The sequence below is a fragment of the Mesoplodon bidens genome, assembly GCF_964165515.1.
Source record: "Mesoplodon bidens genome assembly, chromosome: 2".
Taxonomy (NCBI): domain Eukaryota; kingdom Metazoa; phylum Chordata; class Mammalia; order Artiodactyla; family Ziphiidae; genus Mesoplodon; species Mesoplodon bidens.
The window spans coordinates 66,499,564-66,643,742 of NC_138177.1; the positions used below are offsets into that span (position 1 = coordinate 66,499,564).

A 144,179-nucleotide genomic window follows, 5' to 3' on the forward strand; every position below is an offset into this window, starting at 1 on the left:
GTGAATGTGAACTGGTACAGCCACTATGGAGAACAGTATGGAGGTTCCTTAAAAAACCGCAAATAGAACTACCATATGACCCAGCAATCCCACTACTGGGCATATACCCTGAGAAAACCGTAATTCATAAAGAGTCATGTACCAAAATGTTCATAGCAGCCCTATTTACAATAGCCCAGAGATGGAAACAACCTAAGTGTCCATCATCGGATGAATGGGTAAAGAAGATGTGGCACATATATACAATGGAATATTACTCAGCCATAAAAAGAAATGAAATTGAGCTATCTGTAATGAGGTGGATGGACCTAGAGTCTGTCATACAGAGTGAAGTAAGTCAGAAAGAGAAAGACAAATACTGTATGCTAACACATATGTATGGAATTTAAGAAAAAAATATGTCATGGAGAACATAGGGTTAAGACAGGAATAAAGACACAGACCTACTAGAGAATGGACTTGAGGATATGGGGAGGGGGAAGGGTAAGCTGTGACAAAGCGAAAGAGAGGCATGGACATATATACACTACCAAACGTAAGGTAGATAGCTAGTGGGAAGCAGCCGCGTAGCAAAGGGAGATCAGCTCGGTGCTTTGTGACCGCCTGGAGGGGTGGGATAGGGAGGGTGGGAGGGAGACGCAAGAGGGAAGGGATATGGAAACATATGTATATGTATAACTGATTCATTTTGTTATAAAGCAGAAACTAACACACCATTGTTAAGCAATTATACTTCAATAAAGATGTAAAAAAAAAAAAAAGAAGAAGATGTAGCATTCTTCATTCCTGAGAAGACCACCTGAGGCCAGATTAAAGTAACCAGATAAGCTCATCAAGACATTATCTGAGGCCAGATTAAAGGAATGCAGGCCCTGCATAACCCTAATCTTATCAGCAACCCCACCCTTGAACTATTGCTATAAATCTCCTCACCAAATCCTTCCAGGTTGGGACACAGAGTTTTCGAGGGCAGGAGCCTGCTGTGTCCCCTTTTGCCTGGCAAAGCAATAAAGCTATTCTTTTCTACTTCACCCAAAATTCTGTCTCCGAGTTTTGATCCGGCACCTGTGCACAGAGGCTGAGCTTTTGGCATCATGGGCACCCTGAAGAGGTCCCAGAAACCCCTGGAATCCCTAGAAAACACTTTGAAAACCTCTGCTTACACAACAATGCAATTGAACAAACATGCAAAAATGTGGATTAATTTCCCAAACTTAATGAAGAAGACTGACACAAGAGTACATACTGTATGATCCCATTTATATAGAAAGTACAGGAGCAGGCAAACTAAACTATGCTATTAAAAGTGACAATAGGGGAGTATGACTGGAAGGGAACTCAAGGGGGCACTGCTGGGGTGCTCTTAGCGCTTCGTTTCCTAATCTGGACGCTGGTTATATAAGTGTGTTCAGTTTGAAAATTTATAGATCTGTAGCCTTGTAACACCTTTCTTTATACTTATTACACTTCAATAAAGAATAAAACAAATAATCAAAAATATTATAAAAACTTAGTGAGTTGCAAATCTATTTACCACTCAGTCATAAAGTCTGTCCAGATAGAGTCTGAGAATTCCAGGCTCCCGACAACAGTCTTTTGACTTCAGCCCATGACCTCTGGCCTTCACATGAATGACCTCAGTCTGAGGGATTATAAACAATACTTTTGGGTGTGGAAGCACTGCCATAATCCACTTCTTGGTCCCCAGCTCTTTCCAGGATGCATCTTCACAATAAATACCTTTGTCCCTTTTGTAGGATGGAGAACATTTATTAGGGAGTAGCCCTAATAAACATTGAGGCAATGTTTGTCTTTTACTACAATCCAGTTCCTAAATTTCCTATTTTCCCATCTCCTCCCTCACTAATTTTACTGTGGGTAATTGTTCTTAACCTTTCTTATGCCACTAACTCCTTTGGAACTTCGGTGACACTTACAGACATGGAATAATGTGTTTAAGTCCATAAAATAAAATGCATAGGGTTACAAGAAAAATGAGATTGAAATATAGACATGAAAATATTAAAAACATATTTCTGATAAATATTTGTTTACTAATTCATGAAATTTAATATTTAGGATATTCAAAATTAATTCAATATCTAGCAGTGAGTCTATTGAAATTTCAAAGTAGTTAACTAAATAATATTTTGAGACATCTGTAATAACTAGAATATGATATGAAAGTATCTGTGAATTCTATGGATAGCAAATGGAATCACACAGACCCACCTGTGAGTTGGTTAGTTTGTTTGGTCTACATTTATAATTAAAGGAAATGCTAAATTTCAGTTAGAGGTTAGTGAAAAGAAAGATGTAATTTCTTTTCTCCATCCAAATACATATATGCTCTGAATTTTGTTAACAGAGCCTCAAAGCACCTGAGATATATGGAGATCAGATTAAGAACTCATGGGTCAGATTCAGTTTTTCTAACCAGTTTTGCATAGCTCCAAATTACCAGACTCTCAGTCCACCTGGTCTACAGACTATAGCTAAGTCACATTTCCCACCTCACTCTTTAGATTGGACACTTTTAGAGTCAGCTTTTCTTAATCTTGTACAGATCTACAACAAATGGTCAACACAAACCAACATTATAAATAGTGTGTTCCTCATTGCCCCATGTCCAACCTCTTACACTCGATTCTCATTTTAGGATTTGTTATTCACAGCACCATACTCTGAGTACCAATTTTTGTACCCATTGGTTTGCATTACAAATAACATAAGCCTTGATTCAAGCAGTTTTAAGTAATAAGAATTAATCAATCACGCATGAAAAGTCTCAAACAATGGTAGAATTCAGGTTCAGACTTATTTCCATCAGTGGCTCCATGATGTCATCAAGGTTCCAGGTTCTCTGCACCTCTCCCAGCATTATCTCCCAAAGTGAATTGTATGGGGTGATATTAATCCCAGGAAGGAGATGTCTAGTAAAGCAAACATAGAAAAAGAAAAAAAAAAAGTCCCAGTGAACAAGAATGCTCAGGAAACATTTCATAGAGTATTCTCATTTTATAGATTCACAATGCTAATCAGCATATATATATATATATATATATATATATATATATATATAATGTATGTACGAATATTAGTCTTAAATAATGATTTTGTTTAATATTATAATTTATAGGAGAGAACATGTAGAAAGATATTGATTGTGCTCTGATCTAGGCCCTATATTTCTTCCCTCTGCAGTGAAATAAGTGCCAAGTGATGATATCTTCCAGGGGACATCCTGTAGCAACTGTGTTTCTTCATCCAAAAAAGGCATAACTGTAAAGTCATGAGTGGTTTTGTTCTGTTTCACAGGGAAAATGGATTGAATAGTTGAGTCTTATCATGTAAAAGGGGCAGCAACTTGTCAATGTTACAAAAAATGGGGCATACAGATTTTTTACAAAAAATAACTGTAGTAAAGATAACTGGCAAAACATTTAAAAAATACCATCCAAAAAATTAATTCCAGATGAACTAAAGATATAAAGCTATAAGACTAAACCATATAAGAAACCAAAAGAAAATAGAGCATTACATCAAGACAGAAACTTTAATCAAAATACTGAAAACTGTCACTCATGTAATTATTTGGAGAAAAAAAAAGATACCATAAACAAGTTGAAAATCAAATGACAAAGGTAGAAATATAACTGAAATCCATGACAAAATGTTGAGTCATCATATTAAAGAATATCTAAAAGTCAATATAAATATGAATAACTAGACATAGTTTAAATTAACAAATGACAAATACAAGCTTGGCTTAATCAATGTTCTTTAGGATTCACCTTGTACACTTGATAATTTATGAAGGTTAATGGTGGTGTCAATAGAATAGCATCCAGTTGTTCAATTTATTCTTTAAATTTAAAACAAAGTATCACTAAATTTTCTTTTTAAGGTAGGATTATCTGAGTGAACTTGATTCCCAAAGTGTAGGGATTATATTTGTTTTAATTAAAGTTTTACCTAGCAGGGTACCTTACACAGATGATTGGTTTTTTGTGTGTGTGTTTTGTTTTGTTGTTGTTGTTTTTTTTTTTTTTGCAGTACACGGGCCTCTCACTGTTGTGGCCTCTCCCGTTGCAGAGCACAGGCTCCGGACGTGCAGGCTCAGCGGCCATGGTTCACCGGCCCAGCCGCTCCGCAGCATGTGGGATCTCCCGAGACCGGGGCACGAACCCGCGTCCCCTGCATTGGCAGGCAGACTCTCAACCACTGCGCCACCAGGGAAGCCCTGTGGGGTTTTTTTTTAATCAACATATTTTTATCTAATAATCTTACCTGGTATACCTATCCCAGGTGAATGTTTAACGGATGAAGTGGTCTATGATAATGTTCACACAATATGTGAAATATTTTGTTATCACGTAGACTTCTTTATGACAGCAAACATGACATTTGATTTTTTAAAAATACCATTTTTTAAAAGCTGTATATATATTTTTAAAATTAATAGACTTTAGTTTATAGAGACGTTTTAGGTTTGGAGCAAAAAGCAGAGGTTCCACATTTCTCCAGTGTGATACATTTGTTACAATCAATGTACCAATACTGAAACATTATCAACCAAAGTCCATAGTATACATTAGGTTTATTTTTTGTGTTGTACATTCTATATGTCTTGACAAATGTATGACTGATATATATATACCAAATAGTTTCACTGCCCTAAAAATCTTGTGTGTGCTGCCTATTGATCCCTCTCTCCCCAAACCTCTGGCAACCACCAATCCTTTTACTGTCTCAATAGTTCTGCATTTTCCTGTATGTCCTATAGTTGGAATCATACATTATGTAGTCTTTTCAGATTGACTTCTTTTATTTAGTATTATGCATTTAAGATTTCTTCATGTATTTTTTGTGGTTTGATAGCTCATTTCTTTTTAGCTCTGAAAAATATTTCACTGCCTGGATGTTTACCATAGTTTATGTATTTATCCATTCACCTACTGAAGGACATCTTCATTCCTCCAAGTTTTGGCAATTATGAATAAAGTTGTATAAATATAAATATGCAGGTTTTTATGTGGAGGGATATTTTCTACTTAATTGGATAAATATTTAGGAGCATGATGGCTATATCATATGGTAAGAGTAGGTCTAGTTCTATAAGAAACTACCAAATTGTCTTCCAAAGTGGTTTTACCTTTTTGCATCTCCACCAACAATGAAATAGAGTTCTTGTTGTTCTGCACCTTCACCAGCGTTGTTATTGTCAGTGCTTTGAATTTTGGCCATTTTAATAGGTATGCAGTGATATCTCACTGTTTTGTATGATATGGATTATCTTTTCCTATGCTTATTTCCCATCTATATATCCTCTTTGGTGAGGTGACTGCTCATATCTTTTGCCCATTTTTAAATTGGGTTGTTTGTCTTCTTGTTGAGTTTTAAGCAGTTTTTGTTTGCATAGCTTTTTGCAACTAAAAAATAATAATAAAAAGCCAGATGTGATGAGCTCCATTTTCTGTCTGTTCTGTTTTTATTCTGCAAGGAGTTTGTCTTTGATATGGAACTCAAACACCTGTTGGTCAAGCAAGTAATGTCCATGTAGTTGGTAATGGATGCAGTGGTCAAAGCAGTTGCAAGAAATGGTATGCAAGCACTGAGAAATGTTTTCATCTGAAGACATTGTCTCTAGCTCTGGCATCTGACATAGCTAACCCATCTATCCCCATGTGAACTTATGTACCCATCCCTGACTCCTACTCTAACACAACTAAAGCTCTAAGATGTCTTGGTGACAAGAATTGGTCAATTTAGTTTTAAATTTTGTTCCTAAAGCTATTTGACAAGAAGCCCACTGACATCCTACAGAACCAGTGCTCCACTGAACACACTTAGGAAACACTGGTGGAAAGCAGACAAACTCCACCTTCTGTTTGTTTTGCAAGTGTTTTCTACCTTAGGTAGAAATCTTTAATTAACCTAACAGTGGCCTTTCCTCAGTAAACTGGGAGATTACATCCCCAAACCAAAACCTAACATTTAAAGTTCCACGATTTTTTAAGGATTCCACCTGCCCAGAAGTCATGCCATCTAGGTGATAAGTCCCTAATTTCCCAGCAACTCAAATGTTTTCCTTGTTTCCTGCTTGTTTTTCGTCTTTCTCTTACTTGTTCATTTACCCTAAAAACTTGCTGTTTTCTCTCATGCCGCACAGTTCTCTGGACTCTTGAGAACATAGACTGCCTGCTTCATGAAGTGCTAAGTAAAGTTTGTTTTCATGTAAATTTTTTCACATTTTTTTTACCACTTGGAAAACTTTAAGCAACTTGGGGAAGGGATAGGCATGTAGTAAGGACTCATTATATCTTTACTGAATCTGAGAAAAAGAAAAGATCACCTGACCTTTGTATTCTTGGTCTTTTCAGAAAAAGAAGAGGAGCCAATATCTTCTTTATTGTTATCCACTCCTGTCATAAATGCTGATTTCCTTTCATCTCCATGACAATCCTGGCATTTACTGGATCATAAATTGTTTGTGACTGTTTTTTTCTCCCAAATGTGTAAGAAATATAAATAAATCTTCTTGAAATTTTTCAGAAAATCTAGAGAATGAAGTTCAATTAGCAGAAATCTGGAGTAAGAGATTTGGGAGTGGAAAAAGTAAGTGGGAAAAAACAAAAGTTGAACAGTCAAGCAGAAAAGGTAAACAGCTTGGCATTCCTGTCTTAATGATTCTTTCATTTTCTTAAATTTGTTTGTTGAATGAGACAGAGGTAAATAAAGAGCCAAATGCTTGTAAGTGTCCAACACTTTGGATATTTCCAAATTTTAGTGTATATATAAATGTGTGTAGATGCCTCTAAAATATTAAAACAAAGTGTTTTGTGATATTTGGGTTTGATTAGAGACTACTGTAATTACTTCTGCTTTTGTACAAAGTGAATAACAATGACTAACATTTAATGAGTCATTATTCTGTGTCAGGCATTATGTTATATTTAATATGCATTATTGTATTTTAGCCTCACAAGAACCCTGTGAAGTGGGAACTATAAGTATCCTAATCTTACAATTTTGGAGCCAGCAGTAGAACCTGCACTCCTTAGCCAACTGTGATATCCAGCCTACTATGAAGAACACAGTTATTTCAGGAACTGCCCTGAATTAGATCTAAGCTTCCTGCCTTTCTGAGAATGAAGCTTCCTATACAGCTTGAATTATCCATCATTTCTTACCTGAATTATGTGTGGCCATTGGAAGAATTGATTAGCTGCATGGAGATCTCTGGACAGGGATCCACCTGGCATGATTTCAAGGACATATGATGAGAGCACAGTGTTTCCAACTGACTTACGAGAACTAAACCAGGTAAAATTATATTTATGATTTATTCCACCCACATTTTGTTTAGACTTTGAAATGCTCCTATGTTATAGTAAAACCAACTTGTTTCCTCAAAACAGTTGTATCTTCTGAGCACAGTGGATTGCGTAGGAGGCAGTGATATTGCTGAATAACTGGGGGTGGAATCAAGGTCAAATCCATTGGTTTTTGTTAGAGAAATATTTTCCCTTCTGTTTTACTCCAGGTAGTGATAGTGAAGAATGTGCCTGACATCCATCAGTGATGAAATGGGTGACCCTACCTCATTTTTGTATAATATCATCATCAGAAATCTTCCTGTTTGTTCATTAATTCATGAATTATTTAGCAAGAAAAATAAATCATTCCCAAAGTAATTAGAGAGTGGTATTTATTCATGTTGAAAATTGTGTGGGGTTAGAATGGGGATTTAGGACTATTATGGACAGAAGACCCAGGATTGCCAAAAAAAATACTCTGGCAAATACTCCTACCTTGGTCAGGCTTTTCAAAATCATTAGCAAAAAGGAAACCAGAAGTATTATTTTGCTAATAACTTTGCAAGCTCTTGGTTCCTCAATGAAAACTTTGTTAAAGACCTGGCTAAGAACATTTTAAATATTGAATTTTACCATTTTTTGGCTAGCCATACAGAGAATAAGTTAAGAAGAAAGAGTTGGATTTTTAAAACTCTTATCCACACAGATATATAGCAGAGAGGAAAGAACAGGAAGAGAAGCAGCTAGCAAGGTGTCTTGTGGACTTGATGTATGAGGGTAACACCACCTATCTTGAGGTCAGATAGAGATGGAGAGATGAAGGGGAGGGGTGAGAGTGAAGAATGTAGGAGAGGAAGAAGTTTTCCTTGACACTCAGAGTCCTAGGTTGGATCTGATAATTAAACTGACAAAAACAGATTAAAAAGAGAAAAACATACAAATTTATTTAATACAAGTTTTATGTAACATGGGATCTTTCATAAGGAAATGAAGATCTGAAGAAACAAACTGAGTGGTTTTTTTTTTTTTCTTTTTTTTGCGGTATGCGGGCCTCTCACTGTTGTGGCCTCTCCTGTTGCGGAGCACAGGCTCCGGACACACAGGCTCAGCGGCCATGGCTCACAGGCCCAGCTGCTCCACAGCATGTGGGATCCTCCCGGCCCGGGGCACGAACCCGTGTCCCCTGAATCGGCAGGCAGACTCTCAACCACTGCGCCACCAGGGAAGCCCAAACTGAGTGTTTTTATGCTAGATTCGATGAAAAGTAGAAAGTCATGGAGAAATATGATAGGGCAAAGAGTATGAGCTAAGTGTAGTAAACGGGGGAAATTTTGCAAGGTCTCTTGCTTTGGGTTCTTCTTGGTGTCCCTCCATGTTGGAGATAAGGATGCTCCATTGTTCCTGCTACAGGGAGGGCACTTCTCATATGAGGGTCTTATGACCAGCTTCAGGAGAGAAGGGCAGAGGGAAGGTCAAAGAGACTATCCTACTTCTGCAAGTTTCTCAAACTCCTTCAGCTTAAAATAGTCAATATGCCAAGGGGCCATATTTTGAAGTAGCATGTCCTGCATCCCATCAAGAGAAGGAGATATGAGAAATAATATGAAGAGAAGAGGAGAAAAGGAGAGAGAAGAGATAAGAGACCAGAAAGAAGAGAAGAGAACAAAATGAAGGATAGTGAAGGGAAAAAATCCTCAGTCCCACGAGAGGCCCTAATTCAATAAACCCTGCCTACAAGCCTGAGGTCAGAATGAGAGACGAGGGTTGAAGGCTGTCATTCACTGCAAAATCATGTCTTTCTTAAGTCAGCTTACCACATGGAGGCAGGGACCACATATGAGATCTCATGACCACTAGTACCCATACTAATCCATGGTTTGGAATCTAGCCAATCAGATTTATATCTGCTCCTCCATTGATGGATAAGTGAAAGGAAAGAAGAGGAAAAAGATGGACCTCCATGTAGAAAGAAGGGACCTTAAGACCTTTTCAAAGATTATTTATGCTTTCTTCAGTCAGATGATGCAACCGGTATACTCCATCAGTTTTTTGTTGTTGTTGTTTTGTTTTGTTTTTAATTTGCCTACAAAATGTTTACAGTTGAAATGAATATAGGGGGTAAAGATGGCATTTTTGAGTGTGCACTTTGAAGTATACTATCTTCTCCAAACACAGAGTGAAAATATTCAACTTGTCAAAGGCAGAGGCCAATGTTGATGCCCTGATATGGTCATTACTATAACTGTAGAAGGGAGGGAAGGCAGCACTTTGCCTCACAGAGGTAGACCCATATTCTGGGTATGGGCTTACCTTTACTGCCTGCAGCATTTCTGCCAGCATTATCATTTAAAGTCTTACAAAATGCCTTATTTATCACCTTAACATGCCATAGAGTGCTGCCCCTCCATCAGAGATTACATTGTATGACAGAGGAGGTATGTGATAATGGCTCATACTCAGGCAGTTCACTGGTTTTTACTGTAGGTCACAGGACCCAGAAGTAGCTGGCTTGATAAAACAGCTAAATGGCATGGTGAGGGCATAGTTACAACATCAGTTGGAGGTTGATTACCTGAATATTGGGGTTCTGTGTTAATAGATACAATGCATGCTTCAAACCAGCAGCCCATTTGTAAGCCAGCTTCACCACAAATAGAATGCATGAGTTCAGGAGCCAAGAATTGAAGGCAGAAATGACCCCACCTGCTGCTGTAGCTAACATCTCAGCTTATAATTTTGGTTTTCTGTACTTTGACCTTAGGCTTGTCAGGTTTGGAAATCCTGGTGCCAAAGAGTAGATTGCTTCTACTAGGAAATATTTCCATGTCTCCAAGAAATTGGAAGCTGAGGCTGCCTGCTGGTCATTTGGGGTTTCTTATGATGCTAAACCAATTGGCAGAGCGGGAGTCACTTTACTGGACTTAGTGATTGGTCCTAATGATCAGGGGGAAAATGAGTTGTTACAAAGGGGGCAGAAATGACAATAATTGGAATGCAGGGCATCAATAAGATATCCTCTATTACTCCTTTGTGCAAGATAGAATGTGTAGTTGAAGGTGGCTATGATGCGAACTTAGATCTTTGATCAGCTACAGAATTAAAGATTGTAGAACCTATGTTTTATGTTAAACAATTATTTTCCTTCTCCCCCTTTTCTCTTTACTTCCTTACATGAAACATATAAATGTCAAATAACATTTTATGCTTTAGGTCAGAGTATGAATAAATCGACCTCTCCCAATGATGGTATGGTAGCTGATAGGACTTTGTACCTTGTGTTCAGCTCACAAGCTTTTCTCCTAGATAAAGGATGAGAGTGAATGCAGACTTGAGGGGTGGACTTAAGACTTAAGATGGGTGGACAGTGCTTGATATCTTACATTCTCCCCTCCAGATCCACTTTCCACCCTTCTCAAAAAGTACTGGATGTTGACTGGGAATGTCACATGAATATTGAGGCCATAATGAATGATGAAACGAACCAGTTACAGAGTTATTGAGGAAATTGTGAGGCAGGAGTTGAAAGGCTTTCAGATTAAGAAGGAGATACCAGATGGGTGAGGGTAAGTGTAGTTATTCCACTTAATTTCAAACAGTAACTTAAATAAATTAAGGGTTTTGTTTTTCTTAAGTAACAGGAAGTTTGGAAGTAGGCTCTCCAGGCCGATACAATGGCCATGTGATGTCAACAGTGACACAGATGCTTTTCCCTTCCACTAAACAATTTTTAGCTTGTGGCTATTGTTCTCATGTTGGTTACTTCAAGGTTGCAGGATGGCTGCTCTACTTCCAGTATCAGGTTGGCATTACAAACAGGAGGAAAGGAAGAAAGGACAAATACAGTAAAAGCCATTTGCTTACTCTACTCACTTTCCAAAAGCAATCTGCCCTGGGAGATTGGCCCTTAAGAAGAGACTCCCTTGTACATATAGAAATACTTAAGGATGTTGGGGGTGCATAATTGCCCCTGGTTTAATGGGTATTGGGGCTGGATGACTGATACATGAGGACTCATTATACTATTTTGTTTACTTTTGTATATATCCAAATATTTTGTAATAAAAAGTAAAAAAAAAAAAAAAAAAAAAGAGATTCCCTTGCCCTCTGGCTTCTGGTTGAGTTTGGCCAATAGAGAACCCTGGAAAGAGATTGATGGAAAAGAAAAGAAAGAGATCAGGGTATATAGTCTCCTGATTTCCTCCCTTTGAAGGCATCCCAAGCTGTGTCCTTCACTGAAAGGACCCTGCTCCTCTTAGAAGAAGACCTCTATTACACAACTCTACCCTAGGTTCTGGTAACCTCTTTCTTTGAAGAGGTTCAGGTATCTGCATCTGTGTGTATATGAAAGTTTAAAAATATAGTTTGGATACAAACCAGATGCCTATAAGCGGTTCCCTTGGAAAAGGGAAAGGAAGAAGACTGAGAAAGGGAGCAGAGCCAGATTTCAATTCATTTGTAATGATTTATTTGTTTCTTAATGATGTATTTTTTTTTGTTCTGGCCTAGGAGAACTAACAGCTCGCTCTCTCTCCTGCTGCCATGGGTTACTGACCTGTTCCTTGTGGCATCCCTACTCTCTGCCTACACTTTTGTAATTAGTCCTTGTATAAGTAAGCCTTTGTCAAATTATCCGAATTTGAGTGTGCCATCTGTTTTCCTACTGTCACACCAGTATTGCATGCTTATATAGGCCATGAAAGAACTAGGTGCTTCATGTAGGTTACTCATTTAAAAATCATTTGATCCAAAAATGCAGCTACATGTACTGACTACATTTTATAGAAGAAGTGACTGATGTCAGAGAGTTAAAATAACTTACCTAAAGTCACACAGTTAGTATGTGATAGGTGCTTGGATTAGACCGAAGCAGCCTAGTTCCAGAGCCCCTGTTCTTAATCACCATACTATGCAGCCTCTCAAATAAATGATTTTGAACACACATGATGGAATACAAGATTTACAGTGAATGATATAGATAAATATGAATCACCATGAGAGACCTCAAAGCCTAAACTTGAGGAAAAGAAGAAAGTTTCAGAATCATTCCATTTTATGTATGTTTTAAAATAAATACACAAAACTAGATTTAGATTATTTATGGATATATATATATATACATAAATATAGATAGGTATTTCTTTTTATATAGTAAAGTATATAAAATAAAAATTAAAAGTTATATTTATATGTAGTAAAGTATAAAAAATGATTTGGATGTAAACTAAATGTATCGTAATAATTTTCTAGGTAATAAAAAGAATGTGTGTAGGGAAGAGAGCAAAGGGGATTTCAACTTTACCTGTGATGATTTATTCATTTAAAACAACAAAACATGGAAGAATCTGAAAAAAAAAAGGCAAAAATGTTAGCAATTTTTGATCCTAGGTCATGAGTATATGAGTGTCTGCCATATTATCTGCTGCACTAAAAAAAGAAAAAAATTAAGCCCATTTTCAAAAAACAAATGGCAAGAAAAAATATTTAAAGAAATACACATGCAAATAAAAAATAGGAGGTGAAGGTATGGAGATTGGATGTGAAGAAAATTCTTTAAAGAACTTTGACCGAAAAGGAGAGGAGAGAGATAGGGGTAGATTTGGGCAGGGGTTGAGATCAAGGGTAGGTTTGTGAAGATGAGAGAGGTAGAGCATGGTTGTATGATAATGGAGAGTGAGCCAGAAGGGAGGAAGAGACTGTCTGTGAGGAGGACAGAGGGGGATTATTCGAAGGAGGAAGGCCCCTGGGAGCTGTCAGTGAGGAGGAAGTATTTGCTGATGGAAATATGAAGGAGTTAGTTTTTGGAGGTTTGAAGTTCTTCTATTTTTCCCCCAATGAAATAAGATCCAAGACCCTGAGGAGAAGATGTGAGACAGTTCTTCAGTTATTTCAACAAATGGGAACTTAAACTTCTTACAACAACCTACTGGAATTTTGGGGGAGAGTTGAGTATGCATTTGACATTGTTGATCAAAAAATTAACATGAAACCTATCTCCCCTGTGTGAAAACTTGTGAATTCTCTTCTAGAATATTCAGTTGCTTAGTGAAACTAGACGTAGGTTTTTGCCTTGTGAATAAATTGGAGGGAGCAGGAGTGAATAGTGTTGAGAGTGTTTGAGGGATCACACTTCAGTTTCATGGAGTCTTGCCTGGGAAAGTAGGGAAGTAAATAGAGGAGGGATTTTAAGGCTAGTTATACAGTAGAAAGTTCAATAGCCTGGTGGTCCGACAAGGTCAAAAGATTATTTTAATGGGATTACTTGATCAACTAATCTTGTAGAACAAGAAATGCTCTACAAGAAGTTTTGGATTTTAGATTTTGGAGGTGGTGCCGTTTTGGGTTATGACAAAATCCTGTGTGAGTCCTTGGTGGAGTGAGACAATGCTAATCAAAATGAGTTTAAAAGAAAATCTTTAGGTGTAAATGTTGATTGGACACCCCCTCCCCCAACTTGGATACTGATACCACAATGAATGATGGCAAGAATCAAGGAGCAGGGGACTTCTCTGGTGGTCCAGTGGTTAAGACTTTACTTTCCAGTACAGGGGGTGCAGTTCGATCCCTGGTTGGGAAGCTAAGATCCCACATGCCTCATGGCCAAAAAACCAAAACACAAAACAGAAACAATATTGTACCAAATTCAATAAAGACTTCTAAAAAATGGTCCATGTCCCCCCCCAAAAAAAAAAAATCAAGGAATGGAGTGCTAGAGAAAAACTGTGATCTCGCTGTCAGAGTCCTCAGAGAGTAGGAATAGCCAGAGAAGTTAGATGCTTATTTAGCTTCAAACATGGGTCAAATAAATGAGGAGTTCTATTTCTGTTTCATAACAAGAAGTCTGGATGTAGGCTCTCTAGGCTGATACCAACAGGCTTTTGTTTTTTCTCTTTCCTTTAAACCATCTTTAGCTTGTGGCTTTTGCCCTCATGCTTGCTCCCCCATGCTTACCAGGATGAAATGCCAACTTAATGCTACATACAGCATGAAGTTGTCACTACAGTCAGCAAGAAGGGAAAGGCGAGGGACAAAAGTAGAGATCCAGTTGAGTCTACTTTTTCAAGTGAGTTTCTGCAAATCCTATCCAGTGATTTCTCTTTCTACTACATTAGATAAAACCATGTGACTTGGCTAATCTCAGCTGCAAGGGAAATCTTAATTAAAAAAAAAATCTCAGCATATTGCTGTTCCATACAAAATCAGTTTTCTGTTTTGGAAAAAAAAAGAGAATGTGTAGTGTATAGGCAATTACTAGTATCGGCGATATGTTATATGCAGGGGATGTGAGTCTTAGAGGATACGTTGATTTTGTGAGAGCATGGAGGCATATGAATCTTGAAGGGACAATGTATAGAAAGGAAGAAAATGAAGATACCTCCTGATCCTGCAGTCAGGAACAGGAAATGAAACACGATATGAGGAAACAAAACAAAACAACAATAGCAAAAATAAAAATCCTCTTATTTGAGGACAAGTTCAATTTCAGTTAATGGTAAGAGAAGAGGCTTAAGCTAAGGAAAATAAGCCAAGTTATAAAGACAGAGCTACAAAGGGTCCAGTGATAGGGCTGTAAGAGAAAAAGGGATTGGGTCAGAATAGTATGAGTTTAATAGTGATGCACGGCAAGGCTTTACTTCTGGAGGTGCCTGAGGTAAAGAGAGATAGGAGGCATCATGATGTTGATCCCTAATAGTAACTCTGAGGAGGGTGTGTATTTCTTTGTGGCTGCAGATTAGACGCTTAGGTTAGTAGCATGATGGTTCTCAGGACAGCTGTCCCCTAAGGTTATATGCAGACCTACGAGGGAGCTATGAAGAAGCCAGCTCCTCTGGCTTCATGAGAGGTAGAATGATGTAAGGCAGTAGCAGGGCCACCCAGTACAGCCATAGAGGTTGTATTCTGACCAAGAAAGGAGGCTGGGGGTGAGTCTCAGCCTATGGTCCACCAATTAAGCCATGCAGTTAGGTGTTTCATCCACCCAGAATGGCCTCTTTTTTCTAATTCTCATGAAGGTGATATCTCTGGGCAATGCTGTGACATTTAGAGGTATTGTCATTTATTTAATTAACTCATTTATATTTTCAGTAACAGATTTACTGATACAAGCACTCCACCCTATGTGTTTTGGGGGACCCAAAGACAAAGTGTGTTCCCTATTTAGCCTCAAGAAACTTAGACTATAGTATGGATATAAGACACAAATTGTTGTAATCACCCAGATTTAAAGAGCTTTAGCATGTTAGAAATGGAAGGGAACTTAGAGGTCATCTATCTAAATCCCTCATTCAGATGTGTGAACCAAAAACAAACAAACAAAAAAAAAACACTTGTGTGGAAGATGGAGATCAAGGATTGAAAGATTAATCCTCCATCTAAAAGACGCTGCTTATTTCGTGGAAAGAGAGTTAAGAATTAAGTCCAAGACATGGTTCAGAAAGATCAAAAAAGGCTTTGTTTTTTAAATATCCTCCAGTGCTAAGTTGGATGATATTTGTAATGAGAACATGGACTTACAGAATGTTCTTCCAGCAGAAATTATTTGTCAGGGAGGATGCAGTTCTCTAGGGAAAGGGAAAACCTTTTTAACAGCCACTACTGACCTTGAAGATAAATACTACCTAAGGGTAATTATACCAGAAAATCAGCTCTCACAGAACTATGCTGACTGTCTGTTCCCTTTATTAACAAAGTAGGACTCCTTGTTTTTAATGTCTTCTAAATGGGAAAAAGCATGTAGTCTGGACCTGACTCCATTTTACTTCTAATTTAACTTATGTAGTGAGAGCCCCCTAGAATTTCCACAGGAATCATCTAGTGTTTAGATACACTGAAGCCATCCTTAAAAGACAATTCCATTTACCAAAATATATAATAATTTAACAAAACATGAACCTAAGGAAAGAGTGAGTGAGAATATTTCCAAAGATTCTATGCTTTCACTTCATGCTAAATGGATAGATTGGGGCTATCAAAGAAGCCTCCGTATCTTCTGTTCCCTTGGCCATAAATATCCTTAGAAATATCAACCTTTTATTTTCTTTCTACTTAAGTCTCAGATGGATCTACATTCTTTCCAAACTTCAGCCTGCCCACTAGTCACCTTGTAGACATGCTCACATCTCATTCATGCTTTTAAAAGTAATTCTTACTTACTTATTGCTGCTCAAGTTACCGTATCATTTTTCTCCTTCCAATCACCCCCAAACGTCTTGAAAGAATAGTCTTTACTAATTGCTTCAATGTCTTCAACTCCCATTCACTAGCAAATTTCTTAAAATTCTGAACCCACAACTTCTCAGAAATTGTGAACTTCAAGTTATTCTCTCAGTCAACTAGCTGGACTAAAACCTGAAACAAGCAAAGTATACGGCTTTCACTCCTGCTTCCTCCTGACTCATTCAGGAACACTACCGTTTCAGTGTGGGTCTTCCATACGCATGATCCAGATTGAAACTGTTCTTGTCCCCAGCCCATCCTGCAGGTTTACCAATATAATAAGACAAGACCTGGTTCAAAACCAGTCCATCCAGCACAGCCTGGCAGACAATGTAGAAACCTGACCATAATGCGGTATCTAAACCCCAGGAAACTCTTGGGAGAAAACTCCCACAGGAGGTAATTTTACAAAAGATAAAATACCAGACAGGAATTAAAAACCATGAGGAGATTCAATGTCATGGAAAACCAATTAAAAACACAAGAGACAGTTTTAATAGTGAGTCTTTACTGAGTGCTTACTCTACAGCACTATTATAAGTACTTAATAGGCACGGTCTTCTTTAAGTTTCACTTTATAGAAAACATCAAGCTGCCCCAATTTTAAGTGATTAGACCAGTGACACAGTTAGTAAAGGGTAGAGCTATAGTTTGAACTGAGGCTCTCTCTCTCTCCAGTCTGTGCTTATCCATTATGTTATACTGCTCCCCTGAAAGGCCATTGAAATACTTTACAATAAGTGGTTTTTAAAATTGCAAGGAAATAAAACAGGACATTATATCCATAAAACTAGAACAAAGTTATTCAAATGGATCAAATAGAAATCTTAGAAATTAAATTTATTACCATTATAATTTTAAGGAAAAAAACATCTCATTTTAAGAGTAAATAGTAGAATTGTCATAGCTGAATTCAGATAACATTGATAAAGTACTTCAGAATGCTACTCAGAAATTTAAAGTGATGGAGAATATAAAAATGAAGTTAAAAAAGGGATGATAGGGACTTCCCTGGTGGCACAGTGGTTAAGAATCCACCTGTCAATGCAGGGGACACAGGTTCGAGCCCTGTCCGGGAAGATCCCACATGCTGCGGAGCAACTAAGCCCGTGCGCCACAACTACTGAGCCTGCGTTTTAGATCCCATGAGCCACAACTACTGAGCCCATGTTCTGCAACTACTGAAGCCCATGAGCCTAGAGCCCATGCTCCACAAGAGAAGCCACCACACTGCAGTGAAGAGTAGCCCCCGGCCGCCGCAACTAGAGAAAGCCCGCACACAGCAACAAAGACCCAATGCAGCCAAAACTAAATAAATACTTTTTTTTTTTGAGGAAAAGGGATGATAGAATGTGATGCTCAGCATTGTTTACTGGAAGCTTCAAGACTTTAATAGAGACTATTGAAAAAAGAGGCAATATGCAGAGAATGGCTGAGAATTTCTAAAATTGAAGAAAGACATGGAATCTCATTTTGAAAAGTCCTTGATATCAAACAGAATTAAAAATAAAGACACAGTATGCCCTTTGTACTGAAAAATGGAGGAAAATCCTAAAGGCTCCTAGAGAGATTGCTCACAACAGAGCAAGCACATTAACAGGAGAGCTTGCATCAGCACGAAATAGGTGCCAGAAAACAGTAAATATCTTCAAAGTGCTCAGTGCAAAAGATTGTGAACTAAAATTCTACAACCAGCATAACATTTTTTTCTAGAAATACAAGGATTCTTAAAGTATACTCCCACAGATCCTTGCTGAAAGAACTACGAAAATAAGACAAATGAATGAGAAAGAAAAAACGGGAGATGAAAAGCCACAGTAGAAAAAAAATCAGTATGACATGAGAATAAACTTATAGTATATAGTAACTATAAAATATTTTGAAAGAAACAATAGCTTACGGTTTTGTGTTCTTTTTTTATTTTCTTTTAGCAGGAAAATAATAACATGAGGGAAAGGTATTTTATGGAAGCTAAGTTTTTTAATTTTTTTGGGGGGGAAGAAAGAAATACTAAGTAATGTTTAGACTGTTAAAATTCATTTAATATGCTTATTAAAAATCTGTTGGTGGCCATTAAAATAAGAGTCTATAACTGTTAAGCAAGTAAAGCATAATAGAAAGAAAAAATGAAAAAAAAAACTCACTGTCTCAAAGAGAAGATTAAAAAAGGGGGGAAATGTTAACACAAAATAGGATTGTAAAAATACATCCAAATATATTATTGATCACAATAAATGGAAAAAAAACTATACTTACCAATTATTAAGGGACATAAACTATTGAATGTGAAACACAGAGATATGTTTTTTAATTTAAAAGAAAGATCCAGAAATGATGGACATAAGCAATTACTAACCAAAACAAAGGTCAGATAGAAATGTTAATATCAGATAATGTAGATTTTGGAGCAAAATTTATTGAAAGAGACAGTGACAGATATTACATACAGATTTTTTTTAAAGCCATTCAATTAAAAGATATAACGATCATGACTTTGCAGGCATCTAAAAATATAGTTTCATAATATGCAAAGTAAATACTGTCTCAGTTACTAGAAGAAACTGAAAAATCCTTGCCATATTGAAAATATTAAAATATCTCCATGAGGAACTGATAAACAGAAATAATAAATAAGCATAGCAAAGATTTGAATACAATGAATAATTACAGTAAAGAGAGGTATAGAACCTTGCCTATAACCAACAAAAAGAAAATATACATTTTTCCAAGCAGATAAGGAATTTATTTTGACTGCAGTACAATTAAATTACAAGTCCACAATAGAAAATTTTTATTTAAAAATTATACAGTTAGAAGGTAAAATACAGAAACTAAAACCTACATTTCTTAGTAATCATGGATTAAAAGAATACTATAATGAAAATTATAGAGAATTCCCTGGCAGTCCAGTGGTTAGGACTGCATGCTCTCACTGCAGAGGGCCTGGGTTCTATCCCTGGTGGGGGAACTAAAATCTCATGAGCTGAGTGGTGTGACCGGAAAAAAAAAAAAAGAAAATTATAAATATTTAGACTAAATAACATATCAACACTTGTATAATGAAGATAATACAGGTATTTAGAAGGTAATTTATGGCTTCAAATGAAAGGAAAACTGAATATAAATTAGCCAAGTGTTTAAACTATAAACTAATTTAAAAAATACACACTATAGAATAAACATTAAAAAATTGAAAATAGGAAACAATACAGATAAAAACACACAAAGTAATAAAATAGGAAACAAAAGAGATGGTCACCACTAATACAAATTAATTCTTTGTAAAGTCTAACAAGGGACAGTAAACTTCTTGTGAACAGCAAATATCAAATTATTAAGCAAAAATATAGGAGAATATCTTTGTGAGTTTGTTGTAGTGAAAAGCTCTTTTGCATAAGACCAAAACCCTCACATGGTAAAGAAAAACCTAAGTAAACTTGACAAAATCAAAATGTATCATAGACAAGGTAAAATGATAAGCTACAAAATGGGAGAATATATTTACAAAACACTGAATTAAGATTAGAATATATAAATAATAATTTAAATTTTGAAATACTCTCAGTTTTATGAAAAAATTGCAAAACTGTGGCATTCCTATAAACCCTTCACCCAACTTTTCTTAATGTTAAAACTTACATAACCCAAGTACAATGTTCAAAACCAGGGTTTTAACATTGTTAAAATTCTATTAGTTAATCTACAGACTATTTGAATTTTGCCAGTTGTCGCACTAATGCCTTTTTCCTTATCTAGGAACTAAGCCAGGACCCCACATGGCCCATCTCCTCCAGTCTGTGACGGTATCTCAGTTTTCTTTGCTTTTCATGACTTTAATGCTTTTGAAAAGCAAAGGCCAGTGTGTCTTTTCCTCAGTTTTTCTGTTTGATTTTGATCTTTTTGTCTTCAATTTTTTTAAGTTCATTATGGGGATTAGGGATATCAGCCCTTTGTCTGGGATTTGTGCTACAAGTTTTCTCTCAGTTTGCCAGTTTTCTTTTGATTTCAGTTTTGGGATTTTTGTCATGACTTTATTTTTAATGTATCAAATTTACCAATTTTTTTCTTTATTGTCTTTGAATTTTGAGTGCTAGTTAGGAAGCCTTTCCCTACACTTAGGTTAAAGAGAAATCCACCCATGTTTTCTTCTAGTGTTCAGGGTTTCATTTTGTACTTTTAGATCTTTAATCCATATGAATTATATTCTTGAATATGAGGTATAGATCTATTTTTATCTTTTTCCAAATGGCAAGCCAACTGTCTGGCACCATTTATTATCTCTATTTTGGTCCCAGTGTTTTGAGATATCTTTTTTATATACTAAATTTTCATACATATTTGGGTCTATTTCTGAGCTATTTTGTTTTCCCCATATATTTATCTACTCATATACCCATACTATATTGTTTTAATTATACAATATTTAATGTTCTGATATTCATGTATGTTTATTTTTCCAAGTTGAACTTTATTATCAAGTTAGCTAACTCCATAAAAAGCTTGCTGGAATTCTTATGAGGATTGTGTTAATTTTAGAAGTTAATATAGGCAGAACTGACATCTTTATAATGTTGAGTCATACTAATCAAAGAGAAGGATGTCTTTTCACTTGATTGACTCAACTTTTGTGTCTGCTAGAAGTGTTTTAAAATTTTCCTTGTGTTAGTTTTATACGTTTCTTAAGTTTGTTCCTAAGTATTTAATCTTCTTTGTTTCTATTATAAGTGGACTTTCTCTGTAACATTGTGCCCTCTAATCAATTCCTTGTTAATTGTATATTATGATAACTTACTGAATTTTTATTGTTTGAGTTAGATTTATCATTGATTCTTTAGGGTATTTGAAGCCTACTACCATGTCTTCTGCAAAAGAAATCCATTTTCCTTTTTCTTTAACAACTCTTATGCCTCGAAATGATTTCTCTTGATTACATTATATAATACTTCCAGTACAATATTGAGAAGGGCATCCTTTTGCCTTATTTCTGATTTTAGTGGAAATTTCCTATTGTTTCCTTATGGAGTGAACCCTTGATTTGTAGTTAATTAGATCTGTAATTTACTTTTGGGGGATATGTCTTTAGTAAATCTGTATATATATTTATATTTAGATAATATAAATATATAAATGCATATATGTACTTGTTAAGGAGATGTCAGTTTTCTATCAATTTTTATCGAGTGTTAAAATTTTGCCAAAGACATTTTCAGCATCTATCGAGGTAATCATATGAATTTTGCCACTTAGATTTATTAATATGACAAATGATGTTACTGGGTTTACTATTATTGAACCAACATTGCATACTAGAATAAATTCCACTTTGATATAGTGTATTATTTTCTTATGTTGATTCTGTTAGTATTTTATCTAGTTTTTTTCATATTTATATTTTTGAGTGATACATTTCTATAATTTTCTCTTTTGTTCTGTCTTTATTACATTTAGATAGTAATATTAAACATACTTCATATAAGGAATTGGAAAGTTTTCCTTCATTTTCAATGTGCTAGACAGTTTATAGAGCATTGGGACTGTCTGGTTTTTGAAGATTTAGTTGAATTCCCCTGTGAAATAATCTGGACATCGTGCTTAATAACTTATGCCACTTTTTTCTATGGAAATTGGACTGTTTAAGATTTCTAACTTGAATGGGGTTCATTTTAATAATCAGTGTTTCCATTGAAAATTGTCCATTTCATCTAGGTTTTTAAGTTTATTTGTACAGAGGTCTAAAAAAGTCTCATTTAAAAAAATTTCTTCTCTTTCATTAGTTCTTTCCTCCTGTCAATTCTTAATTATTTATTTGTGATTTCTCCCTTTTTCTTGATTAAGTTTACTAGTTATTTGTCTTTCTTGTTCATTTGTTTCTAAAGCAGGAATTTGTTTACAAATTGGGTTTACTATTTTTTCTCTCACCACGCCATTCTTCTGCTTTTATTTTTATTATTTCCTTTTGAGCTTTTAATTTCTTTTATTGATCCTTTTTGTAGTTTTCTGAGCTGAGTATTTAATTAATTATTTTCACTTTTTTCATTTTAACCATTAAAAGTATTTGGTGCTGTGATTTTTTTCTCTGATCACTTTAAATGTATCTCAGTAATTAGAATAAGGTAGGGTTTTCAAATTATTACTTTTTAGACATTCTGTAATTTCAATTTGTATTTCCCCTTTTCATTCAGAAGTGTTTTAATAGAAGGTTTTTAAATTTCCAGGTGGAAGGCCTGCCTCCTTTTTGTTAGTCACTTCTAATTTTATTTCATTGTGATCACAGTGTTGCAATATTTGTTTCTATTTAATAGAACTTATTAATTTTCTTTGTAAATTACCATCTGCTTATTTTTTGGTGAGTATTCTATAGGCATTTGAGAAGAAGGAATATTCTCTGTCATCAGGATGTAGAGTCTGATATATATTCATAAGAACTACCTTTTGTTTTTGTGGTTTTGGACTTTTACCTCCATATTTATTTTTTGCCCTTTCTCTTGTACTAAGAGTAATGTGTTAGTCTCTGATTACTCATGTGTTTCTGTCTATCAGAAAGGTGGTTCCTGTGTTATATGGTGCAAAAATATTTATATTTTTAAAATTGCCAGTAAGAGTTATGGTTTTTTAGCCTAAAAACTATATATCTTTGTCATGTTTAATATTTTTTGACTTGAATTCTTTGTCTTATGTCAGAATTACTTCTCTTACTTTCTTTTTGTTTTCATATGTCCATTATCCCCTTGTTCATCTCTTTATTATTAACCTAAATAACTTTGTTTTAGGTGTGATCCTCATAGACAACATTGGGTCTTACTTTATAAGCCTAATGGGAACTTTTCTTTTAAGTGATGATTAATGCCTATTCACATTTTATATATGACTTACATATTTGGTCTCAACTCTATCAGAATATTGTATAATTAAGTGTATTTTGTAATATGTCCTATTTTTTGCTCTGTACACAATCTGTACAAAATCTGTATTTTTTAATCTACAATTTTTCTTTAATTTTGGTACTTAGGAGGGTTTGTACTTTTGTCCTTATGTTTACTTTTATCCTATATGGTTCTTTTTTTAAAAAAAATAAATATATTTATTTATTTAGTTATTTTTGGCTATGTTGGGTCTTTGCTGCCGTGTGCAGGCCTTCTCTAGTTGTGGCGAGTGGGGGCTGCTCTTCATTGTGGTGCATGGGCTCTAGGCATGCAGGCTTCAGTAGTTGTGGCAAGTGGGCTAAATAGTTGTGGTGCCGGGCTTAGTTGCTGTGCAGCATGTGGGATCTTCCCAGACCAGGGCTCGAACCCATGTCCCCTGTGTTGGCAGATGGATTCTTTACCACTGTGCCACCAGGGAATCCCCTTATGTGGTTCTTAGAGCCTTTCATCTCCTGTTTCTTATCTTTTTTCTGAAAATAAAAAAAAAATCACTTTATTGAAGTATGATTGTTATTAAAAAGGACTGTACATAGTTAATGTATACAACTTGTTAAGTTTGGAGGTAACTATACCCCTATGTAATCATTGCCACAATCTATGCCATAAATATGTCCATTACCTCCAAAAATTTCTTCTCATCCTCTTTATCTATTATTATTACCATTATCACTTTTACTATCTTGTGATAAGAGCACTTCATAAGTTCTATCCTCGTAGCTATTTTTTTTTTTTTTTTTTTTTGCGGTACGCGGGCCTCTCACTGTTGTGGCCTCTCCCGTTGTGGAGCACAGGCTCTGGACGCGCAGGCTCAGCAGCCATGGCTCACTGACCTAGCTGCTCTGCGGCATGTGGGATCATCCCGGACCAGGACATGAACCCGTGTCCCCTGCATTGGTGGGTGGACTCTCAACTACTGTGCTACCAGGGAAGCCCTTAGCTAATTTTTAAGTATACAGTATAGTATTGTTAAACATATATAGGCACTGTGACCTATAGTAGCTCTGTAGGACTTATTCATCTTATAAATAAAACTTTGTATCCTTTGACTAATACCCCTTAATTTACCTCTCACCACACCACCATCTCCTAACCACCACCATTCTACTTTGCTTCTAGGAGTGTGATTACCTTATTACTTTATTTATTTATTTAACATCTTTATTGGAGTATAATTGCTTTACAATGGTGTGTTAGTTACTGCTGTATAACAAAGTGAATCACCTATATGTATACATATATCCCCATATCCCCTCCCTCCTGCGTCTCTCTCACACCTTCCCTATCCCACCCCTCTAGGTCGTCACAAAGCACAGAGCTGATCTCCCTATGCTATGCAGCGGCTTCCCACTAGCTATCTATTTTACATTTAGTAGTATATATAAGTCCATGACACTCTCTCACTTCATCCCAGCTTACCCTTCACCCTCCCCGTGTCCTCAAGTCCATTCTCCACGTCTGCATCTTTATTCCTGTACTGCCTCTAGGTTCTTCAGAACCATTTTTTTTTACTCCATATATATGTGTTAGCATAGGGTATTTGTTTTTCTCTTTCTGACTTAACTCACTCTGTATGACAGACTCTAGGTCCATTCACCTCACTATAAATAATCAATTTCATTTCTTTTTATGTCAGAGTAATATTCCATTGTATACATGTGCCATATCTTCCTTATCCATTTATCTGTTGATGACACTTAGGTTGCTTCCATGTCCTAGCTATTGTAAATAGATCTGCAATGAACATTGTAGTACATGACTCTTTTTGAATTATGGTTTTCACAGGGTATAAGCCCAGTAGTGGGATTGCTGGGTCATATGGTAGTTCTATTTTTAGGTTTTTAAGGAGCCTCCATACTTCTCTATAGTGGCTGTATCAATTTACATTCCCACTAACAGTGCAAGAGTGTTCCCTTTCCTCCACACCCTCTCCAGCATTTATTGTTTGTAGATTTTTTTTTTTTTGGCTATATGCGGGCCTCTCCCCGTTGTGGCCTCTCCCGTTGCGGAGCACAGGCTCCGGACGCGCAGGCTCAGCGGCCATGGCTCACGGGCCCAGCCGCTCCGCAGCATGTGGGATCTTCCCAGACTGGGGCACGAACCCGTGTCCCCTGCATCGGCAGGTGGACTCTCAACCACTGCGCCACCAGGGAAGCCCTGTTTGTAGATTTTTTGATGATGGCCATTCTGACCTGTGTGAGGTGATACCTCATTGTGGTTTTGATTTTCATTTCTCTTATAATTAGTGACATTGAGCATCCTTTCATGTGTTTGTTAGACATCTGTATATCTTCTTTGGAGAAATGTTTATTTAGGTTTTCTGCCCATTTCTGGATTGGATTGTTTGTTTTTTTGATATTGAGCTGCATGAGCTACTTGTATATTTTGGACATTAATCCTTCATCAGTTGCTTCATTTGCAAATATTTTCTCCCATTCTAAGTGTTGTCTTTTTGTCTTGTTTAGGGTTTCCGTTGATGTGCAAAATCTTTTAAGTTTCATTAGGTCTTATTTGTTTATTTTTGTTTTTATATCCATTAATCTAGGAGGTGAGTCAAAAAAGATCTTGCTGTGATTTAAGTCATAGAGTGTTCTGCCTATGTTTTCCTCTAAGTGTTTCATAGTGTCTGGCCTTACATTAATGTCTTTAATCCATTTTGAGTTTATTTTTGTGTATGGTGTTAGAAAGTGTCCTAATTTCACTCTTTTACATGTAGCTGTCCAGTTTTCCCAGTGCCACTTATTGAAGAGGCTCTCTTTTCTAAATTGTACACTCTTGCCTCCTTTATCAAAGATAAGGTGACCATATGTGCATGGGTTAATCTCTGGGCTTTCTATCCTGTTCCCTTGATCAATATTTCTGTTTTTGTGCCAGTACCATACTGTCTTCATTACTATAGCTTTGTAGTATAGTCTGAAGTCAGGGAGCCTGATTTCTCCAGCTCCGTTTCTCTTTCTCAAGATTGCTTTGACTATTCTGGGTCTTTTGTATTACCATATGAATTGTGCAATTTTTTGTTCTAGTTCTGTGAAAAATGCTATTGGTAGTTTGATAGAGATTGCATTGATTCTGTAGATTGCTTTGTGTAATATAGTCATTTTCACAATGTTCATTCTTCCAATCCAAGAATATGGAATATCTCTCCATCTCTTTGTATCATCTTTAATTTCTTTCATCAGTGTCTTTTGTCTCCTTAGGTAAGTTTATTCCTAGGTATTTTATTCTTTTTGTTCCAATGGTAAATGGCAGTGTTTCCTTAATTTCTCTTTCAGATTTTTCATCATTAGTGTATAGGAATGAAAGAGATTTTTGTGCATTAATTTTGTCTCCTGCTACTTTACTAAAATCATTGATTAGCTCTAGTACTTTTCTGGTAGCATCGTTAGGATTCTCTATATGTAGTATCATGACACCTGCAAACAGTGACAGCTTTACTTCTTCTTTTCCAATTTGGATTCCTTTTATTTCATTTTCTTCTCTGATTGCTATGGCTAAATTTCCAATACTATGTTGAATAGTAACAGTGAGAGTGGACAACCTTTTCTTGTCCCTGATCTTAGTGCAAATGTTTTCAATTTTTCACCATTGAGAATAATGTTGGCTGTGGGCTTGTCATATATGGCCTTTATTATGTTGAGGTAAGTTCCCTCTATGCCTACTTTCTGCAGGGTTTTTATCATAAAAGGTGTTGAATTTTCTGAATTTTGTTGAAAACTTTTTCTGCATCTATTGAGATGATCATATGGTTTTTCTCCTTCAATTTGTTAATATGGTTTATCACATTGATTGCTTTGCATATATTGAAGAATCCTTGCATTCCTGGGATAAACCCCACTTGATCATAGTGTATGATCCTTTTAATGGGCTGTTGAATTCTGTTTGCCAGTAATTTGTTGAGGATTTTTGCAACTATGTTTATCAGTGATATTGGTCTGTAGTTTCCTTTTTTGTAACGTCTTTCTCAGGTTTAGGTATCAGGATGATGGTGGCCTTGTAGAATGAGTTTGGGAGTGTTCCTCCTTCTGGTATATTTTAGAAGAGTTTGAGAAGGATAGGTGTTAGCTCTTCTCTAAATGTTTGATAGACTTCGCCTGTGAAGCCATCTGGTCCTGGGTTTTTGTTTGTTGGAAGATGTTAAATCACAGTTTCAAGTTCACTGCTTGTGGTTGGTCTGTTTATATATTCTATTTGTTCCTGGTTCCGTTTTGGAAGGTTGTGCTTTTCTAAGAATTTTTCAATTTCTTCCAGGTTGTCTCCTTACTGGCATATAGTTGCTTGTAGTAATCTGTCAAAATCATTTGTATTTCTGCAGTGTCAGTTGTTACTTCTCCTTTTTCATTTCTAAATCTGTTGATCTGAGTCTTTTCCCTTTTTTTCTTGATGAGTCTGGCTAATGATTTGTCAATTTTGTTTATCTTCTCAAAGAACCAGCTTCTAGTTTTATTGATCCTTGCTATTGTTTTCTTCATTTCTTTTTCATTTATTTCTGATCTGATTTTTACGATTTCTTTCCTTCTGCTAACTTTGGGGTTTTTTTTGTCCTTCTTTCTCTACTTCTTTTAGGTGTAAGGTTAGGTTGTTTATTTGAGATGTTTCTTGTTTCTTAAGGTAGGATTTTATTGCTATAAACTTCCCTATTAGAACTGCTTTTGCTGCATCCCATAGGTTTTGGATTGTCGTGTTTTCATTGTCATTTGTTTCTAGGTTTTTTTTTTCATTTCCTCTTTGATTTCTTCAAAGTGATCCCTTGATTATTTAGTAGTGTACTGTTGAGCCTCCATGGGTTTGTAATTTTTTACAGTTTTTTTCCTGTAATTGATATCTAGTCTCATAGCATTGTGGTCACAAATGATACTTGATATGATTTCAATTTTCTTAAATTTACCAAGGCTTGATTTGTGACCCAAGATATGATCTATCCTGGAGAATGTTCCATGAGCACTTGAGAAGAAAGTGTATTTGTTATTTTTGGATGGAATGTCCTATAAATATCAATTAAATCCATCTTGTTTAATGTGTTATTTAAAGCTTGTGTTTCCTTATTTATTTTCATTTTGGATGATCTGTCCATTGGTGAAAGTGGGGTGTTAACCTCCCCTACGATTATTGTGGTACTGTCAATTTCCCCTTTTATGGTTGTTAGCATTTTCCTTATGTATTGAGGTGCTCCTTTTTTGGGTGCATAAATATTTACAATTCTTATATCTTCTTCTTGGATTGATCCCTTGATCATTATGTAGTGTCCTTCTTTGTCTCTTATAATTGTCTTTATTTTAAAGTGGATTCTGTCTGATTTGAGAATTGCTACTCCAGCTTTCTTTTTATTTATATTTGCATGGAATATCTTTTTCCATCCCCTCACTTTCGGTCAGTATGTGTCCCTAGGTCTGAAGTTGGTCTCTTGTAGACAGCATATATATGGGTCTTGTTTTTGTACCCATTCAGCCTGTCTGTGTTTTTTGGTTGGAGCATTTAATCCATTTACATTTAAGGAAATTATCAATATGTATGTTCCTATTAACATTTTCTTAATTGTTTTGGGCTTGTTATTGTGGGTCTTTTCCTTCTCTTGTGTTTCCTGTCTAGAGAAGTTCCTTAAGCATTTGTTGTAATACTGGTTTGGTGGTGCTGAATTCTCTTAGCTTTTGCTTGTCTGTAAAGATTTTAATTTCTCCATCAAATCCGAATGAGATCCTTGCTGTGTAGAGTAATCTTGGTTATAAGTTTTCCCCTTTCATCACTTTAAATATGTCCTGCCACTCCCTTGTGGTTTGCAGAGTTTCTGCTGAAAAATCAGCTTTAAACTTATGGGGATTTCCTTGTATGTTATTTGTTGCTTTTCCCTTGCTGCTCTTAATATTTTTTCATTGTATTTAATTTTTGAAAGTTTAATTAATATGTGTCTTGGTGAGTTTCACCTTGGATTTATCCTCTATGGGACTCTCTGCTTCCTGGACTTGATTGACTATTTCTTTTCCCATGTTAAGGAAGTTTTCAACCCTAATCTCTTCAAATATTTTCTCAGTCCCTTTCTTTTTCTCTTCTTCTTCTGGGACCCCTCTAAGTTGAATGTTCATGCATTCAATGTTATCCCAGAGGTCTCTGAGACTGTCCTCAGTTCTTTTCATTATTTTTTCTTTATTCTGCTCAGCAGTAGTTATTTCCACTATTTTATCTTCCAGGTCACTTATCCCTTCTTCTGCCTCAGTTGTTCTGCTATTGATTCCTTCTAGAGAATTTTTAATTTCAATTATTTTGTTGTTCATCTTTGTTTGTTTGCTCTTTAGTTCTTCTAGTTCCTTGTTAAATGTTTCTTGTGTTTTCTCCATTCTATTTCCAAGATTATGGATCATCTTTACTATCATTACTCTGAATTCTTTTTCAGGTAGACTGCCTATTTCCTCTTCATTTGTTTGGTCTGGGAGGTTTTTCCTTTGCTCCTCCATCTGCTGTGTATTTTTCTGTCTTCTCATTTTGCTTAACTAACTCCATTTGGGGTCTCCTTTTTGCACACTGCAGGTTCATAGTTCCTGTTGTTTTTGATGTCTCCTCCAGTGGGTAAGGTTGGTTCAGTGGGTTGTGCAGGCTTCCTTGTGGAGGGGACTGATGCCTGTGTTCTGGTGAGTGGGGCTGGATCTTGTCTTCCTGGTGGGCAGGTCCACCTCCGGTGGTGTGTTTTGGGATGTCTGTTACCATATTATGATTTTAGGCAGCCTCTCTGCTAATGGGTGGGGCTGTGTTCCTGTCTTGCTAGTTGTTTGGCATGGGGTGTCCAGCACTGGAGCTTGCTGGTCGTTGAGTGGAGCTGGGTCTTAGTGTTGAGATGGAGATCTCTGGGAGATCTTTTGCCATTTGATATTACATGGAGCCAGGAAGTCTCTGGTGGACCAATGTCGTGAACTCAGCTCTCCCACCTCAAGGGTTCAGGCCTGACACCCGGCCGGAGTACAAATTCCATCAGCCACACAACTCAGAAGAAAAGGGAGGAAAAAAAGAAATAAAGAAAGAAAAGTAAAATAAAATAAAATAATTAAAATAAATTTTTTAAAAATATTGTTTAAAAAATTAAAAAGTAATTTTAAAAAAGAATGAAAGAAGAGAGCAATGAAACCAAAAAGAAATCTACCAATGATAGCAAGTGCTAAAAACTATATTTAAAAAAAATTTGACAGGGCTTCCCTGGTGGCACAGTGGTTGGGAGTCCGCCTGCCGATGCAGGGGACGCGGGTTCGTGCCCCGGTCTGGGAAGATCCCACATGCCGTGGAGCAGCTGGGCCCGTGAGCCATGGCCGCTGAACCTGCACATCCGGAGCCTGTGCTCCGCAGTGGGAGAGGCCACAACAGTGAGAGACCCGCGTACCATAAAAAAAAAAAAAATTTGACAGACAGAACCCTAGGACAAATGGTGAAAGCAAAGCTATACAGACAAAATCACAAAAAGAAGCATACACATACACAGTCACAAAAAGAGAAAAAGGAAATATATATATATATATATAAAAGGAAGAGAGCAACCAAATCAGTAAACAAATCTACCAGTGATAATAAGCTCTAAATACTAAACTAATATAAACCTAAAACCAGAAAAAATTAAATATAGAAAGCAAACCCGAAGTCTACAGTTGCTCTCAAAGTCCACTGTCTCAATTTTGGGATGATTCATTGTCTATTCAGGTATTCTAGTGATGCAGGGTACGTCAAGTTGACTGTGGAGATTTAATCCACTACTCCTGAGGCTGCTTGGAGAAATTTCCCTTTCTCTTCTTTGTTTGCACAGCTCCTGGGGTTCAACTTTGAATTTAGCCCCGCCTCCGTGGGTCAGTTACTCTCTGCCTTCTGCTCCCCGCCCAGACAAGAGGGGGTTAAAGGAGTCGCTGGTTAGGGGGCTTTGGATCACTCAGGTCGGGGGGAGGGAGGAGTACAGAATGCAGGTGAACCTGCAGCGGCAGAGGCCAGTGTAATGTTGCATTAGCCTGAGGCATGCTGTGTGTTCTCCCTGGGAAGTTGTCCCTGGATCACGGGACCCTGTCAGTGGCAGGCTGCACAGGCTCCCCAGAGGGGAGGTGTGGAAAGTGACCTGTGCTTGCACACAGGATTCTTGGTGGCTGCATCAGCAGCCTCCACGTTTCATGCCCGTCTCTGGGGTCCGTGCTGATAGCCACGGCTCGCGCCAGTCTCTGGAGCTCATTTGGGTGGTGTTCTAAATCCCCTCTCCTCGTGCACCTCAAACAATAATTTCTTGCCTCTTAGGCTGTTCCAGACATTTTTCCCAGACTCCCTCCCAGCTAGCTGTGGTGCACTAGCCCCCTTCAGGCTGTGTTCTCACAGCCACCCCCAGTCCTTTCCCTGGGGTCTGACCTCCGAAGCCTAAGCCTCAGTTCCCAGCCTCCACTCATCCCGGCGGGTGAGCAGAAAAGCCTCTCAGTCTGGTGAGTGCTGGTTGGCACTGATCCTCTGTGCAGGAATCTCTCTGCTTTGCCCTCTGCACCCCTGTTGCTCTGCTCTCCTCTGTGGCTCTGAAGCCATCTTGAAGGTCCTCCCCTCCTGTTTCTTATTTAACCTGTTGTTGTCGGCTTATCAGATTTTATTGGTCTCCTTTAACTCTAACCTATTGCCTATACAACAATCAATAATCTAATTCTACCTTTTTTTCCCCCCTTTCCCATTTTTAGCTTTATTTTTTATATAAAGAATTATTGCACATCAATACTGAAAAGCCAAACAGCAAAATAGTAAGATTGTTTAATAAATGAGAATATACAACAAATGGAAGAAAAGAACAGCTATGGCCAATACAAATATGAACAGAAGTTCGAATTCATCAGTGATCAGAAAGTCAAAAATCAAAATGATATTTTTTTGCCTGGCAGTGGCAAAAAATTAAAGCCTGGCAAATGTTGTGTACTGGTGAAAATGAGAAGAAAATGATGCAGTCATACATTTCTGTTGGGGGGATCTAAATTGGTCTGACCATTTCATAATTTTGTAGTATTATATCTCATGATCTAGCAATTGTGCTTTATGAAATACTTTGTAGATAAACTGCTCCAGAAGACATAAACAGTGACATTAATTGAAGTACTTTTGCGAGAAGTAAAAAATTGGGAATTACCTAAATGTTCAACAGGTGGTCTGTAGACAAATGCAATTATATGTGCATATGATAAATTCTCTCCACCAATTAAAAAAGATACACCAGAGGTAGAGTGTAGGCTCCATACTTGCAGTGTTAATATCAATGCTTTTTAACTCTCAACAAGTTCATCTTTATGTAAAAGATCAAAGTGCTCCCTCATTTTTAAGATTATGATAACTACACCACTTACCTCATGGTTTTATTGTGAACATTAAATATACAAATGTATGAAAAGTGTTTTTTAAAGTTCCTGGTTCATAGAAAATGTTCCATAAGTGTTAGCTAACACTGCATCCTAAAAACAAAAACCAAGAATGCATAATTTTAAGTAAAAAATTAAGATGGAGATTATATTACCATATATAAAAATCAAAACATAAATTATTACTATATACTTTTTATGAATCCAATGTATGTGAAGGCATTAAAAAAATGATCTGAAAGAAAACTACATACCAAAGTATTAATAGGGATTGTGTGTGTGAAAATGGGGAAAAAATGGGAAAAGGAATGGTCTTTTAAAAGTTTAGTTCTATCGGGGCTTCCCTGGTGGCGCAGTGGTTGAGAGTCCGCCTGCCAATGCAGGGGACGCGGGATCGTGCCCGGGTCCGGGAAGATCCCACATGCCGCGGAGCGGCTGGGCCCGTGAGCCATGGCCGCTGAGCCTGCGCGTCCGGAGCCTGTGCTCCGCAACGGAAGAGGCCACAACAGTGAGAGGCCCGCGTACTGCAAAAAAAAAATAAACAAACAAACAAACAAACAATAAAAGTTTAGTTCTATCTATTGCTGCTTAATTTAAAGAAAAAAAAAAAAAAGCCTGGAAGCAAATATCACAACTTGTTGACAGTGTTGACTTCTGGGTGGTGGAACTGAAAATTGATCTTGTATATAATTTTTAAAAATTATCAGAAAGAAAGAAAGAAATCAAGCAACATGTAAGGTGTACTTCCAGCTGGCCTGAGGGTGGAACTCGGCAGCAATAAGGGAGATGAATCAGTGGGTGGGTGATGCCTCTTCATCATCCACCACACATCCCGGAGGTCACCAGAGTGGACGTTCTCTTTGTGGTGCCATCACTAGCTATAAAATGTGTCTCAATAAATGTGTTGCTAATAATAGCTAAATAAATCAATACATGATTTAGCTAAGAAAATGAATTAGAAATGAATCAGAGCAGGTGTGTGTGGAGAGAGAGGTGTGTGGGCAGGAGACCCTTTCATCTGATGAAAACTTTCAATTACTCCCACCATTTCCATCTCCTCAGCTAATTCCTGTCCCCTGTAGTATCTAGAGTTTGTGTCTGAACCCCTGTGAGGTTATTCCTGCAAGGCAAATGGAAACCCTTTTTGGGGGTGTTCTCTGAATTATTTCCCTTGTTTTTTTAGTTACCACTCCTAACCATCTTTCCTCCTCTGATAAAGAGATTGACACCACTCAGAATGTGATGGCCTGTTTCCCTTTCTCTGTGTTATTATAGCTTTATACCTTTTTCATACATTTACTATCATTTTGAGAGGTGTTCAGGAGGGAGAGGAGAAAAAAATGTTTGTTTTAAAAAGAACTACAAAGTTATTTTAGAGTGTGATGATTAATTTTTTTTAACATCTTTATTGGAGTATAATTGCTTTACATTGTTGTGTTAGTTTCTGCTGTATAACAAAGTGAACAGCTATAAGTATACATATATCCCCATATCCCCACCTTCTTGCGTCTCCCTCCCACCCTCTCTATCCCACCCCTCTAGGTGGTCACAAAGCACTGAGCTGATCTCCCTGTGCTATGCAGCTGCTTCCCACTAGCTATCTATTTTACATTTGGTAGTGTATATATGTCAGTGCCACTCTCTCACTTCTTCCCAGCTTACCCTTCCCACTCCCTTTGTCCTCAAGTCCATTTTCTACATCTGTGTCTTTATTCCTGTCCTGCTCCTAGGTTCTTCAGAATGATTTTTTTTTTTTTTAGATTCCATAGATATGTGTTAGGATACGGTATTTGTTTTTCTCTTTCTGACTTATTTCACTGTGTATGACAGACTCTAGGTCCATCCACCTCACTACAGATAACTCAATTTCATTTCTTTATATGGCTAATATTCCATTGTATGTATGTGCCACTTTAACTTTTATTGGAGTATAGTTGATTTACAATATTGTTTTAGTTCCTACTGTACAGAAATGTGAATCAGTTATACATATACATATATCTACTCTTTTTTAGATTCTTTTCCCATATAGGTCCTTAAAAGGTATTGAGTAGAGCTCCCTGTGCTATACAGTAGGTCCTTATTAGTTATCTATTTTATATGTAGTAGTGTATATATGTCAATCCCAGTCTTCCAATTTATCCCTCCCCTCCCCTTTCTCCCCCGGTAGCCATAACTTTGTTTTCTACATCTGTGACTCTATTTCTGTTTTGTAAGTAAGTTCATTTGTATGTGATGGTTAATTTTATGTGTCAAGTTGATTGGACCACCAGGCACCCAGATATTTGGTCAAGCATGATTCTGAGTGCGTCTTTGAGGGTGTTTCTGGATGAGATTAACATTTGAATCAGAAGACTAAGTAAACCTGACTGCCCGGCCTAACATGGGTGAGCCTAATCCAATCCGTTGAAGGTCTGAGTACAATATAAAGGCAGAGGAAGGGACAATTCATTCTTTCTTCCTGATTGCCTTTGCTGGGACATGGATCTTCTCCTGTCTTCAGATTGGAACTTATACCATCGGTTCTGCTTCTCAGGCCTTTGGACTAGGACCGGAGACCATTGGCTCTCCTGAGTCTTCAACTTGCTGACTGCATATCTTGGGACTTCTCAGCCTCCATAATCATGTGAGCCAGTTCCTTATAATAAATCTCTGCCAATTTCTCTGTAGAACCCTAAGACAATGAGCAAGCTCTTTTATATGCCCTCTGGTTATCTCATCCTTATGATGTTTTTAAAACAAATATATGCTGGATTAATATTTATTTCTATTGAAGTTTGCTTTTTTTTTCTTTTCATTTTGGGTTCTAGTCCATCCTAGTCCATCATTTACTATGACTGATATAATTTTGATTTTTGAATAGTCCACCCATCACATGAACTCTTCCAGGATAGTCAGAAACCTGCTTTGATCCCCAGCCCTGGGAAAGGCATCACTCTCCAATGTTTTACATTAATTTGGTTTTTTTTCCATATTATTCTCTCCTCAAGGCCCCTTGGGTATCAAACAGAAATTTAGGCTCTGGCTCCAAGGAGTCTCCTCTGCTTGTTTTACACATATTCCCACTATGAGACTCAATAGTCAACAACAGCGTTTATATCTCTATGAACACTGAGTGTTCCATCACTCAGCTTAATTGATTTTCTGGTTTTAAGTAGCCAGTAACAGCAGAACTTGGATAGTTGCATTTAGTTCAAGCAATCTTTATAAATGTCTATGTGCCTGATGTTGTATGAAGTGCTTGGGGTACAGAGGTGAATATAACAGGGTTCTTTACTTTAAAAAATGTATGGTATAGAGCTATACCTTTCAAGCCTTTTTGATTATGATTTATAGTTAGAAATACAGTTTATCTAATGACCCTGTTCACAAATATATATGGATAATTAAAGCAAAAATTTCATAAAACAAAGTCTAACTTTCTTCATGCAATGTAATTGGATATTTGCCTATTATCTTCTATTTATTTAATTTAAAGCACGAGGTCATAATACACTATATTGACTTTACAGCTCCTGATCAACAGTTAAAACAGTTTAAAACAAATACTTTCAAATAACAGGGAACATTATGAACATCATATTTAATTCCAAATTTAGAGCTTTTCTTACAGATTATGTGATGCTCTTTATTTTTAGCTGGGATTCATGCCTACCCCTTAGGCATTTGCATTTACATATTAATTTATCAGCCCCTTGGGTCCTGACAGGATGAAGCACAAATAAAATAAATTTTAGTGAAAATAATCCTTGAATGGTGGGAAGCAGGAAAATGTTGAAGGGGAAGGCATGACAAACCTAGCCAAGGATGAGTGAGTTGATGGGGGTGGTGCTCCAAAGAATTACCTAACCTAGTCCTCAAATAAAGATCAATCAGAATACCACTCATAGAATTAGGGGAACTTGGGGGGTAAAATCCAGTAGATAGAATCATGTAAGGTCCTTTGTCTCTTTCATCACTCAGCTCAGGGGTTATTGCCTCCAAAAAAAATCTTCCCTTGTGGTGCTTGAAAACACAGTATCCTGGACCTGCCTCTATTGCTCACTTATATCGTACTGACATGATGATTGGGGATCTTGAGAGCAGAGAGTACCTTCTTCTTTGAATTCCTAACATCGTCCTGAGTGCCTGGCACATCATAGGGACTCATGTCCATGTCCCCTGAACTTCTCTAACACTGTTTCCTCCACTGTGAAACAAAGTTGGGCTATATGATCTGCAAAAGCCCTTACAGTACTAACAGTCTATGACTTTGACATATCTGAAGTAGCCCAAGGCACTCTGCTTCATAACAAAGCCCACATCTTTGCTGTGGTTGTTTCAAAATTATGAGTTAAAACATGAATGATTTGTGCACAGTTTAGGGACTACCCTTGCCCTGGCAGAGTAAGTGTTCTGATAAGAGCAGTTGAAAGCTTAATGCAGCAGCGCCTGCAGCAGAGAAAAAATTCCAGCCTCCACCTCCCACACAATTGCTGCTGTTCTCCAGCCTGCAATTTCCTTTAAGGCTCTGGATTGGTCTACAGAGTGACAGAGGGCTGGGAAAGAGCCTCTATATATTCCTCAGAGAAAAAGGCAGTCCCAGACGGTTTTGAAGTTTTCAAAGACTTGCTCTGCTGATAAGGACTTGTACTCAAAGCTGAGGACCTAAGCCACTTGCCAAAATGTGTAAAGGACTTGCAGCCTTGCCCCACTCATGCCTGGAAAGGTGAGTTATTTTGACTTAAGAGGTGGAGATAAGGAGAATCTTAGGAGATAAGGGGAGGATAACCAGAGGCAATAGAGGGTCACTGTAGTTTGTGGCAAAACAGGTGGTTGATTGTAGACTGGGAATTGCCTCCTCTCTGTTAATGGCAAGGTTTTGAAAGATCTGAGTTAGTAGACTGATGCAATATGAGATATATCACACACCATTTATATCCAGAACATCATTTCCTCTGAGGAGATGCCTATTTTATAAGCACTTGTTCAGACTCAGAAGAGTATGGTTAAGAGCATGGATTCCAACATCAAACTGCCTGGGTTTGAATCCTGGCTCCATTACTTACTATTTGTGTGGTGTTGGTCAATTTATTTAAACTCTGTATCTCAGTTTCCTTAGTGGTAAAAATGGATCTACTAAGTATCTTCTTCACTAGCTGGTTATGAGGATTGAATTACTGTATGTGAAACTCTCAGAACACTGTCTGGCACATATGAGAAATGTGTAAATGTTAACCTTTATTAATGTACATGGAATAGGAAAGGAAGACTGAGATTTGCATTGAGGCAGAGAGGACTTCTCATTGTTCTTTGTATCTGGATACCATCAGATAGAAGGAGCTGGATTGCTGGACAGAAGGCAGCCCTTGGGACATAGAGATTATTTATTAGCTAGCATTGTTTTTTAGATACAGAGGAGCACCTTTGAGGCTCTGTGGTTGTCTTTAGACTGGACAATGTTCTGGAGGGAATCTTAAGTATCTAGACTAAGTAAACAGGAGGAGAACAAATATCTGACTTGTTAGAAAATTTAACCCAACAATCCTACCTGATGCAGAGAATTAGGGATATTTCTCCTCTTATTGCTTAAGAATAAATTTGATTAAATTTTGTTTGATCCTACATTATTTAAAGGAAATAAAGGTGATCCTTGTACAGTCTAACTTCATCCCTAAAGGCACTGTCAATGTTTGCCTAAGAAGGTTGTGTTGTTCAATGGATCTGTACTTCTGTCTCTTACAAGTTCAGGTTTTCTTTTTGATGACTTCGACCCTAGAAATAATCTCAAAATGATTTTTAAAGATAACATCTTAGCAAAGGAATTTGTCTCCAACAATACTGTCTAGTGACCAGAAATAAAGACCTCTCTCACTTTGTGCTGTCAAAAGCACAGATTATTTTTAAAAGATATATATATATATATATATATATATATATATACATATATATATATATATGTATATATATATATATATATATATTTAAAAAGTAAAGTAGGACTTAAATAATTAGGCTAGGACTAGATTGCAACTAGGTGGGCAATATTGGCCATTGGACCATCCTCAGTGGGGAAGACAGGTTTCAGTGCTGGATACTGTTTATCAGCCTGTCTCTCCCCTTAGAGAAAGCCTGAGAAACAGGAGGAATACAGGGGTGAAAGGCAATTCCTTGAACATGACGATGCATAATCTTTTCCATTTCCATTTTTGCAACTCTGAGAATTGCAGATTTGACTTTTACGACAATTTTAACACATGTCTTTAGCCCACTTATTGTTTGAAATCATGTACTTTCATTTAATGGGTAAATCTTACCTTGTTAATTGGTGAACTATTGACTCAGAATGATTGTAACATTGGTCTGCCAGTCATTTTGTGATCCTATGACCCATTGCTTGGCATTTAGTGAAAAAGCAATAAATGTTTGTTGAAAGTTTGGCATTGTTACTAATATTGCCCAATTTGTTTTTGTAAATATGCATAATGTTTACTGAGGCACGTGGATTGCGCATTTCTTTCATTGATTCCTATAACTGTTTCATATCTGATTCACTAATTCACTACCAACATTGCTATTGATTCACTTTATAAATCTTTTAATTCACAGTAAATTCTTCTGCTCCAGGATATAACTAATGTTCACATAGTATACTATAGACTGACCAAGGAGCAAGCTTTTTTGCATAGATTGCCTGAAACTTTTAAGGCATATGGTAGAATCCTGTGACTATTGTGTCCTATTACATTTTTTTTCATGATCTGTTACCATTGCAAATATAGTTATATTTCCAATGACTGTAATGAGTGATTTGGAGAAGTGGAATTGTAGAGCTAGGGAGCTGTTAGCACGCTCTCATGGAAAGAACGTAAAACTGTCTACTCTAAGGGAAAAATGATACTTGAATAAATCCTTCCAAACCTGCCTTCCTTGGCTCTATTCATAGTGGAAAGAATATTGGTTATGTAGTAAGGAACAGACTTAGTTTTTTCATTAACTAATTTGTGTCCATGAGAAAGTGATTTCACTGTCCTGGGATTTTATTTTCTTATTTAGTAAGTGAATGTTGGATTAGTTGTTCTCTAACATCCTTTCTAATCATAACATAGTTTAAATAAAGTGAAATACACCTGGTTTCAATGACTAGCGAGAGATGCAAGTAAAGGAAAATTTTTCCTAATTTATTTATCTCTAAAATTTGGAAGCCAATTAATGAAAATCGTCAAGAATTCAACCCTGTGTTGAAATCATGACTGTGGCAGAAGCAATCTACTCAGTGAGAATCTGACTTCCAAGAAAGCAACATTTACTTCATGTAACAGGAGCTTTGGGAAATAGTCCTTTCTCAATGTTTACAGAAGCATTAAGCCAGAGTCAACTTTGATGTATTTGTAGAAACTATTGTTTTACTATTTATTTATATTTTTAAGACTATTGCTCATTAAAACTCAAAGTTGACCTCACATTTTTTATATATTTAAAGAGACCAATAATCCAAATACTTGGGCAATAAATGGTCACCACTCCACAATTTTTACCTTCTAGCCTATTGAAACCTGTGCTGTATGGGTGGGAATCTTAGAGTCAATGGAAAAGGAAAGAGTTGAGTCAATTGAAAGTCTTATTTTTACCAGTGATTTTCTGCTATGAATTTTAGGCTTCTTTTTAAAAATTCATTTTATTTTAAGTGTTTTGAATTTCTCTGAACAAGTTTAATTTTTAAAGTAAATATTGCTCTTTGGAGAAAGATGGAAGTCTTCTGAAATAAAAAGTGTTGTCATTGTGATTCCCCCAAAGTTGTCACCATTATAAAGCAACCAGTGTGATTACTATTGTCTTTGTCCATCGGGGTTGACCACTCCTGATACCAAATTTACAGTCTCTACTAAACTACAAAAGGGGAGTAAAGGAGTAATGAAGACAGCTACCGACAAAGAATTTTCCCTGGGCTGTTAATAAAGTGTCACAAACTCTTCTATAGATATCTGACCTACATCTGGTTTCTGTTTAAGATTATAAAGGCTGCTAGCTGTGGAATGTGTTTAATCCATAGTTCACACAGGGGCTTCTGGCCACCTCAAGTGTATGGCAATGCTGGGAATTTCAGGAGCTATAGAAAGTAAATGGGGAAAGTGATGTTTTGTTTTGTTGTTTATTATCATTTTACTAAACATTCAATTTTTCCCCATCTTCTTCAATTTATGTGGGTCTAAGTATGGACAATTTAGAGTAGAAAAGTATCTAATCAACTAATCTTGTAAGGTTGTCAAGCCACAGAGAAGCAACAAACAGAGTGGGTCAAGGCTCCTGAGTCCACAGGATCAAGTAAATACCCTTTTTCCAAAGGCATGAGCACATCCTTGGACCAATTATAGAGAAAAGATAAGCACCTAGTGAATTAAAGACTGTAGCAATGAACTTGAATAAATGATAAATGAATCAGAATGGACACAGGATCATCAAAGAAGCCTAAAGAGATTGTAGGGTTTGGGATCATGCTTTCTGGGAACAAGTATGAATTTGAAGCTTGATATTGCTGATAGAGAGTCTTGTGACATAATTCCAAATATTTCAGTGAAACCCTGCAATCTTAAGGAAGTGAATAAACTATTTAATAAAATAGCAAGGGGATGTTCCTAAGAAAAACTTTGTTTCAATTCTTACTGATGAAACAATTTCTATTGTTTCTCTGGATTGCCTTTCCAACCTCCATACTTGCCTTAGTCATAAGGGTGAAAGACCTCTCAGGGAAATTTCAGTCCAGGTAAGGAGATAAATAAGAAGAAAGTAGCCTTCTGTGTTGAGATCCACTATAAAGGAATAAATACACCAAGTGCTAAGAAGCACAAAAGTGGGGGGAATGGGTGGGGAGCTCATAGAGCTTTGGGTAGCTATGGAAAACTGTAAGAAGTCACAGGGGATAATGCTTAAGGTTTATGAACTAAGCCTGAAAGGACTGAGGAGTTGGTCAGGTCTAGAGAGGAAGAGGAAAGAGAAGGAAGTCATCCCAGGCCAAGGGGCACGTCTGCATGTGCAAAGGCTGGGAGGTGAGAGGGGATTGATGTTATGACATATTTGTGCAGTCTGTATTGTCTCTCTCATGCAAGCAAGGAGGGACCTCTGGATTTCCAGCCACAGTTAACCTCCCATGCACCTCATCCTGCATACTGTTTCCTTGGAATTTGTCCAGTGCCCATCCACTCCTCCAGTGCCCATCCACTCCAACTGTGAGGATTGAAAAGATCTGTTCATGAAAAAGATTTTCCCCCCTTTTGCCTAAAGACTTCAATTACTAAAAAGACAATCTGTACTTGGCACCTAGTAGGCACTTAAATATTTTGTCAAAAGAATGCACAAATAAATTTATAGCAAGTGGAGACAGACCTGCTTCCAGGTTGTCCTGGTGCTTTCTCTGCTTCCAAAGGGATTGAGAAGGACAAGAACAGTGACTTTTATGCTACAATAGGATAAAGAGTGTATGTTGTAAAATAAAGAGGGCTTCCTGTTTGGGGGGCAGAGTGGAGGAGATTGGGAGAGGAAGAAAGCTTTTCTATAATTTCATCAGGAAAACCCTGTTAAATAGGTGAGTCTTTTTTTGCTGAACCTCATGAAATTATATCACTTTGGCTATTTCTCATGCAGTACTGTCCCCGCTTCTTTAATGAATTACATTCTGTATTCTGTTGCCTCTTCCTATTTTTTCTTTCATTTACTCTGAGCTATGTTGAAACACCAGATATCAATTCAAAATGCTTTTAGATCCCAGAATCTTAAGTTTGGAAGGCTAACCTGAAAGGTTATCTAATTTGTTTCTCCTTCTTTAACAAGGACTACACACTATTATGGGATAGATGCTACCTAGGAAGAGAGAGTTTATATTTCTGGGGTTGTGTGTTAATGGCTTTTGTCTGTCCTGCTGGCCAGAAAGCAAAGGAACTAAACTTTAATTAGTTCAGTCAGGATCAATCATTAGTAACAGGAACCAGAATATGGCTGGAGGCCAGAAGATAACAGGTTCCTATCTCTTTCTTCCTTTAAAGTTCATTCAAATGGAGTCTCAGATAACATTAAACCTGCACTCTATTTTAAAGGCTGAGTCACCCAGAGGATAAAGACAGTGAAAGCTTGATTGTTTTTCAGTGAGAAAGTAACTCCTAAGGTTACACATTTTAGGGATATTAAAGAAAAACCAGAGTAAGGAAGGATGTAAGTTCACAGTCTATCCCCTGCCTTAACATCAGCAATGTGGTGGAGTGAAAAAAACATGGAGGTGGTAACTCCACCTCTATTACTTCCTTAGTTGTATAAACTCCAGAAACTAAACCTCTCTGGCTTTCATTCCTTATCCATAAATGAGGATATTTATCTTGTTGGGGAGAGATGCTATAAAAAATAAATGAAATAATGTATATAAAGTAACTAGTTTTTAGTAGGCAGACCCTTATTAAATAGTTAACTTCCTTCCATCCTTCTTTCCTTCTTTATAGGTAGTCAGAAAATCATCATTTAAATTTCAGTTATGTGCCACAGCTTTTTTCCCCCATAGTATCAAATGATTTAATTACAAAACTTAAGCCACTTATTAATTATTCACCTTCTAAAAAACACAAACATGAGAATAAAATAAACACACCCAAGACTCACTAGCCCTTGTAGGATAGGAAGAAGCCTTGGACAGAGAGCCTGCAAATGTTTTTCCTTACATCTAAGTCTACATTTTCTCATGCATTCTAAGGTCCCACGTTTTGACACCTTACAGGGGAAGGGAAATGGAAGCTACAAAGAGTCATGCACAACAGGGTCACAAAAATCTTAAAGCTATTTGCTGCTAATGACTTGTACAACTCTGAGAAAGAGTATCAAATGAGCATTGTCCAGTACTTACTCCTGGTGAACCTTTACTGTCATTCTTTGAAATTGCATCTCTGGGACTGGTTATGTTCCTTCATTGTAGCTTTTGCTTATCCCCACACACAAACCCTAAAATTCACACACAGTTTCTAAGTTCAAGTACAAAGGTTCGTTTTAGGACAACCCCAAGTTAATGTAGTGTTTCTTAATATATCATCCCCTTGGACAGGCTGGCCAGATGGCAGCACAGTATGGGGGTCCACATGGTCAACTTTCCTACTGGCTCATTTGCTCCCTATTTTATCTGGACACTGCCTCACAGTCAACGTTGCATCTTGAAGTCAGTGATGACCTTGGCCTGTCTTCATTCTGAAGTTGTACTCTTATGTAACTGAATCCAATTCTTCACCATTAATTCAATGGAGCTTCCAAAACTTGTCAGTTCTATTCTTAGGGAGCATCCTGGGATGGAGCTGGAGGGTCCTGGCTTTCAGGCTCTGCAGGGAGCACTTGCACAGCTTCTTTTTTCTGGGCCACCAGGAACTCATGAATTGCTTGTTCTGTTTGTGGCCTGAAGATGTGGTTTAGCTTGGGATCCACCATCTGGTAAATAATTCTGTCCACTTCAGCTTCCAACATCCCTGGCTATACCACACTCTGCCTCAGACCATCTCGCAATTGGTTTTTGTTCATGGTAGGATTCCATTCCTGCTTCTCCAGATGTGTTGACACAAAATTATCCACATTCTGCCTCAGGTTTTGGTAAGCTGGCTTGGTGTCCACGTCGTCCAGGCAGTCCCGGCAAAATCTGTCAATCAGGCCCTGGCTCTTGAGCTGCTCCAGTATGAGCGCTAAGAGCTGCGGGTCTCCAGGAAGCAATGAGGCCGGGTGGATGGGGCCGATGCCCACCATGCCGGTGCCTCCACCTCCCGCGCTGTCTGCCATGGCTGCGCCACGGGCCCACGAGGGAGACTGAATACGGCTTCCTCTCAAGGACATAGGGGCCTGGGTCGTGGGGAGGTGGCGGAAGGGCCAGAGAAGGAGGTGGCGGCAGCAGCTGTGGTGGCGGCAGGTTCTGAGGCAGCAGAGGTGGTGGGAGAGGCGGTAGAAACCCCGTGCCATGGCTTTTGATAAACCTTATTTCTTTTCCTCCTTCCTCATCATAGCCTCATTTAAAAAAATAATAATGATGAGTTTGTATAATAATACAGTATTTTTACGATTTTGCCCATAATTCTTTCATCAAGTATCCCGTTTGAAAGCTCTTTACAAAACATTAAAAACCACGATTATACTGAAAGATTAACAATTCTTTAATATCCTTAAATATTCAGTAAGCATCCAAATATCCTCAATGATCTTTTTGCAGTTGGATTCTTTGACCCCTCAGGGTCCAAATGAGGGTCACACATTTTTTTTTTTTTGGACTACTGTTAAATTTTATTATTAGACTGATAAGCACTAGTCACTAATCTAGTGTTCTTTCTACAATTAATTGGGCTCTAGTTATGGAAAAGCACTTATTGCAAAGGCACTTTAAGGTCCCAGAGAGACTGAGAGACCAGTGCCTTCTATCTGGTGGGGGCACTTTAGCCATCTTAATTTGGAGCTGCTTGGTAGAGTGTGGTGAGGCATCCACAGTTCATAAACAAGATGACCTGAGGGGTTTGTCTCCAGTGCCCTTTCACCCACCTTTCACATCCCTTAAGTGACTGCAGAACCACTGGCTCCTCCACATCAAATCATGTTTACTAAGATCCTACTGTGTGCAGCACACACCATGTCTGGAGCTGGAAGCCACAGGAGCACAGATCCTTTTTCTGCTTTTTTACTTCACAGCAGTGAGGAAACTAAGCTGTCTTCCCTGAGGCACTGTTGAACTGATTCACATGTAATCACTCTACTCTTTTAAAACTGAAAGAGTAACCCCAAGTCACCACCCAGGCACCAACACCAGGCACCAGGGTCACACACTGAGATTGGTCCAGAGCCTCTTATATCTTTCCTAATCAATGGGCTTCCGGTCTTTTATTTCTTTTTTCCTTGCAATTTATTTGTAGAACACAGAATTTTTAGATTTAAGTATAAAAGGCTATGTAACATGTGGAAAAGGTGTTGGGTGGGGAATCCAGGGTCCTGAGCTGTAAACTTGGCTTCTACTAAATAGCAGAGGGTGAGTCATTAGTCAGTGCCCTCCCCAGGCCTCATTACTGTATTTGTAAAAGGTTAGAAATCAATTATATTATCCTCTTCACTCCTTCTAGCTCCACTACTTTATTGTTCTTGATTTGGACACCGTGTACTCTGAAGAAAGATTGTATTTTTATTTTAATTTTCCAGCTCTTCCCAAGTCCTGTAGGAAGGCCCAGAAACTAACTTCTGGATGTAGCTTGAAAGCAGTGATTAAAAGTGTGAAATATTCTTCCAGTCACTTAGGACTTCAATGGACTAAATTCAGTACCCTATATGTCATAAAAATACTTGTATCAAATTCAGAATAAACTCCCAGTTTGTGAAAAACATATATTTATAAGTAGCGGAAGGTGACTCTGTTTTTATTTTGGCAAATTCCATGAAAGGAACAGATGGTTTCATTTTCTTGTAAAATTCGAGTGTGAATTAGGTTCAAAGATCATGGATTATAACAGTCTATGATTCTTGTACAGTTGACCCTTGAACAACTCGGGGCTTTAAGGTACCAATCCTTCTTGGAATGGAAAATCCACTGGCTCCTTCGTATCCATGGTTCTGCATCTGCTGAATGGTGTAGAACTGTAGCATTTACTATTGAAAAAATCCACATAAAAATGGACCTGTGCCGGTCAAACCCCTGTTGTTCAAGGGTCACTGTATTTTGTTTACAGTTAATTTAGTTCTCTCTTATCTCAAGAGTATAACTTCCTTGAGGGCAGGGAGGAAAAGTGAAATAAGGACACAGACATGCCTCACCTTGGGTGTGCAGTGCCCGCCTTGACTGCTTTCACACTAGGTCACGTGTTTCTTCAGTCAGTGGAAACTGTGGTCTACTCATGCCCTTCTGATGCTGCCCAGAAGGAGACTCATCCATCAACTTAACAGTGAAAGAGTTTCCATCCTTGAGGCTGGAATAAGAAGGGTGAATTGGGGTTTCTAGGCTTTTACAAAATTAATCAATTTTCATCTACCAGTTGAGTAGATACTGGAGTATAGACAATTCTTCAAGTGGCATGAAGAATGCCTCTGACTACATGAATCCATGTCAGACACATATATGCACAGTGACTGCAACTTCCGACTAGAATGAGGACATATAGCTAGCCTCTAGACCAGGCATTAGAAATTGGGTCTTTCCTAGAAAATCTGTAGATGTGGCCAGCCTAATCATAGGATATATGCACCACCAACACAACTAATGCACATGCGACTTCGAGCTTACTCACCCTGACCATCGTTCTCCTGGAAAGTCCAGACAAGGTATTTCCTTGCAAAGCATTCTATTCAGTTGCCATGCTGAGATAAAATACCTTGCACTGACATTTTTTCTCCTTCAAAAAGGAAATATTTCAGGGTTGAAAAGATTCAGCTAAGCAGTCTTTGAACACTTTGGACAGTAGATACTTGATAATCAGCTGGCTTCATAAATAGCAAATGAGGCTAAGACCATTATTCTATATTCTACATGCTTTCCTTTCTCTTTTCCAACTGCTTCCCCAGACACTTCTCAAAACAATTCCTAACCCATCTGGACAAAATGTCACTCAGATCCCTAAATTTTACATTCTAGAAAGTTGTGGGAACTATCATATTAGAGTCTGAGGAAGATATGAAACATGAAGTAAAATACTTGAAAAAAATGTGAAGTGCTCTTCTGTGTAAGTGCTCATTATTGGTACTGAAGTGTGTGGAGTTGTTTTTGTCAAGCTACTAATTTTTGACATTTTTTTGTGCAAACCATCTGTTTCTTCATGAGGCACTTGTCTGTGGGGATTCAGGATTTTAGGAAGAATCAAGATGTCTCATTAACAAAGTAGTTTGTTGTATTATGGTAACATTTTAAGTAATAGTTTACAAGAGATACCTGGGTCAACAGGAACATGGGACTGAATGACCTGTGCACTTTAGGATAAGGTCAACAGTGCAGGTCACACTGAAGACTTTCTCAGGAGACCCCACTATCTAAGGTCTGGTGCTTTCTGGATAACAAGCCTTCAGAGTATTGGACTTTGTTTATGAATCCCCCAAGTCCAAAACATTATGTCACTTGAACACACACACATGCATGCATGTGCACATGTGCACACACACACACCTGATATTTTTTATGACTTGGAAAAAAGATGGACTGTTTGTTGAAATCAGAGATTCACACAGACAGCTTGAAAGTGTCTGAGCTGGCTAGGAGGAAGCAATTTTTTTTTCATATAGATGAATGTAGATCATTGGGGATTTTTTTCCTCCCTTCACAGGTTGAATTTTACACTTTTCCTTTAGCAGGCAACAGTGAAGAAAAAACTTACTGTAAGTTGAGATTTTCTCAAAATTGTAATTTGATAGTTCAAAAAGCCTTTAAAAATTTTTTAATTGCCCTCTAACATTTATCTTTCAGATCCTCTAAGAATAACTTAACCTTTATCTCCTTTCCTGGTTCAGACAGGGCCTTGATGTTTGCAATTATGCTGAAATGTGAGTGCAGATGGCTGGACTGCAGCAGAGGGAAAGGAATATGTAACTCTCATTAGCTACTTATTTTAATATTTTATTAAAATGGATACCAGTTTAAGAGCATGAAAAAGACAAGATTAGCAAAGGCAACTGACAATTGTGACAGTGTAGAATTGAGTACCTAGCACAATTCTGATCACACGCATACACACAATAAAGGCCCGGTGACTCAAAATCATAGATTCTGCCCCTTGAGATGGGATATGATTTTTTTTTTCCCCTTCTCTAAGGTGACCAGCTTAGAATCACAGAATGAGAACAGGATCAGTGTCACAGACAAATTCCTTCTCTTATAGATGAGAAAACATGTCCAAACTGTTTGGTGACTTGTCCAAGACCACATAGCTGTTTAGAATTGGAGATAATTCAAGGTCTCTGGATTTCCATATCACCTTCATTTTATTTTATCTGATGAACCTTAATTTATGAATTTTGTCTGTCTTCACTTTTAAGATGTTTATTCTTCCATAGACACCATCTTTCAAAAGGTTTTGATTAGGAAACAAACAGTTGTCTTTAAGAAAAAAAAATGATTTTGAACAAAATTTCTATTTACCAGATGCTTATAACTGCCAATTACAACATCTGAACACATGAAAGAGGTGTTGCATAGTAATTAAGAGCTCAGGAGCTGAAGTGAGATTGGGTGTGACTCCTACCACTGTCATTTACTGGATGATTTTTGGGCAAATCACCTAATTTCTCTGTGACTCAGTTTTCCCATCTACAAGATGGGAAAAACATTTGTACCTCCCTCAGGGTTGTTATAAACACTAAATAGGGTTATGCATTATATGGGTTGAGTAAACCATTTAGTTAGCTGGGGAACATGTACTTTTTCTAAGTGTGTGATGTTTCTTAGTTATTTTCATGTTGGGATACCCTTGCAGCCATGTCTCAGAATGGGGCCAGAGCAGGGAACTGGAGAACATCCCAAACTACCTTCATCTCCCTACAGAGCTAAACAGGACATATGGAAGTGGGACTCAAATGGAAGGGCCCATTGCATGGAACATTAGAAAGCAAATGAAACAAATGATGACAGGAAGCAAGACAGAAGGGGGATCACAGATAACCCCTCTGAGCCTGGGTGTTGATAGAATAAATGGACTATTGACAGAATTTGGTAACCTAGAGGGGATATTCTTTTTAGGAGTAGGTAATGAGTTTTTTCCTCTGAACTCAGGTCTTCTCCTTTAGGAATTCTTAGGTAATGTCAAGTCAGAACACATTATCCTGACTTTCCTGATAGTTTTATAGTTACTAAATTAATTTGATTTCAAAAAAAAAAACCCAACTGTAACTGCCAAATGCAAGACTCTAGGGAATAACTCCTAGCTAACTATGCCATGAAACTGAAGCCTATAGAATGCTGTGTCTGGTTTGAGCTCCTGGGGCTAGGAGAGAAAGAGAAAGGTTAGAAAAGAATAGCTGGTCTAGGGAGGAAATTCAGAGGGCTAAATGTTGACATATAGACCATTCAGTAAAGGTGAAAAGATTAGCTGTTAACTGAAAATAGAAAAGTAGAATGGGGATGAGAAAGCAGTCTGACTGCCTTAAGTCTATTTTCTGTAGTGAATCAAGTCTGAAAAACAGAAGCTAAGAGAGAATATATTTGGTTCCTACTGCTGCTGTAACAACTGCCAGAAGCTTAGTAGCTTAAAACAATGCAAATTTATTCTCATATTGTTCTGGAAAGTAGAAGTCAAAAACGGGTCCTAGGGCTACATTCTTTTTGGCAGGTCTAGGGAAGAAGTCATTTTCTTGCTTTGTCTAACATCTGGAAGACAGCTACACTCCTTGGCTCATGGCTCCATCCTTGATCTTCAAAGCCGGCAGTGTAGCATCTTCCAATATCTCTCACTCTGCATCCATTGACACATTGTTTTCAGACTCTGACCCTTTTGCCTTCCCCTTACAAGGACCCTTATGATTACATTGGGCCCATCCAGATAATCCAGAATAATCTCTCTACCTAAAGATCCTTAACTTTATCACATCTTCAAAATTCCTTTTGCCACATAAGGCAACATATCCACATGTCCCAGGGATTAGGATGTGGACATCTTGGGGAGCTATTATTTAGCCTACCACCAAGGGAGACATGAGACTGTAACTTCTGTCATGTGACTCACTCCCCCTCTCCTTCTATGCCTGTTTCTATGCTCTGCAGACCATTCTTCTGTCATCTTAATTGAAAATTTCTCAGGTGCAGGCTACATCTCAAAGGGTTAACTAGATACTTTCCCTATACAAGGCATTGTTCTTTCCTTCTTTTTTCTTTGGGGAGTCCCTAGCACACTCTCTGGGCCTGCTTCCCCAAATTCTCAGGTCTATTTTCTCTTGTTGCATTTTATAGCTAATGGTCTCCTATCAGCTGTGATTTGCATCTGTAATACATAAAATTACATTTGCATTTGTCTAAGATTGCTATGTGTTCAATCTAGAGGAGAGAGCTCAGTTCAAAGACAGCTGCTTTGCATCTTTCTTGCAGCACAGCAGCTAGGTGACCATCTGCTTCGTTCTTGGACCCTGTCCCCAGCCAGAACCCAGACTTCTAACTTAGTAACTCCTATCCCAATAACCACACAATTGGAAGAATCCTTGTTCACCAAGCCTTGATGTGTGAGTGTCACAGGTCAGAATTCATTGCTCATTGGGAGAAAAATGAGGGAATGCTATAAGAATGCTGGAGAGAAGTTTCCAACATTGCATGGAATGCAATGACATATGCATTGACCTGTGACATATGCATGGACCTTGAAAGCGTCTTTGGAATTTTTAGAAAACATATTAGGAAGATGGGGACTTCCATATTAAACTTTTGGAAGGATCCCTGGGGAGCTGGGAGAAAGACAGGAAGAGAGCAGCTGCTTTGGGATCCAACCAATACCCTCTCCTCCCTGCTCACACAGGATTCCAACCAAATCATACATCCCCAAATCTCAACCCTTCTGAGAAGATTTCTCTTTTCTCCTTCATGGAGAAACTAACAATCCATCCCTTGAACTCTCACAGAACTTTTTCATCGTCCCTGTATTTCTTATCACTTCTTAACCAACTTCCCTCAGATTCAACTTCGGTTAGGTATTTGACATTATCTAATTTAATTCTTAGTCTAACCCTGAAAGGTAGATGTTTTCAACAGTACTATTTTACCAATAAATAAGCACAGATAAGTTAAACATCTGGCTCAAGGTCAGACAATACACTCCACATGCCTGAGTTCTAGGGTGCCAATTTCAAACCTGGGACTCATTCTATCTGTCATAGCTGCATCCAAATAAAACTATGTAGGTAGTTGGCCCATAGTCCCTGGGGGTTCTGCAGATTCAACCAACCAGGGATCAAAGGCATGCGAAAAAAATCAATAAAGCTCCAAAAAGCAAAACTTGGATCTGTTAAGTGCTGGCAACTATTTTGATAGCATTTACATTGTATTTACAACTATTTACATGGCATGCACATTGTATTAGGTAGTATATGTAACCTAGAGATGATTTAAAGTACATAGGAGGATGTGTGTAGGTTATATGCAGGTACTACACCATTTTATATGAAAATAAAATGTTTGAGCATTTACAGATTTTTATATCCGTGGGGAGTAGGGGTCTTAGAACCAATCTTCTGAGTATACTGAGTGACAACTGTACATATATCTTCTTTATAAAATGGGAACTACTTGAGGTCTGGAACAATCTCTTATTAATTTTGTAAAGCACCCCCCATACTATCTGGTACAGTGCCTGACAAACAGTGGTTGCTCTATTAGAGTCTGATAAGTGAATTTATGAAGCAATAAATAGATAATTCTTGAAAATAGAAATCTTGAGAATAATAAGGTATTGTTACATTATGTTAGGGGAGGGAGAGAAGAAATGGTTTGAAATATAATTCTGTACTTCAGACAAGTAACAGTCCTCTTATTCCTCATCATGATGTCATTATTTTGCTCAACACATAATAATTTGGCAAAGATAAATGTTGACCAAGTGTTCTGATTATTCAAGACAATAAACTTGTATCTATTATATAAATTCATTGCCAGAGGACACATTAAGTTTTGGGAACTGTAGTTTTATTAAGTGATGTAATATATGTTCACGTTGATTAAGGTTTAGGTAAATTTTACTTTACTCCTCTTTCTTTCCCTCTTTTCCGATACCCTTTATTACCACTTTTATTTCCTGCTTTTATAAGATATAAAACAACTAGAGTCCATGTACAACTAGAAACTTCATTCTAGAAAGTCCTTCTTTATAATTTAAAACAGAATGAGGGGCTTCCTTGGTGGCGCAGTGGTTGAGAGTCCGCCTGCCGATGCAGGGGACGCGGGGTCGTGCCCCGGTCCAGGAAGATCCCACATGCCACAGAGCGGCTGGGCCCGTGAGCCATGGCCGCTGAGCCTGCGCATCCGGAGCCTGTGCTCTGCAACGGGAGAGGCCACAGCGGTGAGAGGCCCGCGTACTGCAAAATAAATAAATAAATAAAAGAATAAAAGAAAAACAGAATGAGATGGAGATGTTCAAAGGCTATGGGTCACACCAGTGTTCAGAGAGGCTCTCATGGGAATGCCTTCTGACCCCTCCACCTTTGGAGCTCAAAATAAACCACAAATTTCTGTCTTCCTCAACTTGAAGACCAGTTTCCCACTGTTCATTATCTGTCTTCCAAACTGAATTACAGAAAGTCCAGAAATCCTGCCAACAATATTTTGAATAAGACAGAGAATTTAAGGTCAAAGGGAAAAAACGACTTCTACCCTGTCTGCCTTGTTCCTCCACTGTCTCTTTCCTTCCCCCTAATAACCTACTCCGAGTGGTGACTATGTCAGAGACAGGCCATAAAAGCATGGGAATTATCTCAATTTCCACGGGAATCCTTGAGTAGGGAGTAGCCAGTGCTTGGGAAAAACAATACTTTTTTTTTTTTTTCATTTTAAAATAGCAGCACAAGGCTGGTGATATTATAATGTAACTCTGAGCTGTGCTAGGCAGCAGCAGAGGTCTCCAAATTTGCTTTCTTTGTCTCTCTGTAGGAGTGCTGTCCAGAAATGTATATCCTCTATGCTTTCAGAATTAGTTGCATTATTTCAAGGTGGAGACTTTCTGAAAGGAGCTTATCTCTCACGTCAGTCAAAAAGATCTTTGTTTAGTTCTATTCTATTCTACTTATTCAATAAACATTACCCAATGCCCTTGTGCAAGATGCTGTGATAGGATAGTAGGACAAATACAGTAGAACAGTAATAATAATAGGTAACTTTTAAGGAATATTTACTATGTGCTAATTGCTCTTCTAAACACCTTAATGCCTTAACGTATTTAGCTCCATAATATATATGTGAGGTAGGAACTATATTGTCACTATTTTACATAGACAATTAAAAGCTTAGAATTTAAGTAACTTGCCCAAAGTCACTCCACTAGTAAGAGTTGGAATATAAACGAAAGCAGGATAGAACTGTACTTTTATCCTCTATACCATCCTAGGAGTTAAAGCAACTTTAAAGTTATTTTCTAGATTCTCTGGGAGATCAAAGAAGTAAAATATGGTACCCACCCTCAATGGGCTTGTTATCTCACTGAGAGTACATACACATGGAACTCTTAGACATGCATTCACGAGAAAGTAGAGTAATTGGGTGAAAATGTGCTGTCCATAACTTTAGCAGAAGGGAAGCATTCTATCCCTTGCTCTGCAACTTACTAGAAATCTAAGAATAACATCATATGAGATCTTTGAAAAATATTTTAATTTACACAAACCTCAATTTTTCTACTTTTAAAATAAGGGTAGGGCAAATTAAAAGCTCTGTAAGGTCCATTAAATATGCCTCTGTTTTGTGATCTTATGTTAGAGGAGAGAGAAAGCACTCTAGGCTTTTGCAGTTACAGAGATTTCAGGAAAAAACGTGAGATTGTTCTGGTTCTAGAGCATTAGAAGAGTTTTAACTGTCATATGGGTGGCAGTCAGGAGGCAGGTTAAGGAGGAAGCCAACGGGACTAGGTATACAAGTAGTTATGGGGAGCCAAGGGAAATAAGCTTAGAAGTGGAGGACTTTGGAAGCAAGAAAGTGATGTTTGAAACTGAATCAGTTGATCAGCATTTCTCAGACGTGTGGTCCTGGGACCAGAGATATACATTCTCTGGTCCCGCTTCCGACCTCTTGAATGAGAAACTCTGGGATGGGGCTGAGAAATCTGTGTTTTAACCAGACCTCCTGGTGATTGGGGTATATATTCAAGTTTGAGAAACTTCATGGTAAATAATAGAAAGTCATTACAAGCAAGTAGGAAAGTGTTTGTACTCTGGTAATGAGTGCAGGATGTATTCAAGTAGGAAGAAGGAAATGGTAAGGTGGGATGTCCCAGTAACTCAGGCCTGGAGAAAGGTGCTAAATTTAGATATGGAGAGGAAAAGGCACATTTAAAAGAATTTTCTAGGAAGAAAGAACAACATTTGTGATAGATTAGCTACTGGGAATGAAGAAGACAAACAGTTTAATGTGAATCAGAGAGTTTATAAATTATGGGAAGGAGAATATTGTAATTACAGATAAACATGGGATGTTGGGAAGGGGGACAGAATAGAAAAGGAATCTATGGTACCATTCACAAGTCATTTCACAGCTCAGGTCCTCGCTTTCTCATTTATATTCTCAAGATGTTGAGTGTGATGATCTTGAAGTCTTAGTTTATAATAGCTAGAGAAGATAGAGCTTTTCTCACTAAAGTTGTTTCCTTCCTCCTTTCTTTCCTTCCTTTCCCCCTCCTTCCCGCCTTCCTTCCATCTTTCCTTCCTCTCTCTCTCTTTTCTTATTTTTCACTGAAGACAAGAGAACTCAAATAACTTTCTTAAGATCACCAAGCAAATTAGTGACTGAGCTGAAAATAGGGTTTAGTTAAGGGCAAATGTTACCATGTTTACTGTTTCTTTCCTAAATTTCCTTCCTAATGTTACATAATATGTTATGTGTATTTTTTGTGTGTAAATGTTCCTTCATTGGCACAGGATTTCCTGTAAGATAATAATAATAATAATAATAATAGTAAATAATACACCCTGTCATTTATGGAGTGCATTGTCAATGTGCTAGGCATTATTGTAAGTGCTTCACATCTAATAACTAATTTCATCATCATAAGAAGCTTTTGAGGTAGGTACCATTATCATCTCCAATTTACAGATGAGAAAACTGAAGCTTAGAAATTTGCCAAAAGTCACACATGTAGTAAGATAAATCTGGTTAGTTTGGCTTCAACATTCATGCCCTTAACCACTGTGCTATACTGTCTATTGCCTTTTAGGAAAAATTGCTTAGTTTTGGCATTAGCTACATTCTCTGGGGAATACCTCAATGTTTCACTTCACTTTCTCTCTGGGAACAGCCTCTTTGACCCATATCCTACTTGCTTTGCAAACTCTTCCAGTTATATAACCTGAGGCAGGAGTTTTGCCACAATTAGGAGTGGAGATTTTCTCTGCCAAGGTCGGGGAGAGATTGAACACAATCCAACATGCTGCTTGTGACTATAATAATGGACTCAAGATCTGGAAAGTATCTTATGAAATCATCTGGGCAGATCCAGAGGTCATATGACTTAGCTGTTATTCAAAACAGCTGGTTTTGTCTTTTCTTGATGAATTTTCTTCAACAATGGAAAGTTGGCCACATTTAGTTCCCTATTTCCATGGTTTTATCACCATACGGTTAGTAAGTTCTCCTGAACCCTCCTGGGTTTTTTTGTGGGGCTTTTTCACCCTTAGACGTGGCTGGCTTTTGAACAATTTTTAAATGGATATATCATTATTTATATCTTTCTTGTTTGAAGCATCACAGTGCCTTAAAGTCATTCCAGGAACTCTTGCTTGGGTCTGGGTATCAGCTTGGGTGAAGCTGGGAGCTCTGGGGCTAAGGGCAAAGTCTCATTATGGGCAGCATATAACTATCCCCCTCTGTGATCCTCCCACCTCCCTGGAGTCCCACAAAGGTGTTTGTGACAGGGGAGAGTGGGATGTCGATTAGTTAGAGAACCCTAAACCACAGTCTTATGACCTTTTTGCAGGGTTTCCCTATTTTCCCTCTCTGTTTTTTCCGCCTCTTCCTTTGCCATTCATCAAAAGTAATCCTTCTCTTTCGGACGAAGCCAGCATATCTCCGCAGTGAGTTTAGGGTCTTGGAAAACAAAGGCCAGAAATGGGATACCATCTTCAGTCAATATCTACTTTTGGCCTCACAACACAACTCCCTCAGAGGTAAGAAAGCACAAATGCCTAGCTACCTTCTTGAAAGTCAGAAGAAAAACTATAAGTAGAGGAAAACATGAATTAACACCTCAATACCTTAATATTTTATATGTTATTATTATTACTTTTAAGAGTTGCTACAGGCCACCTGTTTTCTGCCTGTGTGCCATGAGGAGTGAACTCTTACCCACAGCTGGTGTGCTTGCACCTAGACTCAGGGATCCTGTGATTAAAATGAAGGTCCAGTGACCTCACATGGTCTTCGACACTTGGAAATATCAGGGATGTGAGGAGACAGAGTGTGTTTCGATGGAGGAAGAGGATACATCATCAGATAGGGCCAGGCTCTATTAACCTGCCTACAACCAGCCTGCATTTGACTGACAGGGAGCAAACAAAGATGCCGCAAAGACAGACTTTTCCCCACTGCTTCTAAGTGAGTCCGGCCCTTGCTTTCTTTTCTCGTCTTTGCTTTGCAGCCCAGTACCTTCCTGGCTTTTAACATGTAGATTTCCTCCTATCCTCCCCCGTACAGAGTCACCAGAAATTGCTTCTGCCTTTTCGCCAGGAAAGTACTGTTTAAGGCATATAATTCACTCATCCAATGGAGAGAAAATGAGCTTAATGCAATCAAATATTAATACACCAGAAGTTAAGGGAAACTGTTACAAACTGTAACACTAAGCGGTATAAGATAGGTATTAAATAAGTAGAAATGATGATGATGGTGACCATGTATGACATGCTATTTATGTGCCAGGCACTGGGCTAACTTTTACATGCATCATCTCATGCACTCCACCCGGAAACTTTTTACAGCAGGTACTAAAGTTATCTTCATTTTACAAATGACGGAACTGAGGCCAAGAGACATTATATAGCTTGCATAAGGTCCCATAGATTGTAAATGGCTATTGAAAACTAGCCTAAATCAATTTATTCATATCCAACTCTTAGGTTCTTTTTGGTAGATAACTGTAGCTATTAATGGTTAGTGGTGGGTGATGGTTACTTATTTCTCCACAACTTCACTACCAGCTAATGAAAGCAAGACCACCATATCCATAATGAAACCCAATTGTGCCGTACTTACTTAGGCAGATAGTTACTAACAAGTTGGTGCAAAATATTTATACAACTGGTTCTGTAATCTCAATAAAGGCATAATTCTTGTGCTCCAACTATAACGTGTAGGAAAATTTCACTCTGACAATAATGTTCTGAGATTGGATTCTAATACCTTTGTAGTTGGTATCAGGCAACAAGAAATCTCTGTATCAAGGCCTAGATCTACTTAGGGATCAAGCCACAGGTGCCATCTCTAAGAGTGAAGAACTATTTATATTCTTACAACCATTCTATGGAGTGGGTGTGAGTTTGCACAATAGTGTCTCTAGCACAAATGACTTGAATATCATTATTATGACTGGAGAGAGACCATTCCCTATTGAACAAACCTACATGTAAAAACTCACTTCTAACATGCTCTGCTAATTGACAAAGCAACAGGTATTGTTCTCTATAAAGACGCTGAGGCACTTAACAGCAGCCACCTCTGGAGTGGGGCCTTTTTCACAAGCCTGCTGACTGCCACTGTGATTAGAGCAAGTAGCTGAAGCTAACGCTTACCCAGTGTCACACTGTAGCAATTACAAGCAGCTGAAATTTTTCATTTCATTGTTTGGATTCCTCATTTTGTGTTTGTCTTGCCCAACTGAAATATAAACTCCATGAAAGGATCTTGTCTTTTTGTTTCACTGGGGATTTAAAAACCTGTAAGTCTACGGCACATGGCAAGCATTTAATAAGGATACTTTAAATTTGTTGAAAAAATAAGTGAGCAAAAGGAGAAGCTATTGAGGCCAGTCTTTTCAATCTCAACTGTGATCCTATGAAACCAAGTCAGTAAGCTTGTAGACGGAATCCCTAGTCTTTTACAGCAGGTTGCCTGTGAGGGTCCCTGGTGACGAATTAACCTGGGGTAGTTGAGGTAAAATCTTGAACATAATGAAAATAGCTATCATTAAGAGAACTTACTGAAAGAAGAGGTTAGAAAATATTGTGTTGGAAGGTTATAATAGACAAAAGTGACTTCTATGCACACATTTGACACAACTGACATTGTCAATTCCATTTTTTTTAATTAATTAATTTTTATTTTTGGCTGTGTTGGATCTTCATTGCTGCATGTGGCTTTCTCTAGTTGCAGTGAGCGGGGGCTATTCTTCGTTGTGGTGTGCGGGCTTCTCATTGCGGTGGCTTCTCTTGTTGTGGAGCATGGGCTCTAGGCACGCGCTCTTCAGTAGTTGTGGCTCGTGGGCTCTAGAGCGCAGGCTCAGTAGTTGTGGCACACGGGCTTAGTCACTCCCTGACATGTGTGATCTTCCTGGCCCAGGGATCGAACCTGTGTCCCCTGCATTGGCAAGTGGATTCTTAACCACTGCACCACCAGGGAAGTCCCCACCAATTCCATATTTTTCAGCCATCTTACAGTTTGACATGGCTTGTTATTTAATTCGTGATTAATATAAGTGAAAACCTAAAGCTCTACCAGGGAATGATTCAATTGTGTTTGGAATCAGAGCTGTTATTTCTGGAGTTATATCCTAATGCATGAATAATAATAATACTGTATATTCTTTAGCATTTTCTTCATCTTTCTATCATTTGGACCACTGAGGAGTATTTCATATTAACTAACCTAGAGTCATTTTCCATAATGTATCATATATTAATATGTGTCAGATAAAAAAATACAGACTTAAAAAAAAATACAGACTTTAACATGGTATCACATTGCATTAGTAAACTACTTTTTCATTCTCTGCTAAAACATAAGCAATGGGTGGACTTTCTTTAGTTCAAATAGAAGTAGGTTAATTCAGGAAAATGGTAGATGCCAAACTCATACATTCTCTCTCCACCAAAAATGACCCTGGAGGGGCTTCCCCCTGCACTTGAGAGTCAATCTTGATTTTTTTTTTTTTTTTTTTTTTTTTTGCGGTATGTGGGCCTCTCACTGTTGTGGCCTCTCCCGTTGTGGAGCACAGGCTCTGTACGTGCAGGCTCAGCGGCCATGGCTCACGGGCCCAGCTGCTCCGCGGCATGTGGGATCTTCCCGGACCAGGGCACAAACCCATGTCCCCTGCATCGGCAGGCGGACTCTCAACCACTGGCCACCAAGGAAGCCCAGTCAATCTTGATTTTAAGGAGCCATGTATGGAGGATCCTGGGGAGTTGAGAATTTTAGTTCTAGAATTGACCTGATTTTCCACAGATGTTTCCTTATATTCTACTAAGGGTTTTCAAGATCACCCCTGTGTCTCATGAGCCATCTATCAGTAACAAACTCCATTGATCTCAAGTTTTCAATGAGCAGTCAACAAGAAGGCTTTTCCACTCTTGAACCAAATGAATCTCTCTAGATGGGTCCAGCACAGTGGACATAAGTCCTCTGGGCTCCCTTCTCTCCACCAGCATCTGCTGGAATTCTCTCTACGTGACTCAGATCTTTGCTGAAAGAACTTAGAAAGCTCATTTCTTCCTCTGCTTTTCAGATCCTGCTGTAGTACTCTCCAGCTGTGGAATCTTGTTGCTAACAGTGTTTTAGAAACTTTTATTTATCTTTAATGGGTATTTATCACATTTTTGGAGCCAAGAAAAGGTATGTCCTTTTTGTTCCTGTAGAAACAAGGTTTGTGGTATTTCTTCAGAAGGCAGCAGCCTGGAACAAATCTGCTCTTTTTCACTGATGCTCACAATTTCCCATGTCCAGCAGGGGGCAACACAGATTTAAGTTGGATTGGATTTAAATTGGATTGTCCTTGATAGGGGACAGGTTGGAACACCTCTTTCAGAAATGTGTCCTAAATCCCCTGTCCTATACTTCCCAATTTTTCTCCATCCTGTCTTCCTTCCTGGCTGTTCCCGACATATGTCCAATCTCAGAACTAGTCTGTGCCTCAAGAATACTTTTGTTTAAGTAAATCCTGATAAATTTTGGTCTCATGATGGATTCTGATCAGACTGAGTGATTATAATTACCCTCCCTGCCTCTTCTCATCAGAGTGTGTCCTATCTGGTGTGAGGGACTGAAGAGCATACTCTGTTTCAGCCCCCATTTGTCTATTTCCAACTTCTCTAACAGACAGAAATCAAGTTCAGTTAGAGTCCTTGCAGTCATTTAATGACACTACCTCTCTGCAGTTAACCAAATCAGAGACATCTTAGTCCTCGATGGCTTATTTTGTGTTACACCCCAATATTTCACCCACCCACCCCAAAATGCAGTTTTACTATAACCTAGCAATTCAATTCATTCATTTGTTTGCTGATTCATCAATTTATATAGTAAATATTTATTGCATGTCTGTTAAGTGCCAGACCCTGGGCTAAGTGCTGAGACTGGAGCTGTGAACAAAACAGATATTGACCCTGCTCTTGGGGACCTGACATTCTAATGGGAGAGACAGACAGTACTCAAATAAATACACAGAGACATAATGCAAATTGATAAGGACCATGAAGGAAAAATACAGAGGCCTCTGAGAATATAGTAGGGGCAGCTGTTAAAGCATGTGTCTCCTATTACACTATCTTCATGTTATCACATTTGAGCTCCTTGAGGCTAGGGTCTATGTTCTTTTATTAATATATCCCCTCCACTTTTATCAATGAGTAGAAAATATCTAGCATATAGTTTACTTGTATATGTCCTACATTCCCTTGTTCCACGTGTCTCTGAAGCAAGGAACATCTTTGTAATCCTTGAAATACCTAGCACAAGACTTTATATGTAGCTGGTTACTGATAAGTTTTACTTGAATATAATTGTATTTTTAAAAATTCTGCTATGTTTTTGTTTTAGTGATTGCTTGTACTGTTTTCCACACTTATTCACCCTGAGGTAATAACTTTCACTCAATCCACCAATTAGTCAGAAGGACAGAGGTGGTCCAGGGCCTTTTGAAAGCATACCCACACAGGGCACAGATTTAAAATTGCACAACCCTACAATTATTCAAACTCTTTTCAGTTTGAAATCACTAATGTGAGCCATCTAGCGAAAGGATTATCTTCCTCCGAACCCTTAATTAAAATTTCACCCAGGAATTTCCAATGATTTTATTTCAAAACAAGTTTGTCGTTGTAAAACCAAAGGATAACAAGGTTGGGGGTGAGATGAGAAGAGATACGAATCGTTTCTTGTTAACAAGCATTATTGTAATGTAGCCAGGAAAACTGCCTGGTGGGCGGTCAAACAGAGCCAAGGACTGAGTTGAAATCATAAACACATTAAAAAGTTTTCTTCTCTGGATGGGGTTGTTTTTGACATTAAATGAATGTCAGATACATTCAAGCCTTTTTTTTTTTTTTTTTTGCGGTATGCGGGCCTCTCACTGTTGTGGCCTCTCCCTTTGCGGAGCACAAGCTCCGGACGCGCAGGCTCAGAGGCCGTGGCTCACGGGCCCAGCCTCTCCGTGGCATGTAGGATCTTCCCGGACTGCGGCACGAACCCATGTCCCCTGCAACGGCAGGCAGACTCTCAACCACTGCGCCACCAGGGAAGCCCTCTCAAGCTTATTTTCAAAGGAGAAAATAAATTGGAAACTTTGAGCTTTTGTTTTGCTTGATTTTCCATTTGTTGTTGTTGTTTTGTTTTTTTTCATTCCTATATTTGGATACGTCCCTATGGTGGGGAGGAAGGGGAGAGGGGGGGAATGAAATATTATTCCAGGAACTCTTAAGGAGAAAAACAAACGTAGTAACACAGTTTATTCCTACAGAAAGAGTAAAACGTTTCAAGTAGTTTCAATCTCAGCACTGGTCAAGTCTTCAGCTTTTAAACATTCACTGTTTTATAAGAGAGACAATAATGTTATTCACTCCCTGTATGCTGTCAAACTCCTAATTCAACCAAATGGTCTTCCCGACTTATGTGCGTTAACATTTTAACGTCCTATGTTTGAACCTATACTAAACCATAGAGAGAAGTATTTTCTGAAGCACTGCATTTCCTTTCTCCCTTACATCCCCAGGGCAAGTACGAGGAAAAGAGTAATCTGATGTTCTGGCATGTCTCTCTACTTTGAGGAAGTGAAATCTGATTTTCTATGGGCAGTGTTATAAATGGCAGTTGATTTCTAGATTATCCCACAAAAAGACAATTTAAATAGTGATACAGATAAAATTATACGAGGATTCTGGTTCATTCTGGTTTTAAAAGTCTTTTGTGGGATGTCTTGGAGAATTTAACCACCATTTACAGACAGTGTTTTCATGGGAAAATGCATCCTGAAAGAATTAGCAAAAGAAATTTGAAACAGATTTGTAAGACAGGATGCCACTTCTTCATGGAGAGACAGTCTTTGAAGGCACCTTTCAATAGTTTTACCTTTTTTGGTTTTCATACCAAATTTGCTGAAGGCTGAATACTATACAGAGGTCCTCCATCATCCACCCTTCCATCAGGAAGGGGAGGCAGAGTGAGCAGGTTTCATGTAACCTGGCATTCTGCTCTCTCCAGTCACAGTTTACACTCAGGCAATGCAGAACCACTTTTGCATCCCTTCAAATGACATGCACATTAACCTCTTCCTACCCGGAAGTCCCAGCCTTTTCTTGTCTACCTAGCTAACTGCTATTCTACCCCTGCCTCTTCTGAGAAGCCCCACTGACGCACCCTTGTGGACATTGGGGTCCTCCCCCAGTGCTCTGTTCTTCACCTTTGTGGACACTGGATGCCCAGAGAGATGCTGCTTTCTGGGCATCTTCTTTAATACCTGCTTGTGATTGCTCTGCTATTGAGACTTCAATAGGCTATAAGTACCCTGCAGGCAGAGACAAAACCCTGTGAGTGTTTGTCTGTTTACTGTGTACTGATGACACAGTAACATGATCAAGGAGTAAAGTAATATGAACAAATGAAATTTTAAAATGCTCAACCCCTTCATTCTAATAACCTCTTCATGTCCAACTTACTCTTTCACTAGGCAATCAAACACAAATATCTCTCTGCCTTTTACAAAAGCAAATGGCTCAAATGGAGCAAAAGAGAAAAAGAAAAACGAAACAGAAGTTGAGATGGGGAAAAAAATGCAAAACAAAAATCTAAAGAACCAACCAAAATACCAAGCACAGGAGAAACATTCATTAGACATTCATTAGATAATCTTGAGCTAAATATTGGTGAGTGAACTATTGGGTCAAGTGAAACTCAGACAGTTGCTTCACGACTTCCCCTTATGGGCAGGAACTGAGGGGCATGTGGAGCAAGCAGAAGAGGTATTATGGATGGAGTTCTTCAAATTCTGGGTGGCATAGCGTGTCTCAATGGAAAAGGTGAACCTGCTGCTTCTGGCTGTAGTACTATACACTGGCCAGAAGAGGGTAGCCACATGTATTTCATGCATTTCCCGCCCCCCCCCCCAATACTGTTTTCTTCATCCTTCAGATTATAAAGTTGGCAGTTCTTCTTTCCAGAGGTAGAATATGGGAGGCAGTGGGTGTATTAATTCTTAGTAACATGTGGGAAATTTCTGAATGTTTTAATTTGTTAGTCAAAGCTTGGGAACATGGCTTGAGTTTGGCTGGAAAAAAATGATTATGCAGTTAGAACTAACTTGGAAGAAGCAGTATTATATGCCAACTGCTGCTTTAAGTGATTCACCTGCATTAACATATTTAATCATCATAAAAATTGTATAAGTATGTACTATTTTATCAGTCCCACTTTCTAGGTGAAAAAACTTAACATTAGATAGTTTAAGCAAATTGCAGAGCCTGGAATCAAAATACACTTATTCTTATTCTCATGTTTTATATAAGCTCCCTCAGCAGAACATTCTGTTTCAGCTGTAATGTGCTCAGTGGAGCTTGATCTGCTGTAATGTGGTACCTGAGTTGTCTTAAGCTGGAGAGCAGGCCCTAGGAAGAGAACAGAGGCAGGAAGAAATGAAAAGGAAAAGACATTGTGGAGGTTACTAATTCTAAATCAGAGTTTCAAAATAACATTTACTATACTAAAGGAACCTATGATATGATTGAATATTTATGTTTTTTTAAGTAATACAGTATATGTCCTTAACTTTTTCTCCCTAATATCCATAACTGCTAATGTCACACATTTTATTTATTTAAATTGTCTCATCACTGTCTCCATGTGAATGGATGAGGAAAGTGTGTTTATAGTAACAAAGCTCTATCTGGCAACAGCATGATATTCTAATCCCAACACAGCTCTGTGAGGCTTCGGTTATGTTCAGCATTGACTGGGAAATAAATGTCGGCAGATTTGTGAGGAACAAAAATCAAGATATTTTTAGTTCACTTTGGCAAATATTTTTGAATATTGACTATGCTGCCAAGCTTTGTGCTATGCACAGGGTTGAAAAGGTATTTAAGACTCAATTTCCAGCTGCAAAAAGTTCTTATATCCAGCTTGGAAAACAGACACATAAATCAGTAACCATAATGCAATATGATAAGCCCTATCTTAAAAGCATGTATGAAGTGCCAAGGGGACAGTGAAAGGACAGCTTTTTGGGTCTCTCAGTATACAATGGCTTGTCTTATGGATTAATGCTTAAGATTTGCTTGGTGTTTTTGAATTCAGACTTGTGATAAAATGATGGGTAACTTAGGAGATTAGTTTTGAACTGGGCATGAAAACAGTTGCATTCTAGGGTGGAGAAGTGCCCAGAATTTGGACCATGTCTGTTCACCAAAATGTTGAAGATAGAAAGGAGTAATATGATTCTGTCAGTCTGTTGGTAATTAATACTCATCTATTGAAGGCTTACTACGTGTAAGAGACTACAATAGCCATTGTGGAACAATGGGCAAGGGGTTGGAAAAAAAATCAAATCCGTATAAAAGAAGAACAGTTTACAGAGAAGTAATCATCAAGCAGAATAATTTAATTTTATAGGTGCAAATGGCTGAAAAAAACATCTAGCTTAACTCTGTCATCTTACAGATGAGGGAACGGAGGTCTGGCAATAAAACATGATTATTTTTTCAAACGTTATACATCTAATTAATGGCAGAGCTGGGACCAGAGCCTTCAGAAGACTGGTAGGCAATACAGTGAGTTCCACCTATGAACTTAAAGTCAGACAGCTTGGGGTCAAGTCCATTTCCATCACATACTGGCTGGGTTACCTTAAGGAAGTTAGTTGAATTCTCTGTCATTAGTTTCTTCACCTGTAAAATAGGACTACTATAGTATCTGCCATATATAACATGAAAGAATACATATAAAACAATAATTAAGATTAAAATGAGATAATGCCTATTAGCCAGGGACATGTTAAGAGCTTGATAAATGTTACTAGAACTCACGTGTCCCAATTTCTACATTAATATTCTTTCTGCCACAACAGTGAAATGGGGTTTTGCTCATTTTTGTTTCTTTGACACAATGAAATCCCTTTTTTAGATCTTTATGCTCATATGCTGTCCATTTCCCCTCATACATCTCTTCTTTCAGGGCCAAGGAGATTAAGATCAAGTTGGGAATTCTCCTCCAGAAGCCGGAGTCTGCAGCTGACCTTGTCATTCCATACACTGAGAAGGCGGAGAAACCAGCCAAGACCCAGAAGTGAGTCATGATTATGGATTCCACTCTTTTCCTCCAGAGGATGATGATTCTTCAAGTGTATAGCACCATCCCTCCTCTGTAGAACTCCCCCCTTCAGTGACTCATTGAAGATCATAAGAGTACTCAGAAACTTGGTTTGTGAATAGGATTATTTTTCATTCTCTCGTGTATGGATCATAATATTGCTTACTGGCAGGATGCTTAAAAAAATGAAGATAAGGCCACATCTTGGGACATCATTGGAGAAACAGGCCGTATCTTATAAAATGGCACCAGCCACCTCATCACACAGAAGTGTGGTTAAAAATATCTGTTCACTTGCTGTCTTTGGGTCAGGTGAGCATTCCTGATCCAATTAATTATGATCCCTGAATGCTCACCTGCTCAGGAAATATCCTGAGGGCTACTTCCTCAGCAGGGAGATACAAGTGGTGACATTTCCCTCAAGAAGAGGCTAAGTTCAAGGCAGACTATTAAGCCTAAAGGTTTCTTCTCCAAGATATTGTCCCTTCAAGGTCTAAAAGAGGAGCAGAGGACTGTTCCCTGATGGAGGAATGAATACTTGACCAGATACTCCTATTTAATGTACATCAAGCAATTTTTCCCCAGTCCATAAATTAATAGTCCTGACAGGACTTCTGCAGTCCCTAACCACCCACCAACATGTTTCTATCAATTTAGGCATGAAGGGAAGCTATAATTCTGAATATTCATGATGTTATGACAGTGAACATAGCCCACAATTTCATTGGCATTACTCTAACTTAATAACACTACTCACAGCATTCACGGTGTTTACCATTGTTCCACTAGCTACACAGCCAGACATTGACTAGACAGATACACTCCATCTTCCCTTTAAAACAGAGACACCACTAAAATCAAGAAAGGAAAGTGGGAAGAAGAAAAGCCAAATGTATTCAAACCCCTTCATTCTACTACCTAAAAGCTTTGAAGAGATCACAGAAGTGTGGTAAAAATATAGGAATCCCTTTTAACCTCCATTTCTTTTAAAATTTAATATTTGTATAAATTGGCCAATCTTTTCTCCAGATGACCTTCGAATTAATATAGCTGGATTGGTTGGGGGATAGAGCGACAGGTTATTCCTTTTAAATTTTTTCATCAATCTAAGTGAATGTTTCCACTCTCCTTTTATTACTTCAAAGTGATCCCAAACCGGAAATGAGGCATAATTGAGTTTTCTGCGTTTAGAAAAGGGAAGTTAATTCAATGTGGAGTGGCAGGCACCAGGTACTGAGAGAGGATAAGAACCATATTTCATAATAGCAAAAGATCAAAAAGTCTATTTTGACATAAGCATTGTGGTGGTTATTGATCTGTTGGAATTAACTTTTAAAAAATAAATACAGTGCTACATTTCCTGCTTTGAGTCTCTGCTTTAATATCCCGCACAGACACTTGAACTATTTGGCTTAACAAGGATTTGGAGAGAAGCAGTTTTGGAAGATAACTTGGGGCTGACACTTATTGGATTATTTTCTTCTCTTGTCTTCCAGTCCCCTTTTTCTTCCAGAAGTTTGAATTGTTTTGGAAAAATCTTTCTCATCCCTAGAGAATATTTGTGCATCTCTACTGCATTTTTAACAGTGACCATCACAAACCTTTCCTATCCTCTTCCAAACTCCTAAACCCCATTTCACTCATATTTGGCAAATTTCCATGCCTTTTAGCAAGCAGGAGAAGACTGTGTTCTGCAGGAGCTCAGTTGATCTCGCTTCTCCTCACTTTAAAGTTTCTCTGTATTTTTTTACCCACATTCTTCTCAAGGAGAAGAAAATAAATCTCAGAGGAGAAAATAGACCTTCTCCGGATGGAAGGTATTTTTAACTCCTCTCATCTTTTTAAAAAAAGCAATCCCTTTTTAAAAAATCACTTTCTCTTTTTAAAATATATTTTTATTCTTCTCATTAGGAAAAAAATGGAACCATTTAAAAAAATAGAAAAAAGTTGCCTATATACCTACCACCCAAGGCCAGCCTCTGTTACCATTTTAGTATTCTTAACTGATCTTTTTCCCTCTGGACCCTCTTCCACTGGAACAAACAAGTACCATATTCCACTCTGAAAAACACCCTCCCAGCCCCTCACCCCTTCTACTCATATCTCTTCCTCTTGCTTACATTGGAAAACTCTAGAAATGGAAAGTCACTGCTTTCAATTTCTTCTTTAACTCCATTTGTCGGGTCTAAACCTTACTACCTAACTGAAACCATCATCACCAAGGGCTAACTCCTGACTCGTGGACAGAATTTGACTCTGCTCACCAGTTGGCCACTTTAAAACTCTCCACCTTAACTTCTAATTTTGAATTATCCCGCTGCCTTCTCTCTCTCTAAGGGCTCCCAATTTTGCCCACCCTCTATATGTGAGCATCCCCTAAGGCTCTGCTATAGGTCCTCATAATGAAAAATAAAGATGTTACAAGATCATGTAAATTTAGTTTACAGTAACTATTATCATGGCTCATAATATAATCAATTGCAAAATACTCAAGAGCTGGTGTAGATATTTTTGTAGTTTATTTTATATTCTAGATGTTCATTTACTCTCTGCTGATGTCACTAATTTTAACTACCTTTGGTTGTTGCTGTTGTTTTGCCACTTTATAACTCTAGAATGACCTCCACACATAAACAGTCCCTACCCTGTGCACGGGGGAGAACCATTACAAACTGTTGTCCTACATACACTCCAGCCTGGTAAACTGCAGAGTGAGCCTTACTGTGTAGATTAAAGATGGATGCACAATGTTTGGCCCATGGATAGACATCAAAAAGTGGCAGGTGTATTTATCTGCATCCCCATCAATGGTGCCCAAGTCACTGTTGGCCCTGGGGGGAGGGCTCAATAAATGTCCATGAACTTGAGAATGGACATGAGCAGACACACTGCAGGAAGGAAAGGAGAACTGAACAGGCACTTAAGTGCCAATAAATAACTTGGATTTCACTTTCCTTGTCAAGGGCAAGAGCACGTGAAAACATTACCAGGAGTGTTTAAATATGTGCCAGGGACTATGTAGATATTTTTAAAAAGGAGGAAAACAAAAAAGAAAACCACCGGTGCTTAGAGAGGTTAAAATAGTCTCCCAAGGTTAGAGCTAGTAAATGCCAGAATTGCTTATAGCTGTAGTCATGGTTCATGGGGCTAAAAATTCTGTACTCTAAGGGTTGGGTTATTTGTGGCTTTCATCAACCAGACTAACTCTGAGCAAACTGAACCATTATTAATTTACACATTAATCTGACATGCATATTGCTGGGTAGATTAATGCTGCAGGGAACGCACTGTCGGACAGGGTAGAATGGGAAAAGTTCTCCATGGCTGACAAGCTATACCTCCAGGCAGTAAGTGCATCATTGCCTTGTAGGAGATTCAAGATGTAAATGTGGTAAGAGTACAGTAAAGAGGGAGAGGACACTTCCAGCTGAGATCATCTCTTCCTGGACTAAGTGACATTTACACTGGCCATTATAAAACAGTTAATCATCTCTATAAATGTTTATTTTGCCTTTCATTGGAACTGGGTTCCTCTTTCCCTCCACACCCACACACAGAAACCCCATGCCCACTCCCTGTGGTCAGCTACGACCTTGCAAACCAGGACACTTATTGGTCATTTAGATCTGCATCTATCTCATTTCAAATAATTCAGACTTAATGGCAGATTCTGAGAATCAGGACAGGATGAACCTGTGGCACTTCCTAGGCTGGGAATCAGAATACTGGGCTTTGAGGTGTGGAGGATGTGTTCTGCTTGATTGTGTCCTTGAAACAATTTGGACTAATAGTACCCCCAAGCGGGTTCTGCACATATCCTTTTCAGGAATTTAACCTTGGCTGTGAGGCACTGCTGGTTGTGACTATTAGTCTGGTTCTAACAAGACCATTTGGGACAGCTTGGATCTGGTAACATGCTTAAGTTCGGTGCACCTGCTCTTACCATTTCTTCTTCCTGTGCCCCTCCATACTAGCCAGAGGAAATGGAGAGCAGGAAGGTGATTTCATTTTACAAGGGGTATTTACAAAATCAGAAGGCGATTCAGCCTTCCCCTTGCTCTGTTTCTTTTGTTCAATTATGTAATGTCTTGTTGTTTCTGTCAACAATAAAGACTTGGCGGGTGTCATATGTACAACATTGAACACACTGTAGTGAAGAAATTAAGATTTGTAAGACTGTGCTAAAAATGTTGGTACAAAATAATATATACATAGGAAAAATTCTCAGCGTGAAGTAATATAGAAGAGCCAAAAGGAGTTATTGACCTCTAGAAAATAGCTCCTTTTCTTGTTAGAAATAAAATGAGGCAGCAAAATATATGGGCATGCTTGTCATTCCTTCCTCATGTCATTTCTCCTCCCTGTGTTCCTTTACACTAACCAGAAGAAAACGGGAGGAGAGAAGGTAGTTGACTCATTAAAAATAAATTTCCAGGGAATTAGTGTTGAGTTTTTGATCTATGATACATATGTTTCTATGGAAAATGAAACCACTTAAGACTATTCCACCAGGTTTGTTACTCTCAGTACTGGCATGTTTTAACCTTCAAATAGTAAAAGCGTAAAACTTTGTGGAAAGTCGTAAAATTAAGACGCAAAATCTGCACATGCTCCACAGTGAGGAATAGAGAATGGAAGGAATTAGTCACAGCATTTTAGCTAAAATATCTACTGCCATCCTGCACTCCTTACATAGATAAAGTGAGGCTGACTCTGAGCCTCGAGAGCAAAACGAAAAGGAGAATCAGCAACTGTCTTATCAATCTCACTGATAACCTAAAGAATTAAAGCCCTAAGATATTAATTTTTAAAAGCCAGAAGCAGGAATTTTCCTGGGTTGTCTGAACAGTTGATCAACAAGTTAAGAGCTAAGGAAATTCCAATTTAGAAAAAACACCTTCATTGGCCTTAATGTTCTAATAAATGACTTGTTAGTCTGCTTTGATTTGACAACGAAGAACTCATATTGTAACACAAGAGTGAGAGTGGGGGCTGAGGGGGCAGAGAGCACTGTCAGCCATTTTTCCCAGACAATACCAGCCCGCCTTGACACAATTCTGCTGTGAAAGAAAAATTGGTAGTTAAAATGAAAGAGCTGCAGGATTTCTGCATATATAAACGTTAAAATAAAAACAGCCTAAGGGGGAATTATGTGTTGACTATTACCTTCAGCATCCTGAGCATTTGTGTACAACATTCCTTTTCATGGTGTCTAACCACTTTTCTTCTCAGAAAGCATAAATCTCAAAAAAAAAATTATCCTGTTCTAATTAGGCAGGAAAATGCACCCAGAGTTTTTAAAATGTAGACATCCTGTGATCACATTCCCAACACGAGGCAGCTTCACACCTTGCATCTTCCATCAACCCCAAAAAGGTGGCAAAGGGCTGTGGATGTGGAATCTGATGCCCTTTGCGGATTAAGTTGGTGTTTAAAGTGCAGCACTAGTGAAGCAGGGAACATGAGTTCAAGCCCTATAATTGGACAACTGGATTTTATTCAGTTACTTTTGGAAAAAAAGACCACAGTTGGAGGCACTGTTGTGGGATACACAAGAATATCAAGACGTGGCTTCATGACAAATAGACTCTGCTTCTGAAAAGGGAGAGGCCTAACCCAATTGTTCAACAAGAGATGAAAATATGCAAGATAGATGTAGGCAAGCAAACCCAGCTCATCATACCCACTTGTTCAGAATAAAACAGCTCTAACTCCCTTGTTCTGAGAATGGGTCATCAATTGTAACATTTCAAAGAAAAGCAAATCCAAGTCATTGTTGGTGTATGTGATTAACTCCCTTCTTATGACTATCTCCTTTTTCTTTCTTAATCCTTGATTTAGACCCTCATTGGACAAGGCCCTGCAGTGGCGTGATTCCCTGGACAAGCTCTTGCAGAGCAACTGTAAGTCTGAAGGATCTGTATAAAGGTCAGGGGAAGGACAGAGGCAAAAAAAAAGCTTTAGGCTGCCCATGTCCTTCTTCCCCAATTTTGACGTTTCTTCAATTTTGGAAGAATGCCAGGGGAGTGTAGTTATCTAGCTCATGGCAGAAGAATGTGAAAATAAGCTGTCCTGAGGACTCCTGAGTGCAGGTTGCATTCCCATCTGTCCTGCTTACTTGTGTGAGCAGAGCTAGTGGCTTGATCTGTGTAGTTCTTAAAATTTTCATCAGTAAAATAGAGATACTGCCTCTTCCAGCTTGGCCTCTTAATGGCTTGCTGTGGATTCAGTGTAGCAGGGTATATATCACTGTACTATGAGGAATGGATTGGGTGTATGTCCCAGTTGAAATTGTTATTAATTGTTTTTGTAACCTGCCATGGGTTGTTAACCTCCCCTAACCACAGTTTCCTCTTCTGGCAGCAGGCCTTTTATATCTCCATTCAAGACATGAAAAAAGTGCCAGCAAGAACTCCTCTCCAAGCTAATACCAATATACCTGAGCACCATTTGCCTCTCCCCAATACAAAATCCTTACTGATTCCCAGGCCTAAAGTATCAAGTTCAAATTTCCAATGTTTAGGATTCTCCATAATAATGATGATATGGCTGGTCTGCAGTCAAATTGAACTGTTCTCCCTTCCATATAGGATTTCTACATGTATTCCCTTTGGCTGGAATACTTTGTATTCATATCTCTATCTGTTGAAATTCTCCTCTCCTATAAAAGTGAATCTAAATACTAAATGCCTAGTCTTCCTTGACCGTCTGGAATGATTTATCCTCCCTCTGAGGTTCCAGTGCAATTTGTCTGCACATTTTTATGCCACTGTTACTTGCTACATTGTACTCTGATTATAGCCGTCTCCCTCCTATGACAGATTATAAACTCATTGACAGCCAGGATTTAGTCTTTTTCTTCTGGATAATTTCACAACAGGAAGTGCACAGTAATAGGAAAACAAATATTTGTTGAATCGCTCGCTCTAAAAATAGGATTCAATGTAAGATATCTAACCTATATTTTTCCATTTTCACCACAAGAGGGAATATGAAACTTTGTTAAATGCTTTGCAAAAATAAGGATTTAAAAAATATTTCCCACAGGACCATCAAGATTAATAGACACAGGGTAAATAGCAAAGAATGTATGTTGAATTGTATACAAACTTTTTTTATTTATTGTTTTTAGTGAGGTAATCTTCTGCTTACCTGTGACAGAATCAATATCTTATATTTGGAGGCAGAACACCAAAGCCTCTGATTTGGAACTTTCTCAATATTATCCACTTTTTATTTTCTTTTTATTTCTTGTGTTAAACAGAGTACCCAGTCCTGATACATATAAAGTGTTCCACGAATGCTTATTGAATAACTGGGTTAATGAATGACTTCATTATCCTTCTAGGACACAGAAATTCCATGAAGACAACTAGGAGAAAAATATTTATGTTTATCAATTGACTTATTTATTGTGTTACACAGTGGTTTTAGGGTCAGTAGCAACCTGACAGATGACATATTATATATTATGAATTCTACGTACCCTGGGTACAGGTATTTATTGCTACTGTCAACAAACCTGAGAATTAGCAGAACCATTTCCATGTTTTTAAAACCATTAAAGAGAAGGATATATATTTATGTGGCCATATAAAATCCTTTTCAGTCATACTAATCCTTAGGGCCACATGTTCATATATTTCAGGCTTTCAGGAGACAGAGAACTATTGGAATAAGTTAAGCCAGATGCAGTTAGTGTTAACACCTTAGCATTTGTTGAGGGACTGAAGTTTTTCAGCTTGCAAATAGATGATTTTCATGATGTGAGCTTGAGGCCTGAGAGTCTCACAATAATATTTTCTGCTTCTTAGAGGGGAAATATGTATATGCATGTGTGTGTAAATATATATAAAATTCACAATGTTTTATTTAATTAGATATATTTTAAAATTATATATACTATATATGTTATATATATAGTATATGTCTGTGTATATATATGTGTGTTCTTAAGTTCCACATCATTATCCTCTTAAGTAATTAACACTTTTAAGACTTGGGCTATTTCCCCAAGCAATAAATGGAAAAGCATTTGATAACTGTTCTAGTCAAAATTCATTCCTTGAGAAGATATCTATCCATTCAAACTAGCATGAATGAAAAAGGGTTTCTGGTATGGATACAGAGATCTCACAGAAGCAAAAGAGTGCCATGCTCTATGGGAGGTGATGCCATGAGCGAATAAGACAGTTTCTCCCTCCCTCTGCCTCTGTTTCTCTGTTCTGTGTCTCTGTCTCTTCCGCTCTTTCCATTTTTCCCTCTATCTCTGCTTCTATGACTCTCCCTCTTGCTGTGTCTGTCTCTTGCCACTTTGTCTCTGCTGCTCTCTGTCCAGCTATTTCTAGAAGAGGACTAGTGGAATGACAGGCATGCCCAAGTAATTCTACCCCAACACCATCAACCTAAAGAAACAATTTTTGACCTATTTCTCCAAACACCAGCTTTCGTGCATTGTGAATAAATTTTAAGCCAACTTTGGCAACTCAGTTCTTATGAGATATCCTTATTTGAATCTGCAAAAACTAACGGTCTATAGCCAGAACTATGATAGTTCTGACATTAGCTGTGATTGATGCAGAATAGGTAATGAAGAAAGATACATTTGAAAAATGTGTATTTAAAACTTCACAATCCCTTCGTGCATGTTTGATTTGATAAATTAAATCATTTAACCTCAAGGAATGGCATATTTGCTGATTTATGAAGAACATTTGGCATTCTCTTGTGCTAATGTAAAATATTGATTCAGTTCCCCAAGCATTTCTTAAACCCACATTTTTCTTAAATTTTCTTGAGTGGAAATGAAATCAATTGGTACCAAACCTCTAAAAAAAGATGGTTAAGCTGCTACTCAATCTTTTCTCTTCCACAAGATTCCTCTTTCTCTCCTCAGTTTTTAAAAATCTTTTTTTATTTGAAATATAGTTGATTTACAATACTGCATTGTGTACAGAATGATTCATTTTTTACAGATTATATTCTATTATAGGTTATTACAAGATAATAACCTATTAAACCTATTAAAACCTAATAGGCATTACCTAATAACCTATTAAAAATAATTTTTAATAGCCCAGTGTATTTGACTCTGTTCTGAAAGAACATCAATTTCTTACGTTTTTGTCTTCAGTTTTATATATGGCACCACCTGTTTTCTTTCTGAAGGTCCATGGGGCACATAACTGGTGTATCGCTTTTTAAACACAAAAACAGATTGCATGTGGGAGTTTAAATAAGACAGTGACATTAAACTCTTCCACATGACTGTCTTTAAAAGCAGACGAAGAATGAAACACAACCCAGTAGTAGCAAAGTTTTTATGTGAATCTTTTTGCCCCAGGAGTTCCAAAATGTCAGAACATTTCCTTGAGACACTCTTGAGATTTGGACTCTTGCATGGGGAATGGAATAGCCTGGCTCCTGGCTCCTCTTTTTGTTTTCGTCTTGGCATTCTCTTTCTGCTTCTCTTCCTTGTTTCCAATTTTCTCCCTTCTCTTTTCTGGCTTATATTTATCATCATCTTACTCACTGGTAGCCACAATTCCCTTTAAAGCAACAATTATAATAATAAAAGCAATAGCTTATATTTATTATTCACCATGTGCCAGGCACTGTCCTATGCACTTTGCATTTATTAGCTTATCTAATGATTTCAATAATTTTAGGACTTACGTACAAAAACAATCCGTATTTTTTCAGAAAAGGGAACTGAGACATAGAGAGCTTAGGTAACTTGCCCATGAAATAAAATACTACAGCAATAGCAAAATCAGTCATTTTATTTTTCCTTAATGTTTGTATTCTTCAGTTTTGAGACTTGGGAGGAAACTTTTGTCTCAATGGGTCTTATTTTATTCAGTTTGAACCTCTATTAAATGTTAGGCCCACATATTTAGACTAGGAGATGGGATGCTTTCAAAAAAAGGGCAAAGATAAATGAAATTCAAACCTTGAACTCAAATCATCAATAGCCTCCTGGGAAAGATAGCCATAGAAACAAATAATCCCAACAAAAAATGAGAAAGTGATCTCTCCTCTTATGATGATAAAATCCTCAACAGCAAGTTGGAGGTACTGGGTAAAGACTACCTTGTATATGAGGCAACATTTGAGTTGAGTTTTGAATGGTAATAAAGATTACTTTTAAATTGGGCATGAGTAATAATGATGAAAGTCAGCATTTATTGAGCTATCATTATGTTCACCATCATGTAAGAGCTTTCCATGAATTATTTAACCCTTATAACAACCCTGTCAGGTAGTTTGCATTAGTACCCCACTTACCAGATGTGACAACTGAGGCTTGGAGAGGTTAGATTACTTGCCCAAGTTACTGTAGTAGTGTGGTGTGCAAGGATCAACCTCCAGGCAATCTTAACTCTAGAGTCCATGCTTTGAAAATAAACTATGTAATGCTATTTACCAACTATTTGTAATGTTTCACTATTTTTCCTCTAGGAGAAGAGATTTGTGCTAATCTACTTTTCACTATTTTTTTCCTTTATGCCAGTTGGACTCGGATTTGTCTTATACTCTTTTTATTTTTAAAATGGTTTTATAGGTGGTTTCATTTTGTTCTATGGCAGGGTTGTTATTTTATTTTACAGGGATGTCAAAAGTGACATCACTCATTAGGGCCAGCTCTGGAATTATAATGTGGGTCTCACAACCCAGAGTGTTGCCACCAGACCAGAAGATCAGGTGGGTTTCATCTACTTCTTAGGAAAAGGATGCCTGAAGATGTGTGTGGAATAGTATTTTGAGGATCTGTGCAGGCTCAGCAAGGAATAATGTAGGGATTTTTTAGGGCTGTGTACTGAGATCTCTACTGGGGTGTGGAGTGGGCAGGGGAATAGTGTCAGGCAAAGAAGACATATGTGTTCCTCGCAGAATAGAGACTTTGGCCTAGAATAGATTTGACTCTGACCCAAGAGGACTTCCTCAGGGGTAATGGGAATTCCTCAGGGTCTCTGAGGAATGGACCAGTAGAAAACCAGAGGTTAAGGAGGAGAAATCATCTGGGGAGTGGCATTAGAGGGTCCTAGGAAGGGACCCTCTAGAGAATCCTCAAAATCCAGATGAGAGAAAAAATAGCTTTAAACATCTCCCAGACCAATAAATAAATAATAAATCCACTTTATGAGTCTTGATTGAGAGCACGTACATTGACAAAAAGCCTTGAGATAACATCATGGGATTCAAGAGAATGATGAAACCAGTACCCAGGAAATGGACTCAATACACTGGAAAGTTATTTTCCAAGTGCATTTTCTGTATAGGACGACTTGGTAAATGTATGGTAAATGTTAACATTGCTGTGGAATCCTGGAATGTATCCTCAGGTCATAAATAACAATGTTTCTGAGGACTAGAATTTTATCTCTACCTTTTTCAAAGATGTGGAGAGGGCGATTCAGAGTGCCTGAATCACCATGTTGTGGGGACATGGGGCTAATGAGAATAAATTGGCCCAGACTTATTCTGTGAAGTTATTGCTTTGTCTACAATCTTAGACCTGATTGTGTGGGTGCTCATAAGACTTCATTCCTATTGTCATTTCCCAGTAGCTAGAAAGTGCCTGGGAATTTTCTCATTTCAACAAAGACTACCTGACACCTTTTGTTTAAGAAACAATGAAAACTTTAAGAATGACAGAGAGAGAATTTGGGGGGTATTTCTTCTTTCAGCATGTATCATTGACTCCTGTGCCACTAAATGATAACAAATATTGCCGGAAATATGGTGGGAAATACGGGCAGAGAGAGAGGGAAAATACATGTGATGTTATCCAGGTAAACATTATCAAGTGGTCTCAAAGTAATTCTTCTAGCTGGGTTTCTAGAGAAAATTGTTTATCATACCTACCATCACTTCCCAATGTATTTTTAGGTGTTGTTCAATAAAAAATGTTTTTAGGTTAAGTACAGGGAGAGGGGATTAAAATGCAAAGTGTCTTGTTTGGATTCAGAATCACTGGTGACCCTAATCCAATTAATTATAGCTTAGCCATTCTGTTTCTTTAGAACTGAATACAGTTTCAGGGAACTGTGAGGGGTATGAAGACAATAAAAATGCACAGAAGGAAAATTGAAAAAAGACAACCATATATTTCAGGCTTAATTGTTGCATTTTGTGCATATTGTATGAAATCAATGTATTAAGCAATGACTAATGAATGAAAATTTAGAGTCCATAAAAAGGAGTAGGGAGAAATACTCAAGGGGAAGGGAAATAGATAGAAATTAGGTCAAAGGAAATGAATTCAGTACATGAATATGTCTGCAAGTAAAACTAATGAATTGCAGAAGTGTGTCCTTATGCGGAACAAGTTAGAAAGGTGGACCCTGATATACTGGTTATAGTCAGTCCAACCTTCTGCCCTGAGAGGCAAATGACATGCCAGGCATGCCTGTAATTGTGAAACAGTCTGTGGAAAACTAGAATTTTCTCTCCTTCCTTTAGAAATCTACTTTCCCTGAATAGTAAATGGACATGGATTCTCTGTCAGTACATATGCATTTGTTAGAATTTGGGTTTAAAAAAAAGCATATATATATATATATATATATATATATATATATATATATATATATATATATATACACACACACACACACAGAGAGAGAGAGAGAGAGACGACTTTAAAAGGAAGAAAATATTGAAGATATAGAGTGATTTTTCCTTTGTTCCTCACCAGTGCCTTCCTAAATCCTGACCTTGCCTTCTACTTATTTACCACTTTGGAGGTTAGAGCTGGAGGGGTAGGAAAGAAAAAGAAAACAAAAGGCCCAAGAATCTCTAATATGTATATATATAGATGATAGATAGATGATAGATAGATGGATATTCATATATAGATGTATATATATATTTAAATTATAAGCTGAAATATATTCTACATGAGCAACAGTGCACTGAAAACAGAATCACAGTAGTTATAATTATACTGAATTTAATAGGTTTATAGACTGATGTATAATTGATAGGCATGGTAACTACTCTGTAAGTGGTGACTTCATTGGGCCCCTTCCCACTCCTCCTTCAGGTCTCAAATGGAATGTCACTTTCTCATGGAGGCTTTCCCTAAACCTAAAATGAGGTTAGGACCCCTTTTGTTACTCTTACTATCTTTCGTATGGTTTTCTTTTGTTGTGTACATTTATTTGTGTGTGTTTCTTCATTTTCTTTTCTACCTCCCCCAGGATCTATAAACTTCATTAGGGCTGAAACTATGTCTATTTTACTTACCATAATTCCCAGAACATGATATTTGCTCAAAAATCATCTGTAGAAAAAAAAAGACTGTAAGTAGTTCATACACGAGAATCAACATTAATGTTACTTATACTATCAAATCTAGTTTTAAATGTATTTTTTTTATTTTTGGTAATTGATAAGTATCCAGAATGGCATTAGTGTTCACAGTGTCCCTGGATGTTGTATACAGGTAAACCTTTATCACCTAAATATAGACTGTCTGGATTTGAATCCCAGCTCTGCCACTTACCAGCTGGTTAACTAAGGGCAAGTTACTTGATCTCTCTGACTTCATTTGTAAAATAGATTTGTAATGAGGAGCAAATGAGTTAACTTTTGTAAGGTTATGGCATAAATGAAGGAATATATAGTAAATAAACCTAGGCTACAACATGGGATATAGTGTTAGATAGATAGATAGATAGATGATAGATAGATAGGGTGAATACATTTCCTCGAATAACCATTTTCCTTGCTAGACGGACTTGCCAGTTTCAAAAGTTTCCTGAAGTCTGAATTTAGTGAGGAAAACCTCGAGTTCTGGATCGCCTGTGAGGATTACAAGAAGATCAAGTCCCCTGTCAAGATGGCTGAGAAAGCAAAGAAAATTTATGAAGAATTCATCCAAGCGGAGGCTCCTAAAGAGGTTGGTCCTGATGGGAAGGTGGGTGAGTGTGGTCAGTGGGGGTCAGCTCAACAACTTCCCAGGAAGGATTTCCAACTGCAGTACACTTTGCAGCTACAGGCTATTCCTATTTGAGAGTGGGCCACCTTTCGTAAGTGCCTACTGAGTGGAAAGGCAGAGCAATACAGTCGAGCAGGTATGAACTTGAACTCTGTTTAGACCACTTTCTAAGCAATCATGGGTCTCTTTTCAGTAGTATGTAATCACAAGTCAGAATGATACTAGTTGTATGATCTTAGAAAAATTATTGAGTCTGTCTGAATTTAGTTTCTTTCTTTGGGAAAATGAGGGTAATGAAGACTATTTTTGCAGGATTGTTGTGAGGATGAAATTAAAGAGTGGACGTGAAAATATATATCTCAGCATTTGAACTAATGAATGCTTACTGAATGTTTCTACCACTTAATTTCTTCTCTCTTCCTCTTCCCCGTCTCCTCCCTTCCCTTTCTTTTTTTATGAAAACTCTCTCTTTTCCCTTCTATTCTCCCCCATCCCGTTGTTTCCCCCAGGCCTTTTCCATTTACACTCTAGTCGGGGGAAATAGGGTTTCTACTTACAAAAATCAAATGATTACAAGATAATAGTGCTAGAGATGTCAGAAGACAATGTACCATTAACTGACTGCTAAAGACAAGATGTGTGTTGATTTCAAAGAGGATTTGGATTAGTTTATCTGCCCTTTGCTGTTTATGAAACTGAATTGAAAAAGCTTTCTGTGGAATTCAGGATGGCCTCAGCAAGACCTGTTCATCATGTTTTGGTCAGGTCACTAATTTCACATTGCACCCCATAAACTAATCTGGACATCAAACATTTCATCAAGATTTGGGGCCAATCACAGGGGTGATCTGAGCAAACCCTCTAGGTAGGCAGTAATTAACTTAAGATTATTTGAGAGGGGAAAACCCCAATATCCTTTTTCTCTCACAGGTGCTCTAGACTCTTGAGGTCCCACCATTTGATATTTATTCCTTTGGTAATGCATTATTCATCACTGATCCTTTCTGAAAGATAAATATGTTTGAATGGATGGACAAATTATATACCTAATACCAATAGATGAGCTCCCGCCATGACACAGGAGGTGGAGGTCAGGAGCATGAGAGTATAGAGCACCATGGATCAAGGTGGAGAAAGTGAGAGTCCTAAGATGGAACTGGGCTTAGTCTTGCTGTGGAATCTTATCCAGATCTCCTCTTCTACTCCTCAGGCTCCCACCCTATACATATATGTTACCTTCCCCTACTTCTGATGCCTTTTGTGCTGGGACATTATTCTTCTATCCACGTGGAATCTCTATTTGTGATGTTACCAAGTAGATTAGTATTAAATTTGACACCCATTTCCTGACTTCAACTGATCTCCCATTTCCAGCCTGTCTTCTTACCAACATCATTCCTCTTTACAGAAGTCTAGGATTTGTTGCAATATCTGCACATCGTGGAGACCCATCTGGACTATTGCTGTGAGCTCCAGGAAAACATTGTTCTCGAGGTTCCTTACTAGAACACTGGTGGTTATCATGAAAATATGAGACATTAAAAATGAAGTTTCAAAATAAACAAAACCCTGGCTGAGTTACTAGAACATACAAATGGTGGCCCTCATTATGAGGACCAGTGAGCTCAAATTAAAATAGCCTTGGCCTCCAGCCTCTGAGCTGGGCATCAGAGAGAATGAGAATCTCACTCCTGACACATAATAAACATTCAGTGAATATTTGTGAAATGAATGGGTGCAGATGTCCCAACCCAGACCTTTCTCAATGTGTAACTTTGGGCAAGTTTCTCACTAAAGCTCTCTAATTCTCAGTTCCCTTAACTGTAATCATCTGACATATATGTATGTGTACCTAGAGGATGTTTAATAAATTGTAGCTGTTATTTTTAAAATTCTCCAACTCTTGTATTTTGACCCCCAAATTTACTATTTCATTTTGATGACCAGCAGATTGACCTATAAAACAAATTTACCCAGGGAAATAGTAATCTAAATTTTCTTTCTCTGAATATTCACCTCAGTTCTTTTTTTTTTTTTTTTTTTTTTTTATTGCGGTACGTGGGCCTCTCACTGTCGTGGCCTCTCCCGTTGTGGAGCACAGGCTCTGGACGCGCAGGCTCAGCGGCCATGACTCACGGGCCCAGCCACTCCGCGGCATGTAGGATCCTCCCGGACCGGGGCACGAAACCGCATCCCCTGCATCGGCAGGCGGACTCTCAATCACTGTGCCACCAGGGAAGCCCTCACTTCAGTTCTTTAAGATAAGGAACTGAAGGAGAGATACAGTTGTAAAAAAAATTGGAACTAAGATTAAAAAAAGGGAAGTGACCCTGCGTAGTTCAATAAGTAGAAAACTCATATATTGCAAATTGTCAACTGTCCATATTTTAAATTAATGAAAAATATTTTCTTGGCTTTCTAGTAAACAGATGAGTATATATCAAAATGATTCATTAGAGGAGCCCATGCACATAAAAATAATAAGATAAATAGCTGTTTTTGCTGGTGCATACAATGTGTTAGAAAGTTTTAAATACATCACTTCTTTAAAAAATAGGATTAGGAGATAATTTTATAATTTTTAGAAATGCAACTATTTGAGTAAGACTGCCCACCTAGCTCAGTATATATTTAAAAGAAGGAAGAAACATCGCTTTCGTGTGGCAGGAAGAATAACAGACTGAGAATAGAGAAATATACATGATAGCCTCACCTCTGTCCCTCTCTAGCTGTTTGTGGGCCTGTAACGACCTCTCTGGGTCTCCGAGTCTTCACCCGTGAAGGCAGGAGTCAGACTACCTCACCTCTGAGGCTGTTTCCAGTGCTGCCTGTGTAGTCTTCCGCCATTCCTGCATAAAGCACACAGGCCCCTCTCACCTGTGGGAAACATGTCATAGCCTCAACTCACTTCATCCTGGACCTTCAGTCACAGTCACTCCTGTGTGTTCTGGCCTGGTACTCCCCAATCATGTCTTTGTCCCTGACTCTGACCTAAAGCTGCTTCATAATTCTCTGAGCCCAAATAGCTTTTCTCAGTAACAAGAACTTCTAGCAGCCCAGGAGAGACCTAAAACATTTTCTCATGTTCCAATTCAGAATTATTAGTTGATTTGTTTCTTTCTCTTTTACATGCAGACACCTTAAGAGTCATTAAACATACGTGATGTACAGTGATTTCTCTCAAATCATACTCAGACAAGCCCAGACAGGCTGTACACTGTACAACTCCAGGGGACCATTTACACGGACCCTAACATGAATGGTATCCCCGGGAGTAGCTCTATGTAGTAGCCCTGCATTCAGGACAAATACGCCATAATGCCTTCCAACACTGCTGTCTACTGGGTAAAAGCAACATTGCTGGGCTTTTGAGTCTTCTCTCTACCACTTATGATCTTGGGCAAGTCACTTAACATTTCTGTTCCTCAGGTGTAAAATGTAGGTGTCAGTATTGCCACCTAGAGTTGTAAGATTCAATGAGTTCATAGCACAGTGCCTGTAAAAGTTAAGTTCTCCGCACTCAGTAAGTATTAGCTGCTATTGTTATCATTGTTGTACTAGAACCATTGTTTCCCACTTAGTTTCAGGAAAAGACCAAATTTCTTTATTCTTCAAGAACCATGCAAAAGGTCTTGGATCCCCGGTCAGAAGTTCTTTCTCTCTCTTCATTCTCCCCACTAGGTGTGAAACCAAATGCTGTGGTAGGAGGATTGTGGGATTAGGCATCAGGATACTTGGATTCAAATTCAGAGTCTCTGCATTCAAATACATTTATTAGTTCTGTGATCTTGAAGAAGTCTCTATCTGTCAATCTATCTATCTATCTATCTATCTATCTATCTATCTATCTTTCTCCTACAAAAGGAAAGACTCATTCTTAGGGTTATTGTGAGGATTATGTGAGGTCTGCATGTGTTGGCTGCTTATTTCTAACAGTGGGTGTCTAACACTGGTTGATCTTAATCTGAGTCATGCATTTGTTGAAGCATTTGTTGAAGTTGCCTTACCCCACTGCATATAAAATAGAAATGATATTTCTCACTTTCTATGACTCTCTTCCCCTCATGTGTTATACTGGTGAGAAATTCCACTTCTCTCCCAACCCCTCCTCAAATCCCGCAACCTGGTTGACTCAGTGACCCTGTTTCCTGTCTCACAGGTGAATATTGATCATTTCACAAAGGACATCACAGTGAAGAACCTGGCAGAACCTTCCCCAAGCAGCTTTGATGTGGCCCAGAAAAGAATCCATGCCCTGATGGAAAAGGATTCACTGCCTCGCTTTGTGCGCTCTGGGTTTTATCAAGAGTTCATCAAGTAGGAATGTAGTTGGTCTGTGAGAATCATCCCGACAGTTATTTCCTCCACAATAACCCTGCACTTTCCAGCAACCCACATATTTTCCTATAGCAGCTTGCTCAAAGACTCTCAAATGGAAAACCCCAGGGAGTGTTGCTTCCTCCTTTGCCCACATTGTTTTGGATGTTTATCTATTGCCCAGATGCCTTCCTTTTCCAATTTCCTCTTCCTTCCCCCATTCTTAATTAAGCTCTACTCTTGTATGTTGTTGTGAAACTCAATCAGAATGACAGAAAAAATATCTATCAAATGAAATATAAGATAAGACTATGATATTATTGAATGTAGGTCCATTTGGTTTAGATAATGGATCTCCACCTAAATTGGTATGAAAAAGAATGTGGATGTGGAAAGACCAGTTTTAACTGGGACTAATTGATCTCATTTTTAAAAAAGTTCTGATCCATGAGGGGGTCACCCCTCTCATTGTTTCTGAACTTGGTTAGTAAAAGTTGCTAAGAATTTTATGAGGCAGAGCCACTATTGGATTTTTTAAGCAAATACATTGTTAAAAAATATTGATCTTCTTCTGAGAGCATCTTTGTGTTAGCTAGAGATTATAAACAAGAGATATAGATACATAAATATGCTGTGTTTATATAAAATCGATCTGAACACCATCCATATAGCTTCTTTCCCTATATTTCCCTCATACTTTCCCGTGCATAAAGTTACCAAATTCTGTATTAAATCAATGACCTGAGATTGACAAGGGACTACTTTATACATGTATCTATGCCTCTAGTATATAGGCACAAAGTTTCAATTTTCAAATTATTTAAAATTCGTGTGAGTATAAAATTCCAAAATTTCTGATTCCAATCATATAAAACAGGTGTTACTCATTGCAGTGGTCTCCCACTTCAATATCACGAGGGCTGTACACTAAGATGGGAAAATCTTGCCAAGCCTAAAAAGGTTAGTTGTCCTATGATGCCATCAGTTTGTTTAGTAAATGATGATTATCTTTAAAACACCAAATTATCTTTGGAAAACTTAATTTGACTAAGTACAGAGACGTTCTAAGTGAGACAAAATTTTAAAGTATCCTGCATTTTATAAAATAATCTGATCTTTTAGCAACCCCTCACTTCCCTCCCTATTTTGCTCCCTGCATTAATGAATTGTATTTATAGTCAAAATGCACATTTATACCCCTAACATGCCTTACACACAGCCAATTGATAACATGGTATTTTTAGTAGGTTTAAACTTTTAATTCTGTATTTCATTATTATAAGTCTTGCTAGAATTTTTTTTCTTATCTTTAGTAGATTTGATTAAACAATGATTTACATAATCTAGTAATAAAGAGAGTCAAACCATGTATGAGTATAACCAAGGTGAGGACACTGGGTTAACTAAACAAGTAATTTTTAAAGGATTAATAAAAATCTGAAATGTTTAAGTAGAAGACTACATTGTTTAGTCTTGTATTTACTCCCTTTGTTTCTTTTTTTCTTTCACACACTCCTAGTTTCACATGTTTGTAGCCCATTTATTCACTTAATTCCTAAGAATATTGAAAGTGAAGCAACTATATGACTGTATTCTTTGAGTAAACACTGACTGTATTTGTTGGGTTTTCCTTTTTTTTTTTTTTTGTATTTCAAAGGCTAATGTGTCCTTCCTGAATACTTGCCATTTCAAACTCTGAAAATGGGTCGGAGTGACTGGGTCTACTGCCAACTCTTGCTAGTCTGGTATGATTTCATTCATATTTGTCAGTATTGCTCACTTCAAAGAAACTCCGTCATCAAGCAGACGACAGCTAGGCCAGACCAACATTGTGAGCATGAAAAAGAAGTTCTCACCATGTCTATTCGTGTAGGAGTGACAAGCAACTCACAACAAGAATTCCCAGCACAACCATCCTCAGCAACTGTCTATGCTGCTCCAAATCAGTATAAAATCACCAATCCTTTACTTGCTAATGCAGCTAGAAAATTTAAGAACTGAAGAATCTAGGTGAGTTTTTTTTTCTTGAATGCCAAAACATTTTTAAGAAAAATTTTGATGTCATTAATATTTCAAATATTTTATTCATATTATTTGAAACAACAAAATGCTTGAAAATACCCAGAGAATTAACTAGAGATTACAGAGTTCACCAAGATGGTTGATGTGACAAAGACTCGGACTGACTGTATTCACAAATTGACTGCACATCCTATGTAAGTGGGTAGACTTGTCAGTGGAGGATAAGAAGAACCTTCACCTTTTCATAAGCTGAACCCAGGAGGCAGAGGGGAGGAAAAGCACCAGGAGGGCAATGTTGTAAAGGCTACAAGAAGCATGAATGCCTTGCAGTCAACCGGTGACATGTAATATATATGTAAATATGATTTTAAATTTAAAGCAGTACACACACACACACACTTCTAAATAATAAAATTAAAAGGAATACAAATATCACAGCCCAAAACGAAAAAGCAAATGTATAAAAATTGCCCTAGAAAATTCTTTGAAATCTTTGGTGTTTTAAAACTTAGAAAAAAAACTGAGCTACTAGAAGTTGCCATAGTAACACAAACAAAATAAACATTCTTTTAAATTTTGGGAAATTTGTAAAACTGGGATGATCTTTCCAGGAAAAAAAATGTGTAACATCTGCTTATCACTGCCTTTGCCTCCTCCACTTCCTCCCCACTCTCCCTTGAGTAAATTGCCTGGGAAAGTATGAAACTCAATGCAGGAGTGAGCCCTGTGGTGCTGGCATTTTCCTCCCTTGTGAAAATGTAACAGTCATAAGTGAATCTGGGATGTAGAGAGGTGGTCAATGGGAATAGGAGTATATGCTTCTCATCTTTGAGAGAAACCTAAGATTAGGTAGGTAGGTCAGGTAACTACCATAACCTGTTTTTCTGCCTGGGTTTGATATAGTTTGTGGTTGGTGTCTGATTAGGATCTAAACTTGACCAGAAGAAAGAGACAGACTATCAACTCTCAGAGTAAATTAGGAGGCTGTGTTCCATGTTCATCTGCTAAAGCAATGCTTGTTCATGTGAACAACTCCTTACACACACACACGCACACATGCACACACATTCACATTTTCTTTCTCTCAGATAGACACCTTCTGAAATGCAGAACTGAGGTGTTTCAGTAACTTTGCTTTCAAATCAATAGAATCAAATTTATGAAAACATTTTGTGCCCCACTCCCCATACCACCTATGTACTCTAATTCTCTATCGTATAAATTATGCTTTAAGCAGATTTCAGGTTTTAGTGCATAAAGAGAAGAAATTGTTAAAGAAATTGTTTTTACTTTTATCCTCTACAAAGCCATGGATTATGCTTGGTTGATGTGCTCTCTGTATACACTCCCTTTCAAGAGGGTGGACTTGTTATTATTTCCCAAAGAATAATAGATATCCAGAAGTTTCAATAAAAACTTGACCATTAGTAAATCAATTGGTAAACTAATAAACATTCCCTGCCAGGGCTTTGTCAAGCTATCCATCCCATCACAAATTTGATAATTTGAGAATCATTTCAAAGGCTATCATATTTCAGAGGAATCATTTTTGTCCCTGAAATCATTCCCTCTAGCAGGCCATTTTCCTTGTTTCCTGGTAATTTAGCAAGTTTGAGAGAAATAGGGTCATGAGAAAAGAAAAGGGAGAAAGGAAAGATGGGAAGTGGTAAAGAAGTAAGTGCCCAGACCTATAAAGTGAGTCCATTCACTAGGAGACATTTAAGAGCAGCTCCACTTGATTGAAAATCAAATAGTTTCTGCTGTCACCACCAAGATTTGCAGGAAGGCTTTTCTTGACTAACAATGCAGATTGATGTGAAAATCTATTTTAATATCCTAGGGATTCTTGATTAGATAAAAGAAGAAACATGGAGGATTTTCTTTCCCCAGTGGGCTTGCATGTGCCAGAGAGCAGAGCATGGAGAACCCAGTTTCTAACATCCAAATGTCCAAACCCAAGGGCCAGGCAACTCTGTAGGTTCTGGACATGATGTCTTGATACATATCAGTGTATGGGTTTTCCAGGCTCTCCGTTCTATAAGAGTGTGTTCAGTTCTTGCCTTGGATAAGGCTCTTTATCAATTTAGCAACTACTTATTGTGCTAAACATATTTTCATTCAAATAGGTTATATGGCTGACCAGAGCAATAGATATCCAAAGAAAGGCTCTCCCCAGCATACTGGAACTGAAAAGATCAAGACTTCCCACAGAGACATTTGTAGCTTTGAATGGAAACTCATAGCAGAGAGTAAAGGGAAAAAGACAGACAACCCGAACTTTGGAATATTATCCTCACCTCCATTTCTAGTGGAGAAGTTACAAAACCAACATTTATATCCAGTTTGATAAGCCTCTTGTTTTTTCACCTGAGACAATTTTCCTTTCTGTCTCACACCTATATCTCCATTTCTTCTCTCCCCCTGTGTGAGGATACATTTTAAATAGTTGAGTCTAACCACTGTTATCTAATAATGAATACAATTAAAAGCATTTAATTCACTATCTAGGAAAATGTATAAACTAAGGCATAGACAAAACAATGGGAAATGCTGAAAATTTTTCCAATGGAGAGAAGTAATCTGGATAATTTTTGTCAAAAGTTCTTTTCATGTCATATGTTATTAGAATTTGGGGGGACTAAATTTTTAAAGAATGCTGCAACTCGCAACTCATCTTCAGGAGACCAGCCCAGAGAAAAGTGTAGAAATGAAAGGTTTGGAAATCCATTTGTCAGCATTTATCCCATAAGTTTTTCATTTAGAAACAATGTGTTTATCTTCTAATTTTGTAACCAATACGTTGTATACTATGTAACTCATACTTCTTGATAAAGCACCAAATATGTATCTGTAATCACAATCACATATATTATATTAAATATATATCTATATAATAACCTCATATGAGTCCTTCTTGACTCCTGAACATTCTTGATATGAAACTCTATCTTAAGGTAGGCTTGTTGTTCACTTTGCTCCTTATACCAGGTGAGCCCTTGATCAATTGGGAGGATCCCTCTCCTAATAAACATCAACTGTAATACAGCCTGACAAGCTAAACTCAGAAAGGGAGATACAAAGTGCCCAATATTCATACACTCTGTTCACTACTTTCCCTTGGATTCAGATGGCAACAACTTATTGATGCAGGTATTCACTATTAGCATTGACTGAGCACATTATATCATTTAGATCCTGCAATATTCAGTGAGTATAGTTATTCCTTTCTCTTCCTGCACTGGTGAAAGATCTGAAATCCATGTGCCACTGCAAGCAACTCAATTCTGTGACCTTAGATTTGGTGCTCAGATAGTTTAGGTAATGGACTCAGATTATACAACTAGTGGGGTTGGGATTGGATGAAAGGGGAGGTTTGTATACAGAAAGAGGCATAAATAGAATCAGTTTACAGAGAGAAACAATGATGAGAACCCATGTGAAGGGAGAATGGGAGAGAGGAATTGAGAGATTAGAGAATGTCGGCTTGGCCTGTGACAGTTTCTAAGTTCTCATTCACAGTTTCCATGAAGCCTAGGTATATTTAATGTAGATGCAATCACCGTGGATCATTTCAGTACCATCTATTCTATTCTCCTCTTTATTTGAATTATCTTAGATGATTTTCTGACAGTTTCCTCCAAGAAGCATTATTAGATCAAAGATCACTAACACTTTTGTCTCCCCCACAGAGAAGTGATGCCTCAAGGTCATTATGTGAATCAGTGGCAGAATAAAGCTTACAGGTCAGACTGCCTCTCAGACTGCTGTTGATCCACTCCACCAAAGGAACCACACGCGATCCCTCAAACATTAAGATTACTGGTTCTAATTTGAGTAAAACAGGCTAAATCCACCCCTGCCCTAGTGGGAGTCCATTCTATCATCTGTTAGTGATGTAAGCCATGTTCTCCAAGCTCTCCAATCTACAAAGTGTCTTTTGCTAATTTTACATTTTCTAAATCAGCTGTATCTTGAAAATTATTTTGTTCACAAACCACTTTCCAAATACCTTAACTCTTCAGATGGCTTCCCAGTGCCTCAGTGCATTCTACATTTAAATTAGTTTCATCTAGCAAATTCCTGGTCCAAATTCCATGCTTTTCCACTTTTTAGTCTATTTCTACCTTCTCAGTGTTTAAACTCATTAAAAACAGTTTGAAATGTGGATGGAAATTGTACCAGAAAGCCAAGCTTATGAGGAGGCAGTCTTCACTCAATCCTTGGGAGCCAGGCCTCATGGCCAGGCCGCCGGGTCTCTTAGTTAATGTTACATTTCCAAAGTACTCCCACCTTGGGGGGATGCAGAGTGTGTGACAGACAGGCAGGGTTGGGTATGCACTCCCACAGGTGACTTTGAAAGTCTTAGTTATGTTTTGAATAAGTGGTGCCTTGTCTGCCGCTAGAAGGACCTGTCTGTGACCTGTGAGAAATAGATGCTTTGCCTCAGATCGTGCCAGTAAAAGCCCAAAGCCTCTTGGCTTCTGAGTAGAATCCTTATGGAACATCACAGATATTTAAATAGGACCTGGAGCCCAGGGTCATTAATGAATAAGGATGAATGGAGATGGATATTCCTGTATTTCTTTTAACTGAATATTTATTTTGACTACTTTTTAATTTATCAGTGAAAGTCATAATATGTCTACTTGAGTTTCACTAACATTTCTACTGACAACGAGAACAGAGGTTGTTACAGAATCAGGTCTGTTCGCCTAGCACTTAGCAAGCCAAATGCTGACATGCCAAGGTTTGTGGCAGAGAAACAGTTTATTCTCAAAACAGTCAAGCGATGAAATGGGAGAACATGTCTCAGATCTACCTCCCTGAAAGTGAGGGGGTTGGGATATTTATGGGATAAGCAGGGTGGTCTTAGACATGGGGAAAGTCGGCTGGATGTAGAGAAAAGGTGAGGTAATCGGTGTTCTGCACAGGTGCATCTTGTTTACATGTGTCTGCATGTTCAAGATGGAGGCACTTAGCATGATCTGAGGCTGGAGTTTTCTAGACCGCTGATGTCAAAATGCTATTCCTTAGAAAACTGTGCAGGCCCAGTTTTAGGATCCGTGGCCCCAACCAGCCTTAACTGGCTCACACTGGACAAGAGCTGACTCCTAGTTCCTGAAGTTATGGGAAGCTGGGAAGGTATACAATTAAAGGTGTGGGTGGAGAAAGAAGGAAAAATTAACCTAAAGTGAGCTTAATCAGGAAAGGTAGTTTACAAGCAGAAGGGTGTTAACAAGCTGTTCCCCTATCTGTTGTTCTGCAAGAGGAGCTCAAGAGTTCCTGTTATCCGCCGGCTTCTGTTATGTCTATGGGGCACGGTTTCCAGGTGATAAGAAAAATCCAGATTCAGAAAATGTCAGAGCTGGAATAGACATCACAAATTCTCTCATATGCCTAGGATGAAAGTCCAGTCCTCCTCTCTCTGCAAAGGTTCTCTTCAGCTGAGATACCAGCATCTAGGGGGTATGGGGGTTGAAAACACCTGAGGCCGTGGGAGCAAAGGAGGCACCCACTTTCCTGGCCAGTCAGAGCAGCCGAACTGCCCTGATCAGTCCAGCAACACAGTCACACACAAAAACCCACTCTGCCATCCTTAGAAATTATTCTTCCCTGTCTTCATTTTTAAAGATAAGGAAATTGGGACCCATTGAGCTGACATGATTTGTCCAAAGTTATATGTCTGGATAACAGCATGTTTCTTACTAATGATCTGATTCCCATTCTGTGGTATTTTTTCTTTGGAGCAATATTCGAGTTATGCCTTATTCACATATCTATAATAATAGGTGTTCTGAAAGTTGATATCAAAGAATTGTAAGATACTAGAGAAATGGTAGGGTAGGGATGGCCAAGAAAAACTGTGCTTCTCAAAAGTGTACTCCTGTCCACTATCCCTCTAATAATTTTCCCAATTAGATATCCTTCATGTTTAACAAACTACACCTTTAAAAGTAAAATATCCTGTTAGAAAATTATTAGCTATTCATACTTTAATGTGACTAAATCAAGGAGGATGATACACATTGCTTAATTCTTAAGACATTCTTGAAGACAGCCAGAGGGAAAGGGTGTTTTGATTGAGGGGACGATAGCATTGATTGAGGGAAATAGTGGTCTGTCTATTGTAACCTTATTTTTTGAAAACTGATCATCCATATATGTTATATATGGCCTCATTCTCTGACAGCACTGAATAATAAATAAAGATTTATGGACATAGAGCAGTCTTTTATCCTATATATTATTCTAGCAACTATTAGGTATTGTTTTACTCTTTACTGGGATTTGAAGAACTTGAAAATTTCTCATGCTAAAATTCCTTAACTACCAATTGCAAACTACCATTTTCAACTTTCAACTTTTGTAAAGCATTGTCTATCATTGTTCTTTCTTAAATGTAAATTCACCTAGGAGGAGTAACACAAAATCTTCAACAGCTTAGAGTGTTTATCCGATCATGTTACTTCTCTCATGACTTATCTGATCATGCTATTCCTCTCTTTAAAACCTTTCAATGAGTTTCCATGGTCTTGATAGGTTCCAGTCCCAGGGTACAAAGGGAGTCTTGTAGAGTTTTAAAGACACATATGCACTGTTCACTACCCATTGATTGAATAACACCTCCATATCCATGTACTATTTTAAATATTCAAGTTTTAAAAGCAAATACAAATTCACTTAAAAACATTCCTGAATTTTTATTAGCTTATCATTTCAAATATTTTATATTAATATGCAGTGATATTACATCTACTCTCATATGGATGACCTCAAAATTACTCTTACTCTTAAAATTTTGTTTTAACTCTAAAATTCGGTTTGCCACTGTGCTAGAGAATAGCAACCTGAATCCTTACATGCAAAATTCTCTAAACCAGCCAGTCTTAGGTGACATCTTGCAGAACTCCAATGTGCCATGCTTCCTCATGCTGTAGGCCTTGCATGAGGCAGTTCTTTTCACTACATTCCCTCTTTATCACCTAGTTAACACCTACACATTTTTAAAAAATTAGGGCAGAGGTATCATCTTCCCTGGGGGACTTCCTTTACACCCATCAGACTCCACCTAACTAACATGGGTGACATTCCTCTCCTCTGGTATGTTTTCACTAAAGACATGTCCCTGCCCATTGGATAGGATAATTATGTGGAACAGTTAAGGAATTCACTTCTTTGACAAGTGTTAGAAAAGCAAAGGTCTGATATTTTAACTTCTGAAGAAGTCTGGACATGAAAAATTCCAGATACCCCTTTCTTCCCAAGTCCCTAGGACAGGCCATGAAAGGAAATTATTGTGGCTTTTAACTATGCCCTCAGGAAAAAATATCCTTCCCACAACCCACCACTTTTGTTGTCCAATGTGATAAATACCATTCCTGAGAGGAGGGGAGTCTGGCACCAATCAGGAGGCTTGAGGGACCTTAGTCATCTCAGACTCCTCCAGGCAGGTAACCACTTACTCACCTCCTTCAAAGTAGCTGTGCATTGAATTTCCTTGGCTCTTTGGTTTTGCTCATTTTCTGTATAAGTAGGTCAGACATCTCTCAGGTTCTTTATCCCTGCACAATTCCAGACAACTTGCTAACCATTAAAAAAATAGAGAAAAGATATAATGATTGATTTTTTCCAGTGGGTAGCTATTGTGACTTTTCATTCTAATGGCATTTCTGTTTCACTTTAGGAGGTAAACAGGAATAGGGGGCTAATCTTACCCCTTTAAAAGTACACTTTATTCCTCTAAATAGTTTAGTGGTATTTGGGGATTGCATGTTTCTTATCTTGACAAAATTTCCCAGCCGAGTCCTTCTAGAATGAATAAGAATAGGTAGAAGAAGCAAAAGGGTGTATATTTTTAGGTTGTGTGAGGGACCTTCCATTTTATTTATTGTCCACTTCTTGAGTGTCTGCGTCATGAAGATAAAGGCATTTGAAATCCAAATGAAATATTTACTCAGATCTTAGTTCCTCAAGACAGCCAACAGATTTGCAAGAGGTTTTAAAGACACAGGTGGCATATTTTGGTAAAAACTAAATCAATGTCTTTTTGAACTGTAAGTGCAGACTCCAGAAAATCATGTGTAGAAAATATTAGGCTTTAGAGATGAAAAAATGGCTTTTCTAGTTACAACCATCATTTCTCTCCTGTTGGTCCAATATACGTGGTTTAGAATCACAAAATCTGAGTAGTAGTCTAGATCTTCCTTTATACCATCTTGGGCAGCAGAAGTAACTCCCTGAGACTCCTGTCTGAAAAAATGGGGCTACCTAGATTTTCTGTAACACAAAGAGGTGATGAGGAGTAAATAAAATAATATGTATGAAGAGATTTTGTAACCTGAAAAATAAGGCTTTTTTCTCCCAGCCTCATTCAGGTCAGTTTGCTCCCTGTTATATCTTGCTAATGTCAATCATCAGAGGCATGAGCAGAGAAAGTAAGCACTTCTTTAGGTATCACCGCAAGAAAGAGCAATAATATGTGCTAATCTCCATTGCATTTCTCCCTTCCTCCAGCCAGTTCCTAACTGTGAGCTGAATAAAGGCTGGAGCCATATCTTTTTTTTTTTTTTTTTTTTTTGTGGTACGCGGGCCTCTCACTGTTGTGGCCTCTCCCGTTGCGGAGCACAGGCTCCGGACGCGCAGGCTCAGCGGCCATGGCTCATGGGCCCAGCCGCTCCGCGGCATGTGGAATCTTCCCGGACCGGGGCACGAACCCGTGTCCCCTGCATCGGCAGGCGGACTCTCAACCACTGTGCCACCAGGGAAGCCCTGGAGCCATATATTTTCCCTTAGTATCTGTGTCCCGAGAGTCTGGAATATAAATTAACCAGTTGATACAGAATCATGAACAGTTCATTGGTCTATGAGATAGCTACATGAGATATTTTGGCCTCTTTAGTATGGTAGTCTACTCAATGACATAATAATAACAGCTGTTTGTACAGATTTTCTCAACCTTATTTCACTTGACTGTCTTCATAACTCTGTGAAGTAGTTATAGTAGGTAGGATTAAAATGGTCACATTACATAACGACTTGACAAGGTCACATAGTTAGCATCATCATAGCTGAATCTAGAGTGGGGATCTTCTGGTTCTAGTCTTGGAGCTCATTTTCTTTTATGCCAGACTCTACAGTGTGCTGTTAACAAACTCTACATTAAAGCATATTTTCAAGGTTGGTAATAGAGTGAAAATGTTGAATAATGTCTGTGTGTTCTTTTTCTCATTGCGGAGCACAGGCTCCACACACGCAGGCTCAGCGGCCATGGCTCACGGGCCCAGCCGCTCCGCGGCATGTGGGATCTTCCTGGACCGGGGCATGAACCGGTGTCCCCTGCATCGGCAGGCCGACCCTCAACCACTGAGCCACCAGGGAAGCCCTGTGTGTTCTTTATTGAAGATCCATGGATGAAAGTATATGCATATAAAAAATATAATTTTTCTTTTTAAATCCTTCTCTTTGGAGGTTAACACTAATAAAGTCACAGTTTATCTAAGTGAGTAAGAAAAAGAGAAGGATACAGGAGTGCACACATGAATATTTTCCTGTAGTCTGTGGTCAGGCTTATTTATAAAGCCTCTGCCTGGTTCCTTTGTTTAAAAAGGTATTTGGTTTCAGATATCAGCCAGCTGGGCCATCTGTCACATTTCCCCAAATCTGGAACTCTGGACTGATATCTGATGTTATAATTTTATGACCACTTGTGAAAGCCTGATATTGGCTCATGGTTACATTGCTTTAGTATTTAGTGACTCCTCACCTCTGGATGTTTTCTTTAACTTTTCAAATCATTTCTACATATGAGATTACATATGAGATTATATTAGCTTCCCACTTCTAGTTTCTCTTCCCTCAGTGTCTCTGGTGTTACAAAATTCTGTTTTGGAGTAAGATTATATCATCCATTCTTGGGATTAATTTCTTCCTATCTTTTCCTGAACTTGCTCTTTTTTTCTCTTCTTTGACTCCTTTCTACTACTTCTTTTTAATTTCTACAATGCAGCTTTCCAACCTAAACGTCCATTGACAGATGAATGGATAAAGATGATGTGGTATATATATCAATATATATGATATATACACAATGTATATATATACTGTGGAATATTACTCAGCCATAAAAAAGTGAAGTAATGCCTTTTGCAGCAACAAGGATGGACTTAGATGTTATCATACTAAGTGAAGTAAGCCAGACAGACAAAGACAAATATCATATAATATCGCTTATTTGTGGAACTTAAAAAAAAACAAAAGTACAAATGAACTTATTTACAAAACAGAAATAGATCCACAGACATAGAAAACAAACTTATGGTTACCAAAGAGGAAAGGGGTGGGGGAGGGATAAATTAGGAGGTTGGGATTAACACATACATGCTACTATATATAAAATAGATAACCAACAGTACCTACTGTATAGCACAGGGAGCTCTACTCAGTTTTTTGCAATAACCTGTAATGGCAAAGAATATAACTAAATCACATTGCTGTGCACCTGAAACTTAACACAACATTGTAAATCAACTATATTTCAATAAAAATATTTTTAAAATACAATATAATACAGCTTCCTTCTTACTCCAAATTTAATTTTCTTATATTCTTGGTGGATACACACATGATTTTATGATACCAGAACTTTTACTCCATTTTATTCTATGAGGAACTAACACTCAAAGGGAGTCAGTGATGAGCTCGTGGCCACACAGCTAGAAAGGTGACATGTTGGAATACATGGTATCTATCAATACTGAGCTTGGTGTTTTCCTTTTCCTTTCTTCTTTAGTTTTCTTTTCCCTCCTTTTTACTACAAACCAGGTTGTTTTATCCTGAAGAAAGCCTGGATTCTCTGTTTGACTTCTTCAGAGGCATCTAGTTCTAAGTGCAGAGTGCATCTTCCATTTCTTCTTCCTACCATGTCCACTTTTTGTGGATGCCTCACACTTCTGTAGAATCCCACTGAATTCTATTCACCTCCAGTTCTTTTTATCAACCACAGACCATCACCTATGGGTCCCTCAGTAGTTCACATATTCTTTATGTGTGAGGTAGTAACAGGCTATGCTAATAGCAACCAGAGATTACAGAGATTTTCCAAGACAGTTGCCATTTCAAATACCTTATTCTGTTTTTCCCAAAAGTATACTTGTCAGACTAATTGTTCAGGTTTTGGGGTTAGAAAATATATTTAGTCCAGATAAGCTGCAATTCAGCCCAGACAGACCAGGTTTGTATAACCTTAGTAATATTAATAAATCAGCAGCTGTCGAAACATTCATTCCTAAATTTCGAAGGACAAATAGTTAAAATTTCCAGATCCTGAGGGATCACTGAAAAAAGTAACATACTGTCTAAGAAACATTCTCTTTGAAAATGGTGATCTAGTAGCAAAAACACAAAAATCCTGGTAAAATGCTTATGGACATTCCTGTTTATGAAGCCTTTGGCAGCACTCTCAGCAGAGTCAGTGGCTCCCTGCTTCTCTGCACATTAACATTGTTCTGAACTCGATTACAGCACTCACTACAGTTGTTTAATATACACTTATTTATTGAATTTTATGTGTCAGGTAATATGCTAGTTAGGAATACAAACTGCCAGATCACATGGCCACTTGAAGGCCCATGGCCAAACATTCAGTCTCTACCAGGTCCTAGAAGCAAGCTTGCAGCTAAATCGAAAGGAAAAGTAGTTCTCTGCAGAACATAGCATGGAATTCCTCCAAGAGCTTACGTGCGTGTGCTGTGACTCTTTATCAGGGCTTCTATGGTTAGATCATAAAAGGCCCAAGTGATGGAGCCATTTGTACTGCAGCCTGAGCCCACTGCAGAGCCAGCCCCTCCCTGGACCCCACTCAAAACTCAGGAAATGGGTCTGAGTTGTACACTCAGAAAAAAAAAATGTGAATTAAACCCAGCCCCTGCCCTCCAAAGGGCCTGGGATCTAGTTGGGGGGATATATGCATACACAGAGTGCCCAAAGGAGGTGACAAGTGACATGATATAGCTCATGAATGTAGAATCCTAGAGGAAGGAGACTCTACCTTTGTATGGTAGAGCACAGTGGGTGAATATTCACAGCACACTGTCGGCATCTTTTATCTCCTACCTGAATGAGGTAATCAAACAGGTGCTACACTGCAGACAACCACATCCATCCTCTTCACCCCTAGTGGTATGTCTTCTCTTTACCTGCATGTCCTTTCTCCATCTTTACCCAACTGAGCCATTTTTAAAAGACTCAGCTTGAGGGCCAATTATTAATGGAGATATTATGACCACACCCCTTACAAAGTAAGATGAACTCCTTTTGCTTAGCACTTCCTTTCAAAAATATTAATAATAATAAAATAATTATTTGCTAGACAGCTTTCTGTCCATTATCATAGCAACCTCAAGAAATAAACATGAGATCGTTGTTAGCATTCATATATACATATATATATATATATATATATATATATATATATATATATATATATATATATATATATCACAGCTTCTTTATCCATTCATCTGTTGATGGACACTAAAAAATACAACCAACTAGTGAATATAACAAAAAAGAAGCAGACTCACAGATATAGAGAAGAAACTAGTTGTTACCAGTGGGAAGAGGGGAAGGAGAAGGGGCAATATAGGATTAGAGAATTAAGAGATACAAGCTATTAGGCATAAAATAAGCTACAAGGCTATATTGTACACCATGGGGAATATAGCAAATATTTTATAATAACTATAAAAAGAGTATTCCCTTTAAAAATTGTGAATCACTGTATTGTACACCTGTAATATAATATTATACATCAACTCTACTTCAATTAAAAATATTCCTTTTGGGCTTTTTAGGCCTTGACACTAGGTCACCACTAAAAGAAGGTTTAAAAATATATTTTTTTTTTACCACTTGTAATGGGCTTTTAAAAGGTAATAATTAATTACAGTTTCTTTAAGTGAGAGAGACCAAATTCTTCAAGCAGGGGTGGAAGAGCTGTTTCTACTAGCAAGAAAGCTCAGGGAAATTTTGATGCTCAGCATCTGTGGCTTCATCAGGATCTGCTCATATTCCAATCCCAATTCTCAGAATCCCATTCCTTCCCAATAAATGCCTTAGCTTTAACAACAAAGACTTGTGAAGTTGAAAGTTCAATTTGCATTGTAATTCAAGCAGCTGCAGTATTAGGTTAGGTTTGATTTTCAGAATTCTGGGTCCTGTGACTATAGGAGGTAAAGGTCTCTTTCAGGGAAGTCATAATTTTTAGATCTTGCATATGAATATTTAGCTAGGAATTCAAAACCCTGAGCTCATCATTTTCTTCTCCCAGGTTCTCTTGCACAGTAGTTAAAAGCAAAAATCTAACCCCATAATAATCCTTACTTTCACTAAAATGTTCTAAGATGTGCATCAGCAATGTATGAGAGAATCCATTCCTCCAGATTCTCAGCAATAATTAGTATTATTATTTTTAAATTTTAGCCATTCTAATGGATGTATTGTGATTTTACGTATTTAGCTGATGACTAATAATGATGAGCACTTTTTTCATGTAATTATTAGCCATTTGCATATATTCCTTGGCACCATGTCTGTCCATCTTTTGCTTGTTTTTATTGAGTTGTTTGCTTTTTATTATTGAAATGTAGGAGTTCTTTATATATTCTATACATAAGTCATTTGTCAGTTATATTTATTTCAAATATTTTCTCCTGGGGTATAGCTTGCACTTTTATTTCATTGACTATATTTTTCTGAGAAGAAAATTTTAATTGATAATATTGCCAAACTTTCTATACCTTTACAGACATTTTTTCTACTTATTCTAATCACTGAGTGATGAGTATTAAACTATATTTGTCTACCTTTTGGTCTGTTATTGTTTGCTTCATGATTTGAATCTTTATTATTAGGTGTACACATATTTAGGATTGTTATGTCTTCTTGAAAACTTGACCTTTATATCATTAGGAAATGTCCCTCTTTATAGCTACTAATATTCTTTGTCTTGAAATATGCTTTGTATCATATCCACTCCAGCTTTCTTATGATTAGGGTTTGCATTTTGTTTTCTATTTCCTCCTGTCACTTTTATATTTGCTCACATATTTATCATTTTTGGTGTTCTTTATTCCTTTATTTAGAAGTTATCCAAGGAATTCCTTTTACATTTCTTATAGTAAGTATTTGCTAATAATGTCTGTCAGCTTTTGTTTTAAAATGTCTTTTATTAAACTTTCTATGTGTATAAGTGTGAGTGTGTGTGTGTGTGTGTGTAGGAGAACAAAGATAAGGTTGACTGTTGTTTTCTTATAAGAAATTAAGTAACCAAAAGTCAATGCAAAAAAAAATTTCAACCTAGAGTTCTCTTTCAAGAGAAAATACCTATCAAAAATAAAGGTTATAATAGTCACCGGTCAAAATGGCTATTAAACCTTTATTTATTTATTTTATTTTATTATTTTTTTTGCGGTACGCGGGCCTCTCATTGCTGTGGCCTCTCCTGTTGTGGAGCACAGGCTCCAGATGCGCAGGCTCAGAGGCCATGGCTCACGGGCCCAGCCGCTCCGCGGCATGTGGGATCTTCCCACACCGGGGCACGAACCTGCGTCCCCCGCATCGGCAGGCTGACTCTCAACCACTGCGCCACCAGGGAAGACCTAAACCTTTATTTTTGATAAGTATTTTCTCTTGAAAGAGAACTGTAGGTTGTAATTATTTTTTGCATTGACTTTTGGTGACTTAACTTCTTATAAGAAAACAACAGTCAATCTTATCTTTGTTCTCCTGTACATAAAGTATCTTTTCTTGAATACACACACATATGATACATATTCAAGAGAAAGAAATATATTGATACATTATGCTTTTATCATGAAACAAATGAAATTGGAAATAAATTATGAAAACCTTACCAACATAGTCTTACCTACTTAGAAATTAAGTAACAACAGTGCACAATAACCCTTGGAACAAAATAGACTATGCACATCATTTGCTAAGGTATAGAAAAAAAGAACACAACATACAAAAATCTATCTAATCAAGCAAAACTGTAAATGGACAAATGGTATTGCTTTATCTTTTTTTTTCCCTTTTTATCATTAACTTGTGGCCTAGGTGTTTGCTTATCATTGTGAATACTACATTTTTGAACTCTGAATTACGTTGTCTTCTTTTCAAAAGTGTTGAGATTTTACTGGCAGGCAGCTAATTTGCTGGCAGATTGACGTTCTTTTGTTGAGGCTTGTTTAACACTTTTTTAAGGCCTAAGAAATAGTTCCCTTTTGAGCTGGATTAGGCACATTCCTAAAGTGTGGCCCTTCTGTGGTCTTGGCTATGTATCTCACAGGTCCTGCTAGGATTTTTTTAAAGTGATCAGAACTCTAGCAACCCCAGCACTGTGTGATCTCCACAATAACTGTTCAAACCATAGCTCCCCAGTGGCTTTCCTCTATCAGTCTTACACAGTGTCTCCTTGTATAAGACAGGCTTCAAATTTGACTAGAAATCAAGAAAACTCCTTCACAGATTTCTTGAGCTCCTTCTTTGTACAAGTCTCACCTCTTGCGCACCCTGACCTGCATATTCTAACCTCCGTAGACATCTCAAACTCTAGTTTCTCTTTCTTCCAACTAGCAAAATCACTGCATTCTGTTTTGATTCTACTTTTCTTAACTGCAATTTAGAAAATGTCCTTGTTTTAATTTGGACTTACCACATCTTTTCATTTGCTTATTTGCCCTGAATACTTATTTAACAAACTTGGATTAATCATCACATATAGGAGCTATGCCTCCAAACTGCTGCGTATATATATATCTTTTTTTTAAGTGTCCATGGAACATTTAGTAAAATTGAATATATGCTGGGACATAAATCAAGCCTCAAAACTTCAAAATATTAAAATCATATAGTTATAAGGAATTAATTTAGCAGTCAGTAATGATAACTAGGAAATTCCCAGTTGTTGGGAAGTTAAAGAATTCACTTCTAAATAACCCACATGTCAAAAAAGGAGTCAAGTGAAAATTAGAAATATTTTTAAATGAATAATTACAAAACTATGACATATAAAATTTGTGGAATGTAGCCAAGTCTGTGCTGACAGAATAATTGACCACTTAAGATGCTAATATTAGAATGGAAGAATGAAAAAGTTTCTGAAAAGCAAAAAACAAAAAAACAGTGGTCTAAGCAGATATCTTAAAAAGAAAGAAGTAGAAAAGCATAGCAAAACTAATGAAAGTAAGGGCTTCCCTTGTGGCGCAGTGGTTGAGAGTCCGCCTGCTGATGCAGGGGACACAGGTTCGTGCCCTGGTCTGGAAGGATCCCACATGCCACGGAGCAGCTGGGCCCATGAGCCATGGCTGCTGAGCCTGCGCGTCCGGAGCCTGTGCTCCGCAACGGGAGAGGCCACAGCAGGGAGAGGCCTGCGTACCGCAAAAAAAAAAAAAAAAGAAATAATGAAAGTAGATGGAAGTAAGTAAAATGAACTTTAGAACAGGAAATAATAGGAAACAAAGTAAAGTAGAAAGAATCAAAAATGCTAATAGGTTGTTTCTCATGAAGGAGGGGGTCACAGATAAACCTTATTTAGTTTATAACATAACCCCATTACATACTAACTTAAACTTACAGAAAATTTTTTCAAAACTGGAAATTGATCTGAAAGAACATAATTGGAACAGAAATAAGTCCCAAAGAAAACAATCATAACTCTAAATTCTGTGACTTACTCTTTTGCTTTTCTTTACAAGTTTATCACGTATGCATCCATAAATGAAATATTGTTTAGTTTTATCTGTTACTGAAATTTATATAAATGGAATAATATGTGTTTTGCTTTGCAATTGCTCAAATGTTACTTTAGAGATTATGCTGATGCATGTAGCATTAGTTTATTGATTTTCATTGCTATATATTACATTACATGGAAAGTACTGTAATTTGTTTACCCATTTGAATTTAAACATTTGAGTTTTTTCTCTTATCTATCTGTGCATTTACTTATTTTGCTGCTATGAATAATGCTAGAGTAACACTTGTTTACACATCTTGGTGCACATGCACGGCAACTTGCCGAAGTTTGGACCTGGAAGTGTATAACCAGTGGCTTGGTTATGTGAATGTTAAAATTTAATAAATAATGCAAAATTATTTTCTGAAGTGGTTGTCCTAGTTTATACTCCCATAAGCAATGTATGTGTTCCTTTTCTCCTTGACAATCATTGCTAATGTTTGGTTAATCTTTAGGGTAGGAAATGCTACTTGTGGTTTTAATAATACTTGTGTATTATTGAGTTTGAGGATATTTTAGTATGTATATTAATGCTTTATTAGAAGAAAAAGTTGCCTTTTCTTTTTGTTAATGATTTCCTTTACCGTGTAGAAACATTTTAGTTTGAAGTTTTTCTTTATTTTGTTTTTGTTGCTTGTGCATTTGGTATCATATCCAAAAAATTATTGACAAGACCATTGCCAAGGAGATTTTCCCCTGTTTTCTTCTAGGAGTTTTATGGTTACAGGTCTTACATTTAAGATTTTAATTCATTTTGAGTTAATTTTTTGTGAGTGTTGTAAAATAATAGAAGTCCAGGTTCATTCTTTTGCTTGTGACTATCCAGTTACTGAGCAGGGCTGTAGACTAAGTTACACGGCCCAGGAGTTCCATGAACTGAGCTCCCAGGCTGCCTGGGGTCATTGTTTGGGCTCCCTGGTCAAGTGGGTCCAAAAGTTATACTCCATGGTTGTAGTCTTCATAAAAATAATTCATTGAAATCTGTTTGGATTCATTTTATATCTTAGCACACAGTACCTTTTTGCAATTTTCCAAGATGGCTTAAAAAGAATATGTATTCTGTAAGTTTTGGTTTTAATAATCTAAGTTTGTAAGTGTTCAAATGTTTAAAGTGTGCTATTTAAATTCTAAATCTTTACTTATTTGTTGTTTGTTTGATTAATTAATTCCTTAGAGATGGGCCATGCATGACAGAGTAAATTGTATTATACCAACCTTCATTCTGAAAATAATTATAAAATGTGGGAGGAATAAAAATAGTTGTATTATATCATCAAAGAACACCCAAAACAGTCAGAAATTGAAGAGTAAAATTTGGAGTGAAAGAAAATGTATTGAGGTAAGTCCTATGTCCCCCCAATCCTTGCAGAGAATTTGTTTTTCTACCCCCCATAGAATTTGAGAAGTGCTTCCGCCTCCCCCACCCCCACCGCCCGGCATAGAATTTGCTGATTTCTGGCATGAAGCATAAATCCTGAAAACAGAGTTGTAGGCTAGGGCTTTCAGCCATTATCACTGAGCTGAGGGATAAAAATTCGAGGTAGCAAGGACCTGAGGGGACCAATATCACTGAAGAGGGAAAAAGACTTCAGCAAAATGAGCCTAAAATTTTGAATGTAATTTTTCCTGTGTCAGTGATTGATTCCTATGCTGCACATGCACGGAATGGAGGCTAAGAAGACAAGTTGAATGCATCTGCTAAAGCAGAGATTTTGGTAGTGTTGGGAATTTAAAAATAAAATCTCTCACATTTAGAAAGAATATTTTCTAACTTAAAATTATGATCTAATTGCCCAATCATTTCTTCTCATGCTTTTATGATTTCATTCTTTTTGCTTAAAACTCTGATTCATTTGGATTTTATCCTGGCATAAGCTCCAAGATAGACTATTTTTTGCCATATGGCTTGATTGTCCCCCAAGTAATTATTCAATAATCAACTTTCTTCTACAGATTGGAGATGCTGTTTTTACATATACAAAACTGATGTCTTAAAATAAATAAAACCAAAATCATAGTCAGACATTTTGTTCTCAAACTCACCCTGCTTAAGTGTTCCCATTTTAATGAGTGATATCACTACTTACCCCTTTACTTACACCAAAACCTTAGACTCATCTTTTACATATCTTTTCTCTCTTTTCTCTACAAGAGCATTCCCTGTGGCTATACTCCTGATAACAGAGGGGGCAGGCAAAAACATTCATCTCCCAGTTTTTTCATGGAAGGGGCTTAAATGCATACTTTCCCAGCTGCTGCCTGAAAACCTGGCTTCTAATTGGCCTACATCTAGGTGCTGACTATGATCTTCCCTTCTGTGATACTGACAGGTCACAGCCACCTTCAACCACTGGGAGCCACTAAGAAGGATAATGGCATGGACAATCTCTAAGTTTTGAGAGGCCACCAGGAGCTTGGGCCAGGCTGATTGCCAAGTTTCATCTCCTAAACAAGACCGGTCTGTCAAGTCTGGGAGAGGTGGCTTTTTACTTAATGCTCAGAAACCAGCACCAAGAGTCAAGGAAAATGAAACAGAGAGATGTGTTCCAAACAAAAGAACAAGATAAATCTTAAGAAACTGATCTTAATAGCATGGAGATAATTGATTTACCCAATAGAGAGTTCAAAATAATAGTCTTGAAGATACTCACTGAGGTCAGGAGAACAATACATAAACAAAGAGACAGAAAATATTTTTAAAGTAGCAAACAAAAATCACAGAAGTGAAGAATACAATAACTGAACTGAAAAATTCAATAGAAGGGCTTCAACAGCAGACTAGAAGAATGAGAAGAATGGATCAGTGAATTCCACGACAGGGCAGGGGGATTCATTCAGTCAGAGAAACAAAAAGAGAAAGGAATGAAAAAAAAAACAGTGAAGATTGCTTCAAGGAATTATGGGACATCATCAAATGGATCAATGTACACATTATAGAGATCCCAGAAGGAGAAAAGAGAGATAAAGGGGCAGAAAGCTTATTAAGTAACATAATGGCTGAAAACTTCCCTAACCTTGGGAAAGAAACAGACATCCAGGTACAGGAATCCAAAAAGTACCAAACAAGATGAATTTAAAGAGACCCACACAGAGACACATTATAATTAAACTGTCAAAAGCTCAAGACAAAGAATCTTAAAAGCAGCAAGAAAAAGCAACTTGTTACTTATAAGGGAACCCCCATAAGACAACTGGCAGATTTTTCAGCAGAAACATTGCAAGTCAGAAGGGTGTGGAAAGATATATTCAAAGTATTGAAAGAAAAAAAAACAAAAACTGCCAACCAAGAATACTCTACCTGGTAAAGTTGTCCATCCATCCACAGATGAATGGATAAAGAAGATGTGGCACATATATACAATGGAATATTACTCAGCCATAAAAAGAAATGAAATTAAGTTGTTTGTAGTGAGGTGGATGGACCTAGTCTGTCATACAGAGTGAAGTAAGTCAGAGAGAGAAAAACAAATGCCATATGCTAACACATATATATGGAATCTAAGAAAAAAAAAAGTTCTGAAGAACCTAGTGGCAGGACAGGAATAAAGACACAGACATAGAAAATGTACTTAGGGACACAGGTAGTGGGAAGGGTAAGCCGGGATGAAGTGAGAGAGTGACATGTACATATATACACTACCAAATGTAAAATAGATAGCTAGTGGGAAGCAGCCGCATAGCACAGGAAGATCAGCTTGGTGCTTTGTGACCACCTAGAGGAGTGGGATAAGGAGGGTGGGAGCGAGATGCAAGAGGGAGGAGATACGGGGATATATGTATATGTATAGCTGATTCACTTTGTTATAAAGCACAAACTAACACACCTAACACACAATTGTAAAGCAATTATACTCCAATAAAGATGTTAAAAAATAATAATAATAATTGAAGGAGAAATAGAGTTCTCCAGACAAACAAATGTTAAGACTTTTGTCTTCATCACCACTAGTCTGGCCCTACAAGAAAAGTTAAAGGGAGTTCTTCAAGCTGAAATGAAAGGATGTTAATTAGTAATATGAAGACCTATGAAAGGATAAAACTCACTGGCAAAGAAGAAAAAAGTATGCACATTTTAAAAAAAGAAACAGAAAATGATTTGGGGTGTGAGTATTTTTATTGCTAATGTTCTGTGTTGTGGTTTTTAAGGATGAACATATTAGTGTATAATCTGTGTAATTAAAAATTATTAAAGATTAGCATTAACAAAAACAAAGAACTAAAATTTAATTACTGGGGAAGTCAGGGAAGAGAGGACAGTAGAGGAGAGAGATTATTGGGTAGTTTAGCAGAGTAGCCAAAGGACTTTTAGTACAGGGATACCTAACATAGAATTTTAAGTTTTATGTATTCTTGAATTGAAAACCCCATCTGCCTCCTCAAGCCTTCAGAAAATCTCAAATACACATTTATGTCCTTTAGACTTATTTATGTTTTTGTTTCACTTTGATTTTGTAGAATTCAGGAACAAGAGATTGTGTTCCCTTCTGGCTGGGGTGTACCAGAGAATGCTGCAAAAGCAGTATGTAATTAACTATTGAAAGAATAAACTATGAGACAAAACTGACTATAAACTATAAGCCCCTTAGAATACACAGAAAAGTGGAGGTAAGGGTAACAGAAGATTTGAGCTGCTATTTGGGTTTCATGATATTTTTATTTTTCTTGTCTTTGAGAGGAGAATGCTCCAATCAGGCCAGCATAAATGCCTTATTCTAATAAGCATTGTAAACGTTAGTAGGTGTTCAATTTATAAACGTAAACCTCATGTTAATTCTATTAATGTGAGTTACATTTTTTTTTTTTTTTTTTTTTTTGCAGTACGCAGGCCTCTCACCGCTGTGGCCTTTCCCGTTGCGGAGCACAGGCTCCGGACGCGCAGGCTCAGCAGCCATGGCTCACGGGCCCAGCCGCTCCGCGGCATGCGGGATCTTCCCGGACCGGGGCACGAACCCACGTCCCCTGCATCGGCAGGTGGACTCTCAAACACTGAGCCACCAGGGAAGCCCTGAGTTACCTTTTTATGACTTGAACTCTCTGAGGTCATTGACCAGTCTTCTCAGAATTTATTGTATATAAAACTGAGGTTCATCTCCTGAATCTTATTGAATTCTCCATGGAACCTCTTACTGTTCAGTCATTCTTTCCTAGAGAACACTCTCATATGCCTTATGGTATTAAACTTCTACACTGCTATCTTTCATTTGCTTCCTTTCTCTTTTGAGTCATTTTCCATGAAAAAAATTGGGGTTATCAAATCTTACCAACTTTTCCTTTGGAGTATATTTAACGATCTCTCCTCAAGTATACACTACATATCTGGCTATGCCCAGGGTTGCCCCCTTTCCTGGGACCTCAGTCAAGTTATTTAGTCTTTCCGAACCTCAGTTTGAATTTCTATAAAGTGGAGAAAATAATAATAACCTCATTAGGACAGCAATAGTTAAACCATATCATACTTGCCAAAGTGCTTAGCACTTCTGTAGGTACATAATAACTGCTTAAAGTCATTCCAGCTCATCTTATCACTTAGGAATTTATCACCACCAACTCTTTCTTAGCTTCTGGGTAGCATTTTTCTCTTCAGTGGGATTGCTACCAAGGCAAAATGAGAAATTACTATCCCTGCTGCTCACTGAATGACACCTCTCTGCCAATTTCTCCTCTGCCTTTATGACTCTTGGTTCAAATAACAGGTTAGTTCTCCACAAAAATCTCATAGCCCATTAATTACATTAGTGGGAGTCATAAGTGTCCTAAATGGAAAAATTGTATCCTTCCATTTAACAATTTGTAAAGGATGAGGCTATAGAAAACGGTTGACCAACATTCACACTCGGTTATGTGTATCAGCAAGCCAGAAGGGGCTGGAAAAAGTAGAGCTGTTAGTTTTAGAATGACATCTTATTGATTTCCAGATATTACACAGGGTTTAAGCTACTTAAATTATGTTGAATTTACCATGACAAATGCCACCATATGGAACCTTTTAGATTTTAGTCATATGAAACTTTTTAGAATTTAGTCATTCTTTCTTAGAAAACTCTGTCATGTGTCTAATATTGTTAAACTTCCACATTGTTAGCACTCATTTTTAGAACTTCCCATCTCTTTTGAGTCATTTTCATTTTCAAAAAGTTGGGCTGCATGACTGTACCTACATTTTCCTTCACTCTTATGCAGTCTTTTTTCTTAAAGACTGTCACCAGGGCTTCCCTGGTGGTGCAGTGGTTGAGAGTCCGCCTGCCGATGCCGATGCAGGGGACACGGGTTCGTGCCCCGGTCCAGGAAGATCCCACATGCCGCGGAGCGGCTGGGCCCGTGAGCCATGGCCGCTGAGCCTGCGCGTCCGGAGCCTGTGCTCCGCAATGGGAGAGGCCACAACAGTGAGAGGCCCACGTACCACAAAAACAAACAAACAAAAAGACTGTCACCAGAGTTCCACTCTTGCCAGCTTAAACCGTACCTAATATCTACAGATCAATAAAACGTGTAGCTAAAAATGGTATGTTTAAAATGAGGGATGTATTACTATAAAACTAACAGTTAAAAGTCAATGGAAAATTTTAAAAACGCAATGAAAATTTTAGGTGCATAGTAATGATCTACAAATGCATAACTGCAGTGTTCTAGAATAGAATTATTCTATATAATTTAGACAAGTAAAATAACCTTTCTGGACCACGTTCCTCTTTTCAAAAAATGGCAGGATAATACTATCTGATCTATTAATCTTCCAGGAAGAAGTCTATATAAATGTGAGCTCTGTTATTACTAGCAATGTTCTGGCTCTCTGCAGATCTTTCGTTCAGTTTAGTTGAAATAAAGCTCAGAACAGACAAAACAAACTTGAAAAAAGAAAACTGTACTTCAGTGGAATTGTTTCTATTACCTTTGCCAGTATATCAAATGATTAGATAAACCAGGACTCAATTTCTCAATAGGCAAATCAGATCCCTCAAATCAATGTTTTATTTGAATAAGGATAAGTAAAAAAATTCCTGCTTATCATAAAGAAAACATGCAGATATGCTATTCATTTCCATCTTAGGGAATTTAGCATAAGTTCAGGTGGAGTGAATTAAAAATGTTAAGATTTTCCAAAATAAATATTACTTCTTATAAAAATGTGATTCCTACTTAGAATTTTCTAAGTCTCCAACACTTCATCATCATCAAAATGCCCACTTATGTTTATAGTTTTCTGAGCATTTTGTGTTGTATTAAAGTTTTATATATTCTGCCTCTTTCAAAAATGTTGGAGAAGCATGCAACAAAAATATAATATTTTGTCTTTCTTTCCTTCCTCTTTCCTTCCTTCCTTCCTTCCATCTGTCAACAAATATATTTGTCAAACACTGGACTAAATGACAGGGAAATACATAAGAATGAGACATAAACTTGTCATGAGGAGCTCACAGCCTCATGTGAGAGACACGAAAGACTATTAAGTGTTTAAATAAAGATACAAAGGAAATGCTATGAGCACAGATAGAAGGATTAATCAACTCTTCCCTGGGGAATCAGAAGAGGTTTCACAGAGGAGCCACTGAAGTTAGATCATAATAAGTTAAAAAATAAAAGGTAAAGGCTTTGTCAGATAAAAAGGCTTTGTTCAGTCCAGACAGAAGGAACAGCATGGGCTACAGAATGGTTTCACAGAGAGGTCCAGCAGGAAAGGGAAGGCAAGGAGACAGCTGGTTCTGCTCCATGTCAGAGATGCAGTTCAGAGAAATTTGTTGATTTTAGCTGAGAGGCTGATTTAAATCACTATTCTCTCATGCTACAAATATTCGTCAAGGCTCTTCTTCTATGAAGTGTCAGCATGCTTGTTGTAAGCCCAGAGCATGACATCAACTTCTTCTTTTAATTTTTTGCAAGTTGATTTCCTCTACCTTTTCTTTCTCTTTAAATTAACTCATATTCATTCAGTTATTAAAGAATAGTCTGTTCTAACAACAAAGGATTGGTAGTCTATGAAGATGAGTAACTTTTTTAATAGCTTCTGAGAGAGAGGAGAAGAATACAGAGAAAGAAAAAAAAAATCCTGCCATCAAACCTGGAAGTCCTACTAGGTTGGCCTTACTTCATAGAGATTTAACTAACCTACTTTGTGGAGGAAAGAAAAAGGAACTCTAATGTGCCAGGCCAGGGGATGTATGTTTTATATCTGATATCTGATTCAATACCAGTAAAATAAAAGCCTTTCAATGGCCTGGGAACTGTGATCTGGCCCCCTGCTACCAATCTGGTAGCCAACCATTGCCTCTACTTCATTGCCAACCATTCTTCCCATCATTCATTACACTCCAGTCAGATTGGCCTTCTAGCTCGTCCTTAAATGTGCAAAGAATGTTTCTCTCTGCCAGAACACTCTTACTTCAGATAACCTTATTCTCTCTTCCTCACATCCTTTAGGTGTTAGCTCAAAGAAGCCTTCCCTGATCACACTCTATAAAACAAGGTCCACCTGCTCTTCCCCCATCATACACCAAACACTACTCTGACTTATTTTTCTTCTCTAAGCACTTATTTCCACTTATTATATATTTTTGTTTGCTAAGATTTTAATTGTATCTATCTTTCCACTATAGCCTAAACAACTATAAGAGAAGGCATTAGCCTATTTTTTTTCAAATAAAGTGTATAAAACAGTTGATATTTAATAAATGGTTAATAATATATCTTGAATAATGGAAAACCTTTTATATTGACATTATTAGAAACGTTTTACAGATGAGTAGCCTGAATTTCAGACACATAAAATAATTTGTTGGCTATTCCATGACTCATAAGTCATCTGGATTTGAGTATACAATGTCTCCTAAATCCATGATTGTTCCATTATACCAAACTTTATTCCCTAAAAGGATGCTTTCCATGAGAACATATCTTCAGATATAACTAACATTATTATGTGCAATATGTTTATCAGGGTTCCAAAATGTAGAAACAAAATCCACTATAACTGGTTTAAGTGAAAATGAACTTGCAAATGGTCACAAATAGTTTACAGAATCATTGGCAGAGCTGAAGAGACAAGCTTGAGCTGAGTTTCCAAAAATGACTACCAATCCCACACCAAAGAACTGGCCTGCCAAGGAGCAGCTGCTACCTCTCCCACTTTCAAGGAACTGCAGAAGCATGAAATTAGTTGCCATGGCTTCTAGATTCAAGGCAAGACTACCTTTGCTATGAACAGAAAGCTGCTGAATCAGGAAAGTCACACCAGGGGTCCTAGATCCAGAATTTTACCACCACTACCATGATCTTTGCCAGCAACGTGACTGCTCTATATCCTGTCTCTCTATGTAACTCCATTCTGTATCAAAGACATATAAATCCATCTCACTGGTGGAGCCCAAATCACATTCAGAAACTTTACTGCAAAGGGAATTGAGAAATGTTGTTCTTTAGCTTTCCAAGCTATCAAGACTGGAAGGTAAGTTTCAAGGGGATAAGAACTGTTGTTGACAATTATGCATCGTATGTTAGGCACGTGTTAGTGCATAACCTTATTCAATCTTTGCAAAACCACTGTAAGGTAGGTACCATTATGCCCACTGAATTGGTGAAGAAACAAAGGCTCAGAAAGTGATTTGACACTAGTCATAAGTGAGTCTCCAATGAGAGACTCTTGTGCCTTCTTTCTGGAGTTTATCAGCATCCTATTTTCAGTTGCACAAATCAGCAACCATTGTTTTGTTCAGGGTTGAATACTTTAGAGTTAAATGGCAGATAATGATGTTATTCTCTAGATGTAAAACCAGAGAGGGTATAAAAATGTAAACTTATGAAACTCCTCCATAAATGTCTTGCTGACTTTTAACAGTGTTGTAAAGTATGAGAAAGGTAGTTTGGAACGTTCCTCCTGTAAAGGTGGCATCTTGGTGCACTTCTGTAATAGTGGCCTAGTTCTCAGCTCTGCAGATATAAAATTTTCATTTTTATTGATTCTCTTTGGATGACTAGACAGTAAGCAATTTTTTACTTGGGGCATGCCTGTTAACTTTAAAGCAACTTCAAGATATGGACTTAAAAACCATATGAAATAAGAATGGACTTCTAAATAATATTTATGGAGCATGTACTGTGTGGCATACACTGTTGTATATATTTACTTGTGGATTTTTATTATTGTCCCTAAAAATCTAGAAATTAGGACTCCATCATTGAAAAAAATGGGTGATAGAAAGCTTAATGACATCGTACCACAGCAGTTTGAAGTGCTTAAAGTAGCAGTAATTTGGCCTAGCGATGGGGCATATCTAAAAACTAGTAGTGGGTATGCTTTTGGCATCATGGAGTTGTCTGGAAACAAATGCATAGAAAACCCATAAAGTTTTTTGTTTTTGGGGGTATATTTTTTTAATTTTATTTTATTTATTTTTTTATACAACAGGTTCTTATTAGTCATCCATTTTATACACAACAGTGTATGCATGTCAATCACAATCTCCCAATTCATCACACCGCCACCCCCACTGCTTGCCCCCCTTTGGAGTCTATACGTTTGTTCTCTACATCTGTGTCTCAATTTCTGCCCTGCAAACCGGTTAATCTGTACCATTTTTCTAGATTTCACATATATGTGAAATATATATATATATATATATATATATATATATATATATGATATATGTTTTTCTCTTTCTGACTTACTTCACTCTGTATGACAGTCTCTAGATCCCAACACATTTCTACAAATGACCCAATTTCGTCCCTTTTCATCACTGAGTAATATTCCATTCTATATATGTACCAAACCTTCTTTATCCATTCATCTGTTGATGGGCATTTAGGTTGCTTCCATGACCTGGCTATTATAAATAGTGCTGCAATGAACATTAGGGTGCATGTCTTTTTGAATTATGGTTTTCTCTGGGTATATGCCCAGTAGTGGGATTGCTGGGTCATATGATAATTCTATTTTTAGTTTTTTAAGGAACCTCCATACTGTTCTCCATAGTGGCTGTATCAATTTACATTCCCACCAACAGTGCAAGAGGGTTCCCTTTTCTCCACACCCTCTCCAGCATTTGTTGTTTGTAGATTTTCTGATGATGCCCATTCTGACTGGTATGAGGTGATACCTAATTTTAGTATTGATTTGCATTTCTCTAATAATTAGTGATGTTGAGCAGGTTTTCATGTGCTTCTTGGCCATCTGTAGAGAAAAGTTTATTTAGGTCTTCTGCCATTTTGGATTGGGTTGTTTATTTTTTTAATATTGAACTGCATGAGCTGTTTATATATTTTGGAAATTAATCCTTTGTCCATTGATTCGTTTGCAAATATTTTCTCCCATTCTGAGGGTTGTCTTTTCATCTTGTTTATGGTTTCCTTTGCTGTACAAAAGCTTTGAAGTTTCATTAAGTCCCATTTGTTTATTTTTTGGTTTTATTTCCATTACTCTAGGAAGTGGATCAAAAAAGATCTTGCTGTGATTTATGTCAAAGAGTGTTCTTCCTATGTTTTCCTCTAAGAGTTTTATAGTGTCTGGTCTTACATTTAGGTCTCTAATCCATTTTGAGTTTATTTTTGTGTATGGTGTTAGGGAGTGTTTTAATTTCATTCTTTTGCATGTAGCTGTCCAGTTTTCCCAGCACCACTTATTGAAGAAACTGCCTTTTCTCCATTGTATACCCTTGCCTCCTTTGTCATAGATCAAGGTGCATGATGTCATTGACCATAGGTGTGTGGTTTTATCTCTGGGCTTTCTATCCTGTTCCATTGATTTATATTTCTGATTTTGTGCCAGTACCATGTTGTCTTGATTACTGTAGCTTTGTAGTATATTCTGAAGTCAGGGAGTCTGATTCCTCCAGCTCCGTTTTTTTTCCCTCAAGACTACTTTGGCTATTAGGGGTCTTTTGTGTCTCCATACAGATTTTAAGATTTTTTGTTCTAGTCCCATAAAAAATGCCATTGGTAATTTGATAGGGATTGTATTGAATCTGTAGATTGCTTTGGGTAGTATACTCATTATCACCATATTGATTCTTCCAGTCCAAGAACATGGTATATCTCTCCATCTGTTGGTATCATCTTTAATTTCTTTCATCAGTGTCTTATAGTTTTCTGCATACAGGCCTTTTGTCTCCTTAGGTAGGTTTATTCCTAGGTATTTTATTATTTGTGTTGCAATGGTAAATGGCAGTGTTTCCTTAATTTCTCTTTCAGATTTTTAACCATTAGTGTATAGGAATGCATGAGATTTCTGTGCATTAATTTTGTATCCTGCTACTCTAACTAATTCATTGATTAGCTCTAGTAGTTTTCTGGTGGCATCTTTAGGATTCTCTGTGTATGGTGTCATGTCCTCTGCAAACAGTGACAGTTTTACCTCTTCTTTCCAATTTGTATTCCTTTTATTTCTTTTTCTTCTCTGATTGCCATGGCTAAGACTTCCAAAACTATGTTGAATAATAGTGGTAAGAGTGGACAACTTTGTCTTGTTCTTGATCTTAGAGGAAATGCTTTCAATTTTTCACCATTGAGAATGATGTTTGCTGTGGGTTTGTCATATATGGCTTTTATTATGTTGAGTTAGGTTCCCTCTATGCCCACTTTCTGGAGAGTCTTTATCATAAATAGGTGTTGAATTTTGTCCAAAGCTTTCTCTGCACCTATTGAAATGACCATATGATTTTTTTCTTCTATTTGTTAATATGGTGTATCACATTGATTGATTTGTGTATATTGAAGAATCCTTGCATCCCTGGGATAAACCCCACTTGATCATGGTGTATGATCCTTTTAATGTGTTGTTGGATTCTGTTTGCTAGTATTTTGTTGAGGATTTTGGCATCTATACCATCAGTGATATTGGTCTATAATTTTCTTTTTTTGTAGTATCGTTGTCTGGTTTTGGTATCAGGGTGATGGTGGCCTCATAGAATGAGTTTGGGAGTGTTCCTTCCTCAGAAATTTTTTGGAAGACTTTGAGAAGGATGGGTGTTAGCTCTTCTCTAAAGGTTTGATAGAGTTCACCTGTGAAGCCAACTGGTCCTGGACTTTTGTTTGTTGGAAGATTTTTAATCACAGTTTCAATTTCATTACTTGTAATTTGTCTGTTCATATTTTCTATTTCTTCCTGTTCAGTCTTGGAAGGTTATACCTTTCTAAGAATTTGTCCATTTCTTCCAGGTTGTCCACTGTATTGGCATAGAATTGCTTGTAGTATTCTCTTAAGATGCTTTGTATTTCTGTTGTGTATTTCTGTGTAAATTGTCCTTTTTCATTTCTAATTTTATTGATTTGAGTCATCTCCCTCTGTTTCTTGATCAGTCTGGCTAATGGTTTATCAATTTTGTTTATCTTCTGAAAGAACCAGCTTTTAGTTTTATTGATTTTTTCTATTGTTTTCTTTGTTTCAAGTTCATTTATTTCTGCTCTGATCTTTATGATTTCTCTCCTTCTGCTAACTTGGGTTTTGTTTGTTCTTCTTTCTTTTGTTCCTTTAGGTGTACGGTTAGATTGTTTATTTGAGATTTTTCTTGTTTCCTGAGGTAGTCTTGTATAGCTATAAACTTCCCTCTTAAAACTGCTTTTGCTGCATCCCATAGGTTTTGGATCATTGTGTTTTCATTGTCATATGTCTCTAGGTATTTTTTTATTTCCTCTTTGATTTCTTCAGTGATTTCTTGGTTATTTAGTAATGTATTGTTTATCCTCGGTGTGGTTCTGTTTTTTACATTTTTTTCCCTGTAACTGATTTCTAATCTCATAGCGTTGTGGTCAGAAGAGATGCTTGATATGATTTCAGTTTTCTTAAATTTACTGAGGCTGAATTTGTGTTCCAAGATATGATCTATCCTGGAGAATGTTCCATGCGCACTTGAGAAGAAAGTGTAATCTGCTGTTTTTGGATGGAATGTCCTATAAATATCAATTAAATCAATCTTGTCTATTATGTCACTTAAAACTTGTGTTTCCTTATTAATTTTCTGTTTGGATGATCTGTCCATTGGTGTAAGTGACGTGCTAAAGTCCCCCACTATTATTGTGTTACTGTCAATTTCCTCTTTTAGAGCTGTTAACAGCTGCCTTATGTATTGAGGTGCTCCTATGTCTGGTGCATATATATTTATAATTGTTATATCTTCTTCTTGGATTGATCCCTTGATCATTATGTAGTGTCCTTCCTTGTCTCTTGTAACATTCTTTATTTTAAAGTTTATTTTACCTGATATGAATATTGCTACACTAGCTTTCTTTTGATTTCCATTTTCAAGGAATATATTTTTCCATCCCCTCACTTTCTGTCTGTATGTGTCCCTAGGTCTGAAGTGGGTCTCTTGTAGACAGCATATACATGGGTCATGTTTTTGTATCTATTCAGCAAGCCTGTGTCTTTTGGTTGGTGCATTTAATCCATTCACATTTAAGGTAATTATCGATATGTATGTTCCTATTACCATTTTCTTAATTGTTTGGGATTTGGTTTTGTAGGTCCTTTTGTCTCTTGTGTTTCCCACTGAGAGAAGTTCCTTTAGCATTTTTTGTAGAGCTGGTTTGGTGGTGCTGAATTCTCCTAGCTTTTGCTTATCTGTAAAGCTTTTGATTTCTCCATCAAATCTGAATGAGATCCTTGCTGGGTAGAGTAATCTTGGTTGTAGGTTCTTTCCTTTCATCACTTTAAGTATATCATGCCACTCCCGTCTGACTTGTAGAGTTTCTGCTGAGAAATCAGCTGTTAACCTTATGGGAGTTCCCTTGTATGTTATTTGTCATTTTTCCCTTGATGCTTTCAATAATTTTTCTTTGTCTTTAATTTTTGCCAATTTGATTACGATATGTCTCGGCGTGTTTCTCCTTGGTTTATCCTGTATGGGACTCTCTGTGCTTCCTGGACTTGGGTGGCTATTTCCTTTCCCATGTTAGGGAATTTTTCGACTATAATGTCTTCAAATATTTTCTCGGGTCCTTTCTCTCTCTCCTCCTTCTGGGACCTCTATAATGTGAATGTTGTTGTTTTTAATGTTGTCCCAGAGGTCTCTTAGGCTGTCTTCCTATCTTTCATTCTTTTTTCTTTTTTATGTTCTGCCCCAGTGAATTCCACCATTCTGTCTTCCAGGTCACTTAGCCGTTTTTCTGCCTCAGTTATTCTGCTATTGATTCCTTCTGGTGTATTTTTCAGTTCAGTTATTGTATTGTTCATCTCTGTTTGTTCTTTAATTCTTCTAGATCTTTGTTAAACATTTCTTGCATGCTCTCAATCTTTGCCTCCATCATTTGTCTGAGGTCCTGGATCATCTTCCCTGTCATTATTCTGAATTCTTCTTCTGGAAGGTTGCCTATCTCCACTTCATTTAGTTGTTTTTCTGGGGGTTATCTTGTTCCTTCATCTGGTACATAGCCCTCTGCCTTTTCATCTTGTCTATCTTTCTGTGAATATGGTTTTTGTTCCACAGGCTGCAGGGTTGTAGTTCTTCTTGCTTCTGCTGTCTTTCCTCTGGTGGATAAGGATATCTAAGAGGCTTGTGCAAGTTTCCTGATGGGAGGGACTGGTAGTGGGTAGAGCTGGCTGTTGCTCTGGTGAGCAGAGCTCAGTAAAACTTCAATCCACTTATCTGCTGATGGGTGGGCCTGGGTTCCCTCCCTGTTGATTGTTTGGCCTGAGGCGAACCAACACTAGAGCCTTCCCAGGCTCTTTGGTGAGGATAATGGTGGACTGTGGTAGGGCTCACACCAAGTGGTACTTCCCAAAACTTCTGCTGCCACTGTCTTTGTGCTCACGGTGTGAAACAGTCACCCCCTACCTCTGCAGGAGCCCCACCAACACTAGCAGGTAGGTCTGGTTCAGTCTCCTATGGGGTCACTGTTCCTTCCCCTTGTTCCTGATGTGCACACTACTTTGTGTGCGTCCTCCAAGAGTGGAGTCTCTGTTTCCCCCAGTCCTTTCGAAGTCCTGCAATCAAATCCCACTAGCCTTCAAAGTCTGATTCTCTAGAAATTCCTCCTCCTGTTGCTGGACCCGCAGGTTGGGAAGCCTGACATGTGGATCAGAAATTTCACTCCAGTGGGTGGACTTCTGTGGTATAAGTGTTCTCCAGTTTGTGGGTCACCCACCCAGCAGTTATGGGATTTGACTTTATTGTGATTGTCCCCCTCCTACCATCTCATTGTGGCTTCTCCTTTGTCTTTTGATGTGGGATATCCTTTTTGGTGAGTTCCAGTGTGTTCCTGTCGATGACTGTACAGCTGTTAGTTGTGATTCTGGTGTTCTCACAAGAAGGAGTGAGAGCACGTCCTTCTACTCTACTATCAAATCAGAATTTGCATTTTAACAAGATCCCCTGCTGATTGGGGTTATTCATATAAACATGAAAGTTTGAGAAGTCCTGCTTACAACTGCCATCCATAAAACAAGCAGTTCTTTGCTGGTCAGTTGATAACTGTTTATAAGTCACTGTCCAAGTGATGACAGAATCTGGTGGCTCTTAATACAGTTTCAAAATCAGTCCAGATGCCAAATCTGCTGACACCTTGATCTTGGACTTCCCAGTCTTCTGATGTTCACTTTTTGTTTAATGCAGACTCCTGCGGATGGTTCTCAGCCACAGCCCCCTCTTCACAGCCAACAGCCCAGGCAGCCTCTGTCCCACCCCTTCGTCATAACCAGTCCCTCAGTACCAAACCCATAAAGTTTTAATAGATTTGTACTGGTAAAAGTGTTGCTAACTTAGATGATAACCATGTTGATACTGTTTAATATGTAAAAAGGCTTCCATGTTCCCAACTTGCTACAGGTGAAAAGCAGGCAGAGAAAGCTGCTCAGTGACAAAGAGGGTAATAGATTTACTGATACCTTCTTTAGAAATAGCCAAGGAGCATGATGGAAAAGGGAAAAAACTCTCAGAGGCTGTTCCTAAGAGCTGTGGAAGACAATGACATCATATCTAATAAATGACCTTTTCTACCCTCAGTGGAGAGGGACGTGGCCATATTTGCTCAGCATGATTTCAGAACTTCTCCTGACCAGTGACTACTATGGCCTTTTATTCTTTCTCTTTCCAAATAGGAGTATTTATTATAGTTATGTCTGTATCCCATTTTATATTGATGTGTGTGGAGGGCAGATCTTCTTGTAAATGTATAGACCTATGGAATAAGATGAACCTTATCTGAACATGAAGTAGATCAAGAGATTCTGAACTTCAAGATTGAGGCTAGAATTGCATAAGACTTTTAAGTGTCTTACGATGGAGTGAGCATATTTTATGTGTGGAAGGCATATTAAAATATTAATAAAAGGTGTAATGTGATAATTTAGATTGTTTCACAACAAATATTCATTTCCTTCTCTCTTCTACATGGGCAAAGTATAGTTCCCAGAATGGCTTCCTGACATGGCTTTGGCCATGTGACTTTTTGGCCAATGTGATGTTAGTGGATAAGATGTTGGGAAAGACATGAAATATATTTATAAAGTGGGTCTTGGCACTTCTGCCATCTCCATGAGTAGAACATCATGTGGATTGCCTACTGGCCAAGAAGGATAGGAGGAAAGTATGTGGAGAAGACCTAGATACAACATGCAAGCTAAGGACAAGTCTAACTGTGCCTGGTTTAGACTAGAGGAACCTCAGCACTTCCACAGGCACCCAAGTTAGAATAAGTACAGGCAGACCACGGAGGTATTGTGGGTTTGTTTCCAGACCACTGCAGTAAAGCAAATATTATGATAAAAGAGTCACACAAATTTTTGGTTTCCCAGTGCATTATAAAAGTTATGATTACACTACCCTATAGTCTACAAAGTGTGCAACAGCATTATGTCTAAAAGATGTAAACACCTTAATTTAAATTATTTTCATTGCTAAAAAGGCTAACCATCATCTCAGCCTTCAGAGAGTAGTAGTAGTATCATTAAAGATCACTGATCGCAAATCACCATAACAAATATATTAATAATTAAAAAGTTTGAAATATTGTGAGAACTACTAAAATGTGACATGAAGTGAGCAAAAGTTGTTGGAAAAATGGCTCTGATAGACTTGCTTGACACAGGGTTGCTACAAACCTCCAGTTTGTAAAAAAATTCAATATCAGTGAAACGCAGTAAAGAACAATAGAACAAGGTATGCCTGTAATTGTTGTTTTAAGTCATTGAGTTTCAAATATTGAAGTGGTTTGTTATGCAGAAAAAGTTAACTGATGTAGAAATAAATGAGCATTCTAAACATTCTGGAGAACTGCCTCCCTGGTTCAAGAAACGAGGAAACTAAATTGGTAATCAGAGTTTGCTTGAAGTACACATACAAAAATGTAAACAAAGAGAGTCTGAAAGTTTTATATAAGATTTCCACCTGCCAGAACACATTTCTGCCAGTGACAATATTATCACCAGTAGTGGCCTTTGGTTTTAAAGATTAGAAAACACCTTTGACAAACTTAAGGAGACTCAAAGAGAATGTATCAAAAGTGTTATATGGTTTACAGAATTGAAAGAAAAGCTGAATAATCAAGCTTTGAAAAGTTCAGGACCAGGGAAGATTGACAGATCCTAGCAGCAGGAATTCATGGACATTTTCATGTTCAAATTTCAAGTAACAGAGCCTGATTAGCCCTGTTTATTTCATGTGTCCAATTGCATGGAGGGGAGAAGGGGCCATGTTATTATGACTGATAGCCCCATTAGGAACACATGGAATAGAGGAAGGATAATTGATCATTAACAGTCTTCTCACAACTGAATGGCCTTGATAAATTCTTATTCTCTTATTGTCAATATTTTCCATTAGCAAGTTACCCAAGGATCTGAATATTAAGACATAGCATCATGTTCCAACTTGAATCAGAGTTGCATCAAATCAGGAGTTGCCTGATTTTTTTGGGGGGGGGGACAATTTTTTAATCATAGTGAAAGATGACCTAGGACTACATAAATTCATTGTGCTTTGAATGTTTTTAGTGTCTAGTCCAGAAATAACACGGGATTTTATACTTAGACTCCATAGCATCTTTACTTGAGGTCATCCAGTACTGTATCCATTCCTTATAGGCTTATCAATAGCACCTTACGTAAGTATATAACCCAATACTTTTCAAGGGTTTCATGCCCAATAAATATTTTAGTTCTCAGGGAATCCCACTGAGTTCCAGCTTGCCTTCTTTGATTCCAGTATAGATGACTATTTTTGAAAAATTCCTTAAAACTATTTTCCCTGCCCATCTCTAATCTTTTTTTTTGTAATTTATTTATTTATGCTTGCATTGGGTGTTTGTTGCTGCATGTGCTCTTTCTCTAGTTGCAGCAAGTGGGGGTTACTCTTCATTGCGGGGTGCAGGCTACTCACTGTGATGGCTTCTCTTGTTGTGGAGCATGGGCTCTAGGCACGTGGGCTTCAGTAGTTGTGGCATACGGGCTCAGTAGTTGTGGCTCACAGGTTCTAGAGCACAGGTTCAGTATTTGTAGCACATGGGCTTAGGTGCTCTGTGGCATGTGGGATCTTCTCGGACCAGGGCTCAAACGCGTGTCCCCTGCATTGGCAAGCAGATTCTTAACCACTGCGCCACCAGGGAAACCCCTCTAATCTTTTTCTTAATAAATTGTGACTAGTATCTGGAAAGTATGGATTGTGTTATCTATTATCTTTTCTTCCTGTTTTCTCAGGCTGCAGGTAAGGGGTTGTTTATAGTCTTAGGACAAGGATATAAATATCCACCTTTGGCCTCTATAACATTGTCTTCACTTTAATTTGTGGGTATGAATTTCAAAGAACATTCTGTGCCTATTTAAAGAAGTGAAGAAATGTTTCTAACAAGAATGGATGATAATTTGGCCATGACTACATGATCCAGGTAGCAAAGATTTTCATACACATACTCATTGGAGATTAAACAAGTTCTGCTTATCTTTATTCCATCACTTGCCTCATTCCATTCCAAATTAAAACTGATGAACTATAAACAATAAAATGGATTTATTATAGTTACAATTTCAGCTTGCAAAGGTAATAAGCTCCACTTCTCTCAATTTTGTTTCTCTGGCTCTCATTTCATTTTGAACACTGATGGATAGGGAGGAAAACTTCATTTTAATGTCTCAAGGTCTTAAAGAGAACCATCTTGAGTAATAGACATACCTAGGTCTTTAAGGTAGCAACACTGGCTTCATCATTGCCATCTGCTGATGGATGGTGAAAAACCATCAGAATGAATTCCGCAAGTTTTTTTGCTGATAAAGACAATGTTCCTGAGTGGGTTTTTCCCCACTTTGAAGTCAGCAGACCTCAGTGAGAAAAAGAACTGATTAAAGGACAATCTGTCACCTAAAATAATCAATGTAACTGCCCAATGTGCCTTAAAATTATTTGGAATAGTCCAGTTCCTGGAATAAGTTAATTCAGGTAAAGACTAACTAAATGCAAGAGAGAATCGTGTACACAAAGGAGCATCTGTTTGATTGGAACTATTGGAACAACTTTTTTTCCAGTGATCTGAGAAAGTGAAATTCAGATGACCAATTCACCTTTTCCAGTAAGCAGGCTATCTGACAACATCTCTTAATGAACATCTTTTTTTTTTTTTTTTTAAGAAGATGTTGGGGGTAGGAGTTTTTATTAATTAATTTATTTATTTTTGCTGTGTTGCGTCTTCATTTCTGTGTGAGGGCTTTCTCTAGTTGTGGCAAGCGGGGGCCACTCTTCATCGCGGTGCGCGGGCCTCTCACTATCGCGGCCTCTTGTTGCGGAGCACAGGCTCCAGACGCGCAGGCTCAGTAGTCGTGGCTCACGGGCCTAGTTGCTCCGCGGCATGTGGGATCCTCCAGACCAGGGCTCGAACCCGTGTCCCCTGCATTAGCAGGCAGATTCTCAACCACTGCGCCACCAGGGAAGCCCAATGAACATCTTTAATGTTTATTTAACCAATAGGGCAATCAGAATGTTCATTTGAGTACCAAATGATTAAGAAGAACATAATGTTTCTGACTCGAACATACCCTCCTTATTTTTCCTCTTTTTTAATATTAGCTTTCTTATTCCCTAATTTGCCTTTTTTCTTTGAAATTCTATTTTCACAAATCTATAAGGGATTAAATCAACTGGGCTTTCTTTCTTTCTTTCTTTCTTTCTTCCTTTTTCTTTCTTCTTTCTTTTTCTTTCTTTCTTTCTTTTTCTTTCTTTCTTTCTTTCTTTTTCTCTCTCTCTCTCTTTCTTTTTCTTTATATCTCTTTTTCTTTCTCTCTCTCTCCCTCTCTTTGGTTATTCTTGTTTTTGTTTTTGTTTTTGTTTTGCATTCAATTTCCCTTTGTTTGGCAATCAACCATGTATTGAACACCTACTCTGATCCTGTGTTAGGTTTTCCAGAGAAGACTATAACTGAGCTCCAAGAGTTTAAAGAGTCTTGCAGTGCAGGGAATATGTCTCAGATGTGTTCTGGTGCTTGCATGAAATACACCTTAATTAACATCATATTTTTAAATTATCTATTTGTGAATAAATGTCACAATAAATATCACCAAAGCATTTCTGAACACTAGTCTATATGCCTACCACTGTTCTAGAGCTCTGGGATATACAGAAGAAATCTTCATGTGGGATATGCTTTCAAAAGCCTTACTCATTTTTTTGTTTTGTTTTGTTTTGTTTGTTTTAGAGAAAATGAACAAGAATTTAGGAAAACATCAAAGACTGGCAAGGCAACGTAAAATTGACTTTTATTGAAGCTGTGCATGTTGTGCATAAAGAAGTGAATCACTGAGAACATGGAGGTCATTAATATCTTCCTTGAAGAGTGAGACCTCACTTGGCTTAGAAAATACAGATAGGAATTTAGGAATTTGAAAAAGGAAGATGAAAGAGGGTGTAACCAGGTTGAGAAGGGGGAACAGGATAACAAGAAAACAATGATTTTTCTTCCAGTTTTTTATCTCTTTCTACATCTGGGTCTTTCTGGATTTAAATTTTAGAGTAGTTTTTCAACACTTTCACTATAATAAGTAACATTTACTAATCTTTATTCATATCAAAGACTCATTTATATATTCTTAACATGTATTTATAGCTTTACTCATTGATATGCTGAGCATATTCAACTGGTGTTGATGAACTCAAACTCTACAGCCATCTTTATCTTAATCTTTGTGCTAGTAGATAAATTATATGAACATTTAATAAAGAAAAACCTCTACAGTTCCTCCTGCATGAGTGCTCTTTGCTGCAAAAACACTGCTTTATGTCAGTTTCTTTAACTGTTGTTGCATCACACATTCTTAAGACCACGAGCCTGCATAAAAAGCCATGGGTGTATTCTCCTATGGTGGACCGGATATACTAAACAAATATTCCATAGGAACAATAACAAGTGCTGAATAATATAGAAAATAAATCCTACAAAATGCATCAGAAGGTTGGCATAAAAAATGAAATCTTAAAAGCCAATGATAGTGTGAATTCAGAGAAATATCACCAAGTATTGAAACTGACTTGTTTTTGGAGAACATTGTTAAACCCTGGTGTTTTCATTTTGACTGTAATATGAATTGCAGAATAAGTAGCCAGTTGTAACACCACCACTTATTAAAATATAGATAGATAGGTGATAGATACATAATATATGCTTTTCCACATTCTTTTCCATTATAGGTTATTACAAGATATTGAGTATAGTTCCCTGTGATATACAGTAGGTCATTATTGTTTATTTTATATACAGTAGTGTATATATGTTAATCCCAAACTCCTAATTTATCTCTCCCCTGCCCCTTCTATCGCCTTTGGTAACCATACATTTGTTTTCTATGTCTGTGAGTCTGTTTCTGTTTTATAAATAAGTTCATTTGTATCATTTTTAAAGATTCTACATATAAGTGATACCATATATTTGTCTTTCTCTGTCTACTTCACTTAATATGATAATCTCTAGGTCCATCCATGTTGCTTAAAATTACATTATTTCATTCTTTTTTATGGCTGAGTAATCTTCCTTTGTGTGTGTATACCACATCTTCTTTATCCATTCATGAGCCCTGAGTAAGTGAAAATTATTATTACTTTTAAAATATGGACTTAAACATTTACCTTTATTTCCCCATTTGCTTTAATTATTTCCTTTGCTTTGCATTGGTCTTTCTGTTTATACTTAAGGTTATTCATCTGACTCAAATTTTCTGTAAGATTTCATCCTAAGAAATTAATAATGCTGAGAGCCTATTTTGAGCATTTATTTTTAGTGTTGAGGTCACAGAATGCTCAACTTATTTCTCAATTATCAGTGTGCTGGAGAGGCATCAATCAGGGAATAGAATCAGAGACAGGTGTGGAGGCTGCCCCACCGGCAGGGGTGGGGGGCAGTGTCTATAATTATTCAGTCTATAATTATTCCACAGACTGAGTCCAAATGTCAATGGGGATGTAGAAATTAGGGAGGCAGCTGAGTGAGCTGGTTATGTTGGGCATGCCAGGACAGCACTGGTCTAGATTTAGTTTGGTTTTAGCAGTCTTGACTATCACTCCAAGGACAGGAATATCTTGTATAGGTCATGGGAGAAGGATTTGAAGTAAACATCGGGTAGAGTGTTAGAAGACACAGTCAGAAGCAAGCTGTTAATTTTTTTTTACAAGAAACAGGGGAGACAAACAGAAACAGGGGCATACCAAGAAATGAGTGTGATACAAGATTAGCAGAAGAAACTTTCAAAGAAACAATTTTTGAGGGCAGAGTGGTCAATTAAGCTAGTTTTTTTTTGAGTGATCACCAGGTAGACAGAACTCCAGGATTATGTGAGAGACAGTGTAGCAGACAGCATGGGTTCTGGACCCCAGGCCCTGGGGCCAACTCCTGGCTCCTCTTCTTCTGAGCTGCATGATCTTGGGGGAGGTACCTGCCTTTCCTTGACTTCATTTATCATCTATAAAAGGAAGGTGATAAATTTTAGTGCTTCTTCATGATAAGGTTGTTACATGCATTAAATAAATTAATATACATAGGTATTAGCAGAAAGTAAACAATAAATGTTAGCAATTTTATGCCATAGATATAAACAAGAAAGTCGTGCATATAAAGGACACACCGATTTTAATTATACATAAAATTACATAAAGTATATGTAAGCTTTAATTGTATGTATAAAATAGTATAGGAACACACTGCTTGCACTCTTGTAACTTCTTTTTTTAAATCTTCTTTTCTCTGTAAAGTGGCTCCAACCAACTCTTCCTTACTCTGGTTATTTCACCCCCAGCACCCAGCACAAGCCTGGGAGAAATATCCTTGCATTCTCCACGAGGAAAATGGCAAGAGTACAGTATTCTCTGAGAGTATTAGGTCATGTAAGTACTTAGTACACAGTAAGCACTCAAGAAATAGGAAGAGCTGGATGGATCCAGGAGTACGTAAAACAGAAGTCAATCACTCAGTCAACAAATAATCACCTTCTATGTATTAGGCTCCTTACTGGTGCAGGAGTTATAAAAGCAAACAAGACATGGTTGGCAACCTCAAGGAAGAGGCAGTACAGTTTGGAAGACACACTTATAAATCAATGATTACAGGACAATGTGCTAGTAATAATAAAAACATGAAAGAATATGAAGGGAATATTTGAATCATTCCAGAAATTAAGAGAAGACTTCTCAATGTGGGTAGGTCTTGATCTGAGTTTAAAAATAAAGAGTTGGAGTTTAGCTAGATAAAGGACAGGGATGGAAGACTGACTTGAATGATAACAGAGGCAGTTAGCAACATGCCACATTAGGAACTATGAATAGTTATAGCTGGATCAAAGGAGGAGTTGTAAGGGATGAGACCAGAAAGATAGAAAGAATTCAAAACTATAAAGAATCTTGAGTACTAGCCTAGAGTTGGGGGCTTTGCAAATTTTAAGCAGGAGGGTGAGAGAGCAAATATGCATTTTAAAGCAGACTGGCAGTTATTTGGAGTGAAGTAGAGGGTATCAGACTAGAGGTAGAGAGACTAAGAGTAAGGCCAAGGTAATAAACCAGGCCACAAGTGACGAGGGCCTGCTATGGCCATGCCAGTAGACATGGAGCAATGGGCTTTGAGAGACCTCACCCAGAGGAATTCTGCAGAACTGGGTAACTACTGGGTGTTTGGAGTGAGTGAGAAAGAATTGCAGAGGGATGATTCTGCAGTTTCTAGTTTAAGGGACTCCAGGTAGGGTAAGGTTATCTCCAATAGAGGAATTGGAAGAGAAATTGATCTGGAATTTGCAAACTGCTCTCACAGGTGGCCTTCCTAACACCTCAGAGGTTTGTAATTATTAGCAACAAGGCAAGGATATCAAAAATAACATGTCCTACAGAGAAGAAATGAGAAGAGGAGGAGGAAGGCAGAGCTTACAGGCATGGTGGTGAGAGAAAAAAATGAGCAGGATTTGTTGTTGCTACTGAAAAGATATCTCAGGGTTATACTGTCCTAGGAGAAGACAGCTACAGAAAGGCCAGACGGATTAGTGGAATAATCTGGGAATTTTACAACTAGTACTTTTATAAATCAACAAGACTCTTATTTTACTTTCTTTAGAAGCAATTCCCCCAAAATCAACCCTGGAATGTCACTCTCAAGAGTTCACAGCTCACTAATTCCCACAGTCTAACTCTGCTGATTTGCACAGGCTGTTGCCTTGATCAGACTCATGTGAGGGTTGGTTCCCTTTAACCTAGATTCTGTGGTCATCACTGGCTTCCCTCACAACAAGATCTTTGTGGGGTGGGGTGGGGTGCAGGAGCAATGTGACCAGGACCTCATGTCAAATGCCTGTTTCTATCTGGGGTCCTGGCTGTGTGTGACTCCAACAGGGGCTGAATGATTGGGATTTCCTGTGCAGTGTCACCCCAAAGCAGAGGTGAGCTGAAACCAAAGGAGAGTTGAGCTGTTCTTGTATCCTCTTTTCTTCTTCCTTCAGGTATTTAAAAAACAAACAAAGACTTGCTCTGGAGAATGGTTCAGGATCTGGCAAATTTAGAGAAAGAAATAAAAGGAAATGGAGAAATTATTCTTAATGAGAAAACTCAGCTAGTATTTATCGCTTGCTTCCCAAACTCACTTTTTACTAGTCCCAGATAGATATTCCGCCTGCCCCAACTCAGGCAGGGTATGAGACAACCCAGTAGCAGCACAATGCTGTAGGGTGAGGGTAGAAAACCAAATATGAGGACCGGTGAGTGTCTGGCATTTTGTCCTTCACAATGTGTAGCTTTATTTCCTTTTCTTCTACTATATCTTTCATATTCATTTCTTTCACATTTCTTTCCCATCTTTCCCTTCTCTCCTTCCTTTCCTTTCTCCACTCTTTTAATATTTTTACCTCTTCTCTCCATTTATATTTCTTTCTGTCATTCTTCCCTTGCTTGCTTTGATTCCTCCTTCCTTACCTTCCCTCTTTTCTCTTCTTCTTGACTAGTCTAATTAAACATGTGGACTTCAAACAGATTCCTGGGTTTGACAGAAGTCTACCACTTCTTTGTTTTGTTTTTGGAATTTTTGAATTTCATTCTATTTATTTTTATATACAGCAAGTTCTTATTAGTTATCCATCTTATACATATTAGTGTATATATGTCAATCCCAATTTCCCAATTCATCCCACCACCACCCCACCCACCGCTTTGCCTGCTTGGTGTCAATACGTTTGTTCTCTACTTCTGTGTCTCAATTTCTGTCCTGCAAACCAGTTTGTCTGTACCATTTTTCTAGGTTCCACATATATGCAATAATATAAAATTTGTTTTTGTCTTTCTGACTTACTTCATTCTGTATGACCATCTCTAGATTCATTCATGTCTCTACAAATGACCCAATTTCATTCCTTTATATGGTTGAGTAATATTCCATTGTATATATGTATCAAATCTTCTTTATCCATTCATCTGTCACTGGGCATTTAGGTTGCTTCCATGACCTGGCTATTGTAAATAGTGCTGCAATGAACACTGGGGTGCATGTCTTTTTGAATTATGGTTTTCTCTGGGTATATACCCAGTAGTGGCATTGCTGGGTCATATGGTAATTCTATTTTTAGTTTTTTAAGGAACCTCCATACTGTTCTCCATAGTGGCTGTATCAATTTACATACCCACCAACAGTGCAAGAGGGTTCCCTTTTCTCCATACCTTCTCCAGCATTTGTTGTTTGTAGGTTTTCTGATGATGCCCATTCTGACTGGTGTGAGGTGATACCTCATTTTAGCTTTGATTTGCATTTCTCTAATAATTAGTGATGTTGAGCAACTTTTCATATGCTTCTTGGCCATCTGCATGTCTTCTTTAGAGAAATGTCTGTTTAGCTCTTCTGCCCATTTTTGGATTGGGTTGTTTTTTTTTTTAATATTGAGCTGCATGAACTGTTTATATATTTTGGAAATTAACCCTTTGTCCATTGATTCATTTGCAAATATTTTCTCCCATTCTGAGGTTTGTCTTTTCGTCTTGTTTATGGTTTCCTTTGCTGTGCAAAAGCTTTGAAGTTTCATTAGGCCCCATTTGTCTATTTTTGTTTTTATTTCCATTACTCTAAGAGGTGGATCAAAAAAGATCTTGTTGTGATTTATGTCAAAGAGTGTTCTTCCTATGTTTTCCTCTAAGAGTTTTATAGTGTCTGGTCTTACATTTAGGTCTCTAATCCATTTTGAGTTTATTTTTGTGTATGGTGTTAAGGAGTGTTCTAATTTCATTCTTTTACATGTAGCTGTCCAGTTTTCCCATCACCACTTATTGAAGAAACTGTCCTTTCTCCATTGTATATCCTTGCCTCTTTTGTCATAGATTAAGGTGCGTCATGTCATTGACCATAGGTGTGTGGGTTTACCTCTGGCCTTTCTATCCTGTTCCATTGATCTGTATTTCTGTTTTTGTGCCAGTACCATATCGTCTTGATTACTGCAGCTTTGTAATATAGTCAGAAGTCAGGGAGTCTGATTCCTCCAGCTCCGTTTTATTCCCTCAATACTGCTTTGGCTATTAGGGGTCTTTTGTGTCTCCATACAAATTTTAAGATTTTTTGTTCTAGTTCTGTGAAAAATGCCATTGATAATTTGATAGGGATTTCATTGAATCTGTAGATTGCTTTTGGTAGTTTAGTCATTTTCACAATATTGATTCTTCCAATCCAAGAACATGGTATATCTCTCTATCTGTTGGTATCATCTTTAATTTCTTTCATCAGTGTCTTATACTTTTCTGCATAAAGGTGTTTTGTCTCCCTAGGTATGTTTATTCCTAGGTGTTTTATTCTTTTTGTTGCAATGGTAAATGGGAGTGTTTCCTTAAATTCTCTTTCAGATTTTGCATCATTAGTTTATAGGAATGCAAGAGATTTCTGTGCATTAATTTTGTATCCTGCAACTTTACCAAATTCATTGATGAGCTCTAGTAGTTTTCTGGTGGCATTTTTAGGATTCTCTATGTATAGTATCATGTCATCTCCAAATAGTGTGAAGTCTGCCACTTCTTTGGTATATGATCATGGGTAAATTTCTGGACTTTCCTATATCACATTTTCCCCATCCGCAATGGAAAGATACTAAGCACATCTACTTCAGAGTTTTGTTCTAAGGGTTAAATGAGATCATGTGAAACACTCAGCATAGACTTGGCAATTAATAAGCGTTCCATAATGTAAGATGCTACTATTAAATTTTAGGTTTCTTTTGGAAACCCAGTTCTTTCTCCAGGCATTGTTTACCTCCACTGATGTGACTAAGAAGTCCCTGGCCCCAGCTCTCTTATTATCATTTTGCATACAAACTCTAGAACACTCTACTCTTTTTCTAGGTGAACCCTTCCTGAGTCATTTCACTCACATTTTCCTCTTTTCTATATTACAGAAAGGACAAAACCCAGTATTTTCTTTTCTCATGCCATATTTTTATATAACATCTAGACATCAGAGAAGCAAAGCAATACATATTACAACAACAGGCTTTGATGATGAACAATTTAGTTGGTCATCACATAGTTTAAAGGCCTCTTTAATGGCCTATATGGGAAATATAAATCTAAAAAAGAGTGGATATAGTGTATGTATAACTGATTCACTTTGCTGTACACCTGAAACTAACACAACATTGTAAATCAACTATACTTCAATAATTTTTTTTAAATTCCAAATATATGAACATACATAAAACTAAAACAATCTAATTTTAAAATATTAGGATAAAACATAGAAGAATATTAGTAAAATACCCTGATGAATTGGTCTTTGTAATCTTGGTAAGAAACTTTATCCATAAAACAAAGATTGACAGATTGTTTTAAAGAAAGTAAAACATTCTCATGTGCAAAACACATAGTAAACAGAAGCAAAAAAAAATTTCAAAAATATGGTAGACAGAAAACTAATATAATTTTCATGTAAAGTGCTTTAGCATATTAATAAAAAGAAAAAACAGACAATTTGGAAAGGATATGAACAGTAGGTAAAATGGAGATATGGCCAGTGAAAATTTATAAATATGCTCAACTTCATGACTGGTCAGGATAGCACAAGTGAAAACATTAAGATGTCATCTTTACCCCATCAGATTGGTAAACCTGAAAAGACTTATCTAAAGCTAGTAAGGATATGGGGTAATTGACATTCTTTTATACTGTTCATAAGAATGTAAATTTTTAGCACCTAAAATGTACTTACTCTTTATCTCAGTGATCCTATCCTTCTTCTGGGAATCCATCCCAGAAAATACCAATACATAAGGATAGAGTACAAGGATGTCTACTATTGATAACATATATTGTTAATATAAGTTAATTGTTAAAAATGTATTTTTATCAATTACAAGTCAGTAAAAACTTCTTGAATCAAATATGGTATATTCAAAATATGGAATGTAATGAAGCTATATTAAAAATAATTGGTAGATAGGTATACCCTTGGGAAAATGTTCATGACATTTTTTAAGTGAACAATTGAAATTACCAATACTTACATACATATACATATATGATCATGTATTTTATTCTTCCAGTTTTATTGAGATATAAATGACATACAGCACTGTTTTAAGTTTAAGGTGTACAGCATAAGGATTAATTTACATACATCATGAAATGATTACCACAATAAGTTTAGTGAATGTCCATCATCTTATACAGATACAAAATTTAAAAAAAAATTTTTCTTGTGATGAGAACTCAGGATTTACTCTCACCAACTTTCATATGTAACATACAGCAGTGTTCCTTATATTAATCATGTCGTACATTATGTCTCTGGTACTTATTTATCTTATAAAGGAAAGTTTGTACCTTTTGACCACCTTTGTCACCATACAAAAATGTTACATTATTCTAGACTATATTCCCCACACTGTACATTTCATCCCCATGACTGACTCATTACTCATTCATTTTGTAACTGGAAGTTGGTACCTCTTAATTTCCCTCACCTATTTCACTCATTTCCCCACAACCCTCTCCTCTGACAACCACCTGTTTGTTCTCTGCAACTATGGCTCTGTTTCTGTTTTGTTATGTTTGTTCATTTGCTTTGTTTTTTAGATTCTACATATAAGTGAAATTGTATTTTTCTGTCTGATGTATTTCACTTAACGTAGTACCCTCTAAGTCCATCCATGTTGTTGTAAATGCCAAGATTTCATTCTTTTTTATGGCTGAGTAACATTCCATTTTATATGTATATACCACATCTTCTTTATCCATCCATTTATTAATGGGCACTTAGGTTGCTTCCATATTTGGCTAGTGTTAATAATGCTACAATGAACATAGGGGTTCATATATATATTTGAATTAATGGGGTTTTTTTCTTTAGAAAAATACCCGTAAGTGGAATTGCTGGATTGTATGATAGTTCTATTTTTAATTCTTTGAGGAACCTCCATACTGTTTTCCACTTTGGATGCACCAATTTGCATTCCCACCAACAGTGCATGAGGGTTTCCTTTTCTCCACATCCTCACTAACACTTGTTATCTTTTTGATAATAGCCATTTTGACAGGTGAGAAGTGATATCTCATGGTTTTGATTTGCATCTCCATGATCATGAGTGATGTTGAACAGCTTTTCATGGGTCTGTTGGCCATCTGTATGTCTTCTTTGGAAAAATGTCTGTTCAGATCCTCTGCCCATTATTTAACTGGGTTTTTTTTTTTTTTTTTTTTTTTTTTTTTCCTGCGGTATGCGGGCCTCTCACTGTTGTGGCCTCTCCCGTTGCGGAGCACAGGCTGCGGACGCGCAGGCTCAGCGGCCATGGCTCACGGGCCCAGCTGCTCCGCGGTATGTGGGATCTTCCCGGACTGGGGCACGAACCCATGTCCCCTGCATCGGCAGGCGGACTCTCTACCACTGCGCCACCAGGGAAGCCCTGTTTGTTATTTTTTGATGTTGAGTTGTATGAGCTGCAACAGCACATTCTCTGTGAGAGTCTGACACACCTATAGTGTGTGAGAGACATGATAGTTTTATGCATTTTGAGGTGGAGTTGTAAGAGTTTCTTTTAAATATTTATGAAGAATTTGGATTTCTTTGTGTATTTTTCTCAGGAAATGGTCCACAGTTTTCATCAGATTCTTAAGAGGATCTGTTCCTCAAAATAGTTTAAGACACTCTGTTCCTAACACCTTGTAAACATGACAGAAGTGGGTGTCTCATGACATAATAGACATAGTACCCATGACTGTGAATGTGAATGTTCTATGACATCTTTTCTAGGGAAAAGAATTTGTAAAAGGAAAAAGGATTCTGAGAGGCTTTGGCAGGGATCTGTCTCTCAGCCATCTGTATCTCCCTTCCTCCTCCTCAGTCTCCTACTGTTCCCATCTTCTCTCAGTCAGGCAGGTAATTGGAAGTAGAAGAAGCGCTGCTCTGGAAGATGAACCCTATCCCTTGAAAACTTACTAAGGACCTGCAAGTAACCCACCAAATCTGTTCAGCAAAGTCTCCGAAGACTGCCTTGGTTCTGTGACTAAAGGCAGGCAGAGCAGTGGCAGGAACCAAAGAATATACAATATTCTTTTTCTGCTTTCTTTCCCAGAGCTGGCATGGGAGAGATAAAAATTGGGTCTGAGTCATTTTCTATAATCACTCCACACCCTGCTATTTCTCATAACATGTCTCTGTGGATGATTAATGTGTTTACAAGCAGATAGTTTTTTATGAAGCATTTATTGACCCTTATTATTAAGATGCTTGTGTTTCACTGGAAGCATCTGCTCTGAGACCTTTAAAGCACATGATGATAAAAAATAGGCATGCATATGGAAGGAGTATTCTGTCCATGGACCACAAGCAGATAAGCTCAGCATGCCAAATAGTGACGAAATAAGGGGGAAATACAATGGAAAAACACACCTGAGAAAAGTATTACATAAAATAATTTACTTCTCATTCAGAATGACTTTCCAGACCTATTGGTGAGACAGCAGTCTGTGAGTACAGATACAATCTGCAAGTCATGACAGTTCTAATAGGGCAAGACCAATAGAGTTACCACGTTTGGATCCTGGAGTTAACTAGAGACAAAGTGTGAAACTGCATATAACAGAAAGGGGCGCTGATGAGGAACTCTGGGGACATTGAAAGCAAGACTTCCAGAGAGACAAAAAGTGTACAGCTGAGGAAACCTATACATTTAATACAATGAGATTTGTATACACACACTCTGGTGTCTTCATTTTGCAGCCTAGTCTATTGGTTTAAAAGCCACAAAGGTGCCCATGCATGTAATTTATACTGGAAAAATCCTTTCAGTGTTCAGGTATGCATGTGTGTGCACTTCAAAGGCAGTAGTTTTAAAAGAATGAGAAGAAAATGACTTCCTGGCCATTCATTAATAATTCAGGTGATATCCTGCACCTCCATTTATAAAATGATACAGTAATAAAAACATTGTACAAAACATCATAAATAACATAAAGGAGACATTTTCAAGTATTTCATGTGTCTTGAGAAAAGTTCTAAACAGTAGTTCTAAAAATTGGTATCCTTTTTCCTTTTTTTTTTTTTCTTTTCTCTCTCATTTCATCTCAGAGCCTAGAAAGAAATGCCTTCAGTCTCTGTTAGTCCTGATGTTTGGGATGGAATGAACCAGATTCTACCTTCAAAAGAAAAACTTATGAGGGCTTTTCAGTTTGTGAAAACATGTTCCCCCCTTATAAAATAGAATCTCTCCCCTGATGCTGGTTTATAAGGAATAGGCAAATAGCTTAGAGCCATTATGGGGAAACAAACAACCACAGTGAACTAAGGAGCTTCATCTGATGGCTAAAGTTCTCAGGGAAAAACAAAATGAGAAGAGCACCTTAATCAAGTAAGGAAAAAAGAGTAGGGGATAAGAATATTAACCTTTAAATCCTGTGTCCTTACTCAGCCAGCATCTTATAGTAGGTAGAGCTGGCGAGGCCCTACCTAAGTTTCTTCATTCTGTTCAAGCACCTCATCTCCAACTCCATACCAATCTGGCTGCCACTATTATGCACCAAGCACCCAAGCAAGGAAGGGGAGGCCAGCAGCTTGGGGACTCAAAAGTGCTATTAGTGATAACCAGCTAAAGACAGTCCTGTGTCAGGCAGGCATAAGATTCTTTATGTTTGCTCCTTAGAATACTGTCCAACTTGGAGGCTGTTGGTGGTTAAACTGAGCATGAAATCCCTGGGATGTTTCTCCAGAAAAACTCATGGAGTTTTACAGAATCAACTTTCCACAGGTTAGCATTCATTTCTTAGCCTGCAAGGCAGCTGGTTTAGTTTGCCCTGTTCAGTTGCAGAGTGAAAGACTGGGGATCAGAACACGCATGTATGTATGTACACACACTCTAGTTATGAGCACCTAGGGTCTTTCCTGCCATTCTTGCAAAAATATATATGTATGTATATATACATACATATATACAGAATGTGTGTATGTACATATACATGTATATATACACACATACACACACATACACACACACATGCACATAAAATAGATCAACCTCATCTAAACATCTCGAGTTTGGAGAAAGTGCTGGTTAACAGAACACATGTGCCTGTGGATGTCACATGAAGTGTCCCAACCACCAACCAACCAACCTGAGGTCACACTGTTGGTAGGAGAGAAAATCCAGACCCACAAGGCCATTATTTGGATACTTGCTCACATGGCACCCTAAAAGAAATTTGGGAAAATTGGACTGGAATGAGGTCCTGCCCTGATGAACACCAAAACACCAAAACAAAATATAGTTTTTGTATGGGAGACACCCACACATAGCCAGCAACATGAACACTAGGCTACAATGTGAAGAAAGCACTGATGCTTAATACAGATCAATATTTAGCCTCAGGTTTTCCAGGCATAGAGTCTTGGCATTTCAGCCTCCACCACTGAGCAAGAATTAGGCACACTGGGGCACCAGGGAAGGACAGTCTGTAGAACTCTTGGCTCCTTTCTGTTTCTCTGACCCACAGCTGGAAAGGTTGGCCAAATCAAGATAGAATCGGGACTTGAGGAAGCGGCGGTATGAATCCTTTTCCATCAGGTTGAAAATCTTCTTCTGAGCCTCATCAAAGCAGGTTATCGTAGGCTCCAGCATGTTACGACTTGTCTCGTCCCTGGTGCAAGAGTCCAGGTTTACCTAAGGGGCAGAGTCCAACGCTTCATTAGACATTTTACCCCATAAGGATGGGAGGCTGCATGCTTTGTACTAAGTGTGCACTCTCTATACACCAGAAGTGAAAAAAAGGACATTCGGCTCCACCCTGGCACATGTGAGAGAACATAAAATGTTCAACTGCTTCAGGGTGGGTAGGGCAATAACTTCAATGATTTCTCACAAACTTGGGATATTCCTCCAAAAAAATTCATGATGGGAGATCATCTGAGTCATCTGGATGAAAGAGCTTTTTACTTAACTTATTTATGTGGGGTTGTCAAGATTGTAATAACCTGCTTCACTGTTGTACCTTTAACTCACGTCGTCTAAGGATCTATGCCATTGAATGTCTAGAAAATTTCACTAGGATGCAGACAGTTCTTTGCCATGCAGACCTACCTCTTTGGTTGCCTGGACTGAGATGAATTCATTATAGATCTTTTTGGCCTTGGGACTTAGTTTAGAGGGTGATTTGATTTTCTTGTACTCTTCACAGCTGATCCAGAAGTCAAGGTTCTCCTCACTGTATTCAGACTTCAAGAAAGCTTTGAAAGCTGCCAGTCCACCTGTGACAGAAGAAAAAGAACCACAGCTGTCATCACAGTGATTGCCCTTGTGGGCACTGTATTGCAGATAAAGCTGGGGTGCTTGAGGGAACAAGGCATCAGTTCAAACAGTGCCCTATTTCCTCCTTTTGGGAGGTCACTGGAGGTCAGATGTTTGAAGTCTCTTTCAAGAAAGTGTTATGTTTCTGAAATGCCTATGCTGCCCTCAATTGCCAAAGTGAGTTTGGGAAAGAGAAACTGAGGTTGATTCTGCAAGAAACCTCAGTATTTGGGGGTTTTCCTCTACCCTTTTTCTATGTGATGAAAGAGATGGTTTTCCACATGGATTGTGTATGAGCTTTCTATAGTATATCACAAAGCTCTAGGATATGGTAAAATTTTAAGCAGACTGATTTTCTTGAGTCTGAAATGCAGAAGAAATCCAAGGTTTTCTGTAATTCCTATGAGATCAGGCATAATATGAGATAACTTTTCTATCTAGTGTGCTTTATCTTCATCCCAGGGAGTGGAGGCTGGGGGAGAAGCTGTCATACTTACATTCATGACTAATCAGGTTTTCCAGTGATTCAGCCCATTTTTTGACTTCCTCTTGGCTCACCCTAGAGACATTACAGAGAAAGAATAACCTGAATGCTAGGATACAAAATGGGGGCAAAACATTTAAGATCCTGAATAAAACCCAGAGATTTTATTTTCCATCATTACGCTGAGACCTGTCATTGAATAAGGCCATCTTTCCACTAGATGTATGGAAATTTCAAATGCAAGCATGATCTCCATGGAAATGGAGGCCATCATGATCCAAATCTAGGTTACCTAGGGACATAACTGCCTTTTCTCCTTACAGAACATCTCTGTCATCAGATAGTTAATACGCAGTGCCTCTTTGCCAAGGCCTTTTCTCTTACCTCTGACAAATCACCACTTTGTCCCTCTTGCTGTGGGAAGAATTATGTTCACAGGAATCAGACTTCTGCAGCAGGAAACCAAGCCGATGTTTCATATCTTTTGCACTGCACAGAAGAGGGGGAAAAAAAAGAAAGAAAAAAAAAGAATAATGATACTCAGCTCTCTTTAGAAGATACCCTAATGGTACAGTTCAAAGGGCTCATCACTAGTAAAGGGGCAGGGGTAGTTTATTTATGATATAGGAGTTGAAGCTGGTATGAACTCTCAGGAAAACGAGATTCCACTTCTGCTTCTGCCTATGACTTACTGCAAAACCTGGAGCACAGCCTCCTTCATCAGTAACTGGAATTCTGACCCTTCAGTCTACCTGAGGAGCCTCTTCTGTAAACCTGTCTTTTTTTTTTTTTTTTTTTTTTGGTACCCGGGCCTCTCACTGTTGTGGCCTCTCCCATTGCGGAGCACAGGCTCCGGACGCGCAGGCTCAGCGTCCATGGCTCACGGGCCTAGCCGCTCCGCGGCATGTGGGATCTTCCTGGACCAGGGCACCAACCTGTGTCCCCTGCATTGGCAGGCGGACCCTCAACCACTGCGCCACCAAGGAAGCCCAAACCTATCATTTTGACCAAAGGAACACTTAGGTATCTTCAGCAGAAACACATTCAAAACTTGACTATTCTCTGAGTAAGTTTTAGGTATTGGAGAGCAAGCAGTCAATGGTGAAATATAGCACTTGCTTGTTGTGCGCCACCTTCTGGAGGGTAGTTGCTACTTCCATCTGCCTCACTGCTAGCAGAGCAATGGAGAAGAACCTGAGGAAGTCAAGGTTTGTTCAATTCCAGTCTGGATGTGGTGAGCAAGTCACATTATGGAGGTGTGCAGCTCCAGCAGAGAGGAGTGGAAAATGAGGGGGTAAACCCAAATGTTCAGGCTGAAACCTGAGCTCCTGCAGGTTTGCTTCTAAAGAAAGCAAGCTTTCCTGCTATTGCTACTACTTTCCTTTTTAACATCTACACTATAAGGATATTTACACTATAAAGGACACTTGAGGCTTAAAAACAATAATAAGGAGAAGCAAGCAAGAGTCATCACTGAAGCTCGTGACTGTTTAATTGGAGCAGAGCTTCCAGCTTATGGTCACTGTTTAATAGGTAGCTAGGGTACGGCAGGGCACATGACTTACTCCAAAAGGAGGACCTTTTAATAAGCTTTGAGCTCAACCTCCTCACTTTTTGTTATTTATTCTTCTGCTTGGATCTCTTTTCTTATAAAAGCTGAGACATAGTTTTAAAAGAGAAATGTTGTTTTGAAGGAAATGAAAGACTAAATGAATGATGAGTTGTTCCTGTTTAGAGGGAGGAAAATGAAGCCACAAGGACAAAAGGACATTTTAGGATGGCTACTGATATAATAATGTCTTATCTATATGCATTTCTCCAGAAAGTTTAAAATCCATTATATTCTTGTGCTGCCCCTAAAACAGTATCTTCTTTCCCTCACAAGACTGTTCTCCTTCCTCTGTTTCCCCAAGTGGTCACGGGATACAAAATCTTCCTTAAAGATAGCCAGATCTAATCATGAAGCCTGCAGTGATTCTAAGGTGATAATGTAAGTATATTGTGATTGGGTCAAAATAGAAATCATCTCATGTTCCCATATGCCAGGTCCAGCTGAGATCTGACAGTTATTGACCAACACAGAATCTTTTCATGAAGACTTGAAAGTACTCTTAGCAAGTACATTACACTTGTCCTAATAACACAATACAACCATAGACATGAAAACCAAGATGACTCCACTGACCTCTGAAGTAAGAAACCTGGATTTGATCTGCACTCTGCCACCCACCACCTACATGACCTTGAGCACTTCACGTTCCCTCTGGAGCCTCAGGCACCAATGTGAGAATGAAGGTGCTGGACAAAATGATTCACAGTTCACCAGTGAGGACAGGGAAGAGCAGTTGACCCTGTTGATATAGAGTTTACCTCCCCAGGTTAGCCTCTAAGCTCCTGGAAGGCAAAGCTCTAGAGCAATTACTCACCTGTCTCCTAAAATATTTACCAGAGCATAACCTTCTCCTGACACTCCTGTATTTTGTATGATTAATTTTATAGATGAGTTAACTGAAGCTTGGATTGATTTGCTCCATTCAGTTCAGGAAATTAATGGTGGAGGTCAGGGCCACTGTTTTCATAAGTACTCTCTGCCAGACCCTCCTGATTCATTTTAAAGTAGCCATGAAAGAATGAAAAAAAAGTCAGATTATTTTTTCATACTCCTGAATGACAGGAGGTAAACTCCTTAGGATTACACAAAAGACTGTGCTTTCTGAGATAATTCTGAATTGAAATTTAAGGTGATTTCACCTGCAAATTTAAGGTTTTCAGAGGAAAAAGAGAGGGGGTGGTACATGTACAAATTAACTTTTTACTTTATAAGATTAAGTAATGTAATATGCACTAGTTTTGTATTTTTTCAGCTAATATAAGAAAGCATTTATTTATATATTTTTTAAAAAGGCAAAGACATATGAGTAGCTGCATATCTTTAAGTTTGTTTTTTTTTAATCAAGAGACAGTACATTGACAAAATAATGTCTTTAAGATGAGATCTTCCACAGAGCCCTTAGCTGATTTGTTATGATCAATACTTCTTAACCACCAATCACACATGGCATTTCAAGAACTAGAGGGAGGGGCAGAGAGATAAGGGAGATCTAGTTTTGAAACTCTTATTTTATTGTAGCATTTGCTTATAAGGACACAGAGTGAAAGATACTGCAGCATCACACAGACAGCATAGTGCCTTTCTGGTGATGTAGCCAAACTTCATTCTGAGGTATCCTCCCCAAAACGAGATCTAGTATACAATCAGAAAGCCCAGACCCATGATTCTACGTACCTCAGTGATATTCAAATAAGAGTAACACAGGTAGAGACATTACAGACCACTGTATATAGTCCAAAAACCTCATATCACTTCTTAATTAGAACTAGCTTGGTCAGAGGATCAGAACAGTCCTCAAGACCGAGGTCATAGAAAGCAACATATGGGATGCCAAAATTTGGAGTGAACACTTCCCAAGTCACAATTTCTAACTAGTCTTGAAGGAAAGCTACGAGGCTGATGCTCTCCTCACCACATTGTTTCTAATTCCAAAGAACCAGGTTAGTAAGTAGGATATGCAAATAACTTAAAAAGTCTATCTGAAAGTATAACACTATCTGGTTTAGTGGCTGAAAATAATCTTACCTCCTCAAGCAAGAAGCCGGCAGACCTGCAAGTCCTTTGCACATCTTGTGTAGTGTGGGATTCACGTTAGGAAAGAAATGCAGCAGGAAGAGCTGTGGCTTCTGTTCTGAGCGCACTTTGCCTTTTCTCCGGTAAGGATACTGTCAGAATCCTCTGAGCTTCTCCCTCCCAAGCCTGTAGGGGTCTCATTTATAGCCCAGCCAAGACCGCCCAGCCAATCAGATGGCAGCTCTGTAATACCATCTCCTCTCAGCCTCCTTCTGCCTCTCCAGCCTCTGGAAGAGATAAGGAAGAAAGGGCTGACGCAACAATGCAAAGTGAACAGGCAGAAAAATCCTCCTGCAAAGTAGACATACAGAAAATATAAACTTGCTCAGTTCTCTACAGATGTCTGAGGTTTTGAATGTCCAGAAAAGGAAGAAATAAGTTTACAATGCTACAAAACATGGGGTTTATTCATTGTCTGTAAAAACAATGTCAAGGGAACTTGCCTCCTGGAAGGAAAGGGCCTAGCAGGAGTTCATGGGCTTACTTTGGGGCTGACTCTCAATGCACTTCCTCCTTTGGATTAGAAATATTATTTCATACATGGTCTAAAATCTGATCCTCACTGTTTCCAAAAGGGAGTGGGCAGAATCCATCGTTTCCAGGCAGGGATTTGCAGAAGTTGCTTTCTCTGTTGCCACGTTCACACAGGGATGTGCGGGAGGAATAGCTGGAACACAGACAGTTATACACCTGGCAGCACAGAAAACTAGCTGAGGCAAAATAGATTAGCTACATCTGTAATCAGCCTAACTGTGGAATACTTTTCTAGAACTCTTACTAAGAACAGGACTCATCCAAGCATTGAGAATCTCTTTGGTACATGCCTGCCTCCAGCAAAATGCTTCAGAACAGCAGCCGGGGGCTTTCCTGGTGGCACAGTGGTTGAGAGTCCACCTGCCGAAGCAGGGGACACGGGTTCGTGCCCCCATCCGGGAAGATCCCACATGCCGTGGAGCAGCTGGGCCCGTGAGTCATGGCCGGAGCCTGCACGTCCAGAGCCCGTGCTCTGCAACAGGAGAGGCCACAACAGTGAGAGGCCCGCGTACCGCAAAAAAAAAAAAAAGAAAAAAAAAGCAGCCGAAAGACAAGAGGAGGGAACAAATGAACAAATATAGACACCTGTTCTTATTTATAAGTGGAATTATATCTTACTATGCCTTTGCAATTCTAGGTATCCAAAGTAGTATTTCAAAATATTGAGAAACAGCGAGACAGGGAGAGAAGAAAAATATGTAGTTTGCTTTGCATGTTACCAGGGTCACAGTGAACCTAAGAATATCTAACCCTGCAGGTGCTTGTGAACCAACCTGGGCAATTAGTATCTTTGGTACACAATATGATGGATTGAATACTTCAAAGAATCATGCAAGTGTTTCACATCTTGTAGTCATAGCTCAAATACTCACATCAAAGTTACAGAGGGATCTTCTCCATCTAGGAAGGCTATGAGTGGAAGGAGAAAAGTAATTTCTATGTCAGAACTGAACAGCTTTCATTTTGAAAGCAGAAATGTTCTTGATCATAAGATACAGGGAACTGAGGCTTCCCTGGTGGCGCAGTGGTGG

The 144,179-nt window shown here is 37.9% G+C and overlaps 2 protein-coding genes across 2 annotated transcripts; one reads left to right on the forward strand and one right to left on the reverse strand.

The window, feature by feature from the left end:
• The first annotated feature begins 37,321 nt into the window (after window positions 1-37,321).
• On the forward strand, window positions 37,322-85,914 carry RGS5 (regulator of G protein signaling 5). Its single transcript, XM_081225530.1, has 5 exons — window positions 37,322-37,498; window positions 66,062-66,172; window positions 72,038-72,099; window positions 79,936-80,102; window positions 84,301-85,914. The coding sequence occupies exons 1-5, from the start codon at window positions 37,455-37,457 to the stop codon at window positions 84,460-84,462; spliced, it is 546 nt and encodes a 181-aa protein (XP_081081656.1). The 5' UTR covers window positions 37,322-37,454; the 3' UTR covers window positions 84,463-85,914.
• A 49,654-nt stretch (window positions 85,915-135,568) lies between these two features.
• Window positions 135,569-142,716, reverse strand: RGS4 (regulator of G protein signaling 4). Its single transcript, XM_081223593.1, has 5 exons — window positions 142,567-142,716; window positions 139,314-139,418; window positions 138,943-139,004; window positions 138,239-138,405; window positions 135,569-137,821 (listed from the first exon to the last, which is right to left on the reverse strand). Exons 1-5 carry the CDS (start codon window positions 142,608-142,610, stop codon window positions 137,582-137,584), a joined length of 618 nt encoding a protein of 205 aa, XP_081079719.1. The 5' UTR covers window positions 142,611-142,716; the 3' UTR covers window positions 135,569-137,581.
• Window positions 142,717-144,179: the final 1,463 nt, after the last annotated feature.

Coding starts and splice junctions, on each gene's coding strand:
- RGS5 (XM_081225530.1), top strand. CDS start 37,455: ATGTGTAAAGGACTTGCAGCCTTGCCCCACTCATGCCTGGAAAG. Junction 37,499..66,061: donor CCCCACTCATGCCTGGAAAG/GTGAGTTATTTT, acceptor CTCTTCTTTCAG/GGCCAAGGAGATTAAGATCA. Junction 72,100..79,935: donor CAAGCTCTTGCAGAGCAACT/GTAAGTCTGAAG, acceptor TTTCCTTGCTAG/ACGGACTTGCCAGTTTCAAA.
- RGS4 (XM_081223593.1), bottom strand. CDS start 142,610: ATGTGCAAAGGACTTGCAGGTCTGCCGGCTTCTTGCTTGAGGAG. Junction 138,406..138,942: donor AAACCTGATTAGTCATGAAT/GTAAGTATGACA, acceptor CTTCTGTCACAG/GTGGACTGGCAGCTTTCAAA. Junction 137,822..138,238: donor CAGTCCAGGCAACCAAAGAG/GTAGGTCTGCAT, acceptor TCTGCCCCTTAG/GTAAACCTGGACTCTTGCAC.